General features: G+C 39.7%; 1 protein-coding gene across 1 annotated transcript; it reads left to right on the plus strand.

The window, feature by feature from the left end:
* Positions 1 to 31,435: 31,435 nt before the first annotated feature.
* On the plus strand, positions 31,436 to 115,713 carry IGF1 (insulin like growth factor 1). Its single transcript, XM_005303696.4, has 4 exons — positions 31,436 to 31,761; positions 35,428 to 35,584; positions 90,554 to 90,735; positions 108,968 to 115,713. The coding sequence occupies exons 1-4, from the start codon at positions 31,699 to 31,701 to the stop codon at positions 109,025 to 109,027; spliced, it is 462 nt and encodes a 153-aa protein (XP_005303753.1). The 5' UTR covers positions 31,436 to 31,698; the 3' UTR covers positions 109,028 to 115,713.
* Positions 115,714 to 144,179: the final 28,466 nt, after the last annotated feature.

Consider the following 144,179-nt stretch of genomic DNA (forward strand, 5'->3'; position numbering starts at 1 on the left):
AGCCACTATTAATGACTGCTTCTTGGAGCACCTACTCCCAACCCACAAGGGGAGAGGCAATTCTTGATTTAGTCCTAAGTGGAGCACAGGATCTGGTCCAAGAGGTTAATATAGCTGAACTGCTCAGTTATAGCAACCATAATATAATTAAATGTAACATCCTTGTAGAAGGGGAGAATACCAAAGAAACCCACCACAGTATCATTTAACTTCAGAGGTGAAATACACAAAAGTCTGGAAGCTAGATAAATAAAAATTAAAAGGAACAGTCACCAGAGTGAAATGCCTGCAAGTTGCATGGAAATTATTTAAAAACGCCATAATTGAGCCTCAAACTAAAGGTATATGCCAAATAATAAAAACAGTAAGAGGACCAAAAAATGCCACCATGGCTAATCAACAGAGTAAAAGAGGCAATTAGAGGAAAAAAGGCATCTATTAAAATTTGGAAGTCAAATCCTGCTGAGGAAGGTAAAAAGGAGCATAAACTCTAGCAAGTATTGGAAATCTAGTTTTTCTGTGTTTTCCACACACCTAATCACATCATATTGAAAAAGTTATTTGAATAGAGGCTTTATTTATGGAAAGATTTATAAATAAATGCAAGAAAATTTATGTTCATCATTATTTGTTTAATCTACATGCTTGACATACTGAGTCTGTGGGCAGAATGACCAGCCAGGGAAAATGAATAATGTTCTCACCAGCAGCCGAGTTTCAGTGCCTTACCTCAGGGTCTTCTTTTATTGAGTCATAAATGAAAGATCCAAGACCAAAACAAGCCACTCAAAACAGTGAGTGCCAGCTGCAAAAGACCTTTCCAGCTTCTCAACAGCTAGGAGAGGAAAAAACACACCCTTCCCTCGAGTTAACCATCACCCTGACCACTTTCCCTCTACCTTGATATGTACAACCCTGATCACCCAGGGGACAGGCAGGGTTAACTCTTCATACACTGGGTCTTGTGGAATACCTTTCTACCTTGTCATAAGTCAAATTTTCATGACATTTTGCAAAGACATATGATTGACCCTGGTGTGAACTAGAGAACTGGATTTGTGTGAAATTTGTAGTTCTAGGATACAATTTCCCCACTATACTGTAATCCTCATTATTCAGGAAACACTATCAGAGAGCTCCTGTAGCTAGCACATGGACACGGATAACAAAGCCTGAGTAGCATAATGGATGCAGCGTCTGGTTTATATCACACAAGTAGTGAATTCAGATTTAACTGCACATATTATTTCATTATTTTTTATTATCAATGCCACTAATTAGTTATTCTTACTACTTTTCCAAAGTATAAGAGTGAAAAAGATATAGTAGTTGAGTCAAAATATATCATCTCTGAAAGAAGTCACGATAGGAGAAAGATGTGTCATCTATTTTAAAATGACCAAGCCAGACAGGGACTAGAGATTTAAATGGTTGGGGTAAACAAGATACAGGTAGGACTAAATTGGCGCCTATAAGTCAAATGTTAAGTAGTCGGCTATAGATTATTGAGCAGCATGTTAGCAAGTCTTCCGCTTTTCATCCAGATACTAATGAGTTGTGGTTGGAAAGAATCACTACCCACAGTTCTGCAATCCTTATTATAGCAATGTTCACCAAGACTGGAGGATGACATATGGAATCAATAAGACAATTCTCCCATAAAATAGCTATAACAAGGTTTCAGTTACCCCTAACTAAAACAATACCAATTCTGTGATGGGTAGAGTCACAGAGACCCCCTTGGGACTGCCACCTGATGTGCTGAGACTACCTCTGAGCCCGTTTTCCCTGGCAGTCTAGGACTTCAGCCCCCTATCTTGTTGAGCCAGACATGCTAGCCTGCTGCAAACACAGACCCAGCTTAAGAAGTGTCTCTGTCTCTAACATCCAGATACCCAGTTCCCAATGGGGTCCAAACCCCAAATAAATCCATTTTACTCTGTATAAAGGTTATACAGGGTAAACTCATACATTGTACGCCCTCTATAACACTGAAAGAGAGATATGCTGTTTGCTCCCCCAGGTATTAATACTTGCTCTGGGTTAATTAATAAGCAAAAGGTGATTTTGTTAAATATAAAAAGTAGGATTTAAGTGGTTCCAAGTAATAACAGACCAAACAAAGTAAATTACCAAGTAAAATAAAACAAAAACACATAAGTCTAAGCCTAATACAATAGGAAAGTAAATGCAGGTAAATCTCACCCTCAGAGATGTTCCAATAAGCTTCTTTCACAGACTAGACTCCTTCCTAGTCTGGGTACAGCAATCACTCACACCCCCATAGTTACTGTCCTTTGTTCCAGTCTCTTTCAGGCATCTCTTTGGCATCTCTCAGGCATCTCTTTGGCATCTCTTTTGAGCCAGCTGAAGACAAAATGGAGGGGTTTCCAGGGCCTTATATAATCTTTCTCTTGTGGGTGGAAACCCCTTTGTTCTCCTGTGTAAAATCCCCTCAACAAGATGGAGTTTGCAGTCACCTGGGCAAGTCACATATCTCTGAATGATTCAGCTTTTTGCAGGCCGACGCCATTGTTTACATGTTAGTTTGAACATTCTCAGGAAAGCTCAGATGTGGATTGGCGTCTCCCGAAGTCCATTGTCAGTTAAGTGTTTCTTGATTGGGCACTTACTGAGAATAGTCCTTTCTCAAGAAGCTGACCAAATGCTTCACTGAGGCTACTGAAAATCAAACAACTACATAGCCAATATTCATAACTTCAAATACAAAAATGATACACACATACAGACAGCAATAACCATAACCACCAAACTACAAGCTTCCCATAGACACCCCACTTGGCCTCCTCTATAAGAACTGGTGCAACCATAGAACCCTGGCTGCAACAATGATCTATACAGTCACAGTTTATGTCAATAACGTCACACCATTCTTCTTTGGCACAAACCCTTACCAATTAGCTATTGATAAGAGGTTGGTCAAATCTTCATCATTTGGCTAACTATAGACATCTCAAAGATATATATGCTGTGAGAAGAGCCAGGATATTTTGCTAAGATATTAACAGCAATATTTCTAACATCACTGACTTCCACATCCTGCATATTCATTCCATGTCACTGTTTCCTATACCTATACATGTGCTCATTCTCTGGCTCCTTCCACAACTGGAATTCAGAAACCATCAATCACTCTGATGACACAGGTTGAACCAACAGTGATACACAATATTTTCTTCACTTAATGCTGGTGTTATGAAGAGAGAGAGAGAGAGAGAACTCTAGGACTGTCTGGACATGATATAGCTCAGTGTTCACATACTGAAGGCTGCACCAGAGCACAGAAAGACTAACTCCAGGTCACAGTCTCTTCTATCAGCCTGTGTACAAACTCTATAGGCAGGATGGTAATGACATACAGTGTAACATGTAACTCCACAATAGCATTTCCAAATGATATGATGTGATTCAGTGCTACCTATAGAATTTTCTTTACACCCCTGAATAGAACTTGTCAGCCACAAGGCCAGTCTCCAAACCAGCCAGAGATAAATCAACTGAACAAACTGAAACTTAGAATGCTAAACCTACAGTAGCTTTTCTTTTCTTTCCTTTGGTTCTCTGTTTTTTCATTCTTTCTTGGGGAGAAAGCAATGTCCTCTTACAGCTAAAACAGGGATTTGTTGTTGCTGTTTAGGGACAGAATGTGATCTAGATATAGAACAAGAGACTGGGTGTCCGGACTCCTGAGTTCTAGGCCTTCTATCACTGACTTTTCATGCAGCCTTCTTGGGAAACTTGATAAATCTATGAGAGGGGTAGCCGTGTTAGTCTGAATCTGTAAAAAGCAACAGAAGGTCCTGTGGCACCTTTAAGACTAACAGAAGTATTGGGAGCATGAGCTTTCGTGGGTAAGAACCTCACTTCTTCAGGTGAGATTACTTACGAAAGCCCATGCTCCCAATACTTCTGTTAGTCTTAAAGGTGCCACAGGACCCTCTGTTGCTTTTGATAAATCTATATAAATAAAACAGCATGTGCTTGCCCCTCTGTAAAATGGGGATTATAATTAGAGATGTATGAAAAATTCAAAATGAAATTTTGCTCTAACAAATACTTAAAAGGGAGTGATGACGCTGTATTAATCAGTGTTTGTAAAATACTTTTGAGATCTTTCATGAAAAGTCCTATAGAAGTACAAATTACATTTTCTGTCACTCCCTTCACAAAGGTACTTCCTTATCAACACAACAGAACATTTACTTGTGCATTTTAGATTAATAGATTATAAAGCCGGAAGAGACCATTGTAATCTGACCTCCTGCAGGACACAAGCCATAGGACTTCCCTAAATTAATTCCAGTTTGACCTAGAGCATATATTTTAGACCACACAACCTTGATTTTAAAATTTCCAGTGATGGAGAATTCATCAAAGCCTTTAGTAAGTTGTTCCATATATACCTATGTATTACCTGAAAAGACAGCCAATACTGGTGTTATTTATGTATGTTTCATCACAAAGTATGAAATAAAACTGAATTCACAATGTGTCATGAATGGAAAAGTTGGATGACAATTTCATTGTCACATTCTTTTTGACACTGAAGTTATAAACACCCTTTATCGGGATAATCTACTTCTCTCCCTCAGCCTTACCACAGCAGTCTAGTTGTAAATAAGAAAAAATGAGAACTTTGTCCTTTATTTCATTCCTTCAGGAAGCTATCAATCCTCTTGCTGTCTCTCTCTCCTTATAATTCGGCAATCCTAGTGACCTAACAAAATGCTTTGTCATTCATGGTGACTATACTGTTTTATGAATGAGTGTATCTGCATAGAAATTAACCAATGCTGTCAAAAGTGTAGAGGGCATCTTCAGCTAAGTAACCAGTGAATGTGGGGTAGCACTAATGGTACTGGAGCTGAAGGTGAGCTGAAGGCATACAGATTTTTTTTCCTGTTATATTCCCCTTTATTTTTAATTACATTTTTTCTGTCACCCCAGAAGACTAATAATACAAGAACAAGTAACTGAGCACAACGGCATTGATTCGTCATTCTGTTAGAGCACAGCTGCAGAGAGTCAGTTTTGATGAAATTTATGTGTAATCATCTCAGGAAGAGTATTCATGTGCAACTTTTATAGTACATCTGCACTACAGCACTAATCGGGATCATGGAGCCTGGGTTCTCCACCTGCCCCAACTCTCCTCACATTCCCTCTCTCCTCCTCACATGTTCTTTTCTTTCACACCCTCACAAAGTCTGAATCTTGAGGTCCTGCTGTACTCACAGATATCACTATGCTGTTTCCTGACAACAGTGCAAACAGTACAGCTACCTTTGACCATGAGGACACTGCACACTAATGTGCTCCAAGCACTGCCATTAGCTGGATGGTGCTAGTATAACATAAACTAGCAAAAATTTAGAAGTGTAACATTCACCAGGTCAGATCTTTTTAAAATGTCTTAAGACCATGGATACATTTTTGACTCAATGCATTTTGTATAATTCTCCCATCCCTGGCTTTAACCTAAGATTTCTTATCCCAAAGAAATCTTTATAATTACTAAATTCAGCTAATTTTGAATTCCTCTTTACGGATCTCAGGGATACTAAAAGCACTATGATCCTCAGCTCTGGTTTGGCTAAAATTTTACGCACTTGTGGGTTAATCTTTTCTAATAGACTAAGGACTAACCATAGCTATAAGTGCTCATACAGGGAAAAATTCTATTATTCTTTCCTCTCCAACCTTATTTTCTTTAGATTAAGAGTTAATGCATCTGGAACAACAGTTGTTCATCCAGGTTTGTGGTTTATCTGAAAGTCCAAATTCCTGCAATCTCAAATGACATCTGGCTAAACATGCACTTGGCTCAAGTTTAGACATCAACCACTATAAAGGACTGTGGTTAGATATCACATTAAACTTGACACCCCCAAATATAGGAGGACATGGTCATCACACACCAGATGAAAAAGTTTCTTTTTCCTGTGGCTCAACATTTTCTTTCAGCTGCCTGCAAGATTTATTGGCAAAAACGTTTGTAGTATTTATATGGTAACTTCCATGAGAACCTATGTTGAACAAATGCCCAAACCTACAGTTGATGCCATTCAAATAGAGACACAGTTGTGCAGTTCAAATTATAAATCAAAATTCAGAAGTGTTATCCCTTGATGTCAGAAGACAGCCTTTTTGCACAGTTTGGACTAGCATTCACATTGAGATTTATGGACAAACCAAGTTGGGGACTGGACGTGATGACCCAAGAGGTCCCTTCCAATCCCATGTTCAAGTTCAAAGAAGTTCAGTAGGATTGAACACATTTTAACTAGGTACCTTAGACTGTTTATAAACCCAGAACTAATCAGAAGCTTAGTCAAGCTTCATTGAAACTCAGGAGTTAGTCTTGACCTGGTTCAGACTGTGTGCCAACAGATCCAGCCAAGAACAGGCCTCAATCTCTTTCTTACCTCAAGCCATCTTCCGGTTTGGATGACCAGTGGCCTTCTCTCATCCCTCTCATCTTTAGAGGATGGCTGGTAGACCCACTTTCCACATACTAATCTTGAGGGAGCAGCTGATTGGCCAGCTCCCCCTTCTGCTTTTAAGGGATCACACCAGAAACCCTTTCTTTTTTCAACAGGAGCAGCAAGACTGGAAAGAATCTTCTTGGACTCTCTATTGCCTTTTCACTAGTTCTTTACACCATTTTGGGGCTGAGATACTATGAACTATGAGGTTCAGTGAAGCAGCAGATGCATGAAGAAGAGGCTTTTCAGTTCCACAGTCATACCACCTTGAGCTGAGATTGCAACATATGTAAAGAAGGTCAGGTCTATTCACTATTTGGATATTAGACTTCCAGTTAACACCCAAGAGGCTCTCGGATGTGGTGTGGTTGTGACAAGGGGCCCTGTTGTCTGGCCGGGCCACCCCCATTGGCCCAGTGTGGGGTTGGTACACCCCATCACCCAGTTGTCGGGATTCCCTGTTAGATCAGGTACTTGTAGTATGGTGGGCTCTAGACCCCTGGTGGGGCCGAGCAAACAAACAGCCAATAGCCCCTGAGTCTCTGGGCTGGGGCTGACAACAACAGTTGGAGTTCTGGCCCTCTGAGTAGGATGGAACAAGGGTCAGCCTATAACCCCCGAGCAGGGCTGGGCAAACAAATAGTCTATGGTCCCCAAGCCTCCTGGCTGGGGCAGGCAATAGCAATTGGGGTTCTTGCCATCTGAGCAAGACAGAATAGTAATCATTCTACAGCCCCCAGGTGGGGCAGACCAAACAAACAACCTGGCTCCTCCCACTCCACCACGTTCGACCCAGGGCCCTATGAAGCCGGGGACTTCCCCGCTAAGGTTTGAGGCATTGGCTTCTACTACATCCCCTGGGTCACTTCCTACCACAAGTTGCATCCCGGGCATCTCCTCAGCTGGTGGCGGTTGGCGTCCCCATCAGTCTCCGCAGTCGGCGAGTTGCCCATAGTGTAGTCCAGCTCCACAGGTTCTACCTCTTGGAGTGTCATCAGCCCCTCTGGAGAAGCCTGCACTACACATCCCTCTTCCTCCGCAGCCAGCCCCAACTGAGCTGGGCTGTCTACCTGGAGCATGCGCAGCAGGGGAAATGGGGCATGGCCTCCTAGGCCCAGAGTGATTGGTCCATCCCCATTGGCCCAGCATGGGGTCAGTACACCCCATCACAGTAGTGAGTTAGTAAGTGGCAATTTTCATTCTGAATTAGAATTGAACCAATGTTCCAGCTTGGTGTGGGGGGTGCATTATGCTGTTGGAAGAGCTATCTTTTGAATTAGACATAAAAATATGGTCCTTACTACTTGTGTTCATTAAAGATCCCTTGGATCTTTCTCCAAGCATAGGGGAATTTTCCTGATCTTACATTTTGACAATACTCTGATTTAGGTAATATTGCAACTGCACTGCAGTTTCAAATGGATAGGGATTTCTACATTTGGGGCCAGATTCTTAATTACACTAAGGCCCCTTTATATCGCTCTGTAAATGATAATTACATTCACATAAAGAACTCTTTACAATGCCAGGGTGGTATAAAGAGACATTAATGTAAAGGAGAATCAGGCTCTTGAGTCCTAAACTACTATCTGGTATTGCTGCATGCTGTTAAACAGCTGGTGCATTTCAGTGGTTCCTGAATATACACATACGGTATATAGAATAGTGTCTAATACCTTGTGGAATGAAAAATAGCATATTCTATATTGTAAATGTAAGATGTCATTATCATTATCATGAAGTTTATTGGAATATTTTATACTGAAATGAAAATGGGGGGGCATTGTTTATTTTGTTTTGCTTTTTTTTTTGTTTAAAATCAGTATCTGTATTTTAGAAAAATCAGTAGGTGACACGGAGTTAAATCCCAGCAGCCCAACATTAAGGCTATAAGCACATTCTTCAGCTCAAATAAATTCTCTATCTTTTCTTGTCAGTTTGATTAAAGGCTCATGTTCAATATAACTGATGTCCAAGTACATTAATTTTCCTTTGATAAACTGACAAAGAAGACATTTCTTTAATGTTAATCCAAAGGGCATAATGTTACAATGGACTCTTTGTAATGCACTAAAACATATTTTAACCTGTTCTTATCTCCAAAACCCTTTGATAGCAGCCAATACAATACCCTGCCAGTCCGATGTGCACATTCAGTGGATTAGTCTGGAGCAATTAGTTATCAATCCTAGGTAGTTGTTCCTTTAGTGGGGACAGGGGTATATTTAATCTCCCCTGGGACCTGGAAGGGTAGTAACTGTCTCCAAATCAATCCAGCTGACATATAGACTGTGCTAGTCAAAGGAAACAGTGGTGACCCAACTCAATGAGGACATATGCCCCTCACAGTGGTCAATGTTTTGTCTAGTCTCTGGATCTTACCAGAGTTATCATTCCTCCTGGAGGCCTACAAATGGCTTCTTTCACATTCACCTGTGTATGCAGACTAGACATGCCTATAAACTAGAGTACAGAAGTGTTATAATAACCACTTTTATAGATTGAACTGAAATACAGCAGGATTAAGAGACACAAAGTCTATCAAAGAAGTGTGAAGATAAAGCTTCTATTCCCAGTCTAGTCCAGCGCCTCAACCATAGGACCATCTTTCTACCCAATTGGCATATGTACTAGAGAGAGGATGACTAACACACAGTGTCCTGTTGTGCACATGGCACAGTTAACATTTGTCTGGTTTAAATAAAGTACCATCTGTTGTCTTACCCTGAAATTGTGTGTCTTGTTCAGTCAAGCAGAACCTTGACATGACAGGAGTTCAGCTCAAAGGAACTCATCATGTCAGCATCATCACAGGAATGAAATTTCCCCCCCTCTCCATTTCCATTTTCATTCAAATGGAAGGAAGGAAGCAGCCCTAGCAGAATCAGTTTGTCAGCTGTATTGCTGGTAAAAATCTGTTTAGAAACCAGATTCCTCCACATGAAAATCAGCGTGTTAATTAGCCCCTTTTGTGTCAGGCTGTTTCTGAGCCAGTCTGGAGAGTGATCTGAGGGCACTGGATGTCTGTTCCAAAGAGAGGCTTATATGACTGAGAGTGTCATGACCACTTGAAAAACTTTCTTCAAGGATGAGAACTTTTCTGTTGGCAACATATTATCAGGAACATCTAGTCCAATAACAGCAAGGGCTTTTCTGTTTATTTTAAAAACATCCAGCCACTACAACTTCTTTTGGTTGCAGTGATACAAGGAAATGAGAGCAACAGGAAAAACGGTTCAGGGAGATTTAATTAATGAATGATGCAGACTTTGCAATTAATACAGGCCTGTATATCGAGGCCACAAGTTGCAGTATTATCTAATGCTTTAACGGTAATTCCTGTAGGACAGGCCCAAGCCAGGAAATGTAAATATTGATTTTTAACCTCAATTTCAGTTACAATGCATGGGGATGCTTAGCTTCAGGGCTTTGACTTATTATCAGGATAGGGCCCAAAGTTCAGGGAAGTTGGGATCCACATGAGCCTATCTTGGCTACCATATTGGATTGCCATATCTGCCACTTTTGGTTTATCCTGTTTGGGCCAACAAAAACTGTCAAGTTTGACTTGTCTAAATTATAGACAACACTTCACCATCCAACCCATCTCTTCTCCCCAGGGATGATTGAATCCCAAATCCTCTGGATGAAGCTGGTACAAACAAAGCAACAGTCATCAACTTCCTAATGGAATCTGCATGTTTCTTTTCCCACTAATAGGCCCTGTACTCACTGTATCCCTCCATCAGACACCTTTCCACCCCCTCCCAGAACAAGCCCGAGGAGTCTCCTTCCCTTTTCCATTTAGCCATACCCACTGTCTTAACAGCATCTCTAGCACTTGTTTTCAGGCATCTTCTGGGAAGGCCAATGCTCCCCCCAAAAGGTTTTTACAGGTAGCCAGCTATTAATAAAAGAATATGTACAGCTAGATTTGAATTCACTACCTGTGTGATGTAAACCTGACATTGCATCCATCACACTACTCAGGCTTTGTTGTCCATGTACATGCGCTAGCTACAGGAGCTCTCTGGTAGTGCTTCCTGAATAATGAGGATGATAAGTATAGTGGGGAAATTGTATCTTTGAACTACACATTTCACACAAATCCAATTCCCTAATTCACACCAGGGTCAATCATATGTCTTTGCAAAATGTCATAAACCTCTACATAAATCATTGAGAGACTCAACAAGTAGTTTAAGTGCTAACTCTAAGTGAACAATGAGATAATACAGATCAGCACTAAACACTGGGGTCCCTGCATATCAACAGCTTAACTATTGTCAAGTTTTTTCTAGGCATGCCAGTGTGAAGCTGGCAGGCCAGGTGCCAGTTCTTGCCCAGGCTGCAGGCATTAACTAAGAACTAAGAACACCTGGGAACCAGACCAGGTCACTTGTATGTTAGTTTTGCTCAAAAAGGTATTAATCTTATAAGAATGTATTTAGTGTTTAGACTCTATGAAATGCTGGTATGTTGCTGTATGAATTAATCTCACTTGTAATATCTATAGCCCATGGTATAAGGCAGTTGTTTTCAACCTGTTGTCCATGGACCTTTGAGGTTCCACAGACTATGTCTAAGGGGTCCGAGAAAGGTTGTTGTAACCATAAAACAGTGGTATTCAACCTATGGTCCACAGACCCCTGGGGGTCCGCTAACTATGTCTAAGATTTCTAAAGGGGGTCCGCACCTCCAATTGAAATTTTTTAGGGGTCCACAAATGAAAAAAAGTTGAAAACCATTGTTATAAGGCAATATTTAATTGTTTGCTCTGTAATTGTAAAAGTGTTTGCTCTGAAACTGTAACTCCCCACCCCCAATCTGGAGAGAAACATTACCAAATGTGAAATATTAGTTTTCCACAGAAGGTGTTCTCTCTTGCACAACAAAAGAAGGCCCATAGATACCAGACAAACCATTGTGGAACATCATAAGACAAAAAACTTCGTTGATTCCTCTTCCCCCCCCCCCCCCCCCACACACACACACACAAACATGAAGAGGAGACCTGCACGTGAACTAGTCTCATCATTTTGAACTCTGGGGGAAGGGAATAAAAATCCCTGACAAGAAGAAACTGCATCTTTTTTGGCTGTTTGAACTCTGAAGGGCCAGAGTCTTGAGACTGAAGCCAGATCCTCCTGGGTCTGCCCTGAAAGACACTTTGATTAGACAGAGCACTACAATTCTGTCACTCTTAGGATTTAGATAATAACTCATTTGTGTGTATATGTTTGCTTGCTTTAACCTGTAAATAACTCTCTTATGTCTTTTTGCCAGTTAATAATCCTTTAGATAGTTTATTTCAGGATTAGCTACAGGCATTGTCTTTGATGTAAGATCTAGGGCACCAATTGACCTGGGGGTAAGTGACTGGTCTCTTGGGACTGGAAGGAATCTGAATGTGGTGTGATTTTTGGTGTAAATGACCATTTATCACAAAGTCCAATTTGTGTGGATGGCAAGACAGACTGGAGTGTCCAAGGGGACTGTCTGTGACTCCATGGTAAAACAGTTACAGTAATCCAGGAGTTCACATTTGTTACTGGCTTGGTGAAATCTAATTATAGAACACACCACCATCTGGGAGTGTCTGCCCTGTCTTTGACAGTCTGCCCTGAGGTAGGCACTCACAGTCGTAAGCTACTCCAGAAAGTGTAACACTCAGCAAAGGAGAGTTTTGAGGAGGGAGTTGAAGTTGGATAATGAGGATTTGAAGGTGGATAATGATATATGGATTACTTGAAATTGACTATACAACCGGACAAATATTTCTGCCCTTACCAAAGAAAGGAGACATAACAGAATGTAATAATAATCGTATTGTCTCCATGATATCGTACACAAGAAAGTTCTGCCCTACATAATCTGGATGAAGAAAATAATAGAAGCGGAACTACCACCACAACAAACTGGTTTCAGAGAGGGATGAAGCACACGTGATCAAAGAGTGAATATCCTTCACATCATTGAAAAATTCAGGGAGCACAATCACACATTGATCATATGTTTCATTGACTACTCAAAAGCGCTCAGTACCATCCAACATGACCATCTTTGGAGGATATTGGCAGACATGGGGATTCCAAAGCACCTCATTGAACTTATCATAAGTCTCTACTGTCAACAACAGACCATGAGGCAAACAGCAGCAAGCAAAAGCAAGTGGTTTTCTATTGGGCAGGGTGTGACCCAAGGTTGTATTCTGTCCCCAAACCTTTTCAACATGCACACGAAATTTATTATGAGATACCCTGAAAGTTTTGACAAAATGGAAAGAGCTGGGATTTCAATTGGTGGACACTTCTTAACTGACCTAAGATTGATGATGATATGATTCTCTTTACTACAGCCACTAACGTAGTGCAATGTAAGTCTGTAAAAACAGTTAGTGAGGAATATGGATTATTCCTGAATATGGCAAAAATGAAATGCCTGCATGTTGACATGATTAACAAAAATAAGAGGCAAGCAAACATCTCAATTAATGGTCAAGTTATAAAAGAAATAAATGAATTAAATTATCTCGGATCATATGTATATTACATAACCAAGAAGGCAGTTCAAAAGAAATCAGAAAAAGACTAGGATTGCCTCGCTCAGCCCTGGCCTCACTTACAAAAGTTTGGAAAAAACGTGGCAGCTGGAAATGTATGAAGGTTCAACTGGTTAAATGCTTAATTTTTTTTCCTTAGTGACTTTTGGATGTGAATCATAGGAAATTAATGCTGCTAACAAGACAAAAACTGAAGTCTTCAATATGTGGTGCTGGCAAAGACTCTTGCATATCTCCTGGACAGAAAAGAAGACAAATGCTTATGTTAGAAACAATATTGGAGAGAAGCATACCATACTGTTTGAAATCAACAGGCGCAAACTTATGTACTTTGGCCGCATCAGGTGTAGAGATGGAAATAACCTCAAGAAATTTATCATGGAAGGAATGTTGGCAGGTCATCTCAGTAGGGGCCGACCAGCAAATAAATGGATAGAAGGTGCTTAGCTTCAAAGATGGATCGAGAAGGCTTCCAAAAATTTTGCTCTGGTGTCACCAATATTCAGAGTCAATGGATTTTACTTACTTAATGAGGTACCTTTGTGAATGTTTATGCCTCAGATTTTCTTGGATGTGATAGCTGACAGATTTCTTCACCAAATAGTTGCAGAACCAACAAGAGGTGATGACATTTTCAATTTGGCATTGGAGAGTAGTGAGGACCTCATAGAAGAACTTGTTGTAGAGGACAACCTTGGTTCAAGTGATCATGAGCTAATTCAGTTTAAACTAAATGGAAGGATAAACAAATATGCAACAAGGGTCCTTGATTTCAAAAGAGCTAACTTAAAGAAATTAAGGGAATTAGTTAGGGAAGTGGACTGGACTGAAGAACTCAAGGATATGAATCTGGAGGAGGCTTGGAATTACTTTAAGTCAAAGTTGCAGAAACTAGCTGAAGCCTGCATTCCAAGCAAGGAAAAATGTGTAGGGAAAGAGTGGACAAAATTGGATGAGCAAGTATCTCAAACAGGTTATTAGGAGAAAGCAGACAGCCTACATGGAATGGAAGATGGGAAAGATCAGTAAGGAAAATTACCTCTTGGAGGTCAGAAAGTGTAGGGACAAAGTGAGAACTGCCAAAAGCCAGGCAGAGCTGGACCTTGCAAAGGGAATTAAAACCAATAGTAAAAAGTTCTATATAAACAAGAAGAAAACAAGGAAAGAAGAAGGGGGACCGCTAAGCAGTGAGGATGGGGTGGAGATTAAAGATTATCTAGGTATGGCCTAATACTTAAACAAATACTTTGCCTCAGTTTTTAATGAGGCTAATGAAAAGCTTAGGGACAGTGGCAGGGTGGCTAATGGCAACGAAGATATGGAGGTAAAAATTACCACATCCAAGGTGGAAAAATCACCTTAATAGGACTAAATCACCATGGGGGGGAGGGGGAGAAGGGCTAGATAATCTTCATCCAAGAATATTAAAGAAACTGGCATATGAAATTGCAAGTCCAATAGCAAGGATTTTCAATGAATCTGTAAACTCAGGGGTCATACCCTATGACTGGAGAATTGCTAACATAGTTCCTTTTTTTAAGAAAGGGAAAAATTGATCCAGGAAACTACAGGCCTGTTAGTTTGACCTCAATTGTATGCAAGGTCTTGGAACAAATTTTGAAAGAGAAAGTAGTTAAGGATATAGAGGTAAACGATAATTAGGATAAAATGCAACATGGTTTTACAAAACATGGTCATGCTAGACCAACCTGATCTCCTCTGTTGAAAAGATAACTGATTTTTTTTAGACAAAGGAAATGCAGTTGATCTAATCTAGCTGGATTTCAGTAAGGCATCTGATACAGTTCTACATGAAAAATTATTAGTTAAATTGGAGAAATGGGATTAATATGAGAATTGAAAGGTGGATAAGGAACTGGATAAAGGGGAGACTACAAATCATACTGAAAGATGAACTGTCAGGCTGGGGGGAGGTTACTAGTGGAGTTCCTCATGGATCAGTCTTGGAACCAATCTTACTTAACATTCGCACAAAAAGTGAGAGTGTGATAATAAAATTTGCAGATGACACAAAGTTGGGAAGTATTGCCAATACTGAGAAGGACTGGAATATCATACAAGAATATCTGGATGATTTTGCAAACTGGAGTAATAGAAATGGGATGAAATGTAATTGTGCAACCTGCAAGGTCATGCATTTAGGGACTAACAATAAGAATTTTTGCTATAAGCTGCAGATTTATCAGTTGGAAGAGACAGAGGAGGAGAAAGACCTGATGTATTGGTTGATCACAAGATGACTCTGAGCCACCAATGTGAAGTGGCTGTGAAAAAAAGGCTAATGCTGTCCTAGGCTGCATCAGGTGAGGTATTTCCAGTAGAGACAGGAAAGTGTTAGTACCATTATACAAAGCACTGGTGAGACCTCATTCAGAATACTGTGTGCAATTCTGATCTCCCATGTTTAAGAAAGATTAATTCAAACTGGAACAGGTGCAGAGAAGGGTTACTAGGATGATCTGGAAAACCTACCTTATGGGAGGAGATTCAAAGGGCTTAGCCTAACCACAAGAAGGCTGAGGGGAGATATGATTGCTATCTATAAATACATCACAGGGATAAATACCAGGGAGGGAGAGGAGTTATTTAAATTAAGCGCCAATGTGAACACAAGAACAAATGGATATAAACTGGCAATCAATAAGTTTAGGCTTGAAATTAGGTGAAGGTTTCTAAACATCAGAGGAGCAGGGCCGACTCCAGCATTTCTGCCGCCCCAAGCAAAAAAAAAAAAAAAAGCCGCGATCGCAATCGCGACCGGCGGCGGCAATTGGGGGGGGAAAAAAAGCCGTGATCAGCGGCGGCAGTTCAGCAGCAGGTCCTTCGCTCCTAGAGGGAGGGAGAGACCTGCCGCCCCCGAATTGCCGCACATGCCGCCCCTCTCCCTTGGCCGCCCCAAGCACCTGCTTGTTAAGCTGGTGCCTGAAGCCGGCCATGCAGAGGAGTGAAGTTCTGGAACAGTCTTCCAAGGGGAGCAGTGGGGGAAAAAAACCTAACTGGCTCAAGACTGAGCTTGATAAGTTTATGTAGGGACTGGTATGATGAGACTGCCTACAATGGCATACGGCCCATCGGTGACTGCCAGTAGCAAAAATCCTCAAGGGCCAGAGACAGGACACTAGATGGGGAGGACTGTGAGTTACTACAGAGAATTATTTCCCATGTATCTGCCTGGTGGGTCTTGCCCACATGCTCAGGGTCTAAGTGATCGCCATATTTGGGGTTGGGAAGGAATTTTCCCCCCAGGTCAGATTTGCAGAGACCCTGGTGGGTTTTTTCCTTCCTCTGCAGCACAGGGAACGGGTCACTTGCAGGTTTAAACTAGTGTAAATGATGAATTCTCTATAACTTGAAGTCTTTAAACCATGATTTCAGAACTTCAGTAACTTAGACAGAAGTTACGGGAGTAGGTGGGTGAGGTTCTGTGGCCTGGAATGTGCAGGAGGTCAGATTAGATGATCACGATGGTCCCTCCTGACCTTAAAGTCTATGAGAGCAAGAGAGTAAGGAGAAGAGTAAGGGAAGGGATGAGAGTGTGCACAAGAGAGATCAGGGGATGGGATGGGGTCACTGGGGAAAATGGATTTAGAATAGCCATGCCAAGGCTTTGGTCAGAGCCAGTGCAGCTTGAGAATCAAGGAGCCATATCTAGTTTCCTGTCTGCACCCTTCACTATTTCCCTTGAGCAGATCTAGGTGCAGAAGAGCATTTGGGCCATACTAATTCCTCCTAATTCATGTAGGATAGAGAGAGGCAAAAAGGTAGGCCTAGAAATAGAAATTTATTCTAACCTATTCCCACCACTGGAGACATTTGACAGCTACTGCCGTGGAATGGATATATAGAAAATGTTCCACCACTCCCCAAAGCCCTAGTTTATTTATTTCTTTAAGTTATAATCTTAAATAGAATCTTTATTTAACATTTTGAACAAGTTTAGACATATCTGTCTACTGTAAGTCTAGTAAGACACACCCGTCTTGTTGATTAGATATTGAATGTCAAGTTTTCCTTGGTAGAGTTTTTGAAATTTAAGCAACAAATAAGTAAATGCTATGTTTTCTGTTAATATAGGTCATCTAATTTCATGGTTTACTCAAAATCAGTTATTTAATGGTATGTTTGAATCTGCGTGTGGCTCACTTTCTTTTCTCTACTTTTTGGTGTTAGCAAAATTTTCATAGTTCTTACAAATTTACCTTAAAGGGCTAGTTTGACAATGAGAACAGAGTCTGCCAGTCATTCTAATTGTAGTGGTTTTGTGGGGCTGGACTGTAGTCTGCTGGGGACTAAAGGTCCCGAACCAAAAGAAGAAAATGCTTTTCTAGATCTCTCTCTTTCACTATTATTTTCACACATGCAATTCAAACTTTCTCATTAGTATAATCTATAAAGAAAGATAACAGCTTTACACATACACAGGTCACTGAAACTGAACATGGACATGGCAGAAACACCTCTGGTGAAAAAGATTACACACTCAACATCTGGAACATATGGAGTTTTCTTTAAATGATTACCATTAAACACAATTTTGTTGTGTTCTGACAGAGCTATAAAAAAGTGTTGACATGGTTACATCATGAATTTCAGCTGCTTTTTATAACACATGAATTTACCCAGAGCAGAGATGTTCACCTAACATTTGTTTGAAAAAATGTATTGCAAGATATAATGCATTTCATTGGATTTCCAGGGCTGGCCTTACCATGAGGTGAACTGAGGTGGCTGCCTCAGGTGCTAGACTGTGGGGGGAGGGGGTGCCACTAGGACCCAGAGTGTAGAAAATTGTGTCTGCTGCTGGTGCATATGTATTCTCTCTGTTCTAGATGCACAAAGATGGTGGAGTGCTGTGCTGGAGGAAGGAGGGCACAAGAGACATCACAGGCAGGCAGGAGAAAAGGTGAGAGGGAATAACAGAAAGCAGCAGGAGCTGCAGAGAGAGAGAGAGGAGGAGGAGCCTCTCAGGGAGCTTCCTGTTTCCTGCTGCTTCCCTGAACCCACTTGAGGAGAACAGGCAGTCAACTGAAGTAGTAGGAGCCAGCGAGGCCCTTAAGACGCTGATATCTTCCCTCACTCAGGCCCTGCTACCAGCCGACTTATTTGTCCCCTTCAAATGAGTGTTGAGAGCCACTATAGCTGGCACAGAACAGCAGTCATGAGTGAAAGAAGAAAATGCCCCTCTGGGGCAGCATTCAGAAAAAGAAAGCAAGCAGAGGAAGCTTTTCTATCTAAGCAGGAAGGAGCTCTCCTGAGATACATAGACACAAATGTTCACGGTGAGCCTTCCGGCCCCAGTGAGGATGTGAGTGGTGAGGAGATGCCTGATCTTCCAGTTAGTCAGAGTGCAGGTGACCTGGCAGCTACTGCAGCATCCATATCTCCATCTCAAATGGATATAACCATACACATTCCTGAAGAAAAGTGTAGATCAGAGAACAGTGTGGTGGAGGTGCAAGAAACAGCTGCTGCTGAGTTTAGTTCCTTAAGTCTAGATGATCCAGGACTGTGGACCCACTTGAGCAGTAGCCCGAGAGACTTCCTTGTACTGCATGGGCCACAGCAAGTGAAAAACTTCATGTTCCCCAAAGACAATGAAAACAGAAGTTTCCATCCAACACATTACTGGTGTGAAATCCCCAATGGTGACAAAGTGGAGAGGCCATGGTTTATGTACTCAAAATCCCAGAATGCTGCATACTGTTTTTGTTACAAACTCTTCCAGTCTAATGTTCCAGCCACATTGGGTTCTACAGGAACAAAGGACTGGAAAAATCTGGCTAGAAATCTGGCATGCCATGAGAAGGCAGCAAATCACCAGAGAGCAATCCATAGGTGGAAAGAGCTTGAGATGAGACTAAGGTTAAAGGCCACCATAGATGATCAGCATCAAGAGAATATTGCATCAGAGTCTCTTTACTGGCAAAATGTTCTGAAAAGGCTCATTGCCATTGTGAGAATGCTTCCTACCCAAAACCTAGCACTGCGTGGCACTTCAGATCAGCTGTATGTGCCAAACAATGGAAACTTCCTTAAAACTGTGGAGCTGATGGCTGAGTTTGATGCTGTACTCCAGGAGCATCTTAGAAGAGTCACCACCCAAGAAATGTACACACACCACTACCTTGGAAAAACAGTTCAAAATGAGATCATACAGTTACTGGCAACAAAAGTCAAACAGAAGATTGTGGAAGATCTGAAGTCAGCAAGATATTACTCTGTTATTTTGGATTGCACACCTGACATCAGCCATACAGAACAGATTACTTTAATGGTGCGTTTTGTAACAACAACAGAACCTAGTGAAAATGTCCCTGCAATGATGACTGTCAGAGAGCATTTTCTAGAATTTATTGACATTAATGATACTTCAGGAGCTGGTATGACAAATGTGCTTCTTAAAAGCTGGAAGATACGGGAATTGCGATAGCTGACATGAGAGGTCAGGGTTACGATAATGGTGCCAACATGAGAGGAAAGAACGGAGAAGTGCAGACACGGATCCGAGAGTTAAATCCTCGAGCATTTTGTCCCAGGCAGTTCTCATTCATTGAAGTTGGTGGTCAGTGATGCAGCATCAGCTTCTAGTGAGGCTGCTGAATTTTTTAATGTAATTCAAAGCATCTATGTATTTTTCTCTGCATCAACTCATCAATGACAAATTTTGAAGCAACATCTGGGAACATCCTCTCTGACACTGAAACCACTGAGTGCCACGATGGGAAAGTCGAGTGGGGGTGATAAAGTCTATTAAACACCAAATCGGGAAGATAGATGATGCCATAGTTGCCATTATGGAGGATAATGCTATGACAGGAACTGTTCATGGGAGAGCAGTGGCAAAGAGAGATGGAATCAGCAGAAACATACATAACTTACAATTTCTGTATGGCTTAGTATTGTGGCATGACATACTGTTTGAAATAAATGTTGTAAGCAAGAGACTCCAAAGTGTTGACCTTCATATATATGGAGCAATGGAACAACTGGACAAAGCAAAGTCATACCTACAGTCTTGCCGGTCAGATGAGGGATTTCAAAACATTCTGAAGAGTGCACAGAAGTTGGCAGAGGCACTTCACACTGAAGCTATTTTCCCACCCATTCAAGAATACAAGAGACACCGAAGAAGAAGACATTTTGATTACGAGGCACAGGATAATCCCATAAGAGACCCCCAAATAACAATTCAAAGTTGAATTGTTTAACCAGGTGCTAGATTGTGCAATACAGTCAGTTGAAGAATGTTTCTTGCAGCTCAAGAAACACAGCAATATATTTGGGATGTTGTATGATATTCCAAAACTCCTCACTATACCTGAAGAAGAACTATACTGGCAATGCAGGGCACTAGAGACAGTGCTGACACATGATGACATGCGCGATATTGATGTGAGTGATTTAGGTGATGAACTGAAAGCCCTTTCGAGATACATTTCAGCAGGATCAACTCCAAAGGCTGTTCTGGAATATATGTGCACAAATAAGAGGACCACCCTCTTTCCACATACTTTTGTTGCTCTGCACATACTTCTAACATTTCCTGTAACAGTTGCCAGTGGAGAATGCAGCTTCTCCAAGCTGAAGTTAATAAAAACACATCTACGCTCCACAACGACACAGGAGAGGCTGGTCGGCCTTGCAACCATCTCAATAGAGCATGAGCTGGCCCAGACTGTGGGCCTTCAGGAAGCAGTTCAAATCTTTGCAACCAAGAAGGCACGGAAAGCACCACTTTGATTATTCAAACAGATAAAAATGCCAGTGTTTACTATGCAGACAAGAAAAGTTACATTTGCTGTTCAGGCATTTGAAAGTTAAGTGTTACTTAAAATTTTTGAATAAGGCATTTTAAGTTGTTAGTTCTCCTTTATTGGGGTAGGTAGCAGAGCAGTACCATGAGAGGAGCAGAACAGGAAGAAGGCAGAATTAAGACCTTTCAAAGTTTTGGCCCATGCGAGGAGGCATGGGGGCATCATTGGAGCTCCCCGCCTCAGGTGCCAAAATGTTGTGGGCCAGCCCTGTGGATTTCTTGCAAGTTTCCTCTACTTAACTTGGGTCCAGATTTTGCCACTCTTTACATGCACACTGAATAATACTTTAAAACACATGTAGTCTCATTGATCGGGACTACTACTGTAATAAGGTACAACTCAGTTTGAGCGAAGGTGGCAGAATCTGGTCCACAGTAACTGACCCTTTCTTATTGAACCTCTCTCTTCAGTCTATAGCTCAAACGTTACCTTAATTATAATGTTGTACACAAAGTGCTAGGTGATGGTGTTTTAAATAAAGATTGCATTGGCCATGAAACACAATAAATTAGTATATAATAGTGTGTATCTTGAAGAATCTAAAAGTGCATTGCAAAAAAAGTCTCACTTCATGCAGCAGTAGAGGGGCACATAGCAACTATTTTACATTACAAAGGACTGCACACTAGAACGTTCAGAATACCGTAACCAACTGAAATTGCAGGGGAATGTAGGAAGTTTATACAGAACCATATTGGGATCTGTCAGGATGCCCCTCATTCCTGCAATAAAGTTAAAAAGAAATAAAAGGCAGCTTTTCCAGCAGCACAGTGCCCACTCATACCATGCTGGGGATGTGTAAGGGCCCAGGAACATAGGGCAGCTGATATTCCCACAGTGCCACCAGGAGGCCAAGGGGAGGCACAGCCAGGGAGCAGTGTGAAGAGCAGGTGCCACAGGAAGTACAGCCCAAGAGATCTAGAGTGACAGTACCCTGCGATTGGCCAAGTGCCACTACTTAAACCCAGGGGTTGCCCCAGGAAGGAAGTTGTCTGGGAAATCACAGAGACTTGGCCTGCTGCAATGCCAGACTTTGCCTCATCTCCTGATCTCTGACTCCAGCCTGACTCTGATTCCTGCCTGTCAATTCTAACCTGGTACTACCGCTGGTCTCTGACCCTGGCCTGATTCTGGCTCTGACTCTTGTTTATGGGACCCAGCCTTGCAATTCCTCCAATTCCTGCCTGGCAACTCCTGTCCCTGGTAGGCAGATCTCAGGCTAGCTGTGATTGCTAGGTCAGACTAGTACTCTGGTCCCTTCCTGGAAGAGTGCCACCTGATGAACCAATATTTGCAGTGGATAGAGTTTTTCTCAGAGGCAGGTTTCCATTCAAATACTTACCTTATTAAACCTTTATTAGAGTGTGAGACGTGACAAGATCACAACACAAGATGGTCTGGTTGCTGACAAACTAAGGCCCTGATCCTGCAAACCTGTACAGATGTGCTTGACACGTATGAATAGTCTCACTGAAACCAATGAGACTACTCACATGTATGTTTGCAGAACTGGAAAATGGCTTAGGAAATGCCAAATGTATAGTTATCCATGCAACCTGGATTCAGCCCCCTTATTATGATCTTTAATTACATTATCATAACTGCCTCATTCAGTGCACAGGCTGGATACATAAGGAGGCTGAATTAAGATTGCAGAGGCAACTGTAAATCTAACATTTCCTAATTTTTGAGTGCTTAGCTTTGCAACCTAAATAATATTTTTTAACTTTGTACATATACATATAAAAACTATGTCAGAGGTACCATAAATGAGGTGCCATAAATGCTCAACAGGCACAGCAGCTTGGTGTGAAAAAATGTCCCAGATCACCTGGAAAAGGATTGAACAAAAAGATTTGCACATACATGTATTTTGGCGTGGTTAGAACGGAATACATAAATGACAACAAAATGTTGACAGCACATTTTTGTAACATAAAATAAATAATAAAATAATGGCAGCAGCAAATAACAAGTAAAAAGACAATTTACGATTTTTTTCAGAAGGCAATAATCTACAGTAATGAAATGTAGATATAATTTTTAAACTGTACATGTAAGTGGCTCTAGAACTTTCTAATGAAGCCAGAATATGTTCTGTGTCTTGGTAATGAGATCATCATATCCAGTGAGGGAGAATTATTAAATTATTAACAGTCTTAGAAATCAGATATTGCTCTAGATCCTCAGCTGGCATAAAGTGGCATATCCTCCAGTGGCCTTGACTTCACTGGAACCATGCCAATTTATATCAGCTGAGTATCTGGTTTATTGGGTTTTGCAGAAGGTTCAATCACTCTGCAAAAGATGTAAAAGTAGAAAAATGCTATTAGATAATGGGGAGAAAAATATTGGATTGTTACACAAATACCTGCTTAAGCCATAGATCTTGTGCATGTGCTTTCCCTTGTGTTAAATACCATATCAATAGAAGTAGAAATGCTTGTTTTTATAATTAAAAGAGAACCCTTTTTAATCCATTCACAAGGAGAGACTTTTGCCCCATTCATAAAACCCAATTCATTTACAGTCTAAAATGCATTTACTGTCTAATCAGAATTGCTGTTCAGATGAACGCCCTTCCCTCCCCCCCAAAAAAATTGCAGACATGTTCAGTTCTTTTTTAGGATCATGATGCCCTTATTCACAAAAGAAAAGATCATAAACTAGTAAAGAGCATAAAGGCAACACCTGCTTCTCTAAAGGAGCAGCAGTATTATCTGATCCAGAAAATTTCCTATGCATTAAAGCCAAGCTAAAAAAAAAATAGTTCAGCAAAATAAATGTGATAGCTATTAAAACAGCCACATCAGAAAGGCGTGTATTGTTTCAGACACAATTTGCATAATTTGTCTCCTCCCTCCCGCAATCAAAACTTCTGTGTCTAGGTTTAAAAACCCTAAGCAAAGACCAATTTAGCCCTAAATGTACCTTGTTTCACCTCACCATTTTAACAGCTAACCCTTTAATAACATATTTTTATGAATCTCTTTTTATGGCTAAATTGTCCTTTTTCTTACTAATCCTTCTACATATCATAAAACCTTTCAGATCAGTTATTTATTTTTATTTTGAAAAAAACAGCAAAAATTCATCTCCAATCTCACTGAAGGAGAAAGGGCAATAGAATCACTAAGAATTACAAACAACAATCAAATAGGGCCTGACACTCAGAAGGGTGGAGCACCCACAACTTCAAATGCTTAGCACCTCTCAAAAATAGGCCCATTGTTTTGTTTGCCAAATGTTACCCATGTTTCTGTTTGCCAACTCTTTGCCAACAGATCTTAATTTGTTCAAATGTAGATCCTGACAACCCACTAGAGCAAATGCTTGTGTGGAGCCAGCCACTTGAAATGGGACTTTGCACGAGGATGGGATTCCATGCTAGTGGATCCTATTGTAGGATCAGGGTCTTATTCTCTACTCAGAATTTTTGATGGACAAATCACTTATGGGAACAAATGTCAGTCTATGGGTTATTTGTAACTGTTCACTTCACCTATACATCACAAATAATGAATAGCAAGCAGCTGGTCCCCTAAGTCTCGTGGGCCCTGATTCTCCTATCATGCTGGTTTACGCTCATGTAATTCCACTGACTTCAGCTGAGCAACTCCTGATTTACATTGGCTTATGAGAGAGAAGAATCAGTCCCATGGTATTGTGTGGTTTTTTTCTGCCTGATTGAACAACTGGAGCTTCTTAAACAGGAGAATAATGAACCATGAATATTTATTATGCACTAATATTAGCATTGGTACAAAGAACAGCCATCCTCCCAAACAACTATGTGACACAAACTTGTTCACAAGAATTTTTGTGAATAGGGTACGAAAAGGGGGATAAGAATAGTCAAAGCAAACAGCTGTTGGAGATTCATCCAGCTATGCTTGACACCTGGGAAAAATGATCCAAACAGTTACCACTAGGGCTATGTCTACGCTGCGAGCTAGCAGTGCGATTCTCCTACTCGCACACACATACTTGCACTAGCTCTCATCGAGCTAGCGCAAGAGTAAATAGCACTGTGGCTCTGGTAGCACAGGTCACTGAGCTGTGCCCAGTTCGTACCCACAGGTTTCAAGTGGGTTTGTATTCAGTGTGGCTCAGCCATGCCTCTGCTGACGCTACCAGTGCTACTGCAGCTACACTGCTATTTATAGTCTCACTAGCTCAGTGAGGGCTAGAGCAAAAATGTGTACACAAGCAGGGGAATCGCACTCCTTGTAGTGTAGATGTAACCTAGGTTATGTGGTAATTTGTTATTGCCTATACGAATGTAGAGATGTTACTTTGGCCACCAAGGTGCTCCCATGTTTTAAAAAAAAAATAATGCATAAATAAGTAAATAAATCACTATACATATTGCTTTTCAGCCATAGATCTCAGAGTGCTTTACAAAGGAGAGCCAGTCAGAGAGCATCTTTCCAAATGAGGGAAATGAAGCACAGAGAGAAGAAGTGATTTGCCCAAGATCACCCAGCAATTCAGAGGGAGAGGTGGGACTAGGAGCCACTTTCAACGGAAACATATTTGAGAAAAATTACAAATGGCTAAAGATGTTCTTTTATTTTATTATTTCTGTAGCATCCAAATATTTATCTGAATGCTCTGAAATGTGAAACTGTGGGTTAACATAACTAGCCTCCATGGACCAGGCAGCCACAACCATTCAGGAAACCTAACATTATGGACATAAAGAAATAATCCCCCAAAGAAGAGCTGCTGGGGACAAAAGGGATCGATGGAGAATAATAAACAGGCTTGACAGACAAGCTCTTGCTCAGTGATGTGAGGAGAGCCACCAAAGGATTTAGGCAAACATGATCAGGGACAACGGTTCCATACTGGTAGATGCTGTCCCTAATGCAAGAAGTACCCACCAGCCCAATCTAGTTTGTACCTCAGGCTGAAAAGCAAATATAATTTGGCCAGTGAAAACTGTTTGGGGTGGAGGGAAATGGGGAGAGATGGTTGCTAGATCATTAAGTATCCAATATCCATTGAAGTCAATGGAAAGCCTCCCCATTGACGTCAATGGGCTTTCGGTAGACCAATACATCATATGTTGGACTGCTTACAATATTAATAATAGATGAATAATACAATTTATTTGCAACAATCTTTTATCATCACATAGGCCTTGCATGGGTTGTGGCTTGGTGGTGAGTACAAGAAAATGGACTGTTTGGCTTGCCTTTTTCCATTTGGAGCATCTCCCTCCCCCCTCAACCCCATTAACGTTTGTTTCTAGGAAATTTATAGAACTTCAGACATTGGTAAATAAATTCCTTATCAAACATCACACAAGATCGCTTCAGTTTAAGATAAGATAAAAACAGGTTTTCCTGCCATGTCCTCACACTGTCTGATTTGTGTGGAAATGTGTAACCTGGCTATAATATATTTTAAAGCACACAGCCCTTTCTAATTTTTGTTCCTTTGTTAGTCAGCAGAATAAAGAACCAACAAACCTGCTGAATAGAAATCATACATATCCAAAAAAATAAGTTATAACTTCATAGAAAAAACCCTAAGTCAGGAGCCTCTGCAGGAAACACTTTTTAAAGCACCCCTTTTAGTTGCTACCACTTCTGCTAGGTAAATAAATGAGATGAATTACTCCCCACTACTTGCATCATGCTGAACATGGTCTTTCATTGTCCACTTGACTTTATCCCTTACTGGAACACAGAATTTCATATCAATAAAACTATTGTTCTCCCCCGTCATCTCTCCAAGCCCAGTTTCCTCCCAGGATATAAAAACTACATTTGTCCAGGGTTAATGTGAAATTTTACATCTCATTCACAAGAGTTTAGAAAAGCCAAACAATCCTGGTGTGGTTCAGGAGATAGTACCTATAATTTTACAGCATCTAAAAGTGCGCGAGGTGATTTACAGAATGTCTGAAAAGAGATGGTCCCCACTTCACAGAGCTGAGGCTGGGATTTTCAAAGGCAATTAGGCACCCAACTCCCATTGAAATTCAATGGGAGTTGGGTGTCTTTCATCCCTTTGGAAATCTCAGCATTAACATCTAATTTAGCCAATAAGGACACAAAGGGAAAAGCTGCCACAAAGACTACAATTGCCAGATAGGCCAAAGACTTTAATTTAGTAGCAAGCTAGTCAATCATATTTATTTAGGCATCACTCCAGACAGGTCTCTACTTCTTGGGGAATGAGAGCTGAAGGAATCTTACCACAGATATTCAAGACAACATATCTCCTCACATTCCTAAGGCACTATCATGTTGATCTCACTGCTTCTCTGCGTGTTTCTTTCAGTATCATTGTCTTTCAAGCACAATCAGATGACTGTCCTGTCTCTGTGCTAGAGTGGGAGAAGAGAGATGTACAATGAGGCAAAATTACTCACTACTATTTCTGTTTATGATCTTCTGCTGTCCTACATCCCACCTTCTTCCCTGCTCAAGAATAGTGACACTGTATTTCTCACCCTCCCTCACACCATCTTGGTCTCTGCCGCAAAGACTTTACAATCTATACATAAGTCTAGAGATAACCAACGGCTGGGTGGAACACAACCAGTGTAACAGTGATACAGTTATGATTAGTGTATTAAGCAGAAGTCACAGCACCTCAATTGCCTACCCATTGTCGAGTGTTTTGCAGACATCACACTATTAGTGAGTTTTAAGGAGATATTTAAAGAAGGCTATGGTAATAGCCTTGCAGATTTTTACCAAGAGCTCCTCCCATTATAAGTAGGGATAAGAGAGAAGGTACAATTGGAAAATTTGACAAACGACCATTACAACATCTAATTGATATCATACAGGTCTTAAAAGTGCAAAAGGTGACACTGATAATATATAAATCTCCACAAGTTCAATTATCTCATATGTTTGTAGTTATCTGTATGGGTCTTATATAATTTCAAGATCTAATTAAGATGAACTCCCACCAAACAAAGCACCACCCATGCAATCATTCTGTAATTTTAGATTGATTAGATGTATTCAAATTAAATCCTTATTTGTGACCTAAACATTACTTGGTGATCATTTTTATGACTACTATGTAGTCTGTAGTTTATAGATGTGCTTCATTTTATGGGGCACAAGTAACCACGTAAGCACTCAGTCATTAAATACTAATCATATGGCACATTATTCCCTGTGGTTTATATAGTCAAGGCTATTAGAATTTGCAAGGAAAGAATGGACACTTTTCTAGTAGTTAGCCTATTTCTATATAGCAGTGACAGTTAATAGACAGTCCTGTATGATAATAAAAAACATTCCCCAAACTGAAATCTACAAAAAAATATTTTCAGGAAATGGCCTCTCACTATTAGAAACTGCCATTTAAAGTTAGCATGTTTCAAAATGGGCAGCTGATGAGGATGATTACAACTCACCAAAAAAGTCAGTTTTATTTGTTTTATATCCAATAGCTAGGACACCCGTTTAAAAAATATTGTCTTCAAGATAGGGCTAGAAAGAAGTTACTGGAATGTGGCCACCAGAAAAAGGAGCTGTGACTCTGTACCTTACATGTTCAGGAACTAGCAAAACCCAAGGTAGATGTCACCTATGAAACGGTTAATTTTCTAAAGGAAGGAAGTGGGAGTCTGACAAGGGGTTCTGTCAGAGGGATAGTTTGTGGCTGTTAGGAAGAGAGCTCAGGTTAGGAGTCTTACTAGCTGTAAGTGTAAATGTGCCGCTGCCAGGAATTTCTTCTTAACATGGTCTGCTCTCTCTGAGGCTCCCCCTGGTTGCGTGTTCAAGACCTTACTCTTAGGCCAAGAACTGGTAGAAAGAAGTGAAGTGCATCAGACAGTTAGGCAGGGTGAGGAATGTGGAGTTGTAGTGGGTTTAGCGGTTATCTTTCCCTCTCTGGCCAGGAGAGAGGCCACTCCACTTCACTGTGTCACTGTGGGGTTAGCCCAGTCGCAGGGGGAATTAGAGACTCGAGGGCTACAATATATGGGGCCCTGGCCCTCAAGCAGTGCAGAGCCGCGAACGGTTAGGGGGCTCTGGCCCTCAAGTAGGGAAGGGCAGCAAACAGTATAGTGAGCTCTGGCCCTTAGGCAGGGAAAAGCAGCAAACAAACCGTCTGGCCTAAGGTGGGGCAGCTGCCACCCCAGAAGGGGGATTGGCAGCAGGAGATAGAGGGAACCAGGGCCCACCCTACTCCACTGGGTCCCAGCCCAGGGCCTGACAGTGGCGGAGGACTGTGCCACAGGATCAGTGGGGATCCTACCGAAACATACCGATTCCATCACGGACAGCAAAATGGACTAAAGTCTGGTTTCCCTGGGCCACTTCCTACCACAATCTGGGGGTGGGGAGCTCCAGCGTCCACAGGTCCTCCATCTCCTCGTGGTATTAGGCCACCAGCAATCCCAGATGCTCCTCTCTGGGCTCAGTCTCCTCTGGGGGCAGGCCGCAGCCTGGTTTGGCCACAAGGCCAGAGGCCTGCAGCAAGCAAGAGGCATCTGTCTCCTTCCCTGACTCACTGAGTTGTGGTCCCCGCTTCTTATACTTCCTGTCCCACCTCTCAACTTCCAGTGAGAGGGCAGAGCTCAGCCTGGCTTCACCCACCCAGGGACAGAGAGAAGCCCCTCACCCTCTGGCTCAGAGGGAAGCCACTCCGCCTCACTGCAGGAGTTCAGAGTGGATCCATGTATGGAGGAAGAATTAGCAGTGCTGTGAAGTGACCAGAGACCTCAAGTCTCTCCAACCACTATAGGAGCTATATTAGTGCCATCTTCCAGTATAATCACTATCCATCTTGCTAGGAGTACAACCAAGGAAGGGCTAATGAGGTGGGAGGGAGGAAGGAAGGACTGAGGGAGGGAGTAAAGGAGGGAGTAAGGGAGGGCTTGTGTTTGGAGTTTCTGCTGGTTAGGGGAGAGTGTGGAGGAAGGATCAAGCATACTCATCTTCGTTGCTTATAAGGGTTACTCCTATAGGAGATCAGTGCTTTGATCACCTCTTTTCCAAAACAGTCCTATTAAATTGACGAAGTAAGGTGATACATGCATTCTGAGTTACAGCAGGACATGTCTGACTCTCTGAATGATCATGTGATTATTCAATGGACTCTCTGAAATGTATTGACAAGGTTAAAATACACTGAAGCCACCTTGGAGAGTAAAATAATAAAATACAGTACCTGTACCACACATGAATATGAGGATCCCTTAAATGTTGGATGTTATCTGAGCAACAACATTTAATTTAGCTCAAAAGTACAAATGATTCAGCCTTACTAACCCATGATTAGGAGAGAGAAGTCCCTACCAAGGAGTATTCAGCTTGGTCAGTTGTATGCCACCTAGAACAGTATACAGAGAATTAATCAAAGGAGTATTAACCAGTGAGAGAGTGTTGGAATAACCAAATGTTGTTTGATTAATCATTGTCATATATCTTTTCTGCCTGACTGATATGATGTACTTCAAGGTAAACTGGACTTGAACCATTACACATGTAATGATATGAACTAACATGTGATTTTTAATAACATCCAAGTAGGTGCTCATTATATGGAGGAGTGGAAAGAGATAAGGACAAAATGCCATGTAAATAAACAGTTTTTATAGAAATAATGCACTGTGTGTGCTATGTGTTTGGTCCCTGGCCATGCAATGTTGTTTAATAATCTTCTTGTATAGGCCACCTCTCAAACCCAAAGGATAACAAGCACAAATTGTATCTATGAAATAGCATCACATCTTTATTCTCAATGGCAAAAATTGAAATGCAATATACATTATAAACAGAAAAACAGCTGGCTTGGATTGTGTTGCAAGCCACTAACAGTTGAGGGATTTGAATGACATCATAACCCGTGAGAGCATGTTGCTGGCCAGCTGGTGTTATTTATAATATACACATAACTGAGGAAAAATAAAAAGGCAAAAGTTATGTATTATAAAGCTAACAAAGTAAAATTATCTCCTGCCTCTTGGCATTTAACTTGTTACCAAGAATAATTATGAAGAATACTAGTGAAAGGGGAAATTTCACTTTATTTTTACTGTACAAAAAAAAGCAAAGTCATGAGACAATGACCCATACTAGGCCAATAGCACTGCTATATTCTGACTACAGTAGGTTCTAGGAAATTATATCACTTCTCCCGTGAGGTTGTTAAAGGTATTTGTCTTATTTAACACAAGTAAGTGCTCACTGAGCCTCATATTTATATCAAATTGCTAACTGCTATTTCAGGGTTAACATCACTACAAGCTGGAGGCTTAAATTATTATCGATTGTATAGACTACCAAATTTCCAACCCTAACAATGCAAAGGTGTATAAGCTGATAGATAGATACCCAGCTGAAAGTTAACCATAATACACTTTCTTGTTTTCCATGGCAGCATAAGCTTTTTCATGTGCTAACCCTTCTGTCACTAATGCACATTCTTTTAAGGGGAAAAAAATATGCTTCTGTGCTCTAGTTTTAAAATGCAAAGGTATGATGTTATTTGTCACCATGCCCAAAAAAGTCCTTACTCGGTAACTTTGCCAGAAGAGGGAGAGAGAGAGAAGGCAAATGCTCCCCCAGCTGTTTCCTGTCTACAGTGTCTGTGTAATGTAGATAAATGTGAGGATTTTCTCTAAATCCCTCTTCTGTTTGCTAAATCTCACTGTCACTGCTAAAATCAGAGCAGATAGAGCCTGCGCAATGGAATAAAGTCCTCAATATTGAAATGTGACATTGCTCTCAACATCTCACATCTCTCTGGATTTCTTTTTTCTCATTATTTCTGCTAACAAATTCATTTCCAGACTTTGCACTTTTAAGAAGCAATGGAAAAAATCAACAGTCTTTCAACACAATTATTAAAGTGCTGCTTTTGTGATTTCTTGAAGGTAAATCTTTATTACTATTTGAAATCATTTTGGAGTTTTATTTTAGTGTGTATTGTCTGCTTCTGGCTAAGAGAGTGTTATGCACTTTTTAGTAACAATATTTCTGAACTGGAAATTATTTATAAATTGCTGAATATGCAGTTTTAGATGATCTGAAAAATGGCTGTATGTGATAGTTGCAATTACATACCGATAACAACTGTAAAGGTAAAACTATTGCAGGTAATTATTTAAAATTCTGCTTCTGTTAGGAAAACTTTACAATATTTCTGTTATATCAATATTAAAGCTTCCAGTTACATTATTATCTATAGTTAATTAATGTTGTTCAACAGAGAATAAGAACTTTTAGATATTTTCTGCAGGTGCAGAGGTTTATATTGATATATGCATTATACATATGGTAAATGTTAAAGTACTGTACTATTATTCTATGCAAACAATATATAAAACACTCATACTTTATGGTGTTCAAACTTATAGGTGATGGTATCACTGCAGCAGTGTGTTGCCACTATATTACATTTACTTATTTTTGTGTTTTCATATATTAAAAGTAAAAATGAAGTTCAGTTTGCCTTTTATATTAGAAACCAGTTACAACTCTTGCTGACCTTGCATATTCATATAGTTTAAACAATTGTACATAAGGAAAGTGGAAATATTCCCCATCATCTTGTCAACTTTTCCCTTTGTAGGGAGGGCTTTTTCAGGCAAAGTTTCATGTTATAATACTATCATTTCTATTCAGGAGTGTCAATTCTCTTTAGGTAAATGTGACTGCAATAGATGCACTGACCTCTGTTTCTATCAACTGGCCCCCATTCAAGTTTCCATTCTCAGCAAAGTCATATCTTTCAAGAACTATGTTGGGATTTTTTTTTCCAATTTGCAAGCACAGTTTTAAGAAGTTGACACAACCTCCACAGCTATAATTACCTGAGGGCCCAATTCATTAAAAAAGGTGCCTGTCACAAGCAGAATTCATCCACTTTCCTTACTATAATTCATAATAGCTTTTCTAGGTAAAATATGTGAATCGCAATTGAACAATTTTTTGGTGTCCAGATAGACACCTCATTCCAACATACCTGAAAGATGAACAAATAAAAAAATAGCTGAGCAATAATAAAAGTTAAAAGACCTAAAAATAATGGGCTAGTTCTTCAGTGGGTATAAATGAGCATAGCTCCATTGAAGTCAATGGAACAACACTGATTTACACCAGCTGAAGGTCTGGTCCAAACGTATACTTTACTTACAAGATAATTACTAGTGAATACTATGTTATTACATTGTAATTACATGTTTCTTCAGATACTCTGGTTTGGTAATTCGCTCCTGCAGTTTCATATGCAACCTGTACTTCAGAAGATACATATAACCCTATATTCTATTTTACACTGTAATACATGCTACTTATGTCATTACTGGTATTTATACATAGTATTTATAATGACTGCAAATGTAATTAAATGGACAACTGTCATCATGAATGTAAAGATTATTTACATGCAATTTGTGCCAACTGATTTCAAGTTTTTGCAATGGGTGGAGTCAGAAAACATGAAAGGTGTAAAAGAGGTCTGGAGTGTTCAGCCTATGTCAGTTCATTTATGTGCCATTATTTTGCACTGTTGGAACAGGCCTGCAGTAATAGCTGGTTATGTTACTGGAGAAAGATCCATGGAAATTCCAGCTGTGAAAATATGATCAATCATTTGATGCAATTAAAGGAATAGTTTACCCAGGCTCATCCTGTACTTGTATTTGGTGTCCAAATGTAATTAAATGCTTCAGTAAACCCCACCCACTAACCAGTGCATTTTTTTAAATACCTCGGATTTCTATTCAGATTGGGCACACAATAAACACCCTAACCTGTTGTAAAAAAACCTGTGACCAATTGTGTTACATTTCTGTAAGTATTTTTCTTATATTGCCCTCAGATGTAAATGGGAACTTCAATCTTATCACAAACATCTTGAATCAACTAATGGCACATTTAATTAAAATGATAAAGAAAATAAATCCTGTTCCTGAATAAGTTTGGAGAGAACACTACCTAACTTTTTTTTTTTTTAAATCAATCAATTGAGCCCTATGGACATGGGAATCCATTTCTTTTTTCAATGTTTTAACTAGTCTGCAAGTTCTTGATTGTTTTATATTTTGGGATAAACTTCAGAAATTCTCTGTGGTTGGACTGTGCAGCTTTCTTGGCCTGCACTAAAGGAAAAACACCGGAGAATCTGTCTTGTCCTAGCTACATGCTGATATTTATCTTACCATGTAACCCAGCTGAAAACTCTTGAAAAACATAAAATTGTTAAATGCTTAGGATTTATGTTTATTGCTGTCCCAAATGTTATTCAAGAACAAACTGTTAAATACATAATGTTCTTATATATACAAAGCCTTTCAGTCTACTGAGGCTATGTGTTTAATATCCTTCTGATTTATCTCCTCTGAAGTAAGAGCTATTTTAAATTGCAGGTGCATCACTTTTTTATTTGAAATTCAAGAATATGGAAGGGGAAAGAAGAAACTGGTGTTTGTTAAAATATGGAATCCTTACAGGAAATGATGCCCTATGTTATCAGTGATTTATAATCTGATGTTCTTGCATCTACCATTGAAGTCATTTTAATGCAATGTTTGTTGGTTTTTCCATGGCAAAATTGGCTAAAGACTCTTGTAAATGGGAATATAATTATTCTCATACTTTGTATGACATATTAAGGGATTTGGATTTGTTGGTTATTTTCACGGCGGAAATGCCATCTAGAAAAAAGGGAAACCGTTCCAAATTATTTATATATTTTCTTCTTTTGAAACCTGCAACATGGTAAGCATGGGGCGTAAGTCTGCAGAATGTTTGTCTCACTCACTGCCCCTACTACTAGACATAAATGGGTTTTCCTACTATTTTGACAATGGTATTTTCTAAAACTGCTATGTCATTTCTGCAGCCTAGGGGTTGTGTAGCGCTACACATATTGGATTAGATCCTTAGCTGCTGTAAATCAATACAGAAATGGAGACAAATGGGGCTCTGTCAATTTACATCAGCTGATAATTTGGACCTTTAATATTTTTTCTAGGAAAGAAAAAACTTTCTGTGGTGAGTCTATACCACAAATACAAGAGAGAGAAAGTAATTATAATCTTTTGTGCATATGGTCAAGTTCAGACCTGAGCTAAATGGGTGTAACTCTAACTTCAATGAAGATATACCTGCTGGCACAGACCTGAATTTGGCCCATAAACCATGACTAATTTTCATCTTAATTTTTTGAACATTTCCTGTTTCCTGCTTTTGCTCTCCCACCCTAGTTATTTTGGCCTCCCTGAGTTCCCTTGCCTTCTTTCTACCTCTTCCGTATGCAGCTGCAACAAGTCAAAGTCCATTCTTAGAAGGTTCTTTAGCTCTGTGTAAACATGAACCATGAATGTTCACCCGGAAGAAAAAAACAGGTTATAAAATGCACGCAATGGAAAATGTAAAGACTTGCAGTATTATCATGAGAACTTTTTTAATATGTGGTTACTCTTATTTAACAAATTACACTGCATACGCATTCCCAATTCACTGGGGTGCAGTATTTCATTTTCTTTAGGACTCTACTGGGAAACTCTGACGCAGTACTTTTGCTTCTTTGGCAGGTGAAGATGCACACTGTGTCCTACATTCATCTCTTCTACCTTGGCCTGTGTTTGCTTACCTTAACCAATTCTGCCACTGCTGGCCCAGAGACACTCTGTGGTGCTGAGCTGGTTGATGCTCTCCAGTTCGTATGTGGAGACAGAGGCTTTTATTTCAGTAAGTCAACCCCTTCTATCGTTCAGCTTCGACATTTTTCCATGTAATCCTCTGGGTTTTGCAACCACTGCAAGCATGCACAAGAATAATCAAACCCGACTGTGAAGTATGGCTACTATCCTAAATCTCGGAGTTCTCCAAATCTGAAGTGAACATGAAGTTTCAATAAGGCATAGAGCACAGTCGGAGTTCAGCTTATCTGAGGTTTTAATGGGTTTTCTTTTTCAACTATTTTATTCCTTTTAACCACTTCCCAGCTACTTCTAGTCCACCTGCTGTGCTGCTACCTTCTGTTGGTCTTCCATTGAAATCAATGGAATGACAGGACATGCCAGACATGATAGGTCCATGTGGCAGCGTAGTAGGTGCAGTGGTACATGAATGTATCAATTTGTTCTATGTACTAAGATATCAGGCAATAGAAAACAAGTTAAGTACATATCACATCATGTTAAAAACACACTACGCTCCAACATCTGGTTTGAGAGAGGAAATCTGGAAGGCAGCAGGCAGAAAGTTACAACATCCAAATATCCATACACTATATCAAATCAGTTCAGGCGAAGACAAAATTAATTTGCATTGGGATAATAAAAAACAATAATCACAAATACAGCCAACAGTTCAAGTGAATGGACTATGAGGCTGAACATAAGTTAGCACATGAGTTCCTGTTCTGAGCAAAATCCCCAAAATTGGCCTTGATAGACCACAGCAATATTTCACTGACTTAGCTTCTTTGGTATGAAACCGGAATAATGCAGTGGTGATTCAAACCCATTATAGCTTCCTAAACAATTACAAAAACAATGAAGAGTCCGGTGGTACCTTGAAGACTAATAGATTTATTTGGGCATAGCCTTTCTGTTAGTCTTTAAGGTGTAGGGTGACCAGATGTCCTGATTTTATAGGGACAGTCCCAAATTTTGAGTCCTTTTCTCACATAGGCACCTATTACCCCCCACATCCTGTCCTGATTTTTGACACTTGCTATCTGGTCAGCCTATTAAGGTGCTACTGGACTCCTCGTTGTTTTTGTGGATAGAGACTAAAGCGGCTACCCCTCTGATACTAAACAATTACAGGTGGTCTACAGTTCAAAAAGAGCAGAGCTATGAAACAGAGGGAATTTCAGTGTCACTTCCTACTTGAAAGGTGGCTTATTCTAAGATTCCAGTGCATCGAACATATTCTGGCTTTACCACTGATACACTTCAAAATATCAAAGTTTCCACATTTACTCATGTCGAGTGCATGTCAGTCTGGTAACTACTCAGATTGCAGCTTTTGAGTCCGCTGAAAGACATGTGGCCTCTAATGAAACTTTCAGTGATTTGCTAAAGAAAAGCCATTCAGCGTCTGCTGAGGTTACTCTAGTTGGTGTGAGGCTCACTCTGTGCCTTTACTAGCCTTCATTTTGGGAAAACCACAAAAGATTCAGATAAAGTGCCTCAATTCTGGACACTTACCTGAAGCTCCAAATCTTTGGAAGCTTTCTCCATCCTTTCAGTCTATTCAGGTCCTTCCTTTTCCTCCCAGCCATCCCCAACTTCACTTCAATAATGAAGTCACTTCCTCTCTTTCTTCCCCATTCTCCCCAGCACAATCAGTTTTCTGACATGGTTATCTCTATCTCCTTCATGCTTTTATTGTGATCGCCAACACCAAATATCCTTCTCCCTGGTCTCCTTCATGCTTTCCATAGCTTTGGTGATATCACACCAAGTACAACAGGTCTCTACTTATATACAACCACTGTCCTCAAAATTCATATGTTCTGGAGCTGCACAGGTCATAAGAACAACTCCCAATGTTGTATGGTGTATGGCCCTAAGGAAACAACTACGGATTAGAAAGAAGGAAGGTTATTACCAACCTGGACCTTAAAGCTTTGGTTCAACGTCTGGGTTGAACTTTGAGACACCTATTATTTTTTCCAAATACTTAACCCATTCCTATTGTGACCTAGAAAGACTGTTAAAACCTCTCTCCCACTTTCAAAGGTTTTCATAAAAGGCTAATGAATGTACTGTACATCTCCTGAATATACATCTATCACCAACAGTAATGACGGACATCGAAGCTCTTTTATCTATTGTAAACATAGTTTAAAATACATTTAATGATCAGATGGAAGTTCATACATAAAATACATTTATGAGGTGTAGCCTGTTCATGAGTTTTAAAATATTATATTCCCAGAAATAAAAATAACCTCATCAACTTAATATTAGGGTTCCTACAGTAAGAAACATAAACATTAAAACAAAAACCAAGAACACTACAGGTAAAAAAACCAATCCCATTCATTAAAGCATACAAAATTATAATGATGTCATTGTACCTAAAGATATGAATACCTTTATAGTGATTATACTGCCTAATGAAAATCAAGTGAAAATAAACATTAGGTATTCCAATAACAACCTTAACTCTGACCCCTTTTTTCTTTTTAATTTCATACAGTTATTTTGTATTTTATCTAATTGCTATTGTATGGCAAAGGAAGTCAGATATATAAGTACAATGAACAGTGAAAACATGGTGTTATTTTAGATATTATATATTACCACAGTAGAAGGTGTACTGTACAAAGATATGTTAAATGTATTAAATATGCAACATTCTTCTTTGAACAATGTCTGCATAGTTTGATAATTATAAAATATCAATATTCTGATAGAAATTGTTTGTTCAATAGACCTTGGAATGTGTTGTTTCTGTATTTTGGTGCAAGAGATTATAGTTACTGTAGATCTGCCAGCGCTTTATCTTTCAACACTGCTATTTAAATGTTTATAACTATCTTTCTATAATTAAAAAATTGAAGTGCTATGTTTTTTGAAAGCTATGTCCTGGGGTCGGAGTTGAGGCTGTAATTGTAATGTTTAATGTTAATTTTTACATGCTTACATTTTTCTGGAAGTATCATAGAATCATAGAAATATAGGGCTCAAAGGGACCTCCAGAGGTCATATAGACCAGCCCCCTGCACTGAAGCAGGATTAACTATACCTAGACCATCCCTGTCAGGTGTTTGTCTAACCTGCTCTTAAAATCCTTCAATGACAGGCATTCCACAACCTCCCTTTGTAACCTTTCCAGTACTTAACTATCCTTATAGTTAAAAAGTTTTTCCTACTATCTAACCTAAATCTCCCTTACTGCAGATTAATCCCATTGCTCCTTGTCCAACCTTCAGTGGACCTGGAGAACAATTAATCAGTCCTCTTTATAACAGTCCTTAACATATTTGAAGACTGTTATCAGGTTCCTACTCAGTCATCTTTTCTCAAGACTAAACAGGCCCAGTTTTTTAATCTTTCCGGACAAGTTTTCTAAATCTTTTACCATTTTTGTTGCTCTCCTCTGGACTTTCTCCAATTTGTTCACATCTTTCTTAGGGCTTGTCTATACTTACCGCGCTGGTTCGGCGGCAAGCAATCGAACTTCTGGGTTCGATTTATCGCGTCTAGTCTGGACGCGATAAATCGAACTCAGAAGTGCTCCCCGTCGACTCCGGTAATCCTGCTCGCCGCGAGGAGTACGCGGAGTCGACGAGGGAGCCTGCCTGCCGGGTCTGGACGGCGGTAAGTTCGAACTAAGGTACGTCGACTTCAGCTACATTATTCACATAGCTGAAGTTGCGTACCTTAGTTCGATTTGGGGGTTTAGTGTAGACCAAGCCTTAAAGTATAATGCCCAAAATCAGACACAGTGCTCCAGCAGAGGCCTCATCACTACTGAGTACAGTGGAACAATTACCTTCTGTGTCTTACATATGACTTTCCTAATAATACACCCCAGAATGATATCAGACTTTTTTGCATCTGCATCACATTGTTGGCTCATATTCAATTTGTGATCCACTATAACCCCAGATCATTTTCAGCAATTCTACTGCCTACCCATTTATTCCCCATATTGTTTTGGGCATTTGATTTTTCCTCACTAAGAGTACACTTTGCACTTGTTGTTATGGCATTTTATCTTGTTGATTTCAGTCCAATTTTCCAATTAATCAAGGAAATTTTTAATTCCAATCCTGTCCTCCAAAGTGCTTGAAACCTCTTCCATCTTGGTGCCATCTGTAATTTGTATACATACACTCTCCACTTCCTTATGCAACACATTAATGAAAATATTGAATAGTACTGGACACAGGACAGACCTCTGCAAGACACCAGTAGATACATCTTCCCAATTTGATAGTGAGCCATTGATAATTATACTCTTTGAGTAGTTCTAATGGTTGAATTATATGAGTAATTAAACCTATTAATTAAATTAAAACTTTCCTTATTATTTCTGTTTTTTAAGTATAACATTCTTCATATTTATTGTTCTGATGTTTATTACTTACTCTAACAACTTTTACTTTCACAATGAAGATTTTGTCTGAGATTTATTCCCCCTAAGGAATATTAAGAACATACTATACCTTGGGCTCCTGGAGGACTTATGAGATCTTCAAGAGCTCCTGAAAATGTTGACCCTCAGTATTTAAAACTCTATGGGTTAACACGTCCCAGTTCTTCCTTTTGCTCCAAGTTACCATGCCTCTAGAGCTGGTCAGATTATTATTTTCTCCTGTGGAAAAATAAAACCAAACTTTTTGGTTTTCCTGTTTTGGGTTTTTCAAGAAAAAGTTGAAATTTTCCACAGGAAGCAGGCACTTCCCATGAAAATTTTCTATGGAAAAACAGTTTAGATCAATTTTTTTTTCAACCAGCCCAACACTGCTCTCCCCAGACTAAAATAAGTAAGGTGTCTCTTATACACATACTATCACGCAACACTTTCCTGCCTTTTCCACTCAGCAAACCTGTTGGGACTGGTTACAAGGGACTACTGCTGCCACTGAGGACCACAGCCATGATCCAAAGCCAATTGAAGTCAATAGAAGCATTTACATTGATTTCAATAGGCCTTGGATCAGGTCCCAAAGGAAGACCTCAGTAGGTGCAAGGAAGAGGTAGCTTGAGGGAAGAGCTCAGAGGTCATTCCCCTTTTCCTGTGAATCTTCATAGGTCTGTACAAGTGGAAAACCCCATGAGCCTGAGGAGGCTCAAAGCCTATAATGCACCATTTTGGCAAAATTATCTTTTATTTCACCAAGTCTCATTTGAGAATAGGTTACATGTTTAGGTCTATGTATGTAATAAAAGGGGCTAGATGCTTACTAAGTTCACCAGAGCCAACATTCCATAGCAACATCTCAATTGAAAAGTTGGTAACTTCTCAAATTGACTTTCATCATCTAAATTCTGCTGCTGTGCACTAGAGGTCTGGGACTGGCTAGGTGAGGAGAATGGGACTGGGAAGAGGAGCCAGGGTGGGGAAGAGACAGGACTGGGATAGGGACAGGGCAGAAGCATTCAAGCTTGGGAGGAAATAGGCAGAACAGTCTGAACTCACTAGAGTACAGGGTTCCTCACAGCTGCAATGGAAGTCAATGGCAGCTCTCCTTTGAATATATAGTTCTAATAATGCTAAAGGTCCTAGGTGACTCAAATTGGGCCCCCAAAATTAATTGATATTTTTACCTCAGTCTCACTATTCCTCATTTCCCCGTCTGTAAAATGGCCCTAATACCACCCCATCACCTTACTGGGGTTTTGTGAAGATAAATTAATTGCTTGTGAAGTACTTAGATTATAGTAGTGAGCGCCATAGAAAAATCCATGAGGAAATTAATAATTCTTTCTTCATAGTAAGGTTTGAATAGTGTAAAGTAAATAAGGCTTAGGCCCACCGATTGAACAATGGGGAGAAAACAAAATACTGAATAGAGGCTCACTACGTGAGCACAGTCCATCCTATTCATTGAAAGAGGCAGGAGTCCTTTGGCAAAAGCAGTATGGTGACTATGTAATTAAACACTGTCACATAATGCATATGCAAAGGGCATAGGTAACTTAATTCTGGCACTTTTGAGTGTTTGATTTTGCAACCTTTATAATGTTCTTTTAATATGGGGTGGGGGGGTTGTGTTCGTAATTATATGTAAATTTAAATTGCCATTTACTAGCACAGCCAAGTGTTTAGTTACAGCACATGTACCTAGGCTATCTTCATTACCAGTGAGGAGAAGCAAACTTTTAACTAATGGTTAAGTATTAAACACCACGGTATTTTAAGTGAATGCAGTGCTCATAATGGGCTTTGTATTGATAGCTTGGCAGACTGAAGTCTTCTGCTTATTCACAGAACAAACACAGCATGGGCAGCAGCAATGCAAGCTTCCCCACACCATTCTGCCAATGTGCCTCAACCCTGATCCGGAGGGACCATCTCTAGGGCTGAGAGGGTAGTTCATTCATACGCTGCTTTTATCTTTGGCATTCTCTCCTGAGAATGCTATCAAGAGTGCTAAATAGTACTTACTATGATGGCAGTTTTATGATGTGAGCACCTGTCTATTAGCTACTAGACTGAATCCTTCAATTCAACCACATCACCTTCTGTTGCTACTTTGTTAGAACTAGTGTACTAATCGGGTTTGGGCCTGGTTGGTATTTGGATGGGAGAGCAATAAGCTGCTGCAGGAGATGCATATTCAATAAGTGGTACTCTTCCTTGGGAGTCAGTATTGAGCCAGTGACTAAGTATTCTATTAGGAAGGTGCCATCCTTTGGATGAGACTAAGAGAAGTTCTAATCACTGAAAAGATCCTATCTCATGTTTTACAAGAGAAGAAAAATTAGCCCCACTGGCTTGTCCAAACTGTAGTTTGGGAAGTCAGTCTACCTCCCTGCATGCATGTAATTGAATCCTCCTTTATTGTGCTTCATATCTACCTATCACTAGCTATTTATCAGAATTTCTAGAGTGCCTATCAACATGGCATCCAATTGCTGCCCATGCAAACACTGGGATCTACCCTGAAGAGACAGTCAATTCTCCATCCTATGACACATGTTGCTTTAAACACTAAATCCAGTAATGTTCAACAGCTGCTACATTCCATGAAGTGGTAGATTAATAAAAGCCCATATTCTGGCTTCTCTTGAATGGTTTCTGACATGGGCAGAGGAAGTATAGGGAGCTTTGCATGTCCTCCTTCTGTTCCTGCACTAATAGGCAACCTGAATCCCACACTCTGAGATCACTAAGTAAGAGTTTGAGGAGGGCCATAATGTCATTGCATGTTGTGACCATGTACCGTTCCCCTTCCATCCTGGTTGGCAGCTGAGGACAATACTGTGAGAAGCATGTGCTGGCCCCTATAATGGTGTGACAATCCTGTGCATACTCACTACCAGTCTTTTCTCCACATGCAGAATTTCTGTTGCTTGTGCAAAGGACCACTGCATCTGTTTACTCCAACTGTGGCAACTAATGCCACACAATGTGACCCAGCGTATGTATAGCTCTTTAGGTTTCTTAGGGGTAAACATAAAAGTAAGGTATTAGTCAGCAGTGATCACTCATTTCACTTTCAGCCCTAGTGATCTTGAGTTTAAGGATTCTGTTTCAAATTATTATACTCCCTGAACCACCCACCCTTTCGTTTAAGATATTACCATATGTAAGCAGGAAGTTAAAAGGATAATTATTGCTACACTGAGGTGGAATTCTGCAGTTTTGGTTTGCAGTCAATGTAGACCTTTCCCCTTGTTTCACTAAATATGGGTTAAGATATCTATGATTCACTAAGAGTTTCGGTTAGAATGAACACAAACAACTCAACTGACATCTTCAAGAGTCACCTGCTTTAGCTTGAAACCAAACCAGTTAAGTGACTGCCCGAGGAAACTCAGGAAGTCTGTAACGGAGTCAGGTATAGAACACAGATCTTGTCCTGATGCAGTCTTGTGTGTGAACCACAAGATCATCCTTCCTTGTTATAGCTTTCTAGGCAACGTAGACCTTGTATTCTCACATCCTGTTATTTCAGGTTCATACATTGTAGACCCCGTGCTTATTTCGCCTGGTAAACTGATAAATCTGTGTGTAACTTGCTCAGGAAAATAGTGTTATAGGAAGATTATTCTTCCATCATTCACATTTCACTAGAGACTTCAAAGGTAAAGAATAGAAGCAGAACATGCTCCAGAGAGCTACAGCACAGATCAGAGGGGGAAAATTTTGCTGTAAGTGTTCTACTTTTCTTGTAAGAGTTATTCTGTCGATTTCTCTAAAAGGAGATTATGTCTTTGTTTCTTTATATAATTCAAAGAGAATAACAGAATTCAGTCTACTCTAGCTCACATGTCTATGTTATGAATAAATTGCACTAGCTTGGGAGAGGAGAGCATGTGCAATTTGCTCTAGGAAACAAGTCACATTGTTTTCAATTCAGTTCCTTCTTCTTTAAGAAACATGCATTGCCTCATTCCCAAACATGGATGGTTAATTTAGTTAAAGGTGCATATAAGTGTTAAAAAATAAATGGCCTTTCAGATGGTTAGATAATTTAATGAGCCATTCTAATTTCTCAGGCCCAATTTAGATGTAATATGTATCTGGGGCCATGTCTACAAATGGAAGCTAAAGTTAGGGACCTAGCATAGTGAAGCCCTTCCAACATTCTTCAAAGAATGAATAATGATCTAACACATGCTTCCTTACATAGAAGAAAGAATTCCAGAAGAGGAATGTATTCAGTGTTGCTGTAGCTGTGAAAGTCCCAGGATATTAGAGAGACAAGGGGGTTAAGATAATATTTTTGATTGGACCTACTTCTGTTTGTGAGAGAGACAAGCTTTGGAGCTACACAGACCTGAAGAAGAGCTCGAAAGCTTGTCTCTCTCACCAATCGAAATTGGTCAAATAAAAGATATTACCTCACCCACCTTGTCTCTCTAATAACTGGGATGGGCAGACTTAGGTTTTCCCAATATCCAGCCCTCCCATTGCCTTTGACAACCACTGTGTGGACTATTATGACATATTTTTACTATTGATTTTCTTCCACTGAGTCAACAAAACCAATTCAGTATCCTTGGGAATGCTTAGAGATATCCCCCCTCCCTTGTACATGTCATGGGAATACTGGATTATTCTTCCAAACTCCCAGTTCACCAGGAAGTCAGGAAGAATTAATGAGCAGGAATCCCTATAATCAGACCTGTCATCACACTTACCATACTGTGTAGGAAGGAGGTATAAATGAAGGAGTCAGTATCCTGCAGAGAAGGAAATCATTGGCCCAGTAATAGGTAGTTATGTGACTGGCACAGTGCTTCTGCTAAGTATCAGGACAATGATTCCCCATCCCCTGTTAATCAATAGCTGCTCAAAGTCTGCTTATAAGATGGCTTTAGGATTTTTAGGCCCGACAGCAGAATTCATCAATGTAATTACAACAGATGGAATTGCATTGCATTCCATACCTCTCCTGTAGCTGGGGGGACTATGATAACCATATAGATGCTCACTCCTCTAAATGTCCCAAGCTGAAAGCAATGATCTATTACAAGCCCTGAAAAGAAACATTGAAAAGTTGCAATTACTGTACTATGTTCAGCTGTGTTAGGTTAATTTTTATAGACATTTCAAAAATATATCCTGATGAAACAGATTACTGTGTAGTAACAACATGGAAACCATGCAGTTTTTGATTGACATAATTGTGGAATCAAATCGGATCTGACACATACCTCTTTTGTATCTATATAACCCACTAGTGAATTTGTGCTATGGATCCCTGCTCTGTGCCAATCCACAGAGGATATGAGTTGTTCCAACTTCCACCTATAGAGTCTTGGCTGTTTAGCTCAAGATGCAGCAGCTCGTGCTTTTTATCTTTGCAGTTCCCAGTTCAATCCCTGGTGTGATAACCTACATTTTACTGCCATTCATAAGGAACATGGAGGAATGCCTTAAAAAGAAGCAGGGCCTATGAGAGAGAGGCTGCAATTTTTGCCACATTGGAAAGGGTTGGGGGGCTTGTGCCACTGTGTTCTCCTAGAGAGTCTCCCAGCCATAATAAAAATAAATTTGCTTTTCATTCAATGGCAGTACACTGAGCACAGTGATCAGCTGATTGGCTGCTCTGAAGCCGAAGCAGTGGGCAAACTTTCACGCATGTACATCTTTGTGAAAGATCCAAATGAGAGTGCAGTAGGTTCTCTAAAAGTTCAAAGTAGGTGTGCCCTCATTAGTGGTTAGACAAAAGAGATGACAAAGCTTGTCATGATGTTCGTCTTTATCAATGTGCTAGCTCAAGTTTCACACAGCAAAAAGCTGTTACTTAACGTGTGATTCCTTAACTGCAGCTACTTTGTATGTGTATTTAATGCATTGTTTAGTCTCATGTTGGCTAAAGTCGCTTAAAGAAGCAATTGGCAAGCTCAGCGTTAATTTTTGGCATTGCTGCCCCTCTTACTTTTTCACTGAACCTTAAATACCAAGAAAAACCCTTGACTCATTTTACTTCTGGCATATTCTTTTATGCAATTGGCCAAAACCTTTGCACATGGTCCTCTGCATTTGTCCTGATATTATTAATGGCTTTGCAATATTTGATCAGAGCCGCTAGAGTCGCAAAGACAAATCATACAAGTTTGACCAAGACCACACAGTCTCTTAATTCAAACCTTTTGCATTAAATGCTTGAGTGTCTAAGGCAATCCATATTGTAAGTGTTTCAGGACAGGGAATTCATACGGCAGCCTCTCTAGGGACTCAATTCAGCAGCCTATGTCTATTCAGTAAAGCACGTGCTTAAGTCCCACTGATTTCAATGGAATTTAAATGTGTGCTTAGACATAAGCATGGCCTTAAGTGCTTGGCAGAATAAGGATGGATTTAAGCGTATGTTCTAATGCTTTTCAAAATGTCTGGGATAAGTTTCTTATTTAACCGTACCTAATGTCGACATTCCTCCTTAAAATGAGCCCATTTGTTCAAAACTATTACTACAAATGAAAGTGATTATGTGCAGCTAAGTTATATTTCAATATAACTAATAAAAAAGTGGCATCAAATTCTTTCATGCTGTTTCTATCAAAGATATTGGGCCAAATTCATCCCTGGAGTAACTCTAGGGCCCCTTGTGTCAAATGGAAAAAAATATTAGAAATTCAAACTATTTTACAATTTGGTTTAGTGCAACTATGACAGTCACCATCTAAACTGCTGCATCAGAGATTAAAGAGCTAAAAACCAGAGCTAAAAACATACATCTCCACAGTTTGAGCTAAGGAGCCAGGTTTTCAATGGGAGAGCATTAACAGAGCCATATCTTCTGTGCATCAGGCACAGAAGGGAACATGTAACATACACTCATGAGTGGGCTCCACACAATAATGGAGAGTTTAACAGTGTCATTATAAGCACAAGTTTCGACAAGTAAATCTAGTTAAAACGTCTCTTAGTGCCTTCCTGATCCAAAATAGCTCATCATAGTCACGTGTTAACCAATAGGACTCAGCATAGGGTGACAAATTGCTTTACTTCTATCCAGGGGAGTAAAATTAAATGATATCCTTTCCCAAAACTTCACTGCTAATTAGAAACAATTCTAGAGATGGGTTTATTTTGTCAGTGTTATGGCAGCAATCTTTAAGTTAAAATTCTGATTTCTGTTGATTTTTATGTATCTCTGATTCTTAAATTTCCCCATCCAATGCCAACTCCTGTAGAGTTGCTTTGGAATGTCGTAGTAATGGTTCAACTGCTATAAAATCTGAAGCAGACAAATGAGTCTGAGATAGAATTTCATCAAGAACTACAGCATCTATGTAGAGTCAAAGACAACAGGCCTTCAAAGAGCCTACCTCAAAGCAGATTACACCTGATTTCTCTAGTCTATCCAGGAAGATGTTGCTTTCAGGCCAAATCCTTAGCTAGTGTAAATTGGCATAGCTCCACTGACATAAATAGAACCATACTGATTTGTACCAGTTAATGATCTTACCCTTCATCTTTTCTAAACCCTTCATATTTATATTTTCCCTATATTAATTTTGAAATTCAACTGAAATCCCAACTTTCTAGCATTGAAAACGTACTAGAATGTCCAAATCTCCCATTGTGGTGTGCAAAATGAATCTTATGTTTGCCTATGTGAATGCATAAATATGGGGACGGAGGTCCCATTTTATTTGAAAATTAGACCATACACATTAATTCAAAACCATGTGATTCTTAATATAAAAATATTTGGGTTTTTTATTCTTCATGCTTTTGTATGATAAGTACATGTTTACCCATGGTTGAGTGTGGAAAAGAAAAGGAAAGAAAAGAAAAGAAAAGGTTTTTAAATCTCTATCATGTAAACATTTTTTATAAAAAGTGAAGAGTGGAAGTGACTCATTCCAATCACCCTGGCCAAGTAATTTTATTACTGAAGATAAATAAAGGGTTACAAAAACACCTGTTGACCAGTTCTACCTCCAAATAAGATAAGCAACAAAATAACACTACCAGAAATATTGCAAACAGCTACCCAAAATGATAAACACTACAGCAAACTATTTCATCTTAAACAATTCTCTCCAACAGTCATCCAACACTAGTTACTGAATCATGAGATAAAAATCTAAACCCTACACACTTGCCATCTCTTTCAATGCAACACCAATTCTACATTCCAAACAACTGACAAACATCCATCTTTAACAATTCTACATGGTCAGATTTAAATGCTGGGTGTTTTATATGGTGGTGGAGGGAGAAGGCGTGTTTGTTGTGGATAGGGGATGTGGATGAGATAGCGTGGAGAAGGTGAAATCATGGTTGCAGGTTGAAAAAATAAGGAAATCTTAATTTGGAATTCCCTGGTGCTTTTGATGGATGTGCTGGTGTTGAATGCACTTCAGCAACCTTGACTGGTTTATAACAGAGTTTTTGTTTGGGATGCATATACGCACACAACATACTGACATTTTCTATTTTGTGAGTCAACACTGTCAATTATCAGACAAGTGCTTCTACTATTACTAAGAGCTTTTTTAAAACATCTTTTTGTAACTTTTCATCAATTGATTTTTGAGAGTTAATTTGGACATCTATTTTAATTTAATTTGCATGTTCACATTCAGCAATACTTCAAAACTCCTGTAGATTAGAAGGTTGTAATGTCTTGCCTCTGCATCCCCTAAATTCCTGAATTACTAGCCAATAGGTCATCCAAGAAGAAGCTTAAATTTTCCTACGTATTTTGAGTTTTATGTTTCTTTCCATTGAAGTTTCCAGCCTTTCAGAGACATATTTAGTTTGGCAGAGTGACTCTGGTGACTCATGGAATGAAGAGATTTGAGAGCAAGCTACTGAAAATGTATCCAATTTCTCCTTGTGTAATTTGGGAGCAAGCTACTAATAATACATGTAATTTTTCTTGGTTTAATCAGATGCATTATTGCCAAATATTTATCCTCTATAGAAGTCTTGTTATTCCTGAAATATATTACAAAGATCAAATGCAAATATACCTGTACATCGGTTTATAAAATATTCCTGGCTCCTTTTCTAATTGTTTTTGGCACTGTCCCCTAAATCAATGGGTACTGAACGAAAACACGGATCCTACGGATCTTACTGAAACCTTTTCCAGTATGATCCTAACTATACTTTGGAATTCAGCAAACAAACATTCCTTATTAGTGTAATTATTTTCTTTCCACCAGGTTCTGATCAATTACATTGATGTCACTTTCCCATCATTTTTGTATGAAGAGATGTGGTGTTAGAATAACTCCATCTCCCAAGCTATATTGAAAATTCCATTGATTCTTTTGTCAAATTAAGATAAGATGTTTTTCTCTTCACTCAGTCCTTTCTCAGACTGATGATCAGTGACAAGCTTGTGTCATTTTGCATTTATATGAATACATGCACCTGAAAGATATAAGGCTAGAAATTGCATAATGTAATAGTGCTAGTGGTTCCTCTCTGTAGTTTCCTTAGATGACAGTTTACATCTAATTTAACAAACCTCATTAAGGCCTGGATCCTCCTATCTGATCCACACAAGCTGTCTCCTGTGCCTTTCAGACCCTCACTTGACTTCAGTAGACTCCACCATGGGCATAGCTCATACAGATCAGATGGCAGGCCTAAATTTGCAAACCCAAGCTTGTGTTAGTTGGGTCTGACTTCAGTGGAACTCTGCATGGACATCGGGATCTGCTCATGTGGATCATGGTAGCTGAGCCTCCTCCTGCTCTCTGACTCAAGCAGAACAGCCAATAACTTCAACGGGAGTTTCGTAGGAGTGCAAACTTCACACTGGTACAGCGAAAGTGGAAAGAGAAGGCAATCGCTGTATATACAGATTAGACTAGGTACAAAGGAAAACGAACAGTTTCTTACAATACAAAACATGGTGTGTATTCCTGAGTATCATGGGAAGTCCACTGTTGTATTCGAATGCCAGTGAAAATGAGGTAGGATCAGAAGAGACTAAAATAGGGAAAGAACAAGTTAAAAATGACTTAGACAAATTAGACGCCTTCAAGTCACCAGGACCTTGGATGAAATGCATCCTAGAATACTCCAGGAGCTGACTGAGGAGATAGCTGAACCTTTAACAATGATCTTTGAAAAGTCATGGAAGACAGGAGAGATTCCAGAAGACTGGAAAAGGGCAAATATAGTGCCAATCTATAAAAGGGGAAATAAGGACAACTCAGGGAATTACAGAGCCGTCAGCTTAACTTCTGTACCTGGAAAGTTAATGGAGCAAATAATTAAGCAATCAATTTGCAAACATCTAGAAGATAATACGGTGATAAGTAACAGTCAGCATGGATTTGTCAAGAACAAATAGTGTCAAACCAAGCTGATAGCTTTCTTTCACAGGGTAACAAGCCTTGTGGATGGGGGAAAGCAGTAAATGTGGTTATTTCATGACTTTAGTAAAGCTTTTGCTATTGTCTTGAATGACCTTCTCATAAACAAACTAGATAAATGCAACCTAGATGGAGCTACTATAAGGTAGGTGCATAACTGGTTGGAAAACTGTTCCCAGAGAGTAGTTATCAGCAATTCACAGTAATGCTGGAAGGACATAACAAGTGGGGTCCCGCAGGGATTAGTTCTGGGTCCGGTTCTGTTCAATATCTTCATCAACGATTTAGATAATGGCATAGAGAGTACACTTATAAAATTTGCGGACAATACCAAGCTGGGAGGGGTTGCAAGTGCTTTGGAAGATAGGATTAAAATTCAAAAAGAACTGGACAAACTGTAGAAATGGTCTGAAGTAACTAGGATGAAATTCAATAAGGACAAATGTAAAGTACTCCTTTTAGGAAGGAACAAGGTACTGCGGAAAGGGATCTGGGGATCATAGTGGACCACAAGCTAAATATGAGTCAACAGTGTAACACTGCTGCAAAAAAAGCAAACATCATTCTGGGATGTATTAGCAGGAGTGTTGTAAGCAAGACATGAGAAATAATTCTTCTGCTCTACTCTGCGCTGATTAGGCCTCAACTGGAGTATTGTGTCCAGTTCTGGGCACCACATGTCAGGAAGGATGTGGACAAATTGGAGAGAGTCCAGAGAAGAGAGACAAAAATTATTAAAGATTTAGAAAACAAATCTTCTCTGAGGGAAGATTGAAAAAATTGGGTTTGCTTAGTCTGGAAAAGAGAAGACTGAGAGGGGACATGATAACAGTTTTCAAGTATTTAAAAGGTTGTTACAAGGAGGAGGGAGAAAATTTGTTTTTCTTAACCTCTGAGGATAGGACAAGAAGCAATGGGCTTAAATTGCAGCAAGGAGGTTGTTAGGAAGTTTTTCCTAATGTCATGGTGGTTAAGCACTAGAATAAATTGCCTAGGGAGGTTGTGGAATCTCCATCATAGAAGATTTTTAAAAGCAGATTAGACAAACAGCTGTCAGGAATGGTCTAGATAATACTTAGTCCTGCCATGAGTGCAGGGGACTGGACTAGATGACCTCTTGAGGTCCCTTCCAGTTCTATGATTCTATGATTTATCCATGTGCAAATACTGGGCCAGGTTCTGATACCTTTTCTCATATTTAGTGTCTTGCTCCATGAGTATACATAGAAAAAATTGACTCAATGCAATTTTCTTAGAGATGGAGGAGACAATTTTACCAGAAGCCAAGATTGAGCTCTGAATCTGGAAAGCGTTTTTGTTGTTTTTATATAGGGATTATCTCTGAACCCATTGGACCGTTCAATCTGACAATTAAAGAAACAGCATCTGTACTATAATGCTGTGCCCCAAAGTACATGGGGAAAGGGGCCATATTTCAAAAAGCAAGTGAACACTGAATGACACTAAGCTGAACCATTTGGAGGACCCATAGGTTCTATATGCATTTGGAGGGATTCAATAAAGTAACAGATATTGTAGCTCTACTTAGCTCAGCAATGGACATGTATGTGGCAGAACAATTGATGGAAGAAAACAAGACAAAACTCTGCTTGAGGTCATTACCAATTCATGTGCTGACTCAACAATGCAAAATCCCTTTAACTCCATCCCTTCAGTTTTTCTTTTCCTCTGGGGTAATATAACTGCTCCAAGGATAACCCCATTGCCTGACCTTCTGTGAACTGGAAATTGAAAATGCTAATTGCTGTGGTTGCAATTTCCAAACCAATTGCTGTGGCCAGGACAGTACTTCAGTTATTTGGATCTTGCCAATTTTTTTCAATAGTTACATTCTTCAAGAAGAGCCAGAGAATAGCACTAAAAAAAAGGGGGGGGGTGATTTATATTTGCTATGAATAGATAAATGTGCAGTTTACTTGAATCGTGTTATTTTCCTTGTCATTCTCAACCCGATCTTAATATTTTGCCTTGTACTATTTTGACTTCGTTTGGAAAAAAAATTAGTCTGTCTCATAGTGTGAACGGAAAATTAGGTTTAAGAAACTGTAAAAATGTGTTGGGGTCAGCAATTTAAAAACTGAAGGGTGTGCTCTAGAAATAGATACTCACAACACTGACTCTTTAGAAACACTGCTAAATAGCCCTCTGGTCAAGTAATAGATGTACTAAACACAATTTTAGCTTCACAAGCTGTGGTCAAAATAATTTAGTCTCCTCAAAAGAAATAATAGTACGTTATCAGATTATGTGACTGCAAGTAACTCTTAATCACTGCACTAGGTCAGTTCTTTTAATTTGATAGCTGTTGTTCATACAGAATGTTTTTTAATTTTTTTAAAGAAAATATTTTGGGGATCATGAATTACTCTTTCAGGAACTACAAAATGCAACGTTTACAGAGACAATAGAATTTGACCCTTAGCCTTTTCTTTTTTGCAAACATTGGAGAACACCTCTGTTATTGTACCTCTGTTTTTAGTTGAACATATTTGTTGCAAAGGCATTTTATTTTATTTTTCAAAACCTACAGGGATAGATGCTATAAAACTAATTGTTATCACTAAGGCTAGGTCTACACTCGCGCGGGGGTCGACCTAAGATATGCAACTTCAGCTACCGAATAGCGTAGCTGAAGTCGGCGTATCTTAGATCGATTTACCTGGCCGTGAGGACGGCGGCGAGTCGACTGCTGCCACTCCCCCGTCGACTCCGCTTCCGCCTCTCACCGCGGTGGAGTTCCGGAGTCGACAGCAGAGCAATTGGGGATTGATTTTATCACGTCTACATTAGATGCGATAAATCGATCTCCGATAGATCAATCACTATCCGCTGATCCGGCGGGTAGTGTAGATGTACCCTAAGAATAAAACTCATAAAGTGAAGATAATTGATGGTGATGGTGGTATCGTATTTTTCTATGGCTCTTTTCAAATGCGAGTTATATTCTGGATCACCTCTGATTTCAAACAGATCAACCTGAATTGAGTGGAAATAGATTGAAACTTTTTTAATAAATCAGATTTGATATCACCACCAAAAAGAATCGAGTAATAGATAACAGATTCTGAATTTAAAGTGATTATTTTTGAATTATTAAACAAGTAGGACTCCACCCAGTTTTAATAAATAACTTAGCACATAACGGAAAAAATATATCTATCCTTGCACAGAGCAGAAGCGAGACAGAAGTTACAGAGCTAAGACTAGTGCAGACTATACTAAAGAGGGGGAAACCAGATTGGATAACATAAGAACCTACTCAGTTCTTTGTCCAAAATTCTAATTTTGCCAAATCTCAGCCTTCTTTAGGTTCAGAAAAATTTGATCTACAAAACCAAAAACAAACTTAAGGAACCAATCAGCTGAACTCTTTCAGGTAATGCATAGTCTCATCAACCCAGACCACCATGCCCCATCAGATCAGGCCTGATCACAAGTCCACAGAAGTCAACGAAAAGGCTCCCATTCATCTCTGTGGCTGGTTTCTCTGGGCCTTTTGACTGCAGGTGCCATAGGCTTCAGATAGATTGTTTCTCTTGGTTGGGTTCAATCTGGTTTCTGAGTACCTCACTCACCTTGTCTCTCAGTATGTCCATTGTCATTTGGGTTCCCTAAGAATCACCACCTGCACGTCTGATTCTTGTGCATCCTGGTTGTTTATAGTAGGGGTGGCTGTGGGACTATTGACAGATACCATCAACACTTGGTTTGGATAGGGCAAATGAGACAAACACTAATTTGAGGGGCTTATATAAGCAACCTGTGTACTTTTTGAGGTTCACCTATCACTTGTGCATACACAGTGAATTTTCAAAATCCCCTAGAGTGACTCAGGAGCCTAAGTCTTATTGGCCAAAGTTATTTAGGTCACGTCTACATTAGCACTTATGCCGGCAAAACTTTTCCCACTCAGCGGTGTGAAAAAATACACACCCCAAGTGACATAAGTTTTGCTGGGATAAATGCTGGTGTGCACAGCACTATGCCGTCGGGAGATGCTTTCCCGCCAACACAGCTCCCACCGCTCATTGAGCTGGTTTTATTATGTTGACAGGAGAGCTCTCTCCCGTCAGCATAACACGGCTACGTGATCGCTTTTACAGTGGCACAGCTCTGTTGGTACCACTGTGCTGCTGTAAGCTTGTAAATGTAGACATGGCCTAAGATTAGGAGCCTAAGGCTATGTCTACATAGCCCTGCAGTTCAGACTATGAGTGTGTGAACTGTAGCATGCATTAGTGTGCTGTGCTGTAAATCCCCTGTGTGGAAGCTGCAGGCGTGAACTAAAAGGTATCTTGTCTGCATTAAGGTAATCCTTGTTCAGAAGGACTAGGTTAACACAAACTGGGTACCTTTTAGTTTGAGTCTGCAGTGTCCACACAGGGGAGTTTCAGTGCAAAATACTAGGGCCTGCTGCAATTCACACACACACACACACGTGATCCAAATTACTGTGTAGACAAGCCCTAAGTTTCATTGAAAGCCAATGGAACATAGGAGCTCCTAAGTGCCTAACTTCTATTGAAATCAGTGGAAGTTAAGTGCTCAGGCACTTTTGAAAATCCCACTAGATTCTTATCTGCATCTTTAGGAGCACAAATATCTTTAAAAATCTGGCCCTAAGTCAATTTTGAAAATAGAAGATTGACTGCTAAGTCACTTGGGCATTTTTGAAAATTTTACTCACAGACTTTAATGAATGGTTGTGCAGCCATGCTCTCCCACGTGCCCCTGTACTCCATGGTGCAGTATGGCAATGGCTCTGCCACTGTTTCCCTCCTGGTCTTCCACTGATCCACCCAGCCTCCAACACCTTCTGGGCTGAGGTGAATTAGACCTCTGGCTAGGTCACAAAGAAGTTCCACCCCATCCAGGGTACCCAAAGTCCACAATAAACACAAAGAAACATAAACTCCTCCCACTCCTCCTGGGCTCAACAGCATACCAAGAAACAAATACTTCTGCCCCGCATGTGCTCATGCAAGTTTAAGTTGGTCACTAGCAACCAAACAAAGCAAAAAGGCCAGGCCAAGTCTATGTTCCCTCAAGGAGCTCCTCAATTCCTCACCCCGGGCAGCCTTCTCTCCCACAGTGAAAGCTGAAGGCCTGCTCTCCCTCCCAGTCAGTCACCAACTGAGCTGAGCTCTCCCTTTTTACCTTCTTCCTCAAAGCCTCATATCTATCTCAGAAGTTATGGGTGGGTAGGGCTGATTGGACCCCTGGAGCTTTTTAACCCTTTCCAGACTTGTGTAGTGTTTGTAAACCCTCTCACCACTTGTGAAAAAACATGATCATTTTTAAAAAGAGAGAGACATAAAAAACTCTTTAAAATAAAAATTGGCTTAGTGATTCCTCTTGGACGTGAAATATTCTAATATGCTTAGTATAAAATCTTCTAGCATAAATATGTAAAACATAAAATGAAGGGTGGTAATTTCCAGAGCGAGCTAAAAATAATGAAAGCTGAATATGAACAAATATTCTATATCAGGAGGTAGTCTGAAACAGATGGTGGTCAATCAAGACTGCAAAACCTCAAGTTTGCAAGTTATTGCTTGCAAGACCTTACAACATGCCAAAGCCCAAATGTGGGACACAAACAATAGAGGATAAAAATTCAGTATTGGAAAAACAATAATTGATGCAGGAAGCATGAAACAATGCATGTTTTCCAATGTCTTCAATGTCTCATATGTAGAAGAGTATAAATAAAAATACCTCGAAACCTCTTAAGGAGTTTTGCCCATATTATTAAAGGATTTTATTTCTGTGGGTTCTGAATAATCTGAACATAGTTTTGGTCTCCATAACAATGAGCTGCAACTAACTGTATTTAAATGATTTTAAATTCCTTGCAATTTGAAGAATATAAGGAATTGTTGGTGATCTGTAAAAGTCTCTGTTGCTAGAAGATACCAGTATTGCTCCTTTATCTTATCTAAGTACTCACTAAGGCCTGGTCTACATTGGGGGAGGGGGGAGGGTCGATCTAAGTTACGCAACTTCAGTCATGTGAATAACATAGCTGAAGTCAACGTACTTAGATCAACTTACTGTGGTGTCTTCACAGAGATGAGTCGACTGCTGCCACTCCCCCGTCGACTCCGCCTGTGCCCCTCGCGGCGGTGGAGTACAGGGGTTGACGGGAGAGCACTCGGGGATCGATTTATCGCATCTAGACTAGACTCGATAAATCGACCTCCGGTGGATCGATCGCTGCCCACCAATCCAGCGGGTAGTATAGACATACCCTAAGAATGCAGGAATATATGGGGATGTCTACAGACCACAGAAAAACCCGTGGCTGGCCCATGCCAGCTGACTCAGACTCTCAGGACTTGGCCTGTGGGGCTGTTTCATTGCTATGTAGACTTCTAGGCTTGAGACAGAGCCTGGGCTCTAGGACCCTGCACAGTGGTGTGGTCCCGGAGCTTGAGCTCCAGCCTGAGCCCAGAAGTTTATACAGCAATTGAACAGCCTCGCAGCCCCAGCCGGAGTCTGCTGGCGTGGGCCAGCCACAGGATTTTCTTTGCTGTGTAGACATACAGACAGGGTGTGATATCACCCCCATCTTTGGCCAGTATCTCAATATGTAAACAGGCACAGAGACTTGGTTATTTTGGGAAGGGTAGGTATGTGGGAAGCCCATAGTAATGCAAATCAGAAATATTTTATTTGATGTCTGATATACCAATTAATCTTACAATCCTTCTACAGAAGACACTTCACACAGACAGACAGACACACACATACACACACACACTTAATTTTATTACATACTAAAAAGTATGTTAAAAGAATGATCTCAAGGTTATGTGGCTAAGTAATCAAAAGCTAAGAAGTACCAGTATTAAGATTGCTTCTGCAATCTTAAAAATCAATTTTTCTGTCTTATCAGACAGAGAGTTAGAACTACCACTGGGTGGAAACTGGTTTTCCCATCCCACAAGAACTTTTGAGATTTCTAAAAAAAATTCCTGAACTGAATCTGCATAAAAAGTCAAAATCTTGAAAAATTTTCATGAATTGATAATCTGAAAACAAAATCATATTGGGTAAATTGAACATTTCATTTCAATTATTCAAAATGTTTCATACTGATTTCCACCTTTTAACATTTTTAACTTTTTTTAGTATAAATCAACTAACATAAAAACAAAAAGTTGTTCTGAACCAATTAACAAAACTTTTTCATTTTGAATACAGTATGTTAAAACAGAACGTTTTGAAACTTTCAAAACCTTTTTTTCCAACATTTTTTGAACCAGGAGATTTATCAAAACTAGTGCCTTCTTGCATATAATTTCAGTTTTGATGAATCAACATTTTCAAACAAAAAAACAGTTTTGTCTGAAAATTCCCAACCAAGTCTAGTTAGGAGATGACTTGATCATGGTCTATAAATACCTACATGGGGAAAGAGCATGAACAGGTGGGAGTTGTCTTACCAACTCTGAGAGGCCAATTAAGTAAGAGGAAAAAAAACTTTTGAAGTGATAATCAAGCTAGCCCAGTACAAACAGTTTGATAAGAAGTGTGAGAATACTTACAAGGGGAGATAGATTCAACGTTTGTAAGGGCTCAGCCATTCCCAGTCCTTATTCAATCCTGAGTTGATTGTATCTAGTTTGCATATCAATTCCAGCTCAGCAGTCTCTCGTTGGAGTCTGTTTTTGAAGTTTTTCTGTTGTAAGATAGCCACCCGTAGGTCTGTCATTGAATGACCAGACAGGTTAAAGTGTTCTCCCACTGGTTTTTGAGTATTATGATTCCTGATGTCAGATTTGTGTCCATTAATTCTTTTGCATAGAGACTGTCCGGTTTGGCCAATGTACATGGCAGAGGGGCATTGCTGGCACATGATGGTATATATCACATTGGTAGATGTGCAGGTGAACGAGCCCCTGACTAACACGGCTGCTACTCTGATACATGGGGAGAAAATGTCTAATAGAAGAGGGCTTTTTAATAAAACAGACAAAAGCATAACAAGAGCCAATGTAGACTTGAAATGTAGACTTGAAATATGGGGCAAACTTAACAGTGAGAGTAATTATCCATTGCAATAATTTATTTAAGAATGCGATGGATTCTCCATCACTTGAAATCTTTAAATCAAAGACTGGCTGTCTTTCTAAAAATCTATTCTATCGCTCAAACAGAAGTTATGGGCAAATGAAGGAATTTCTGGGAGGGTCCGATGGGCTATGCTATGCAGAAAGTCAGACCAGATGATCATAATGGTCCCTTCTGGACTGGAAATCTATGAACCTATTAACCTTAAATTTGCTACTTCGTGCGGCTTTGGGCAAATCAGGTTCTATATTATGATAGTCTTTATTGAACAGCTGGTCCTATAAAAATAGGTGTCATTCTGTAATTATTCATTTTTTCCTCATTATTCAATGTATGGCCCTATCAACGGCACACCAGCCAAAAACTGCATTGAATAAAGAATTATTACTTTTGTTACAAGCTTTCCTATGCTGCTTATCACTAACATATCTGAGCACCTCACAAAGACTAATGCGGCTAACTTCACAACTTCCCTGTGATTTTCCCCATTTTACAGAACTGAGAGAGAGAGAGATTAAGGTCAAAATTTGTAGGATGTTTTCTAAATGTAGATATGTTACTGATTGGGCATCCAACCAAATACATTGAGGGACCAGGACTGATTTTTCAGAGTAATTAACATTTTTAATAGAGCTTTAGATGTTTAAAATAGTATACACACATCAACTAATTAATCCTCATAGTACCCCTGAGATCTAAGTATTATTATCCCCATTGTGCAGATGGTGAAATTGAGACAAGGCAAAAACAAATTCTATAATACGCAGCTGTAACTGTCCCGCACACTACTCCAGTACCTCTTCAATGGGATCTAAAACCTGGCACTGCAGCATAGACCTCTACCACTTGAGCTAAAAGACTAACTAGAACAGAAGGCAACAGGAGTATGAAGTTATACTGTGTGAACCAGCCATTAATGGAGCATGTATAAACACATGCAAACAGTGGGCGGCTTTACAACTTACCAAATCTGAACAGACAGAGATCCACAGGGACAGTAAAGGGCTTTTCTTGACCCAGAAGTATTACTTTGCCAAATATCGAAGTCCTGCTGCAAAGTAGGGAGGCTTTAGAACTCTCAAAAAAAATAGAAAAACTGCACAATGGGAAGTGTTAGGCATTGTAATATAAGTAGACTTGGAAAGATTAGATATTAGTAAATGTTAGTAAATGTCAATTTCACTGTACACCTACAAATCGATTAAAAAATATTTCCATCAATGATAACTGAAATTTACGGATAGGCAAAGTATGAAAAATACTGCTTGAGAACTTATCAGAGTTTAATTTAAGGATATTTACTTTGACATGTGGTGTGTTTTAATGGTTATAAAGCTTTAACTTTAAATAATTATTGACATCCCCCCCACACACACACACACATCCATAATTTCCCACAATTGTGAACATTTAAATCTATAAAAATACAGAAAAAAATACCTAAATTAAACATTTATATTATTCGTTGAAATTATTTTAAAAAGTCACAATTGAATTCTTCCAAGTCTAACTATAGATTGTTGCTGCTTCCTCTATAATCTGTGTACATACAGAGTAGAATTGCCCTGTGGTAAACACTGTTATAATGAAGCCAGGCTTACTAAGTGAAATTCACCCTTGTGGAAAGCCCACAGAAAGCTGTTCCACTGTGGAACCCTCAGCAGAGTAGCCCCGTACAGCGGCGTCACAAGTGCAGCAGTAAGTGTATCCCCATGCATAAAGGAAGCAATTCCAATTTACCTGAGAAAGCTTAGATACTACCATGATTCCGATTAACAATAATGCCTTAACCCTCTTTCAACTTGAGGGGAGGGTGGCTATAGTGTATGTGTGTAGTCACTAAAAATGTTCTCTCATGTTTTCTCCTCTCCTTTTGATTTTTACTTTCTAGCTCCTTAAAAGTTAATATATGGAGATATACCTATCTCATAGAGCTGGAAGGGACCCCAAAAGGTCATTGAATCCAGCCCCCTGCCTTCACTAGGCAGGATCAAATACTGATTTTGCCCCAGATCCCAAGTGGCCCCCTCAAGGGCTGAACTCACAACTCTAGCTTTGGGGAAGCTAATGCTCAAACCACTGAGCTAACCCTCCCCAGAAGTTGTAGCCAACAATTAACTATGTTCACTGATTTCCTCTACAGATGGTTTGTATTTTGCAGACCTCAGCACTATGATTAGAACAATTTCTAGTTTTGTTTCTAAGAAGAATTTTATATTGTTTTCAGTTCATTGTTCGCTGCATTCAACCTCTTTTTCAAGCCACCAAAGAAGCAAAACCTTCGCTTGTTCCCTAACTTTTATATTCTATAGAAAACTCAGTGTATCTCTTTCAATACAATGTACGGTATTCCAGTTTTACTTACAGAAAACCCTGTAATAGCAAACCCTCTTAACAGAGTATCAATAACTTCTTAAACTCCTCATACCTCAACATCTTTTCTCTATATATTTCTCTGAGCATTGTTTAGATCAGTAAAGCCTCTAGCATTAAAAGTTGTCAGTGAACCTCAAAAGGTTCAGAAATTCGTTTAGCTTTCTTATCCAATGTAAACCAATTTGGTCTGGAAATCTCATGAAATCTGACTCTTTCCTATGATTTCCTCTATTTCCTGGTTTTAGCTCGCTGAAAGAAAAGAAAAGAAAAGAACTACAACAACCTTCTTTTCTCTGTCTTTTTTTAAAAAGTTAATGTAGGAGCTAGTGACAGATAACATTGAGAAACTTAGAGACAGAAACTCTTTATTTGTCCACAAGTGCAGAACTTGCAGCAGTTGTGTAAGCATCCCTCACAGTAAGATGTGAATGTGTTTCAGCCCTGAGCTGGATTGACTATCTCCAAACTACTAGGGGTGAAAGTATAATTCAGGCTTTCTGCTCACTCGGCCATTGCCAGTCTACTGAAACTATTAACAAGAGTGCCAGCTGGTGCCAATGGTTTTGTGATGTGAATTATTGCCCCTTAGGAACTATAACAGAGACTACTAACTCTTTTCCCAACCGTTTACAGATCGTAACGCATTTCACTTATTGAGTCTGATTGGAATTGAACTGATGAACTACAAAAACCCCACTAATACTTTGAACCATCCCAGTCCGCTCTATGGGTCCAAGTGCCATGATACATTGCTTTCTCCCTTTGTGGCTTTTCTTCTCTCACCATTGTGTGCAACTCTCAAAAACTGATGTCTACTTTGATCAATTTGAACTGACAAATCAGGCTTTTCCCAATGTGGCCATCTTAACTGGCTTTGATCTGAATTTTTCAGAAGAATAGAGAAACTGATAGCTGTTTGTTTCTATGTTTTCAAAGCAGGTTGATTATACATAGTGTAAAGATTTCATTTTGCTGGTTGCTTATAAACTCAAGAGATGGCGGGCTATCCAGGCAAAGCAGGGGCATGTGCAGGAATAAAAATGTGGCTGCTTTTGGAGGGGCATTTCCTGTGCCCCCGGTGGGCGGAGAAGCTCACTCTCCCTTCCCCCCGAGGCCAAAAGAGCTGAATCTCCCGGCCGTGGCCCTGGGGCCGGTAGAGCTGACTCTACGCTACTCCCCCCACAGCCAGTGGAGTTCACTGTCCCATGGCAACCAGAGGAGCTGGATCTTCCCCCACGGCCCCAGGACCAGAGGAGTTGTCATCTCCTGCCCTGGCCCGGGATGGAGGAGCTCGCTCTCCCCACCCCAGCCCCAGAGGAGTTTGATTGTGCACATCCCTGAGGTAAACTCAGATCTATTTGTATACCAGTGGAAGACTATTTCCTTGCTGAAAGGCCTACAATTACAAAGAAACTGGAATAAATAGACTGTGCCTGAAGCTGACAAAAGTGAGGAATCACCGTCTCACAGCAGCATGACCCCAGGGCAGAGTAACAATCACCTACCTTTTCTTCAGTCTCTGACTCCTCCTCTATACTATTTTAAAGGTATAGCTGTGATGCTATTTTAAAGCACTGCTTTGTGTTCCATTTTAGATGCATTTAAAATGACAGTAAGTGCACTGACGGCTGCTCAGTCTCAGTGCAGCCAGTAGGAAAGCAATCCAATGACCCCAAGTTCACTGAGATTTCTGGAGAACAATATCACATGCCGCAACACATAAAGAAATATATTGAATACTTTCAAAGATATAAATTTCTTAGAACTGTTGGACAGGCTTCAGTATGTGAACTCGCTCGTCCAAATGGTATTGCTAAATAGCGTGACTCCAGTCAGAAGACTGACACTGTGTTGTTGCGTAACTCATAACCATAGCAATATGACTTATGTAAATGCACTATGCATTCATTCAGCAAATTAAAATCTCAACAGTCACATATGCTGAATAAAAGCATCATTCAAGATATTTTCTTTGAAATATGAGAGCTCTGGGTTTTTTTAAGTAAGAAAAAGAGAATGTAGAGGTTGTGAAGCCAGAATGCTAGCAGTAGAAATTGGAATCCTTTATTTATTCAGAGAATTGAGGTGGCAGGGGTAGGTTTCACCACCAATAAAATACAAGCATCATGAGCATTGTTCTGGCAGTGTGCCTGAACCCTGACTTAGAGTGACCATCACAAGGAGTGAGAGAAGTAGTTCATCATATGTGCATATTTAAGCCATCATTTGGGCTGCCAAAAGTGACTCTAACTATGCTAATAGATTGTGTAATGAGGATGTATAGCAACTAAGAACCAAGAGATTAAATATTCCTTTTTGAATTTTTTTATTAACAGCTTCACATGCTGCAGAGGCTTCCAGAGTTTCAGGAGAAGAGAGGTTGTTAGGAGGAACTAATTCTGATGTTGACTTTTAATAAGCAGCAATAGTCTTAATTTTTTAAAGCCATCAGGTCAAATCCTGACCTAGATTTATGTAACAGTAATCAGCATGGTCATCCCAGACTGCTGCATGAACTGGCTTGGGGATGGTCAGGCTTAGTTACTAAAGGGAATGAAGGGTGGTACCCAACTGTGCTAGAGTTTGGAAAACTTATGCAAACTAGCTCCTTTCTTCTTCCCCAAACCTAAGCATACTTGCAATGGATTCTAGGCCTCTTTCTGCTTCCTGTGAAACAATGGAAGCTGCCACAGAACTATCTGCCCTTCTAGACTGTCAGTTCCATCTTAGAGTTATCAACTAGAGACAATAACTTGCATTAGGTGACCCATCCACTCATCACAATCATCAGTCAATCAAGGCAGAATCCAGGCCCCAGCCACTTGTTTGTATGTTGACCTAGTTGTAATAAATGTCTGTGACATTGGGCAGAGTCACAGTCTCTGCCCCTGTGGCAGTGAAAGGGGTAGGAAGGGAACCAGCTTAGGTTACTCACAATCCAAATGTATTTTTAGCTGTGGTTATGGCTAATTTCAAAAGATGCCAGAGAGGGTGCCCCAACTACACCAGCATCTAGTTTAGGATGAATCACAACTTTTGTGGCAACGTGCAAGGGTACATGAGCTTCTCTGATGTCAAGAAACAAGATTAGGGTCTGATCCTTCAAGCACTCCACATTCGTAATTCCCACCTGAGGTCAACAGTGGTGTGCACACACAGCAATTCAAGTATCAGGCCCTTAGTCACTTGATTTCTCTATATGCAACATAGGACAGTTTTTTGTGTCTCTGATCAAATTCTCACATGTACAGAACAACTTATCCATAATTTTAAATCTATCAAAAGAAAGTTAGCTATTGAAATGATGAAGTTCAGTAAGACACCGTTAAGACTAACTTGGCCCCTATCCATACAGTCCATGAATCCACAAGTGGGAGTTGCAAATTGGGAAGGAGGAACCTAGTGATCCACCTATTCAATGTTTTTGAGATCCACTGACTAAAGGACAACATAAATATTATTCATAGTATTAGAGTGTGATGAAATGTTTTACTAGACACAATAAGGTTCAATTGTTCTTTTTCTACCTTGTCTTTTTTGTATGTTTTCAAGAATGTTTTCCATCTGATATAAATTCTTTTTTTCTTTTGCTTTAGAAATTCATTCATCTATAGTTGCATTGTTGGAATAAAACAAATCCAAATTTTAAGCAAAATGCAATATGAACATGCCGGGAAATTATAGGTTATAATCAGCTACCAGACTAAGTCCAAGCAAATGCAATAAATACATTCCAATTGACAAATAAATAAAAATTAGCTACAGCTTTCAAAAACTGTTATTGTATGTCACATGATTGAATCATAGAATATCAGAGTTGGAAGGGACCTCAAGAGGTCATCTAGTCCAACCCCCTGCTCAAAGCAGGACCAATTCCCAGCTAGATCATCCCAGCCAGGGCTTTGTCAAGCCGGGCCTTAAAAACCTCCAAGGAAGGAGACTCCACCACCTCCCTAGGTAATGCATTCCAGTGTTTCACCACCCTCCTAGTGAAATAGTTTTTCCTGATATCCAACCTGGACCTCCCCCACTGCAACTTGAGACCATTGCTCCTTGTTCTGTCATCTGCCACCACTGAGAACAGCCGAGCTCCATCCTCTTTGGAACCCCCCTTCAGGTAGTTGAAGGCTGCTATCAAATCCCCCCTCATTCTTCTCTTCTGGAGACTAAACAATCCCAGTTCCCTCAGCCTCTCCTCATAAGTCATGTGCTCCAGACCCCTAATCATTTTTGTTGCCCAAAACAAAATTTATTTAGCATAGAATTCTTCAAAGCTTTTAGTAAATCTCTGTACCATTATACAAAATTTCATGGAAATTAAATGTAGAGCACACTGGCAAGAACATTGCCAATATAAAGAGTATGGGATTGGGTGTATGATTTGTATTAAGATTTGTTCTCCAAACAAAAGGAATTATTTTAACATTGGTTTAAAAGCAGAATATGAGCCCAATTACATCCCCATTGAAATCAACAACAAAACTCCCATGTGTTCAAACATCCCACCTTTGACTTCAGCAGAAGTAGATTTGAGCCTTCCCACATGCTTGGATGAAAAATGTATTAAGAATTTAGTGATCCATTTCACAGATAGCTAAAACATTAGTTTGCTTTGTGAGTTTGCTACAGTTAACTCTTCCTTTGTCGCCTTGGGATTACCTCTATAATATTGCTGTCTACATGGGGCTATACCTGAAGATCACTGGGAAATGTCAGCTAGTGCTGAATCCAGTGTCTCATTTGTTTATAAATGTCTTATAGGGCAGCTTGCTACATATGCTCCACAACCTGCTCTGCTTCCAATTTGTTTTCAGGTTAGTTTTGACCTATAAAACCCAGCTATCTAAGAAGCTATCTAAGAAGCCACCTTTCTTCTTTAATGGTGTGAACCCAGCAGTTGTAACCAGTGGAGATGTCGGAACTAACAAGCCCTTAGTTTAAACAGGAGGAGACTATCGATGACAACAGGAGGCTATTGTCAGGACAACACTGGCCTTGTATGAATTGGTGTAGCTCTGTCCACCAGACTGCTCAGCTTGCCACATAAAAAGAGAGGACAAGGGAGGTAGAGTACTATACTATTTGCATCTGACATAAAATTCAAGAAAAACCCTTCTGGAAACAGACTCTTTCAAATGTGCTCATCAAGCGTGTCAATCCCAAATCAAATCCAATATGGGAACTCTAATGGAGAGCAAATCAGCCCACAAGTACTAAGGAATTCATGGAAATCTCTTCCAAACCAACTCATAATGCCCAACACAGACTGAACTGGATTTTTGTCCTAAAGGGAGATATTAGGGGTGTTGTAATAGTGCCTATAATCTGATCTGACCACCACTTTGTCTAAGCAAAGCTAAGGACGACTTCTCTCCTTATCCTGTAGGGAGAGGAAGAGGATCAACCATAAGCAGGCTTAAACTCCTGCAGCTGGTGCACCATGTTGTCCTGCCTCCAATACAGGACAGACTAAAAAGCAAAAAAACATCAGTGCTCTGCACTTTACAAAGGCTACCCATCTAATTTTGGCATGAGTTCAAAGTGTTGATCCTGAACCTCAAAAGCTCTCAGTGGGATAGGCCCATGTTATCTCAGAGCCCACTTCTCCCTTCATGTTTCATGTATCAGCTACGGTCAAACACAATACTACAATTACCAATCCCTAGAATGAAACTCTCCAGGGCAAGGTATTCTAGATGCAAGGCCTTAGGTTGTGAAACACCAGAGGACCAGGATGAGCCTAAGTCTTGGTATTTATAGAGCATGGTCTCCTTGAGCAGGTTTTCCCACAATAATAGTAATCTCCTGCCATGATCTCAAGGAAAACAGCCATAATTCGATAAAATAAAGGTGGGAAAGAATGTTTTAGATCTATTTTGGACAGAACAATAGTTAGGTACCTTATTTATGTAAAAAGTCACCTAGGTATTATTGTGCTGGATATGTTAGAAATGTTAAGGGAAGGATAAAAACTATTTTTACAATTCTGATACTGGGCTCTGAGACTCTTGGAGGATATTAATTAATAATAAATACTAATAATAATACTGTTGGTCACCATCTATAACATTAACCTTCAACCATAATTCATATCTTTTTACACAGTGGTTTGTTTCTCTTACCACATAAGCTTTTAGATTGTTGTGCTGAGCAAACTGGTGCAGTTAGGTTTTAAGTACCAAGTTGCAGTCTTCAGTTTACTTTTAGGTACGTTCTGACTCATCATCCTTTAACTTTCTCTGAGCCTCCAGCTCATATTTCCCCCCTTTCTCCCTAGATGTGTCACAGCAACTACTGCTGCATCGCTTCACTTAAGTGGAGCAGCCTGGCAAGCAACTTCTCTTGATTCTCCAAAGTACTCAGCCAATGCCACATCAGGGTTGAGTCAAAAGGCTCCTAGTGACAGGGCAGCATTGCCTCTCCTTTCCCTATAAATGTTTCTATAATCAATCCTGAAAGAGTAAAAACTTAATTCAGAGATTTCCCTGGAGCGGTGATAGCTTCAGTTGCCACTCAGCATGTTTCAAACTTACATTCGTGTGTGTCTGAAATGTGTTCAGTACCAGGCTGAAAGCAGTGTTTGTCAGGATTTCTGAGCAACTGCGGAAAAGCAGTTGAGGCTTCAAAAGTCTCTATCTAGTTATTCCTGCTCCATTTTAACTTCTGCATTTCCTAAAACCAAAAAACCCTCTATTGTGAACTTTTAGGATGTTCATTCTTAATTAAAGAAGCTAATTTTCTATCCTATTTTTAAAAAGATAGTAATTGTGAATTAGCATTGGACTGGAAAGAAAGGAAGGAGAGGTGGTGGGGAAGTGAAGAGGATAGCCAGGGATGATTGAAGAATTTGTTTGGTCTGGAAGGCAACAAGGATGGGACTTGGGAAGGTGCCAGAGAAGAGAGAGTTGCCTTCAAAAGGTTTAGCTAAGTATCTATTTAGAGGATGGAACTTATCTTACCCTGAATTGAAATTCTGAATCTTTTGAGACTGAACTGCTTTTTCACATGGTTTTCAAAGACAGCTCCATTGTCTCTGCAGACTCTCGCTCTCTTAGTCTAATAGGTTCATTCATTCAGATTTTCATGTCAGTCATAGATTAGGCACAGATTGGGCCTTTGTGACCCTTTCAGTGCCTCTGCACTCTACAAATGATATTACATAAAAACAAAACAAACTTATGTGGTCAAAGCTGAAAAGTCAAGCACTCAAGAGTTAGGAAATGCCTCATGTTGCCTGTACGACAGGTGCCCTTGTGCGTATGCATCCTTCTGTTCCTGTCCCTTCCCCCCTCTGGCTCCTGCTGCCATTCCTCTCCCTTTACTCCTTCCCCTCTGACCATCCATCACTCTCTGGGGACAGCGCATGCAGAGACGGGACAGCATGTTGGAGATATGTTGGGCCTGATCCAAAGCTCAATACAGATGGAGTTTTCAGAGATTATAGCTGCCAAACTGTAACAAATCTCTATTCAGTATGTGCAAACTGAGATATTTCAGAGGCTTATAACTTGGCCAAATGTGGGGAAATTTTCACACACATGGCAAATTGTACATTCCTGACACCCAGGCAACCTACTTGCCAAATTTCAAGTGTCTGCTCTGCAGCATGAAAGTGCTACAGCTTCTCAACAAAACAGTGGAACAATTTTTTTTAATATGGACAAAACAATGTATTTTCCCCTAATCTCATTCTTAGAAATGGCAGAACTGTTTTAGCTGAAACGTCCCCAAAAATTTAAGCTTGGGGAAAACATCTTGCATGGAAAATTTCAACCCAAAAGGTTTAAGTTTTCTAAGCTATAAGTAACCAAAAACAGGGTCTTATAATGGGAATTATCATGCAACCTTAATTATAGTTTACTCGGTTGGTAATATTCTATGCCAGAAATCACAATTTATATTTCATGATTCTTATAACCTCAGTTCTTCTACTAGATTGATGATCATTGTACTAGGATTTTTTTGTTCATTTTAGCAGAGATATTTTGCTATCAAATTATTACATGTACCATTTGCACAATAAGAGCGTATAACTTGCTCCTTAGGGATCAGGCTGGTGCCCAGTGGTCCCCACCCTGAGCTGTGCCAGTGCCACAGGGCCAGTCCTGAGCATCTAGCCCTTTTAACTCTCTTCTTCCATATCTAATAGAAGAGGCTTTAGGTATCTGTGCAACAGGCCAGAGGTAGTAATTAATACATGGCCCATGGAGAACATGGAAAGGCTTTAGCAATTTCTGAAGGAAATTAGTCAAAATGAATCTCAACAAGATATGGAAGATGGCACAAGTATGTCTGTATGAAAAAGCAAGTGCCCTATCACTGATACGTCTTCAGCCAGTGCAGTGTCTGACAGGAAAGTTTGCAATCATAGAATCATAGAATCATAGAATATCAGAGTTGGAAGGGACCTCAAGAGGTCATCTAGTCCAACCCCCTGCTCAAAGCAGGACCAATTCCCAGCTAAATCATCCCAGCCAGGGCTTTGTCAAGCTGGGCCTTAAAAACCTCCAAGGAGGGAGACTCCACCACCTCCCTAGGTAACGCATTCCAGTGTTTCACCACCCTCCTAGTGAAATAGTTTTTCCTGATATCCAACCTGGACTTCCCCCACCGCAACTTGAGACCATTGCTCCTTGTTCTGTCATCTGCCACCACTGAGAACAGCCGAGCTCCATCCTCTTTGGAACCCCCCTTCAGGTAGTTGAAGGCTGCTATCAAATCCCCCCTCATTCTTCTCTTCTGGAGACTAAACAATCCCAGTTCTCTCAGCCTCTCCTCATAAGTCATATGCTCCAGACCCCTAATCATTTTTGTTGCCCTCCGCTGGACTCTTTCCAATTTTTCCACATCCTTCTTGTAGTGTGGGGCCCAAAACTGGACACAGTATTCCAGATGAGGCCTCACCAATGTCGAATAAAGGGGAACGATCACGTTCCTCGATCTGCTGGCAATGTGAAATCATACATTAGAAACTCCAGTTCTATTAGAGCAGTGGTTTTCAATCTGTGATCCGCAAACTATGTCTAAGATTTCCATGGGGTCCACCTCCATTTGAAATTTTTTAGGGGTCCACAAATGAAAAAAGGTTGAAAACCACTATCTTAGAGAACAAATATACTCAATAATTATTGCCAGCTTCAGCACTAAAATGTTAACAATATGTTTGAACTCCTAAATATTGAATTTACTTAGCCATTTTACAGCATATCAATTTGGAAGATATTCTAGATACTTGCCAGATGTGATACAGTGGTTGAGGAACACTACAACACAGAGTTTAGTTATCCTTAGATCACCCCATTCTCTCTCTCTCTCTCCCTCTGTTTTTTTCCAAACCGGAGAGAAATGATTACAGAATTTTCTAATGATCTTGCAAGATAAATATTAAGAGTTAGCAGAGCTAAAATGATTCTATTGAAATGAGTATTATATTTTTTTAATGCTAGTGCTAAGAACATAAACCTTTTCTAAGTCCTGCTTATCAGCACAAGAGACCTAATGCAGTGACGTCACCTTGGAGAGGAAGCAAGGATAATCTCCTCATTGCTGCATTATTGAGGAATGGTGGTGAAACACACCTCTCAACTACACTTATATGTTTAATTAGAACCAACACGGAGTTCTCTGATACAGTAGGAAACAATAGGTCATGGATTTTATAAGCAGCACATCTTGTTTTCAGCAGTTACAGTGTCTTGTCTTTCTACTGTACGGCAGTACTTACCAAGCATATTTTTGACACTTAACAGGACTGGGCTCTTCATCTCCACACCACCAGCTGTCAGCCCTGTGACATTCCACAGCACAAAGCTGCCAAGGAGTGGCATAAAGCTAAGAACTAAGTCTGTAGAGATCAGTAGCAGTAAAAAAAAAATTATCATCAGGTTTTAGGGACAGATTCTGATATACTTATTTACATGGAATAGTACCTCTACTCCACAAGCAATCCCTTTGAAATCATTGAGACCCACTATTTCTGGAGTAAAGCACTACTAAAGTAGAGTATCAGAATCTTTCCCTAAATTTGTATCACCAGATTTCTTACCATAATTTTCCATTTAATCTGGAAAAGAAGGAAGATTAGCTGGATTGACAGTAAAATAATTCTGTATATAGCAGAAAATCACTTAAATCAGTTTTGTTCTTCAGCATCTGTTTTTTTTTATTATTAATTATTATTTAATCCACTATCAATATATCTGTAACATTTAAACAATTACTTATACATATGTGAATACATAGCTGATAGCCATGAAAACAGGGAATTATTCATAACACAAGACTGGATGTTCACAAAGCAAGGGGGAAGTGATAGACAGAAATTTTACCTCCTGAAAGCCACATACTTATCACCATTTTTTATTTATTATTATTGATTGGTCAAATCATTTTCAATTCCAACATAAACAAGACCAGAGGAGTTTGTCAAAAGGGGGAGCCTTTCCGCTACAGTTAAGACTTACCCTGCCTTTGTTATCTACTGTTTGCCTGGTGTTTGAGCTACTGTATCTGTGATGTCTGGGTACACATAAAGCACCTATTACAGTTTGTAGAGCTGGTCTTAGCATTCTGAGGTGAACTAGGACAATAATTTCTCTTCCACCAAAATATAATTAACTCCTTCAGTCCACAAAGTGATCTGGATCCTAACAATTGATGGACAAGTGGTCATGATTTTCAACAGACCCCAAAGTCCATCCATGGGTGGCTATAAGAAGGACCTTAAATAACCTATTGGGTTTCTTAGGAAAAATTTGGGACAAACTTTCCATCTTACTAACCAGTTTATAATGTTTTACCTTTTCAAAAGAGCCTGAAATGTATTTATTCTTAAATCAAAGATAAGATAAGCCCCTGACATTTCTAGGTCTCCCAAACTGTGAAGGAGGAGGGGAACCAGTCCCAGGCTCCAAAGGTCAGCTCTGACAGTTTGCCACTGAACTTGAGGTCAGCCACATCAGATTTATGCAGAAGCAACTTTAGGAAATGGAGTCACAGGGTGCTGGCTAAGGCAAGACATCTAAACAGGTACTATTAGGACAGGGACAATAAATAGCCCTTTCCCATTTTCTCTTCCTTGTTGTCTCCAGCTCAGCTGTTACAGCTTACTTAGTGCAATTCCATGACGTTCCCTCACAATTTTATGTCCTGGCTCCCACAGTATCTCATTTAACCAACCACCTGGAGTAAGGGAAACTCTTTCACAGATGGAATCATGACAGATAAAGAACCAGATGAGTCATTGAGCTGAATGGGAAGAAATGGGATGGGGAGACCAAATTCTTTCAACACTGAAGCGACTCACCTATACTTCTAAAGTTGTTCCTATGGCTGTTGTGTCAAGATGCAAAAATGTGTAAAAAAACAAATAATATAGAACAACTACTTGAAGATGTAGGGTAACATTTTCAAAAGTGCCCAAGTAAGTTAGCAGCCTAAGTCCCATTTTCAAAATTTCCTTAAGTACCTAAAAGCCTCAGCCATAAGTGAAAGGGGATAAGCTATACCAGTATGTGGTACCTTTATACCAGTATAACTGCATACATACCAGGAGTTTTATTGACGTAACTACACACACACACACACACACACACACAACTGTAATATATAATTGTATAATGGATCAAAATATTTGGTTCACCCTTTGTTTTGAAATTGTTATATTAATATGGCCCTAATAGCTTCAGTTCCGATAACAAAAATATTACCATAGATCATTCTTATGGTGACTGTTCATTATTCGCAAACAATAAATTATATGTATTATAAAATGTGAATAGCCTCCAGATTACATAATTCTTGTGCTGTATAAATAAGGCTTCATTCAATAGTTTATTGTCATTATCTTTTAATCTCTAAGAATTTTGAATGATCATGGCTTATTGCACAGCATTTTTATTATAACAAATAGAAGATGAAAAATAAAATTGTGAGGCTTTTAAAGAGATTGCATTTTATTTTTAATGACTGCTGTCTAACTGCTAGAGGGATAAACAAAAAAGCATCTTGAATACTACTATCCAAGGTCTGGGCAATTCATTCGCAGAAAGTTAATGACTAACATTAGAGAACCCAAAGAATAGCAGCAACAACAACCAAAAGGCATGAGAGGCTGACATATGTGGAAAGACCAGAAGTAGCAAAGGCAAATTGCAAAAGATTTGATTTGAGTAAGCCTCCAAAAGCTCAGTAGTGAAATCCTGGCCCCACTGAAGTCAATGGGAGCTTTGCCATTGATTTCAGTGTAGTCAGAATTTCACCCCAGATGCTGACCTGAAGCTTTTCTGAACTCTACAAATTTGGAGGATCTGCAAAAGTAAGGTCTGCTCTGCATGGTGCTGAGCAGCCAATATTGAGCGTCCTCTTCTTAATGGGAGTTGAAGGCAGAAAGCATCTCACATGATGAAGACATTAATTTGGAAATCTTACATGAACTGATTCCCTTGTTAGACTTCCAGTACTTCCTTCTTCCAGCCAGGCTGAACAACCTTATTGGGTTGTTCTGGCACTTCCCATTCAGGCTGGCATTGAAATGAAAAATAACAAGAGGAAAAAAGCTAGTCCAACTTTCCCAAACCACAGAAAAGGCTCATTTGGTACAAATTTTGACCAAAGGTGCAGTGAGAGGAGCAGTCATATTTTATCCAAAAATCACTCTGTATGGAAAGAACTATGTATAGCTTTGGTACAGGAGGACTAAAGGAGGGATACAATAGACATCTTCATAAACATTTGAACAGTGTAAATACATCAAGAATGTGGCAGAATTACTTAGAGTTTCCCAAGAGCGTTTTAGTAAGAGTAGTGGAATTTAAGTAAGCCAAGGAAACGTTAATCCAAATAAGGTGTTAGGAAGCTCTTCCTAACAGTGACATCTATGGTATTAGGCCCTGGAATATTCTCCCCAAGGGAACAGCACATTACTTGAGTCATTTCAAATTAGACTGGAGAAGCTACTCTAGAATATACTGTATGGACTATCCTTCACTGGCAAGAGGTAAACAAAATAACCTCATGTCTTTTGCACCTTCATATTTCATCATCCCATATTATTTAAATTAAGCCTATTTAAAATGAATTACACCTCTACCCCGGTATAATGCTGTCCTCGGGAGCCAAAAAATCTTACCGCGTTATAGGTGAAACCGCATTATATCGAATTTGCTTTGATCCACCGGAGTGCGCAGCCCTGCCCCCCCCGGAGCACTGCTTTACTGTGTTATATCCAAATTCGTGTTATATCAGGTCGAGTTATATCAGGGTAGAGGTGTACTTACAGTTTTAATTGAGCTGTTACTAATCATTAATATTGATACCATGGAAAAAAGTAAACACAGTGCATGTCTCACTATGGAAATGTTTAGGAATGTAATACGGCATTCAAGGGTTTCCTCCCCATTTTCATGGTAATGAAACATTCTCTTTCAAGGTGTCAAAAACTATTAACCGAGTTAATGAGATTTTATCAAATAACTTGCCGGTCATTTTTCCTTAGTTGTGTGTGGGGAAATCTTTTTAATTCAATGCATACAAGTGTATAATGAAACACAAACACTTTGAAGTTATTGAATCAGTTCCATCATGGGCCAGATTTTCAAAAGATGGTCCCTAATTTTCTGTGCACTATCATTTGTACCCACAGTTAATAGAATTTCACATACAAACTGCTTCTGGTGAAAATGCATTTATATATATAAAATAATCAATCATGTCCTTTCCTATGATATTAGCAAAGGCCAGAGCAATGCATGGTGATTTTTCTAGATCTGCAAAGGTTTATCTCCCCAGAATCACAGGGATTGATCCAAAGTCTACAGTTTTGTGGTGAGGATTTTTCTGTTTTCTATCCTACTTGGCTCAGCTCTTGTATTTCAATACCAGATATAACTGTAAAACTCAAGGACATTAGAGAGACAAGATGGGTGAGGTAATATATTTTATAGGACCAAATTCTGCTGGTGACAGAGACAAGCTTTTGGGCCACACAGAGCTCTTCTTCAGGTCAGGGAAAGGTACCGCGAGCGGCACAGCAAATGCAAGGTGAAACTAGTTAGCACATATTCCACTCTACCTTGAATGTTTCTTTAGAATGGAATATGTGCTTATTATTTATGATAAACAATCTGTTCCATCTTGCATTTAACTGTGATGCTCAGAATATCTTTCCCAGATCTGAAGAAGAGCTCTGTGTTTCTCAAAAGCTCATCTCTCTCACCAAGAGAGCTTGGTCCAATAACAGATATTACCTCACCCACTTTGTCGCCAATATTCTGGGACCGACATGGCTACAACTACACTGCATACAAATTCAAGGATAGTCATTCAAAAATGTCTATCATCTCATTAAACCAAACTTTGGTGCCCAGGGAGCATGTTTCACATCGCTTCCTTATGTGAAACTGGAATTATTAATCTAGTTTCTTGAATAACAGATTACCAATTTTAGATACATTTAGATAAATGAAGAAACTTCTGACTGCACTGATTAAGAACCTCAGGGTGCACAACAAAAAATGTTAGAAGGAGACATCCATACAATGATCTATACCTTTGCAATTGTTCCAGATGCAACTTAGAATCCATGCAGGTGATACAAAGCTTCCTCCAAATTCCCCCAGGCTTTGGAGACATTAAAATTTAAAGAAATGAAAACTGAATTACAGATGTTGAAGGCTAGAAAGTTAAAAGAGACTGTGCTGTCCAATAACCTACACAGGCATAAAAGACATTTTGTATAAATATATTTATTCCACAAAAATTGTTCAGCCCTCCTTTACTACCACACTAATATGGCACTTGTGGCCCATAAACCTCTCAAGTATGTTACTGACAAGTATTTTTCCCTCCTGCCACTGCTACTATTTTTGCTCCAGAACACTCCTAACTTCTGTTCGAATGAGAGACCAGGCCCAAGCATCAATGAAGCTGAACATAAATCCCACAAAATCTGCACCATTCCAAAAACCACACTGCTCCTGTCAACCACTTTTAGCCCACGTTACTGTAAACCTCACTTTTAACCCAGTTTAAAAATTAGCAGCAAATAGTTTGACTGTTGCCTAACTGCATATTCAAAACTTGCAGGATTAATTCTGTGAACCATCCCGCCCACTTAAGGGGCTGTCATGATGTGACTAGGCAAAAACATTGTCTGGCTCTTTCTAGAAGAATGATCAACCAGAAAACACATCCATCAAAACTGACATTTAAATGGTCAATTCTAGGATTCCAAGTTAACACAGCATTAAAATAAATGAAAAAATTCACACATTTTTAGAGCTATTGTTTCATCCTGTCTCTCCACCTCATAAACTGAGCTAGATTATTGTGCATACATCCTTGTGTCTGGGTAATGCTGTGGACTCAAAAGAAGTCTGTGAGCTTTTAATATAGCATATGGGATTTAGGAGTTATACCAATCCCAGGAGGAGCTCGAGTGAAAACTTGATTCATTTCAGATACAGACTTCAGCATAACCACACCCCTCTTAAAATTTACAATGTTCCTGTTTCATCCAGAGAATGAACCTAGTGAAACAAAAAGACAGAAAGACTGCCAAATAAAAGAGAAATCTCTGAGAAACATCTTTAAATGATCCTGGGCTTTCTGTCATCATTCAAGTTTTTAGAAAAGTTGGAGTGGAAATAGTACAAGAAAGCAATTACTCTGGTTACTTAAGAAACTCAACTTTAAGAGGGAATTTAACATATGTATCATTGAAACTCCACTAAAAAGACTATACCAAGTTAGTGAGAACTCAAAAATTCCCACTTAGAAAGGCATATGGCCCTTTAAAAAAAAAAAAGCAGGAATAGGCAGGCTCTGTCAGCTCTGCAAGTTCAGGAATTTTTCCTATTTGCTACCAAACTTCACTGCCTGTAAACAGTCTTCTGTGGTCCTACAAGTATTACACCAGAGATCCCTCTAGGATCCCTTCAGCAGCAACAAGGAGTGTTCAATCATCCAAGGAACATCTCTGGAGAAGCTTCACTTATTTCTCAAAACACACTCTCTGTTTCTATTGCTGTCACTGAATCAGATTCTCTTTTCACTTACTTTAGTGTTAAATGAGAGCAAATCTATCAAAGTGAATGGAGTTACAGTAATGTAAAAGCAGTGTGAGAGAGAGGTGAATCAGGCCCACCAGTATATTTTAGCTACTTGGGTTTTTTTTTTCCAGGCACAACTCACTGTCCCTCTCTCACCTGTCACTTTATCCTCACTCTCTAATAACCATGTACTCTACTGGAAAGCTTCCCTTTTTCTTTTAGCTCATAAAACAAGTTTAACAGGAGCATCGTGACCTCACAGGAATGTTTTTCTTTTACAAATCAATAGCATAAATCTAATAACTAAAAAGAGGGCTGAAGGGAAGATAGTAATGTGGTTAAGGCATTATACTGATCCTTGGGAGATCTAAGTTTGGTTCCTGACACTGTCACAGAATTCCCTTAGGCAAATCACTTAAGGCTGTATTCTGCCACCACTGTTCAAGTTGAGAAGTCTCTTGCTCCGTGAGGAACCTTCTGAACTTGGAGCAAGGTACTACTTAACATTAGAAGGGATGAACTAATACAGCTATTAATCTCTTTGTGCTTTAGTTTCCCACCTGAAAAAGGGGTAAATATATCATAACCTATCAGACCTGCATGGATATCTTCACAAATACTTGGGAGGCATTGGGAACATGGTGATGACAGGGACATATGTGTACCTCAATAGCTAGAAAGTGGCAGTAAATCAAAATTCAACTCCCTGGCAAATAACTCACTTTTTAAATTATGGACATAAGAAATCTACAAACAGAAATTACATAAGCAGCCATATTTAAGTCATTATCGTGTCACAGCTCTGGTAACCAATCATCCTTTAACGCATAAAGAAAAGTACAATAGCTGGAACTACAAAGCTCTTAGTCAGGGCTGGTTCAAACAAGGCTACTCAACCTGAAGCCACAGATACAGAATGAAACGTTAGTGGTTTATTTATGGCTCATTCTCTATTTCTGCATAGTGTAGAGCATGAAGCTGCTGCTTTGCTGACTGTAATGATAACTTGAGCCTCTATCATATTGTGCACATTGCAAACCTATATAACTGTACAAACTTATTACCATTATCCTCATTCTCCCTCTTCCTGTCCCTCTTATTGTTTGTTATTCTCACTTGTCTTTAATGAGATTGTAAATGTTTTGAGACAGGGAGCATTGTCCACCTATCTGTTTGTAAGAGGCTAACACAATGGTGGCTTGATTGTGATCAGGACCTTTGGGGACTATCATAGGATAAATGAAATCATCATAACAACATGGGTTATAATGGCTGTGTGCAGTCTTACACCGTCACTGGGCTAACACATCTTTGTAAAGTATTTTGATATATCTGGAGTGTGAAAGATGCCACAGAGAAACAAATTCTGTTATGTCATTATGCAAAAGCTCTTAAAACCTACTGTCCCTAACAAGAGAGTGATGCTGAAATGTAGGAGAAGAACACCACAAGTGTAATTTGTTATCTTCTATCATTCCTCACAATACAGTTAAGGAAGGCCATCCAAAGAGCACTACATGGTTAGAAACTTTATTATGTAGCCAGATTAGTATACTATTTTCCATTTTCACAAGCATATACAAGGAAATAGTATACTATTTTCCATTTTCACAAGGAAAATGATCATTCTGATATAGGGATATCTCACTAGCTTTTTTATTCTTGCCTCCCTCAAGGTCTCCCCAACATCCATTGACCCCATGTCTCTTTACATGTTAGTGAGCTGATGTTTGTTCTCCATCTGGACAGATGGAAGGAAAAGCAGAGGATTACTCACTATGGACCTGATCCAAAGCCCACTGAAGACAATGGAAGTCTTTCCATGCGCTTTGGATCGGGGCCTACATAAGCAGCTTCTTGCAGGCAATGTATAAGGTGAAATCCTGATCTCATTGGAGTCAATGAGAGTTCTGAGATTGACTTCAATGGAGCCAAGATTTTACTCAAACAATGGTTTTAACATTGCTTTTCACCCACTAATCCAACTGGGAAAAGGGAGATGCTACATTGACCACAGGAAAAGATGGGTATTAAAGAGGCATAATAGTTGTTCTCGGGACCATATCTTTACTGAGTGTGGGCAAGGAAAGGATACATAGACTCAATGACTTTAAGGTCAGAAAGGACCATTGTGATCATCTAGTCTGACCTCCTGCACATCGCAGGCCACTGAACCTCACCCACCCACTCCTGTAACAAACCCCTAACCTATGTCTGAGTTACAGAAGCCCTCAAATTTTGATGTAAAGACTTCAAGTTACAGAGAATCCACCATTTACACTAGTTCAAACCAGCAAATGACCCTAACCCATGCTTCAGAGGAATGCAAAAAAACAAAACATAGTAGCCCTTCTCCGCACCTGTTCCAGTTTTAATTCATCTTTCTTAAACATAGAAGACAAGAACTGCACACAATATTTCAGGTGAGGTCTCACCAGTGCCTGGTATAATGGTAATAACACTTCTCTATCTCTACTGGAAATACCTCACCTGATGCTCTAGGATTGCATTAGCCTTTTTCATGATGGTTGTTGTTGGTTCCTAAGTGCATGACCTTGCACTTTGCATTATTCAATTTCATCCCATTTCTATTATGCCAGTTTTCAAGGTTGTCTTGTATGATATTCCAGATCTCCCCTGTATTGTCAATACCTCCGAACTTTGTGTCATCCACAAATTTTATTAGCACACTCACGCTATTTGTACCAAGGCCATTAATGAAAATGTTAAATAAGACTGTGCCAAGACCAATCCTTGCAGAACTCCACTACTAACCTCCCTCCAGCCTGACAGTTCACCTTTCAGTATGACCCATTATAGTCTCCCTGTTAACCAGTTTCTTACTCGCCTTTCAATTCTCATATTAATCCCCATCTTCTCCAATTTAACTAATAATTTCCCATCTGGAACTGTATAAACTGTTTTACTGAAATCTAGGTAGACTAGATCTACTGCATTTCCTTTGGCTAGAAAATCAGTTATCTTCTTGAAGAAAGAGATCAGGTTGGTTTGACACGGTCTACCTTTTGTAAAACCATGCTGCATTTTATCCCAATTACCCTTCATCTCAGTGCCTTTAACTACTCTCTCTTTCAAAATTTGTTCTAAGACTTTGCATACAATTGAAGTCAAACTAATCTGCCGTAGTTTCCCGGCAGATTTCACCTTTTTTTACCCTTTCTTAAATATAGATACTATATTTGCAATTTTCCAGTCATAGGTTACAGCCCTTTGCTATTGGGTTTGCAATTTCATGTGCCAGTTCCTTTAATATTCTTGGATGGAAATTATCTGAGCCTCACCAATTTGGTCCCATTATTGTTTGAGTTTGGCTTCCACCTTGGATGTGGTAATTTCTATTTCCATATCCTGGTTTCCATTAGCCATCCTGACACTGTCTCCAAGTACCTCATTATTCTTATTAAAAACTGAGGCAAAGTATTTGTTTAGGTTTTTGGCCATACCTAAGGCTAAATTTTAGTCATGGGTATTTTTAGTAAAAGTCATGGACCAGTCCCGGGCCGTAAACAAAAATTCACAGGCCCATGACCGATCCATGATTTTTACTAAAAATACCCACCATGACTAAAACTTGGGCAGGGGTGCTCTGGGAGTGGGGCGGTCCGGTGGCACCGTGGGTGCTGGGGGAGGCGACCTGGGAACCCCACTGGTTCTGGGGGTGGGGAAGTTGGTGGGGCTGGCAGGGGCTCCCTACCCAGCTCTACATCCCTGCAGCTCCTAGGCGGCAGAGGCAGGGGCCAGCTGCCGTAGCTCCCATTAGCTGGGAACCACAACCAATGGGAGCTGCAGGGACTGGGCCTGCGGGCACGGGCAGCGCAGAGACATACACACCCCGCCCCTCCTCTGCCTAGGAGCTGCAGGGGGGCCTCCCACCCCAGGTAAGCACCCCCTACACAACCCCCAAACTCCTACCCCTAGCCCTGAGCCCCCTTGCACACATCCAAACTGCTGCCCTGGGCCAGCACCAACCGCTGAAGAAGTCACAGAGGTCATGGAAAGTCATGGAATTCATGACTGCTGTGACCTTCATGACAGACTCGCAGCCTTAGCCATAGCTAAATTATTTTTAATCTCCACCCCATCCTCAGTGCTTAGCCATCCTACTACTTCTTTCCTTGTTTTCTTTTTATTTATATGCCTTATATTATTGGTTTTAATTTCTTTTGCAAGTCCTGCTTGGCTTTTCACTTTGTCCCTATACTTTCTGACCACCAAGAGGTAGCTTTCCTTGCTGATCTATTCCTTCTGACATTCCTTGTAGGCTTCCTGCTTTCTCTTAATAGCGTGTTTGAGATGCTTATTCATCCAGTTTGGTCTGCAACCCTTTCCTACAATTTTTTTCCCTTGGCTTGGGATGCAGACTCCAGATAGTCTCTCCAACTTTGACTTAGAGTAATTTCAAGCATCCTCCATATTCAGATCTTTGAGTTCATCAATCCAGCTCATTTCCCTAAATAATTTCCTTAATTTTGTAAAGATTGCCATTTTGATACCAAATACCCTAGTTGCAGATCTATTTTTGTTTATCCTTCCATTTAGTTTTAACTGAATTAGCTCATAATCACTCAAACCAAGACTGTTCTCTATAGCCAGTTCTTTTATGAGGTCCTTGCTACTTACCAATACTAAATCTAAAATAGCATCACCTGTTGGTTCAGTGACTATCTGGTAAAGAAATCTGTCAGATATCACATCCAGAAATATCTGGGCCCTACCATTATTAGCAGCACCTGTCTTCCAATCTATATCTGGGAAATTAAAGTCTCCCATAATCACACAGTTCCCAATATTTATTTCATTAACAATATTAAATATTAAAGAGGCCTCTATCCCCATCTAAATTGGATTTTGGGGGTCCGTGTTTTACTTGGATAGGCAGTGCCATCACCACTACCACAGAAAATTGTTATGCAGTACTTCATTGTTGTGAGAACAAATACAAGAAGAAGAGGATATGGTGTAATGTTAATTTATTCTATTGTAACAAGAATAGGGAATATATTCTCATTACAGTTGGAAGAATGCAATCCCAACATCCTCCATGGAAGCTGCACCATAGTATGCAACATTCTGTGAATTCAAATGTAACAATGATCTACTGGCTTCTGATTATCTTATCCTAGACCTTGATAAACCTGGCTATTCTCTTAGAAATGAATTTCTGTCCAGCAAAGCGTTTCTCTTGCCAAAGTATAATTTTTTTTTGGCACTGTCTATCACTTTCCAGTGCTGGAATCTGATCTAGGCTTGTAAATTGTGCTGTGCTGGCAAGGTTTTTACCCCCTGGAGAATTGTATTGGTCTAAAGCAATACATCATATTGTTTCCCAATTTTTTGTTAGTTTTTTTTTTTTTTAAGAATTCTAAAACTATAAAATTTTCACTTCATATCCCAGTGCAATATTACCCAAGCCTATAGGCCTTACTCTTCACATCAGCGCAACTGACTTTGGAAATTATCATGTGATGAATAATGGTTTTATCACATGTTTAGTAGACTTAAGGGCCTCCAAATAGCAGCTCTGTGCAGAGGCCATAGTGCAATGCAGCTATGTGTGAGGGTAAATTGTTACAAACTCTGTACTTTGGAAACAAGTTTAAGAGGGGTTGTTGGGTTTTCTTGGGGGTGGAGGGAATTAAGATTAAATATCCAATGAAGAGCAAAAAATTGTTTCTAAAAGCAGATTCCTCGGGGAAGAAAATTACCCTGTTCAATTATGTGGCAGGTTGTCTGGCAAACACTAACTAAAATTAAAAATTAACACAAACTGGAGACTAAATCCACATAGATAGAAGTAATAATTTCCTTCTAAGTGGATTTAGCCTAAGGTATGTTAATCTAGGTTTTCCAGAGCTGAAATACGTTTGATTTTGTTGTCTGTGTGGATTTCTCTATTCAAAACACAGTGACTTTTTTCTCATAAAGCCTAATTTGTGAGTCTTTATACACTTAATCCTGCCACAGCACAGGGGGATGGACTAGAGACCTCTTGAGGTCCCTTCCAGCCCTAAGTCTTTATGATTATATGATTCCTCAGGCAAAACTCTCAGTAAAGTCATATAACTTCATATGTTACATTGCTATGCCATCTGAGTGCTCATGCATTCCCAACAAAACTCTCTTAGGATTTGCAAAGACAAAACCCTTTACAATGAATTGAGATAATATCCCCTATTGTTTTACATTCAGAATGCAATGGAACCAAGTATCCTGCAAAGCAGTAGCTGCGTACAATCTAGTGCTCTCAATGTTAAAAAAAAATGCACAACACCCATTCAAATGTTACTAGTACATTTTGATAAAACTCATCCTTTAGTCTCATACATGTAAAAATGAGGCTTCAGAGCCAGTACATCCATTTATCATATATTTACAAATACAAATATATGCTCATTTTGGTGGATATAAACAAAATCCAAATTTGGCTCAACATATTAATTGTACAACACTCAATAAAACAAAAGCAAAATTGCAACTAAGTGTTCAGGGTTCGAAACAAGTGCAGTACATTTTTATTAAAATCAGCTTGCTTTGTTTGCTAGATTTAAGTTTTAAATAATTCCTAGTGTACAGGAACTTTGATAACAGGTAGCAAGATTTTTGTAAATCTTTCGTACCATCATCAAAACACAGACATTCCCTTTTGATTTAACACAGGCCTCTAGTTTTCCCAGTAGAGACTGGAAACCCTAAAGAAATGCCATAGAAGTAAACTCATGCAGAAGTTACAATGGGAACAATTTTGTCATCAACAGGGGCGTCATTGCAGAAAAATTCTGGGGGGCAAAGTTATGTCAGCATATAGAACATTATATGTGACAATATCATATCCTCAAAGTCACATGGAGTGAGGCAAAAAGTGGAAGACACACAGGCATATGAAAAGTCTGGTGGGTAGGAGGAACCAAGATAGAGGCCGGGGGGCAACTGCTCCTATTGCCAATAGCAAAGGATCCCCCTCATAGTCAAGATTTTCAAATGTGATTTTGGCACCTCATTGCTTAGGTGTCCAATATCAGACACCCAAAATTGGAGCACTCATAATCACTAGTCACATTTAAAAATCTTGGCTTTGCAGATTTGGCGATATTTAACTTGGATTTCATAATTTGCATTTTATGCTTAAAGTTAAGCATGTGCTTAGGTGGTTTCCTAAATTGGGATGGTTTCCTGAATCAGGGCCTAAACATCACTCTCAGCTTCTGCTCCAGTAATGACAAATACATTACTTATTACAGCACAGTGTGAAGATCTGGGTAATGATTCTGATTTGGGTGATGCCACAGTTCCTTCCAGAGCCCTTGTAGTAGTAAGGTTTCAGAGTAGCCCACAAAAGCTTATGATCAAATAAATTTGTTAGTCTCTAAGGTGCCACAAGTATTCCTTTCTTTTTGTAGCAGTGAGCTAGCTCTGTGTTTCTGCTGAACTATTTTTCATGACATTTCTCACTGTTAATATTACCAGTGCAGTTTCTAATCCTCAGAGGAGGTCTAGATGGCAGGATGGTTAAACCTTCTGTAGCTGTCTACACTAGAGCTCCCAATATTGCTACTACCAGTAGAGCTGAACTGTGGCCTCAGCAGTGAGAAATTTGCTGCAAAAAGAAGAGTCTAGCATAGAGAAGGCCCTACTAAATTACTTCTCGGCCACGCATTGTTTAAAGGGAAGTTCTGTTATTACAGAAGCCAGCTGTTTAACCATTGGAATTCTATAACTTGGCTCATTTTCAAAAAACAGCAGAATACTTTGCTACAGTAGATTCAATGGTAGCCAAAAATTCTATTAAATAAACTTTGACCTACATGATATGAAACCTCTTTGGAGCGAACAGCTGACAAAAAAGGAAAAAAACCTCCAAGGACATGAGTATACATCAGCAAAAAGGAATTCCTAGGACTGTTACATGTCCAAAGGCATCATTCTGAAGGTTGAGTAAATATAAGGAACTGTTTGATGGCAGCCAGAGAGCAGTTTTGAAGTTGAGTCAGAATGAAAGGGAAGAACAGTTTGGGTGAGCAGGACTGGATACGTCATACTGGCATATCAGGATCAATCAGTATTTTTAGGCAATCCTGGCTTTTAGGTAACAGATTACAATATGAGCAACAAAAGGTTAGGGAGCTCATTCCCTTGAATGAACTCCCCTTCAGACCATTTCCTTTTATTATAAAATTTCTTATGAACAGAACAACGGATGTTGCATGTGTAGGCCTTCTTGCCTTTTTAAGATAATTTCTCATGCTGTTCACTTGGGTAGGGCCTGATCCAGGAAAGCACTCCAAGCACATGCTTAAGTCTATCCCCAGTTAGGAAACCACTAAAGCACATGCTTAACTTTAATGAGACTTAAGCATGTGCTTGAAGTTCAGTGCATGTTTTAGTGCTTTGCTGAACAGGAGCAAGAGGGCCTGATCCTGCAGTCCTTTTGCAGGATCAGACAAAAAGTTACCATTAAAGGAAAAGGTTAGTGTAAGAAATGTTCTGATACGTCTGCATAATAGCTAATTGGCTCTGGTAAAGAACCAGGGATACTGTTATCGTCTCAGGAAAATTCATAAGACACTGTCATTCACAGGACCTGTAGTCAGTGAAGGGAACTTGGTTCTATACCCAACTTGACTGATGATTTATAGGAGTATTTGACAAGTGACTTAATCTTATTGTGCCTCAATTTCTTATCTGGAGAGAATAATATTTACCTACCTCCTAGGGTTGTTGTGAGGCTTTATTGTTTGTGATATCTTTTCATGAAAGGCACTAAAGAAGTATTAAATGTTATGATTATCGCTGAAATCTCATAGCATTTAGATAGATGAAAAACGATGGTGACTTTCCCAGTGACTCAGATATTATGGTGATAAGGACCGTATAAGACTTTGTCTACTCTTGCAGCAGCATGTGGGATACATGTAGCTCCATGTCACCGTGAAAGGAAGTCTAAGTCCACACTGTGAAAGTCTGTGGCAAGGAGGAGGCAGCAGGGAAAGGGTCCAGCAGTGGGGAGCTGCCAGAACCTTTGCCTACTGCCTTTTCCCAGTACCAGAGCTTATCACTGCAGTAGGGAAAGACTCCAGCAGTGGGGAGGTAGCGGCACACTACACTGATAAAAATAGCAGTGTAGATACAGAACGTGCTGCTTGGGCGTGTAGACAGCCATGTAAGGTATATACCATAGGGTTCTGGTGTGTCTCTATTGTACTCACCTAAGCAGTGTCTCACTGTCTACACTGCTATTTATACCAGTGCTAGCGGGGTGTGCTTTGTCTGTACTCTACATACCTTAAGAAGATAAACAGAATGACTGAGAACAGACTGACTTTTTGATGATGATTCCCTGGTCCTAAGCACCCTCTCAGAACCATGTTGTTCAGCTCATTTAAACCCTGATGCAGCAAAGCATTCGAGCATGTGCTTAACTTTAAGTACATGTTTACATCCAACCCCATTCAGCAAAGCACATTTCAATGGGGCGTAATTGTGTGTTTGAAGTTAAGCACATGCTTAATGGCTTTTCTGAATAAGAATGGACGTAGGTACATGTTTTAGTGCTTTGCTAAAACAGGGCCTTACTCTGAAGACAGCAGCCATGGCTACCATGAATTGGTTCTGTTTTTTGGCAGCGTGGGGGGGAGGGATAGCTCAGTGGTTTGAGCATTGGCCTGCTTAAACCCAGGGTTGTGAGTTCAGTCCTTGAGGGGGCCACCTAGGGATCTGGGGCAAAATCAGTGCTAGTGAAGGCAGGGGGCTGGACTCAATGACCTTTCTGGGTCCCTTCCAGCTCTATGAGATAGATATATCTCTATATATTAATGTAATTTCTCTTCTTTTCTAGACAAAAAAGGCATACGACTCAAATTGCAATTAATAAACAGTGTGTCAGTGAACATATTATTCTGACTGTTTATTAGTAATTCAGTAGCGCCCAGAGGACCCAGTCAGGATTAGAGCTTTCTAGGTACTGTAAAAACACATATCAAGTGAAAAATAAAGTTCTTGACCTCAAAATTTTACAACCTAAATTAAAACAAGACACAACAGATTTGTTAAAATCACAGTCTGTGCATGGGCAATATGTAAAGTGAAAAAAGCTAAATTTTATAAATAAACTAGTTTCTATGAATAGTTTGATGATCTGTGTCAGTGAGAGTTACACAGGCACTTCCAGGGACAGAATTTAACCTGCAATTATTTAAATGTAAAATAAGTCAGAGAGAATCTGAGGGTATGTCTATAATACCCGCCGGATCGGCGGGCAGCGATTGATCCAGCGGGGGTCGATTTATCGTGTCTAGTCTAGATTTGATAAATCCACCCTCGAGCACTCTCCCGTCAACTCCTGTACTCCACCAGGCCAAGACGCGCAGGCAGAGTCGACGGGAGAGTGTCAGCAGTCGACTCACCGCAGTGAAGACACCGCGGTGAGTAGATCTAAGTACGTCGACTTCAGCTATGTTATTCATGTAGCTGAAGTTGCATAACTTAGATCGATTCCCGCACCCCCCCCCCCCATGTAGACCAGGGCTGAGACAGCTCCCAGTACCAGGTAAAGTAAGAGCCACTCTATTTTTGACTCCTAAACACTAAGTTCTATAAAATAAGTTATGCTGAGGAGATCAAGTTAGAAAGCTTCAGAATCAAGTCTTGCATATCTCACAGGTAGTAGTGTTCCTTACTGGGTGAAAATAATCTAGATAATCCTTTAAAAATTTCTTTATCTCTGCACATTTATAAGACATATCAATGGTACACACACAAACACACCAAAAAAAACAACCCTACATCATAAAATATTACTATAATCTAATACTGGCTGGCTGTCCTGTTTATCCTTATGAAACAAATAATTTAGCAGAGAATGTACAGTATAGAGGTCCTCAGTGGATTACAATGTACTAAATAAGCATGTTTTTCTTTTTCTTTAATTTATAATCCCTGGAAAAGGATGTTTAAAAAAAACCTATTGTTTAAGTTTACAAAGCTCACAGGGACAGTTAGTTCTGAGCTGACAGTATCCCTGGCTAAAAAGTTAGACATATTTTATCACTAAAAAAAATCTTTTCTTTTATTGATGTACTATGGTCTCAGAGGCTCTTGATCAGTGATTATTTGTTTTAATCACAAAGGAGTACAAACTGTACTATCTTCCCCAAACTGACAACCCCAGGATGTCTTTATGCCTCCAGAATTTACTGTAAAAGGGCAAGAAGCAAAATTTTCCCAATGAAAAACTAAATTAATCAACTTTGTGATAGTCTCACTCTTCATCCAGGCTAAGTCCCTTGTCCCTTCCTAAAACTCAGTCTCCTGACAGTGCAACTGGATGTCGTCACTGTGTAGTAGTAGTAAAACTACAGGCCCAGCAAAGAGAGGGCTGCTCCATGCCCAATTCCCTGCCTGGTGTCAAAGAGTGGAGAGAAAAGCAGAAACTAGCCAAGAAATCAAAAAAAGAAAGTCAGAAAGAAGGAAGACATGGATCAGAAGGAGAGAAAAGTAGAAGTGGATGTTGTCAGGATTTTAATAACATTACTGTTGGTTAGAGCTGGATTAATACTGCAAAACATTTTCTGTGACCATCAATTTGAGTTATTAAGTGGATTCATTTCTGCTGCATTGGTTCCCCTGTTGTATTCACACTGGGTAAACATTAGTGGAATCAAGTTGTACTTTCGCAAACATTTAATGGGCAAACACTGCCTCGTTCACAGAGCACACACTTATCGCAACTGATCAGTGACCATAGGGTACAATAAGCAGCAAACAGTATGCAATACCAGTCCTGTTTCATACATTGTGTCGCAATCATACAATGTTAGGTAGCAGTATACAGCATTCCCTCACTCACCATGCACCTTAATGCTTACTGCTTTTACAGCATTTTACTGGTTAGTGCTAACTCAACCTTACTTTCTATTGCTTACTGTTTTCTGATTAAACCATATCTTACAGTCTGTAGAAATTCACTATATTTCCCCCCTTTACACTTAATTTTAGCCTCACATGCAGGCTCAATGAAGCCCCCTTTTGTTTAAAATGTTAGGAAATAGTATCTTAACAGCACTATCCAATATTTTAAAGAAACTACTATACATTACCTATCTATAAAAAGAGGAATAAGGACATCCCATGGAATTATAGACCAGTCAGCTTAGATAATGGAGCAAATAATCAAACAATCAAGGTAAGCACCTATCAATAAGGTGATAAGTAATAGTCAACATGAATTCGTCAAGAACAAATCATGTCAAACCAACCTAATATTCTTCTTTGACCGGGTAGCAAGCCGGGATAGCGGGGAAGCAGTACATGTGATATAATTCAACTTTAGTAAGGCTTTTGATACGGTCTTACCTGACCTTCTCATAAACAAACTAGAGAAATACAATCTAGATGAACCTACTATACAGTGGGTGCACAACTGGTTGGAAAATCAGACTCAGAGTGTAGTTATTAATGGTTCATAATCAAGCTGGAAGGGCATATTGAGTGGGGTCCTGCAGAGATCTGTTCTGGGTCTGGTTTTATTCAGTATCTTCATAATGATTTGGATAAATGGCATACCAAATACACTTGTAAAATTTGTGGATGATACCAAGCTGGGAGGGTTGCAAACGCACTGGAGGACAGGATTAGAATTCAAAATGGTCTTGACAAACTGGAGAAATGGTCTGAAATAAGTAGGATGAAATTCAATAAGAACAAATTGTTCGCCTTAACCACTGAGGACAGGACAAGAAGCAATGGGCTTAAATTGCAGCAAAGGAGATTTAGGTTAGACATTAGGAAAACTTCCTAACTTTAAGGGTAGTTAAGCACAGGGACAAATTACCTAGGGTGGCAGTGGAATCTCTGGGCTTGCACACACTAGCGCTTACTTTTCTATAACTTAAGTTGCTCAGGGAAAAGCCACCCCTGAGCGACATAAGTTACATCTAGCTAAGCGCCGGTGTGGACAGTGCTATGTGAGCAGGAGAAGCTATTGCCGCTCAGGGAGGTGGAGTAATTATGCTGACCGGAGAGCTCTCTCCCGTTGGCACAAAGCATCTGCTCTAGCAGCGCTAGAGTGGCACAGCTACATCGGTAGCCATTCTAGTGTAGCCACTGTAGCCATTCTAGTGTAGACTAGCCCAAAGTCGTTGGAGGTTTTTAAGAGCAGGTTAGACAAACACCTGTCAGAGCTGGTCTAGATAATACTTAGTACTGCCTCAGTGCAAGGGACTGGACTAGATGACCTATCAAGGTCCCTTCCAGTCCTAATTTTCTATGATTTTTATGAACAAACTATGATCTTTAATCACCCCTAATTCTACCAATTCAAAGTCAGTTTTCACCCACATGATGACAGGTACATTGCCAAATTTAAGCTTCCTACCCTCAACCTCTTTAGTGCTAAAATAGTTCCAAAAACATTTTTACAACATTTTTATAATAAGAAAATATATGGTTTTTCTCAATGGTTAAAATAAAATAGCTCTTAGGCACAGACAAAGCCTGGACATTTTCAGGTGAATGATTCAGAGAGTTATGAGCAACGAAGAAAGGATCTTAGAATGGAAACACATAGGCAGCCTTAACTACAGCTATCACCAGTATTCCAGCTATAATAATGCAGCCTATCATAGGAGTGCTACTGAGGCTTTTGCATTTTTTCCCCAACAATAAAACTCTCCCATTTGTGTTGTGTGCAGGTAAGCCAACAGGGTATGGATCCAGCAGTAGACGTTTACACCACAAGGGAATAGTGGATGAATGCTGCTTCCAGAGCTGTGACCTGAGGAGGCTGGAAATGTACTGCGCTCCTATCAAGCCACCCAAATCTGCACGCTCTGTACGTGCTCAGCGCCACACTGATATGCCAAAAGCACAAAGGGTAGGAGATTTTACTCAAGCCTGGTCATGTAGCAAGTAATATGTGTTTTAACTAATAAGGAAAAGCATCATGATTGTGAATCTTATTTAAAATATCCCCTAGATTTCAAATATAGGTTTCAAAGATTTAGTGGCACTTTTGGAAAGTAATGTCTGTCAAGGGAATGCCTGGTTCCTTGAATATGGAGTATTTCACCTCTAAGTTATCTACAGAGTAAAACAGAAAGGAGCATAAGCTCTGGCAAGTCAAGTGTAAAATTATAATTAGCCAGGAGAAGAAAAAATTTGAAGAGTAACTAGCAAAAGACTCAAAAACTAACACCAAAAAGTACATCAGAAGCAGGAAGCCTGCCAAACAATCAGTGGGGCCACTGGATGATTGAGATGCTCAAGGAGCACTCAAGGAAGATAAGGCCATTGCAGAGAAGTTAAATGAATTCTTTGTATCGGTCTTCACTGAAGAGAATGTGAGGGAGATTCCCACACCTAAGCCATTCTTTTTAGGTGACAGATCTGAAGAAAAATCTGAGATTGAGGTGCCAATTGGGGAGGTTTGAGAACAAGTTGATAAATTAAGCAGTAATAAGTCACCAGGACCAGATGGTATCCACCCAATAGTTCTGAAGGAACTCAAATATGAAATTGGAGAACTACTAATTATGGTATAAAGAACAGGAGTACTTGTGGCACCTTAGAGACTAACAAATTTATTTGAGCATAAGCATCCAATGAAGTGGCCCATGAAAGCTTATGCTCAAATAAATGTGTTAGTCTCTAAGGTGCCACAAGTACTCCTGTTCTTTTTATGGATACAGACTAACACGGCTGCTACTCTGAAACCTGTAATTATGGTATGTAACCTATCAATTAAATCAGATTCTGTACCAGATGACTGGAGGATAGCTGATGTGACACAAATTCTTTAAAAAGACTCCAGAGACAATCCTGGCAATTACAGGCCAATAAGCCTAACTTCATGGCCAGGCAAATTGGTTGAAACTATAGTACAGAATTATCAGACACATAGATGAACACAGGTTTCTGGGGAAGATTCAACAGAGCTTTTGTAAAGGGAAATCATGACTCACCAATCTATTAGAATTCTTTGAGGGGGTCAGCAAATATGGACAAGGGTGATTCAGTGGCTATAGTGTACTTGGACTTTCAGAAAGCCTTTGACAAGGTCCCTCGCCAAAGGCTCTTAAGCAAAGTAAGCAGTCATGGGATAAGAGGGAAGGACCTCTCATGGATTAGTAACTGGTTAAAAGACAGGAAACAAAGAATAGGAATAAATAGTCAGTTTTCCAAATGGAGAGAGGTAAATGGTGGTGTCCCCCCAGAGGCTGTACTGGGACCAGTGATGTTCAACATATTCATAAAAGATCTGGAAAAAGGGATAAACAATGAGGTGGCAAAATTTGCAGATGATACAAACTTACTCAAGATAGTTAAGTCCACAGCAGACTGTGAAGAGTTACAAGGGGATCTCACAAAACTGGGTAACAAAATGGCAAATGAAATTCAATGTTGATAAATGAAAGAAATGCACAATTGAAAACATAATCCCAACTATACATAGAAAGTGATAGGATCTAAATTAGCAGTTATCAGTCAAGAAAGAGATCTTGGAGTCATTGTGAATAGCTCTCTGAAAACATCTCCTCAAAGTGCAGCAGCTGTCAAAAAAGATAACAGAATGTTATGAACCTTTAGGAAAGGAATAGATAATAAAACAGAAAATATCATAATGACACTATATAAATCCATGGTTTGCTCAGAGCTTGAATACTTTGTGCAGTTCTGGTTGCCCCATCTCAAAAAAGATATATTAGAATTGAGAAGGGCAACAAAAATGATTAAGGGTATGGAACAGCTTCTATATGACGAGAGATTAATAAGATTGGGATTTTTCAGCTTGGAAAAGAGACCACTAAGGGGGGGATATGCTAGAGAAATATAAAATTATGAATGGTGTGGAAAAAGTGAATAAGGAAGTGTTATTTACTCCTTCACATAACACAAGAACCATCATGTTTAAAGCAAACAAAAGGAAGTACTTCTCTACACAACGCACAATCAACCTGTGGAACTTGTTGTCAAGAGATGTTGTGAAAGTCAAAACTATAACAGGGTTCAAAAAAGAATTAGATAAATTCATGGAGGATAGGTCCATCAATGGCTATTAGCCAAGATGGTCAGGGAAGCAATTCCATGCTCTGGGTGTCCCTACCCTCTGACTGCCAGAAGCTGGGAGTGGACAACCGGGGATGGATCACTCCATGATGGCCTGTTCTATTCATTCCCTCTGAAGCACCTGGCATTGGCCACTGTCAGAAGACAGGATACTGCGACAGGACCCGGGGTCAGACCCAGTATGGCCATTCTTATGTTCTTAATTTCTTACGTTACCAATTCATCACTGTCCAAATGTAATCAGATGGCTACTGTGGATCTACTGAAAGTGAGTTTATAACCTCACTCCGGATCCCATTGGACAAGTATTCACATCATAAAACCATCACTACTGTTGGCAGTAAGTGCCATTTTCAATAGAGAAGCCAAACACTACATGATCATGAACTGATCTCCTCAGAACTCTCTCACTATCTCAGAACAGAGGCACAATGAGGGGACATTAAGGAAGAAGCTTTCACTTCAACTGCCCAAGCGTGCTGTGTCTACTCTGTAAATTAATAGATGACTTTAGTCTCCAAAGCTGTAGTTCTGGCATTTTTCCCCAAAACCAAATTAATTTAATATTCACCACAGCTATTATATACAGACATAAATGATGTCCACTGATTCCTTGTTTTGGTCTTGCTCTCCATTATTATTTCACATATACATTACCCTAGCACTCTGAGTCCCCATAATTATTATTTGTGTCGCAGTTGTGCCTAGAGGCTCCATCTAGGATTGGGGCCCTATTGGGCTAAGTGCTGTACATGTATGTAGTAAAAGATGTCCCTGCCCTGATGAGCTTACAATATAAATGACCCTAAGTAAGCTGCCCATGGCCACTGTCACATCTGGACATGTCTCCACCTTGGTCTCCTGTTTTGGCCTCTGAGCATCTCTCCTTTATGTGTTACTTGCCTTTTACATTGTGCAGCACATCTTCTGGGGTTAGGCCTGTCTGCCCAGGCCATTTGACTGAGTACAGTGTGCAGTGGCCTGGTGTCACAACTGTATCCTGTAGGACCCTCTCTGCAAAGTTACATGAAGGATTTTTTCTCCTTAAAGACAGAATCCAAATTGACAGCTGAATTCATAATAATACCAACAGTAGTGAGAAAAGGATTTAAATTAAATCAAATTAAATAAAAATGAATGGTCAGCTTATTGAGATTTATACTTTGCAAAAGTTAAAGCTGATAAAGCATTTTCAGTGAAAGTTACAGAAGAGCAAACTAGAATTTATATACACCTCTACCCCGATATAACACAACCCAATATAACACGGATTCGGATATAATGCGGTAAAGCAGTGCTCTGGGGGGGTGGAGCTGCATACTCCTGTGGATCAAAGCAAGTTCAATATAACACGGTTTCACCTATAACGCGGTAAGATTTTTTGGCTCCCGAAGACAACGTTATATCGAGGTAGAGGTGTAGTCCTAAAAACAAATTCAAAGGTCTGAATGTCTTTTCAGAAATGCAACATCCTGCTTTTTTGAGAGAAAGCAAGCCCTGTCCCACCTCTTCTCCAAGGCTTTTTCAACGCTTTGAAGAAATGGCTCTGTAATACTTGCTGAGAGACAACCACAGAGATGTACCTCCCACTATGAATGTATGAGGAGGAGTCTTCTCCAGGCAGAGATCAACCATAGAGCAGCAACCTATGTGGTTTCTGTATGTCCCAGCACTCATTGCCTTGGGAAAAAAAGAAGAGAAGAACTATGGCAACTCCTCTTTGTGCTCCACACCCTTATGACCTCAGGAGATGGAGAAAAAACAATCTCACCATGGTTGAAGGGAGAGAAGATTCCCAGCAGCTCCCTACTGGTTCCCCATGACACACCTCCTCCTGAGGGCCACAAGAACAATCAGTCACCCTCTAGACAGCTCTCCTCTCCACACAAACAGAAGATGGGGCCGCTCTCATCACCTTGGAACACACTTCTCCTCACAAAGGGAAGAAGGATTAGCAGAAAGGTCCTCACATCCTCCTAGGGTGACCAAATGTCCCGATTTTATAGGGACAGTCCCAATTTTTGGATCTTTTTCTTATATAGGCTCCTATTACCCCCCCGTCCCGATTTTTCACACTTGCTGTCTGGTCACCCTACATCCTCCCAAAACCTAAAGTATGATCCTAAGGGAGGGAGAGCTTGGAGGAGGATACTGGAAGAAGAAAAAAGTGGGTGAAGGGGAGGGATTATTGAGAGAACCAGGAGGGGGAAGAGAGCACGATGGGAGGGAAAAGGAGAGGGAGAATGAAGTCTGGGGAAAGGAAAGCCAGAAGAAAGTGGGAGATAAGCAGGGGGAAATGGGGACAGAAGAAGAGGGAGGGAAGAAGAAAGAGAGAGCACACTCTGGGGAAGAAAGAAGAGAGGATGGATTGATTAAGGGACCTGAGAGGAAGAGAGAGAATACATGGAAAGACTGAAAGAGAACAGAAGAAGGAGGCGGAGAGAGAACTCAAGGAAACCAAGAGAAAGGGAATCACTTACCAGAACAACAGAAAAAGTTGGAGTTCGAAAAATGGGAGAGAAAAAAAAATCTGTGCAAGAAAGAGAAAATAAATAAGGGGAAACTTGGGGGGGGGAAGAGAGTTGAAAAGAGGCAGTCGGAAAAACGATGACAAAATGGAGGTGAACGAAGAACAATCTGAGAGAAAAATTAACTGAAATGTTTGCTAAGCATTAAGCATGGGGAAAATCAGACTGACAAAAGAGACAGAGAAAGAGATGGAAGGAATGAAACTCAGATCTACAACAGATGAAGGGATAAAGTAGAGGGAAAGGGGGGAAATGTAAAAAGAAAGCAAAACAAAGACAAATTGAACATTTTTAGAAGAATGCTTTATATAAAGTTTGATGAGACAAACTTTCCTCTGCCTGATGACAGCCACCAAAATTGGTGAGCTTCTTTCTCCCTTAATCCTCCATTCATCTATGTTAACTACTGCCATGAAATGAAAATAAGCATGAGAAATATTTTAACAGCGGATTCTCCTACAGCACATAGGCTAGAGAGTTCAAAATGCAATTAACATACTGCAGACTTTGGAAAGAAGGATGAATAGGAACTTGTAGAAATAATATGCATCTAGATGTTATAACTGAAAAGCAAGTTTTATATGTATTTAAATAAAAAGGACAGTTATACTATATAATGGCTTTTATAGGTGGTGGAGTTAGTGTTTGAAAAACACCATTTTTATGAACCACTTAAACTAATGTAATATGTGTTTTTATTGTTCCTTGCATGGAATAGCTTTTCCAAAACTGTGGTACCTAGGGAAAATTTAATTGGAGCATGAATTCAAGCTCTTACAAATGCAAAGCCAGAATGCCAAAATAAATAGAGATGTAGGATATTTCAAAGCTCATGCAGCTTCCGGGACTTCAGTCTCTAGGGCTGTCAATGCAGGACTTTTCATGAACATAAATTCACTTTGAAATAAAAAAATTAATAAATACAAGCTCACAGACCTTCAGATTTTATATAGCATACAGATGAAACAACAGAAAACATGGCAAGCAATTGATTTTTGTAATAGGTACATTTTCAGATTTAATAAATTTCACAGCTTTTGCAGTCAACTTTGGAAGTGTCCATTGGAGAAGGCAAGGTTAATAAACTAATGAGGTTCAGGTCTTTTCCTCTAATGCATGCCATATATGAATATATTTAGCTGATTGTTAATCCAGGATCTGGCATTCTCATTTTAGTGTATCAAATTAATTATGTTAAATGGGAAAAGATTTTTTGGGGTTGTGCACAATTTCTTTATCTGCTTTAGAATACCGATTGCATAGTTCCTCAACACAAGCCTGCTCCAAAGCCCACTGAAGCCAATGGGAGTCTTTCCAATGACTTCAGTGGGCTCTGAAGCAGGCCCTCTGGGTCAGATCCTGAAGTTCTTGCTTACGCCCTAATCTTGCAAGCATATCCTGTGTCCGTACAGAGCCCCGCTCACTTCAGTGGGCCTCTGTGTGGGCACAAAGATTCTCCTGTGCAGAATAGCTTGAAAGAATGGGACCTTAGGGCTGACAATTCTTATTCAAGCATATCTCCGGTTGAAGTCAAAGAGGGACTTGCCTAAATAAAAACTGAATAAGGAATTTGAGGATTTGACCCCATATTTGCCCACCTACATAAAGACACAGTTGAAGATTTTTTTGTGTAGCTGGTGCCAACAAACTGACCAACGTAGGAGTGTACTATAAAGCAACAAGTACTGAGGTTTGGTGAGTAACGAGACTCTGAAGTCCAATAAAATATCTGAACGTCATTGAAAATCAAAGCCAGCATAAGCACTTTTTGGAAGGAGACTACTTTTCTTTCTGAGGAAGGGATCAACTTCTCTATCCCTGCATGTCTGAGCAAAGTCTAGTAATTCTGGACTATGCCTAAATGTTTCTATCCTTCTGTAACAGAGCTCCACAGAATGAAATTAAGTTACTAGAAGTAGGTCATCATCATCATAACATGACTTTAAGCCAATACAAATATAACAGTGATTATTCTTGCCTGTGAAAGCAGGTGTTCTGGAGGTCTTTAGAACCCCTATAATAGCCTGCTGATAAGGTCATTGGAAAGTCTTTTAAATATTCTCTGTGTTGTTTCAGTGACTCTGATGTGATGAGCCAATTCACATATATAAGTAAGATTGGAATAGCATATTTATTTATGATTAAGCTATATTTCAGTCATGGCTTCCTATAATTTGATGAGTGTCTTGTGAGAAGTTTGAGTTTTTCTGTTACAGTAAAAACCATTAATAAGGCAATGAGATACATTTTACACTCAATTACACCCATTCAGCCCCACAGATTTCAGTGGGAATTTGACCCAGTATGTTCATCAGATAGAAGGTAACAGGCTGAGACTTTACATACAGGTTTTGCATAAAAAGATGTACCATGAGGAACAACAGAAATCAAATTCAGGAGACTACAATAGTACAACATAAGGCAATTTGAGTTTTATAATAAAGAAATAGAATAAGTCTGAATTTGATTTCCCATTATGAGTGATTAATGCAGATTTTGAGCTTGGGGAATCTTCTGAAAATAAATATTTTCTTCTCAGAAACAGAAGTTTCACATCTGTGCTCCTTCTTCCCTGGAGGAAAAACTATGTGAGAGCCACATCTCATAGGCCTGCAGGTCCCAGAACTAAATCAATAATAATTTTCACTTCTACAGTGCTTTTCTCCCAGAGCTCTCAAAGCACTTCACAGCTATAGTGTCAACAAATTTAAGCCTCACAATACCTCAGTGATATAGGGAGTTCCTGTTATGGAGACACTTCTACAGTTAGAAGTGAGTTCTAAAATGGACTTAAAATAGAGCATCATTTTTTGTTTTGCTCTAAAACTTGATGGCCAATGAGAGTGAAATTTCACAGGTGGTTTGTTTTTATTCCCTCTGCATTTTCCCTGTAGTTTTTATTTGGTTTCTTTTCATAATTTTCAAACAGGAAGACTTTGAATTTGGGTTTTGGATCAAAAAAAAATTTTATTTATTTTTTTGGTAGTCCTACTTTTCATCAATGATGGGTATCTCTTTAAAAAAAATATTGTCACAACTACGGCACACTACAGACCACACACTGCAACTGTAACTCCGCCCTCCTCAGTATGCCAACCTCTCATCACCCCCTTTAACTGCTCTTCTGTGCACAACCCTTTACCAAATGACCCTCTCCCAGTGCAGCCAACTACTACGCCAAACATGCACAATTGCTATCATTGGGGTGAAATAATCTGATAAAGTGATATGTGGAGAAAGGCGAGCTGGTGGGACTGCAGGCCAAACAACAAACTCCATATTGAGCAAGTGCAGTCTTACATGCCATCCTTCCAGCAGGATTTCTGGATATTGGTGGTTAGGGGAGGTTGCAAACTCCAACACACAGCTCCTATTGGTCCTCAATGTTGAAACCTTGGGAAGTAACCTGTTCGCAGGCAGCCATCTGAAAGGATGCCAAAGGAATCCCTATACTCACTAGCTAACCAGGGTGTTAGATTCAAGAGTATTTAGGCACCTAACTCCCATTCATTTCAGTGGGAGTTAGGCTCAGAAATACCTTTAAGGATCTGGACCTTAGTGCCCTACTTAACAAGAAAGATAAGGCTGTCCCTTGTCCAAAGATACTATTTTTTGGGGTCCCAGCATACAAGGGCAGCCAACTGCAGGTTGTTGTTTTTCCTCTGGGCAGAAAGGACTATTTGTGGACAGGAAATGCTTTTTATTTTATCATGAAAATTGGTTTTCTCCAATACAAAACCACAATTGTTTCTAGCAACATATCAAAATTTTTTACTTCCAAGATCAACTGGCAAAATTCACAAGCTTTGCAGAAGGTGAGAACACTGTTGCACTTCTAATTTAAAAATGCCCTAATTCCAGCATGGAATTTTCAGTCCAGCCAGCACCAAGAGTTTAAATAGTCATAGCTGAAAAAGCCAATAGCTTGTTCTAGAGTCACAGCCTGAGATAACCATTGTGGCTAGAATGAAGTATTTTGACTAGTCAGAAACTAGTCAAATCTGGGCTGAAAGTTAGGTAACCATTTATACTGTCTCATGCTGAAAAGTATTCTTCCATTGAAAGTGATCTGTGAAAGAAAATTATCAGACTTCTGTGACATTCCTCAGGATACAATCTAGACCATGGAACAGCTCTGTCCCTTTAATTGTCTGGCCTGGGGTGTCTTTTACACTGCTTTGCAGTCAGAACATCCACTACTGGCGCGCTCACACAGCTTCCAGCATGCAAATTCACTCCCAGATAAATACATGAGCTCTCTGACCAGTCACTCATGAATTAAACTGTAGGGCAACACCTGCAAATTCTTAGTCCCAGCCTTGTTCCCCCAGAAATGAGCATCTTGTGCTGTCCAGCACACCACCGAACAATGCAAGCCCATAGAAAGTTTGTCATTTCATCAAAAGAAAATGATATGTGCACCAGCCTTGTTATCCCAAATGGAGCTTTCCACACACTCTAATCCAAACACACCGGTTAAGATAAAACAATAAGAAAAAATCTCTCTCTCTCTGTAGTTAATAAAGTTAAGTGTTTACAAGCATTGATGCATAAAAGTCAGGATTGGTTACAAAAGAAAATTAAAGAGTAATACACAAGCTAATACCTAATTTAACAAACTAAGTGTCTTTAAAAGCAAAGGTTTTGTCTCATCATACACTGCTGTAAATTTCACAGGCTAGGTCTCCTTCCAGCCTGGGACCACTGGCACCTTAGCTCAGTTCTTTGAGGATAGATGATGTCATGAACAGAGAGATGAGAGGAGGAAAGGTGTAGTCAGATGTTTTCCTCCCACTTTATAACTTAATTGCTAGTGCTAGAAACATCCTTGCTGAGTCATGGTGACACACAGTCCATTGCAGATGTGAGGTTTGAATCATCCATGTGATGAAATGTAAATTTCTTGTTTACATCTCTCCTCCTGCCCCACTGGAAGATGGTCATTTAAATAGGTGATGGCCCCCTAACACCTGTCTGGGGTGCTAGTGTGTCTTTGTCTCTGAAAAACTGGTTTGAGCCTGCCTTTCTAACTCTGGAACATGTTACAGCAACATTATGCTGTAGAAATTTATAACGTTACATACAATGTTGCTACATATATTTTACCAGGACAATAATGTTCAGCAGATTATAATTTTTAAATTATATCTCAATAAGGCATACATTATACAAAATTTATCATAGTCTTGTAAAAGTGGTGACCATAAGAGTACAGACCATCACACCTTCCCATAAAATAAATAATAACTTACCTTTACCATTTACAAGCTGTCCCCATTCTCCTGTAGGGTGCTCCGATCACTCCGATCTCAGCACAGAGGAAGCTGGCCTGAGCCTGAAAGAGAAATGCAATAAAAAATGTGAAATGGTTTTAGGTGATGTAGTTGCCCTTTTTTAATGTGACTTGTGAAGATATTGGTGAAGTTACTGGAATTTAATACTTTGCCTTTTGTAGGTCACTCTAGTATTATTACAAAATAAGAGCCTGGTCATGACCCACAGGTCTCCAACCTGGGCCCACAAGGTTCATGGGAGCATCCACACTCCATCCCTCCACCTAGCAGCCTGCTGGCAATAGCTTACCTGAGACCAACGAAGCCAGCTCCAGTGTAAGGCTCCATCCATGAGGTCCAACTGACAGAGTCCCAGACCACCTGATTGGCTTGCTGGCCCTATTTAAGCCAGTAGCAGGAACAGGAAGCTGTATGAACAACTGGCCTCCATCCTGCTCTGGACTGTGTGCCTTGTGCTTCCTGCTACCTACTGCCTGCTTTTTCTTCCCTTGATCTCCTGGCATTCCAACCTGGCTTGATTCCGGACATCTGACTTGCGGTTCCTGACCTCCAGGCCCCAATATCCTGACTTGGCCTGACTGGTTCCCAACTCATGGTTCTGATCTTCCAGTGTCCCAACCCAGTTGACTCTTGGCTTCTGTCCTGTGTCTGCAGACTCTGGCTCTGACTACTAGGTCTGGCTGCCATGACCCAGCCATGACAATCCCAATCCTGCAAACATTTCACTTTAAACATAGAATTCAATGGGACTATTTCAATGTGTAAAATTAAGCATGTGTGTAAGTGTGTGCAGGGTCACGGCCAACCAAAAAATCCTCACCAACTCCAGCTTTTCATTGAACAAGCTAATCCAGAGGTGGGCAACCTGCCATGGCCTGTCAGGGTAATCCACTGGCGAGCTGCGAGAGAGTTTGTTTACATTGACCATCCACAGGCACGGCCGCCCGCAGCAACCAGTGGCCGTGGTTCGCCGTTCCCGGCCAATGGGAGCTATGGAAAGCAGCATGGGCTAATCTGTAAAATCAGTGCTGTAAAATGTCCCATGTCAAAAGCCATTTTCCAACCTCTCTCAAGCAAGTTAGGTGTTAGCATATGTCAAAAAAAACTAATGAGTTTACTTTCAGTAACACTCAAACCCACATCTTTTTCTATGGCTTTTATGTGGTGGTGATCAACTAAATATTTATTCTAAATAAAGCATATATAATACTGCAAACATAAAATCACACATTTACAGCTATCTTAACTTGAAATAATCAATGCAGAATAATAATAGCCGCCAGTAATTTTCCTCTATTCTACCTTATTTGGTTGCATGTAAATTAGCAAGAATAATTATCAGTACTACATATATTTTTACCAGTACCAGACAGCAGTCATTTTTCCCCTTGCTATAACAGATTAGGTTCCACAGACAACTGCATTGATTCCTTAGATGACAGTTAAATTGTTAAACAGTGTATGTTTTATTGCCAAGTTTTCCAAGCTACACGTGAAAAATTCCAACGTTGGGAGTGAATTACAAAAATGCCAGTGGAGCTCCACCAGATTTACACCAATGTAACTGTGAGCAAAATTTGATCCAACTGGCTGCAACTGCAATGTAAAATACACATAGGGCAATTTGATGACATGCTATTGCTCAATAAATTATTTCAGGATATAAATCGTGAGCTCCCAAGCATCTTTGGGCAAAGCATACTGCAATTGCATAAGAAAAGTTATATGCTCAAATATACATTGGAATTCACTAAATTACACAGAATCTATTTTTTAAACGGTTGTATTTAAAGCAGATGTAATTATAGTAAAAATCATATGGACTTAATGGTGTCCTCTTCTGATAGGTCAGGGATTTGATGGATGTTTCAGTATCAGCCCATTTCTAGTCTATGCAGCTTTTAAACTAACATTTTTAATCCATTTTTTAAAAATCAGTTTTACTCTATGTTTTTAAGACACTAGTTTTAAGTGAAGTTTTAGTCTTTGAATATTTTTGCAGCACATACAGTCTATGTAATATTTCAAATCTAAAGTTTTATTATGTTGTATTCTGGGAAGACTGAGCAAATATTTTCAAAACTTACTTTATATGTTTAGGATTTGCAGTAATTACATGGGTAAAATCCTGGCCTCATTGCAGTAAATAAGAATTCTGCCACTGCATCTGTGGGGCCATGATTTCACCAAATATATACAAATTCATTAAGGATGAATTTCACGCCCTGTGCAGAGGGTCAGCACACAACTTATATCCTACTTAACTCCTCAAAATAAAACTTAAAGATGATGAACAGCCCTTGTGCTGGCATTCTGTCTCCAGAAGTGAATTTCAACCCAAGTCTTCGAACATCCACTGAGTTTAAGGGCAGTCCCACATATGGTCACAGTGTATTGTTAATATGAGGCAGACCTCTGATTCAATCTGTATTGTCCAATGGAGTTTTAGGTACTGATATCCCTAAACACTGCGTATGTATTGTGACATAGCTGTCTAATTTTAATTGTACCTAAATTTATTTGGCTTTCATTATTTTGCTCAACTATGCTTATCCAAAGTCGCTAAAAGTGCTTGTTCATTTGTATGTTATTGGAATACTCTGCTGGAAGGTATTACCTAGATTTCTTAGTAATACAATAGGATAGCTAACTGAAGTCTGTTAAAAAAAATTGTTTATTTATCTAGCCAGAATCATTAAACAATAGACGTTGTCATCTAAAATTGAAAGTCCTTGTGTGATGGAAAGTCTTTATACTTAAATCCCAGCTAAGGTGAATGTAGTTATCCATGTAAAGAAGCAAACAAATTACTACAGAGGACATAACCTAATCATATGCTAATATGCCTAATACCAAGAAAAGAAGACACCACTATATTTTTACAATTAGCAAAGAGATGTTTTAAATCCAATGTACACTGTACTTTGTTACACCTTTATACCAAAGTCTGAATTACACCAATTACAAAACTGGTTTTCAGGTAGAAAGCTGATTTTCATGTATAAAATATCTAAGATTGTAGTATAAAACTGTGGGAGCAGCTCTCCATTATTTAGGCCATGAGGTAACATTGTTGCTTTCCTCAGCTTTCCTATGGAATTTAATTTTATAAATCTAGATATGGTGGGCTGTACATCACGTGTTAAGAGCGTACATTTTTATTTTTCTGATTTTTTTCTCTTCTACCAATAAAAACTTAGTCAATTTATCCCTAAATTGAGTTTTGGGTTTTGACAGTTATTTGGAAAAAGTACAGGCCAGCACTCTCAAAGGAAATTAATTTCAGTCCAGGCAAAGAGGTAGAGAGATTACCACAACGGTCTGTACGTAAATCAAGGATGTAGGGAAGGCTATGGCTTTTCCTACATAGCAGTGCTGTGGTTACCACAGTGGGCACAAAAAGGCCTGTTGATTTAAGCTCAAAAGGCACCATCACTCTTGTACATGTAAAGGTTAGGCAGGCCATTGGTCTGGTTTTTAATATGGACAGTCCTGTTTTTAAATGGTTTGTCCCCTGTCCAGTACTGATACAAAACCGGATGCAGTTTTGTCTGGTATTACAGATTGGGGGAGGGAGGGAACGCTATTTTGAAGAGCGCACTGTTCTGCCCCAGCCAGCATGTGAGGTCACACTGGTGGGAGTGGAGTACTCTCCATAAGGGTGTTCTCTGTGTGGCATGACCTTGCACGCGCCATGCATTCAAGGCCATACTGGCAGGGGGAGGGTCCACACTGTTCCTGGAATGTCCAGTATTCTGGGAATGCATGATTGGCCACTCTTGTAAGGGTGTCACAGTCAACCTTAAGGACAAGAAAAGAAAGTCCTGTTTTAGACCCCACATACTGTACTGTGCAAATTCTGGAATTAATGGGCCAACCTTATCTCCCTAAAAGACATCAGGGCTAGAGGGGAGGACAAGGACTCACTACCAGACCATCCCCTCACCCTCTAGCAAAAGGGCCAGAGAAGTGGACAACTCGTGGTCTAATTTCCCCTTTCGTTTATTTTAGGGCCTTGTTCTTGCTTAGCCCCCATGTAGTAACATCCAGGTACAAGTAGCATAGCTGATCTTTAAAAAATTCAGATATTTGGTCATCTCAGAAAGAGTGTATCTATACTTTTGGCCCCAAATAGACTTTTCAACCCAAAAAAATGTGGGAGTTAATATTTTTACATTAAGAAAACATCATTAGCAGAGGAAAAGTGGAGACTGATTTAGTTCTCTTATTTCTGAAAGACTGGCAGCATCTCTGGTGATTGGCACATTAACGAGTCATATATATACATTCATAGGCCAAAATATGCACAATGACATGAATCCTACCTCCTCTTGCATTCATGCCACACCACTGAAGTCAATGGGAAGCAGTAGGTGTAACAGAGAGCAGAATTTGGGCTGTTTTCTTTAAGACTTTTCAGTCTAGTTATTTTGTCACTGACCACATTGCCCACAAAGCTAAAAAGCTTTTTCAAAATAGACTCTAGAGGGTTCGTAACTAAGATATAGTGGCTGTAAACTACAAACATTGGACTTTTTATTATTATTACCAGTAAAGCAGAGAGGTCTTTTTATGCCAATGTTAGGTTTGAATGTCCATCCTGAAAGCTTAAGAAAACCACTGCATGCTTCCTAATCCTCTTTGCCAGGTTCAGTTAAATGACCCCTTCAGATCATGGAGATAGTCATTATCCGAGGATTGGCTGGTCTTTCTGTGCAAGAAGTCAGCACTGAAGAAGACAAGGTCAAATTCTGTTCTCATGCCTCCGTAGCCTGATTGTCTTCAGTAGAGTTGTAGAGATGTAAGGGGAGGATTGGCTCCAATGTGCTGGTTCTGTGCAGGTATAGCAGGCATTTGGCATTTTGCCATTGAAAGCATGGCTACTTTGCTTTGTCAGTTAAAAATTGCCTGTAGTCCTTATCTCTGTCTGTTATGGCAACCAAGGAGATGTCTATCCCAGAACCCAGCATCTGAACAAGATCATAGCTAGTGCTTTATGTATTTAATAATTACTACCAGATTCTCAAATCTTTGAAAAAGAAAAAAGCCATTTTAAAAATATATATATTTCCGGATTTTAATGTCAGCATAAGTGATCAAGTGCCTCATTCAAAGCCTATTAAAATCATTGGAAAGGCTCCTGTTGATTTTCAAAGCACTTTGGATCAGGACTATAGTAGGGTCTTTATTTTTCTTCACTTTGTTCATTTTTGGATAATTTGGGGATAATTTGTTGTATTATTTGTTCAGTTTAAGAATTTCATTCTTATGTGTCAAAGAGTTCCAAGATCCATAAAAAAAAAGATAAAACATGGCACTCTGGGATGGATGATCAGTCCCAGTTTATTTGATATACTGTTGTATTTAATGATTACAGATTTCTCATCAAGAATACGGTGAATTAGATTCCATCTGTTTTTTATCTATTCAGCAAGACGTGGAAATGCAAGGGGGCTTTTTAGCTGAATTTGGGACAGAGCATCCTAGGCTTTTGGAGATCAATTAAAGTGGGGGCATACATTGCATAACTCTGCATAATGTGATTGGGATAAGACATTCACTGTTGAGAAAACCCTGCATGATCGAACTAAAACCAACATGTGTGAACCAGCAGATGTGAGCTAGACCAAGCTCCCCGCATACTTTTATTCTATTGCTGTCATTGTCTGCATGAAGAGGTCACATGTGAGACCTTGGGAGATGATCCAAACACTAACCAGACATTCCAGTTAGTCTTGAATGGTCTCAGCTGTTCATGTTAGTAGGAAATGTGCTACTTGGGGCAGAGCCATTTTTTTAGCGTGCACTACTGCTGCTGCCACCGCCAATGCCTCCTCTGTCTAGCAGCAACGATGAAGATACTGAGTTCGTGACCAGAACAGCAGAGAAGCAACTCCACCTTTTCTCAGATTCAAACCTAATTCTGGGTGCTATGACAGGATAATAAGCAATGTCTCATTTGGCCATATATCATTACGGAAACATGATTTTACCCTGGCCCATCAGAATCTATATTTTGCTTTGATGACTAAGCTATCATAAATTCAAAGTACAACAATAGTGGAGAAGATATATCTGCTCATTAGGGAACTGCATGGTTCATTATTAGCCTAATAGTTTTTGGAAGCCATTTCCTCTACAATGTAATATGGCTGTAGATGAAGAACAGTCCTTTGTGCTACTTTCCAGTTTACAGATAATATGCTTGGATAATTTTTGGAATACTTGACTTAAGGAAAAAAATATTGTGTGAAATAATTTGTCCTTTCCCCATCTCTTAGTAAATTCTTCTTAGAGGCGGTACACATCCTGGAGCAACAATGATCACGCTGGTATTTTAAGCCATTGTCATAGCAGAAATTGTAAGGCTGAAGATGCAAATAATTTATCCTTTCCCAGTTTGTTGTAGTCATCAAGGTGGATTAGAGTAGGATCCTTGGTATCTTTAAGATATGGGACCAGCAGCATAAAGTGGCCTGGGGCAGCAATGAATCAGTGAAAACTAAAGGGTTCATCTGGGGTGAGTGTATGTGAGATGAAGTCATTTGGGAAAAATTAGAGACAGATAGGGAAAGTTATTTTACCAAGCCTGGGAGAGGCAAATCAAGTATAGCACATTGGGCCAGCTTACCTTTATTATATTAACTGTTTTGCATTATATTCTGCTTTTATTATATTCAGCAGTAATGCAAGGAACCTACAGGCCTGTATCCTGACAAACATTAGCTTCTGCAAGTTAGCATAAGGCCTGAGGCCTTTGAACTTTGAACAGATATACGGCCCAACGGAAAACCTCAAGTATTGGGGAGCTGAAAATAGAATGTTTAAGGAGAATTTCTGACTACAGAAACATGAGTCCAGTCAAAAGAATGTCATAGCAATGAATTGACATACATAACAGGTACATGAGCTACATCAGCAGATACCTAACCACAAGAGGGCCATGGTGACAAATTGATGTTTATGATAATAAGTTGAGATCATTGATATATCACCCTATAGGAGAAGAAAACTCCATCATTAGTAAACTGAGGATATACAAATAAGAAAAAGGAAGGAAATCCCTCCTGAATATGCATCAGAGTGGCATCAGCACAACATATTATAAAAGTGGCATTCCAGCCTATAGACAGTAGGAGAAAGAGATGTAATCTTTGGGAGTTGCCAGAATAATGGTCACTGGTGATGAGGAGGAAGGTGATGGTGATGAGAAAGATGATGGCTAGCATTTCAGGTTGTTCTACTAGGGATGGTGTGAGTATATGGATGTGCAGATGCACATTCTGTAGTATTGCTATCTACCTTACTGAGTTGGGATGTTTGTTACTGTGCTAAATGGATTAATAAACTATTTGTAAATATAGAAGAATTCCTATAATGTGAGCGTTGCAGCTGTGTACATTGGGTTTCCCAACTACATAATAATGTGAATAATACTGGGCCTGATCTTGGGACAAGAACCTATCAACCCTCAGTGTTAACTGGTCATTCTTAAGTAATCAATATAATCAATCCATAATCTATAGATCGGGCTACACAAGGAAGCTGCAAATGTGACCTGAAGTTATAGTGGATCCAGATCATATTTAAATTTATCCTCCCAAGGTATATGAGGCAACTATTTATTAGTGACATTAAGAAGTAATATCTGGTAAAGGGGAATCAGTATTTCATTGAGCTAATCATTGGAGTATCCCTTGATTGCTAACTTTTATCTGGTAAGACTGTTGAAAGGTACAGGAGTATTGGAGCAGGATTACAAATCAAATCAGATAAATAATTGGATGTAATTTTCTTTCTGCTGATGCCAGGAGCACTGGGAGTTCTGGGTGCAAGGGGACTGCAGGACCCAGTGCTGTATGTTTTGGTGTTAGAACTCTAATAATACCAGCACTTAGGATATCTGCGTCTTCATATCTGTATTGGTGGACAGAAAACATGTTTGGAAATCATCAACCTTTGAGTATGCACTACTGCCCAGGCTCTAGGGATTTACATTTTCCAATTGTTTTAGAAACATTCATTAATCGCCACAAACCTCTATAAGGTAGATATTGCATGATTGACTTGCCCAAGGCCGCAGACAGTATCACTGTCAGAACCAGTGATATGAATGAAGGAGTTCATGATTCCTAATCCTAATTCCACCCACCCAAGTTCTTCATATAACCATATCTCAGATTTAAAAACTAATTAAAATATATTTTTAAACTTTCAGGAAGTGCATTTGAAGAATACAAGTAGAGGGAACACAGGAAACAGGAACTACAGAATGTAAGAAAATGCCATCCACAAGAATGAAGAATGAATGTGCCATCTGCAGGACACTTCACTGTAAATAAATGATTTGTTAAACATTGGAAGACTTAAAAACTATAGTTTATAAGCTTGATGAAATCTCAACCAATGGGCATTCTCCCAATAAACAATGCAAGTAAACATTCCAACATCACGTCTTTAGAGAGCAGAATGTTATAAACCAACCCAGTGCTAAAAATGTTCTGAGGTTGGTACAATGCTGCTTGATTATTAACCTGTTATAAATGTCCTGCACAAAAACTCTTAAAATCCTGTGCCCCTCAAAAGCCTGCAAATTTATGGGCCTTTGATGGATCCAATTGCACTAAATTAACCTATGAACCCTGGCCGCTGGAGTCATTCATCAGCCTTGGCTTAGAGTTGGGGTTTTGTTTTGTTTGGTCTTTTTTTTTTTTTTTTGCACTTCTATACAAGAACAGGCTGTTTGTTTTACAGTGTCTGATAACTTTGTTTGTCTACCCCTTTCATATTTGCACAGTCTGATATTCCCAGTAGCAGCAGCAGTAAAGTAACACAACTTTTAGACATCCATTTATTCCATCTGTGGTATTTTGACAGCATATGGGTTAAACACATTTAAGACAAAGCTTTATTTTTCCACATCTTGCTAAGATGCAAATAGTTGCAACTTGTGAGGCAAATGATTGTTAGAAGCAGTTAAAGCATATGTAGGCTATTAGACCATCAATGATTGTTTCAGGTAACAAATTGTTTTGCAACAGTATAAATAACTTTTTTTTCTTCCATATAATGCAGTATGTAAAATTTAGCATATCAATAATACACATATATCAAACAGTATGTAAAATTCTCTTTTATAGTACAATGGTGCTATTTTATAATCTGTTATATGAAAGGGTCCGGCCAAAACCGTAAAAGGTAAAAAGCAAAATAGAAAACTAAGCCAAAGATGAAATAAAAGAAAGTAGGTTAAAAAAACACACAAGTATATTTTTTTAAAAGACTCAGTGCTTTAGATTCTTATTTCAAAATTGTTTCTCACCTTCAAAAGAAAATAAAGATGTGAAGTTCCAGTAGTTTCCTTTTTGAGATTTGGATTCTAGTATTTATAGTAACACATGAATACAGTTACAGTAACTCTGAACACAGACATATACACATAGGCCCACTGAAGTAAATAGAAAAACGTCAACAGTCTTCACTGCATAGGATCAGGCCCTAAATCCTTAAGAAACATTAGTATTCTGCTCTTATAACAGGGGGTTAATCATACTCTTTTATTTCTTCCCACATCTCTACGTGACTAAACCGAGTGTTAATTATACTGCAGCATCCCTCTGTAAATCAGAAAAGCTCTTTAGGCAGAGCAGTTCTTTAGACTGCAACTTTGTACCTTTTATACACTCAGATACCTTGGTGATGGAGGAATAATGTTATATGTTTCTAATCGGTGCCATTTCACAGAACCTTGATATGTGACGCTCTGATTCAAGGTTAAAACAGCTCTGTAATAAAGGGTGATATGGAATCAACACTGTTGCAGAGGGAGCACCAGAATAACCTACTATGGGGAGGAGCACACACAACGCTACACCCCTTCAGGGTGTGCAACATAGTTCTACTCTCTGCATCTGGACAGCTCGGCACTCTCCATCCCATAGTAAATTTTAAAGTGTTAAATTTAAATGACTAAATTTCAGGAAATATCCTAACCTTCTAAAATTTGATACAAAATAAGACTTTCAATTACTACATAGAATTTCACTGAAGTTTAAAAGAAAAGAGAGAGTTGTCCTATTGCCTAGAACTGGAAGGGACCTTGAAAGGTCATCGAGTCCAGCCCCTGCCTTCACTAGCAGGACCAAGTATTGATTTTGCCCCAGATCCCTAAGCGCCCCCCTCAAGGATTGAACTCACAACCCTGGGATTAGTAGGCCAATGCTCAAACCACTGAGCTATCCCTCCCCCCTGACTGTTGACTAACAAGCAGTGCAAAAAGGGCTCAATCTTTCACATACTGAAGTCAATATGGTTTTTGCTATTTACTTCAATGGCAGCAAGATTTGAGCCCACATTCAATCGTAATTAGCACTAACTAACCATTTTGAAAGGATAGCAGAAATAAATGCTCTGCACAGCTGTAAAATTGCACATATAAAGTGAAATTCACACCTGTGAGGAGGGTCTGAACAAGGCTTATTATTATTATTTGCATTATGGCATAAATAGGAACCATCATCAGAGAACACAGTTATATCGTACGGTACTAGATCACAAATGTAATAAAAAAGACAGTCGCTGCCCAAAAGAACATGCAGCCTAGATGTGTCTGTAAGGCTTGTGGTCCATAGGCCTTGTATAGGCCTTAGGCAGGAGTGAATTTCATCCATAAGCAGTAGCCATTGTCAGATTGCCCCTTCTGTTGATGGTTGGTATGTATGAATAAGTGCATGAAGCCTCTGCTATGCCAATACAATGGCTCAATGACCCTCAGTTTCAACAAGCAAGTGCATTACAACTCAAGTTCAGAAAAGAATATGTAGCAATTTGCTTTACCTTTTACCGATTTGGCCAACAATGCCGAAGTGGTGCTATTGTTTTGTTTAAGAAAGTACTTGACTAAAATATAAAAGAAAGCATATAAATATTTTTTTAAAGTATGAAAATGACAATTATATAGATAAGCTTATTGAAATAGAAATGTGTAGCCATAACTTTTCAATTTTTTAATCACAAAAAAGTCATGAAGAAATCTGCTAAATTATTGGGATTGGGCCAGGGTAAGGGCTTTCAAACACAATACAATTATCAACATTTTATTCCAAGTGGGTATTACAGATGAAGGAAAGCATTTAAAGTCATGAAACCATGAGTCTGATTCAAAGCTCACTGAAGTCAATGGAAGGTCCCATATCATTGAAATCAGTGGTGGATTCTGCTTATAGTCAGTGTGACATGATATAGTCCAGGTTCTAATTCAGGGGAATGATTAACACTCCCTATTTCTCCTGCCTAGCCCTCCATCCTCCACTATTAGCCCCAAGCAATACAATAAGGTTTTTGCTTGTACAGAAAGTAATGCAAAGCAATGTCTCTGATCATGGTGGGAAATGAAGAAAAAATCATTGCCAATGAAAAACAGGTTATCTTCTAATACTGAGCAATTCTGAGTTGTGAGAAAGAGTTGAAAAATATGGCTAATAGTCTGTGAATTTTTTTTTAACTTTATATGGTCACTATGGACAACTTAATGTGCAAAAAATGACAGTTCATTGTTTTATTATTTTTTGAATGAGAGTTAGTAAGTTAAACCCAAATAGAGATTCTCTGAACCTATAGGCTAGAATACTTATGTTCTGATGAAGTTATAATCCGTCTATTTAAAATTATTTTAAAGTTATTTTTAGTCTGAAAAGGAATTGTGATAATTTATTAGGGACTCAACCTATACAGCTGGTTACTCTTTTAGGAACACTTCTTCAATTCAAACAAATGTTTAAGATGCCGAAGTTTCACTCAAATAGACTTTTCTATTGTTAATTTTGTCAAATGGCAAATCTAGCTAAAATGCCTTTGCATCACTGTTTTGTTTTTTTAAAGGATTTTTTTCACAAATTGACAAAATATCTAAATCTGCCTTGGCAAGACTCCTCATAAATTATCCATTTTACCTGTGGAAATACCATAAAGTAAAGCAAATGGATCAAAGTTCTGTCTTGAAAGAGAAAAAAATCATAAATGCAATTTTTTGTTCATTTTAATCCTACACTACACGTTTTGCTTGTCACAGCATTGTAATATTTTACAGGACGATCATTGTCCAACACAATATTTGATATATACACATCTTTTGTTTGATTTTTACATGAAGGAGGTTATAATATCTGAAACTTGATTACATATAGTACAGTATAGATACCAGTCTGACAGATACAAAAACAAGGACCTCCCTGATGCTTACATTACATTAGGAAGTCTCATACTGGTTGCATAAAGGGTGTATATTGTGCTTTTTAAAAAAAATCTGCAGTGAAATTTGACCTACAACATATTAAATTTTTCTTCTCTGCTTCTTACACATTTTTCTCATGAATTTCTTCCAACTTCAGGACAAGATTTTAAAATATGAGTGGCTAAAGATAGATCTAACATCCATATTTAGGCCTCTAAATAAATGGCCAGATTTGTAAAACTTACAGACTCTATTGAAAATTCAGGAAAACCTATTTTGGTGCCTAAGTATGGATTTAAGACCCTAACTTTAGGCACCCAGTTTAGAAAATATTGGCCTAAGTGTTTTCTTTCATTTCATCCTTCATTACATACCATTTGTACAAAAATTGTTAAAGTCTCCTTCTTGACATAGGAACAAAGGGTGTTATAAAATGGGGAGAGTTTGGATCTCAGTCATTTATTGTCATCTGAATTAAGCTTTATAAATGGACTTAATACTTCTCTAAGACTTCATACCTTCCAGTCACACAGACAAATATTCAAAAAGTGGAAAGGACTTTTTTTTTTTTTTTTACCAATTTCTAATCTATGGCTCATACATTTCATGATAATCACTAATATGATACTTCCGCTGCTACCAACTCTTTCCCGGAAGCATACACAAAACATACTTGTAAAAATCTGCATCTATGTAAAACCTCTACATAGAAAAAGCTTTCAATCAAATACTAACAAATACACAGCATCAATCCAGTTAGGAAAGAGATTCACGTGGTTTCACGCTTTGCTTTGGTTAAGAACAGTTGATAAAATACAATAAGACTCAGTGTCTTTTATTCTGATTCAATAATACAATCTCATTACCCTCCTGCCCCCCAATCAGAACAAAACAAATGCAGAATTGAAAGAATTTCTATATTGGTAACACTTTAAATTAATGTCATGCTTATATACTCTTGAATTAAAGCAAAATTGCATCCAGAAAACTATAATTAGAGCTGATTTGTTGTATCAAATTTATATTTGAAAATGGGATATTATCCTGATGAGTTTTAAATGTAAATAACTGTTCCATTACCTTTAATTTATTAAGCACACTTTGCTATTATAGGATATAATTCCACTTTGTGCAAAGGCCCAGTATAGGGGCCCACACATCACTTAAGAACTTTTTTGTGGATTTAAGTGGCACTGTAAACCTCATGCTGGCTAAGTACACGGGGTGAATTTTATCCTTAATGATTTGGTACTTTACTGTAATAAATTAATCCTTCAGATTAACATAGATATAAGTATTCCACATGAATTATGTTTTAATTGAGCATTATTTCCACTAAGTGAGGAGCTTGCATAAAATAGAAATATGCAAGCTACCTAATATCGCTCAGTGAATGAAAACAATGTATACTTTGATTTATGAAGAACTTGTACAATTGAAATATATAGGAGTGCAGCAAACGATCCAATAATGATTGTGATGCATTTATAATAAATCACAATGGTTATCTGATTTAACTCGATGTAATCAAACGAGTTATAAAGTGGCCTGTTGGTATATATCAGCATTCTGAATGTGCTTTCACTGACGCAGGATTCATTGGCTGTCAAATAGACTATGTTGCTTTCATCATAATGTGGTGTTTCTGTTTTACATAGTCCTAGTAGTCTTTGGGGTTGTGCATTAAACACACTGTTAGCATAAAGCCTCATGATTTTACAAAACAAAGTTAAATTATGAAAGCAGCATCACTAGCCATCTTGCTATTGCTATTCAAATCATATGCACTCTTTCTGTCTCTCTAGCTGTCTGTAAGACCACCCAGAAGTGCTAAATGCTGAGATTAATAGCACTTAGTTCTAAGGAGGTCATTCTTTCCCACAGTGAAATATTAACTGACCTGTCTTTATTCATTGTTAGACTTTAATTGATATCCTGAATAAGCCTGGGTTTACATGATGCAGGCATGAATGTGGACACTTGAATTTCTGATTATCACTACTGAATAATGCTAGTTTTAACAGTGCAAATCATTATAACCCAACAGTGACGAGTGTTATATGTTCACTTTCAACCCAGTAAACTTCCTACTAAACCTCTAACTGGATTCATTCTTTTTTATTATCCTGTGCTTACACACAATGTGATGTCACTACTTGATGACAAGTAATATTTCATACTGTGTATGTAACATCATTGTGTTGCAGAACCCCCCAAATACCTCAACAATGTCATTTGTTGCACTATTCTCCCCATTTAGCACTGATAGGCTTTCTAGTAACAAACATCAGGCCAAGGAAAGGAGCTTTTAATATGTACAAATATAAAAGCTAATCAAGGATTCTTGCTAGTTTGCAGTTCATGTAATGCCATTTTAGCCATTTTCTTCCCCTCTCTCTACAAACTGTCTAAATCAGTAAACATTGTTCCATAAATGATAGTGTATCCATGCTTCTAAAGGCTTTTATATGCATTCTGGTAGGTCCAAAGGTTGAAAGAGCTAACTGACTGATTTTCACTTTTATCTACTTTGATTTCAGTAAAGGGCTCTGTCATTCTGTATACATAAAGTCTAATGCACCCTTTGGTTTGTAGAATGTACTGAAATATTTGCAACCCTCTTGGTATCAGGTCCAAAATGTGAAGCATTACTGTAAGAGGGTATCTTTCTAATGTATTTGTATGTATAGTTTACACCTCTGTGAGGTCTAATAAAGGATAATGGTTAATAACAACTGTGTATTGAACATCCTTCCTCTCTCTCTCACCCAGACATGTACACAAACACACATACACACATACACACACACACACTATAATGGTATATGATTTTTCTGGAAAGAAAACTAGTTTAGACTCTGGTCTAAACTACACATTCCATAAATGCACATTCCAGTGCATACCAATTTCTAATCTATGGCTCATACATTTCATGATAATCACTAATATGATACTTCCACTGCTACCAACTCTTTCCCAGAAGCATACACAAAACATACTTGTAAAAATCTGCATCTATGTAAAACCTCTACATAGAAAAAGCTTTCAATCAAATACTAACAAATACACAGCATCAATTGGTTGGTTAGAATATGTCAAAACAGGGACATCCACCAACACTGTAGAAGATTAGGTTTTAGTGCTGAGATATGATTTGATTTAGGGAGATGATCTTGATGGTTACTGGCAGATGGCCTTGCTACCTGTAGGTGACTTATTTCACAGTCATCCTGAAGTCTGTGGGTACTTACCCATGCTGTCCCTAATGTAATATCATTCCTTTGCACCAACTTCCATTTCTATACAAATTTTCATAGAATAAAAACAATTTTAAACACTACCATGTTAACATAATACTTAGGAAATGTATGAAAATTGTTGTTTAAAAAAATGTTGATCCAGGGATAATAAACACACACTCATCCTTTAACTCTAAGCACATTATGCAGATGCCAGAGACACGATCAGTTGTGTGGGTTTTGTGATCTGAATCACAATTTGTTCATACTTTGAACTGAGAAACCAAGATTACTACATGTGTAAGGTTAAAATGCATTAACTATTTTGCAATATGTTTCAGATCTTATATGAACAATTGTCAATATATGTATTGTATGTCAAGCCATGTTAACACAGTAAAAAAAACCATAGATAAAAGATTTATAAAACATGACAAAGTTACTAATAGCTCAGTTAGATCACAGGTATAGTGGCAAACTCCTTTCTTCAAGAGCCCAATATCTGGGATGCAGGTCATTGAATCATCTATAGTACTTTTTTGATGAAAAAGTTTTTCTGAATGACCCAGGTCTAGATACTGACATAAGGGGAAGCAATCTTAATTCAGCCATTGCCCTAACTTCAAAATGGGTTTTGGGACACAGCTGAGGAGAAAGTCAATTCACAATCAATTGCTCCTTGAGGAGATACTTATTCAGAAAGCACTTATGTAAGAGAGAAAGAGGACAATAGGAAAGGAGGAGGTTGAGAGAGCAGAAGGGCAGAGGGCACGGATGTTAAAAATACTTTAAAATCAAACATGTGAGAAGTTAGACACTTATCGGTCAGGAGAAACTTTATTCACCTGTATATTTTCTTGTGTTTATTTTTTGTAGTACAATAGTTGATGAAAGAATAGCCTCGCTCACAAATTACTAAATTAATTTCTGTTTGAGCCCTTATAATTTTAGATTCCTATTGCATCCTTTCATCTAGAGTCTTGTATTAGACATCTTGTAAATACATCCTGAATGAATATAACATAGAAGAGTGAGGATAGTTTTATGGTACTATTTCCCCCCAGTAAAAGTGATTTATCCTCTATAAACAATGTATCTCAATAAGCGAGACAAGATACAGGGAAAGTCACATCCATGCAGATAATCTGCACAAGGACGTCTGCGCCACTGAAGTCCCTATTTTGCAGTTTTAAGTGGAACTAAAGTGGAGCACAGGGCTTGTGCTGGTCCTCCTCACAGGGGAGAATTTTTCCCAGGAGACTATATCTTTGAGAAGAATAGGAGTGCCTACAGAGAATCACAAGATGGGTGAAATAATATCTTTTATTGGCCCAACTTCTGTTGGTGAAAGAGACATGCTTTCTAGGTCCATAGAGCTCTTCTTCAGAGAACCAGAGAGTACAAAAAAGACAAACACTGACTGGACCCAAGGGGGACGAAGGGGAGAGGATGGAGAGAGACAGACTCCCTTGGCTCACTGAAAAAAAGAGCTTGGATTGTTTTGGGAAATGAATCCATCACTTAAATTTCCACCCTCTTCATCTGATGTGTACTGAATTTTTTTTAATTAAATGCACATTGTCATTTTAGGAATATACATGGTCAGTATTAAGCCTCTGAAGTACTATTTCCCAAAAACAGCTCTTGATTTTCTTTATGAAGAGTGGACTGAAATTTCAAAAGTGACTCTGATTTTGGGAGTCCAACCTGTGACATGTTAAAGGAGCATGGTTTTCAGAAGGTGCTGAGGACCTACCCTTTAAAAATCAGGCCCTTTTAAAGTGTCTCAAGTTGGATACCCAAAAACTGATGCACCCAACAATCACTAGAATCACTTTTTAAAATCTTGAGCTGTAGATTTTTAAGATATATTTAGGGAATAGAATCTAGTTTAGTACTCTGCTATTTCCTTACCCTTGGTACAGGTTCTCCGTTCTCAATTGTAAGCAGGACAAACATTCTTCTATCCTTTATCTATTGTGTACTTATTTGAAAAATCTCTTGGACCAAATTCATTTGTTTCAGTGGAGTTGCATCCACTTACCAAGAACTGAAGTTGGTCCCTTATTTTTATTTGGGATATTTTCTTCAATTTGCCACTTGTCATTTCTTATTGCCCTTCCTAGCTTTAGCTACTTAGTTTTTACTTTGTACTGCTTATTTGTACTGTTCTCCCAATTTTCCTCCATCTCTTTGCATGTTTAATGCCCTTCATTTGTCTTATAATCTACTTCTTACAGAAACATTGGGGTTTTTGCCCGTTTTGCATTTGGATTTTATTGAATCAACTTTGGATTGCAACCTCCATAACAATCTATATTTCCACTGCACATTTCTCATGCATTAGTGACACTTCTTCATTTCACATTCCTCCAAAACCTACTTTTGTAGAGACCAACATTTTGTGTCACTGCCTTCCATGCCAAAATCCTCATCATCTCCAACTTCACCTTTATTAAACACAACCCACTCATTCCCAATTGTTAGGAGAAACCTTTTTAAAAAGAAGGGGTTTGAACTGAAGACCATCAAAAAATTGAGGGACAGCCTCTAAGCAGGAAGTTACCTATTAGCTTTGAACAGTTTCCCAGCATACCAGGGATCTAACATTTCAGAGAGAGCACATGCCAAGTGACTGTCCCTCCATTTCTTGATAAAGACCTCAGTTTCTAGCTTCCTTTTTAAAGGGGCTTTTTCCTTTTCTTTCTCTTCTGGTATAAGATGAGCAGCTTTCTTGACTCAAACTGAAGTCCATGGGTGTTGAGGGAGGTTAGCAGAACAGACCATTAAGTCCCCAGGTTGTAATATTCACAGATAGGATGGAGATAACCAAGCAGGAGGAATAAATGAATGCATGCCCAGACAAAGTCAGAGCTGCCGTATGGGAAACAATCTCCTGACACACTGCAGGTAGCTGGTCGGGGCGCTAGAATGGGTATCAAACAAAAGCCCTGAAGGGAAGGACACCTTGCCTGCATTGTAGGGTGGGAACACATTCCTGGGGAGGGGGCATCAGCTCTTCTCACCAAAGCAGCTCTAAAACCAGCCAGTGGCAAGCAGCCTTTTTTAAAGATAAGGATACAGACCCTTCCCTAGAGAGCATTAGGAAAACCGTTATTAGCAATACCCATATGGAGGATAATGGGGGAGGCATTTTATGAAAGATAGTAGGATATACAGAGAAGCCCCAGAGGGTAAGATCAAGGGCCCCAGAGAATCCCACAAACAATGCCTAGTGCCTAAAAAGTGCACGGCAGTGTTACTAGGTTTGGCCCATGACTATCCATTCGCTGGACATCTAGGAATATAGAGGACATTTAAAAGGCATCAGAAAATTTTTTTACTAGCCTGGAATAAACCTATAAGTACAGGAATTCTATAAGTCCTATGACTTGTCCCAAAAGCAGAAAGACTAAATCTCTACAAAGCCCCATTGCAACCATTATCAGTAATTGGAGAAGCATTCCAGGATGTTGCCATGGATGTTATTAGTCCATTCCTGAAGCCATCCAAAAATGGGGAAAAAATACATATTGGTGGTGGTTGACTTTGCTACAAGATACCCAGAGGTAGTGGCCCGAGCTCATCTAGAAACAGAAACAGTGACAACTGCTCTCCTTTCTATATTTAATAGGGTGAGTTTCCCAAAAGAGATATTATCTGATTTGTCAGATTCCATGTCCCACATATTCTCTGAATTGTGGAAAAGGTGTGGGGTAAAACAATTCACGTCTGACCCATATCACCAGAAGCAAATGATTTAGTTGAAGATTTAATGGGACCTTGAAATTCATGCTAGCAATGTATGTAGACCAGGAGGCAAGGGATTGGGATATGTTACTGCATTACCTATCATTTGCTTACAGAGAAGTACCCCAAGAATCAGCAGGGTTTGCCCCATTCAACTTTGTGTATGGAAGGAAGGTCAGAGGCCCCCTAGATCTGGTCAGAGACTAGTGGGAAGGTGACGTTGACTCAGAAGGGAAATCAATGACTGAATTTGTATTGAAATTGAGGGTGAAGCTAAAATCTATTATGGAGCTGGCACCGCATAATCTTGAAAAATCCAAGCTGTACGAAAAGCATGGTATGATGAAAAGGCATGTGATAGAGACTTTGATATAGGTAATTTGGTTCTGGTATTAGCCCTTGAAAAAAGGCATAAAATGCAGACCTCATGGGAGGAACTCTTTGAGATAACAGAGAGATTAAATGAAGTGACATTCAATGCACAGAAACCATATGGAAAGGGCTCACCCCAAACTGTAAATATTAATAGATTGAAAGTTTACCATAATAGAGGTTATAGTAAACATGGTATGCTATACAGATGAGGACCACAAAATATCACCCAAGTCACGGATTTTCGCTGCCCCCAATGCACATTTTGACACCTTGACTGTAAGACTTGTCAAGGCTTTTCAATACCTGAGGCTTTTCAATACCTTTCCCACATGTGTTTTATGTTCCTCCAAGGTGTTGCTAAATATAATAATATCATCTATGTAGCTGAGAACAAAGGCCTGGAACTCAGGTAACAGCTGATTGACCAGCCTCTGGAATCTGGCTCCTGCATGAATTAATCCAAAGGGTAATACGTTAAACTCAAAAAGTCCCAAACTGGTAATGAATGCAGAATTTTTCTGTGACGCAGTATCCAAGGGGTCTGCCAGTACCCCTAGGTTAAATCTAAAATAGTTAAATATTTAACTCTGCTAAGTAGGACTGTTGATTAATCGCAGTTACCTCATGCGATTAACTCAAAAAAATTAAATCGCACTTAAAAAAATTAATTGTGATTAATGGCACCGTTAAACAATAGAATACCAATTGAAATTTATTAAATATTTTTGGATGTTTTTCTATATTTTCAAATATATTGACTTCCATTGCAATCCAGAATACAAAGTGTACAGTGCTCACTTTATATTATTATTTTTATTACAAATATTTACACTGTAAAAATGATAAACAAAAGAAATAGTATTTTTCAATTCACCTCATACAAGTACTGTCGTGCAATCTCTTTATCGTGAAAGCATAACTTACAAATGTAGTTTTTTTTTGTTACATAATTGCACTCAAAAACAAAACAATGCAAAACTTTAGAGCCTACAAGTCCATTCAGTCCTATTTCTTGTTCAGGCAATTGCTAAGACAAACAAGTTGGTTTATATTTACCGGAGATACTGCTGCCTGCTTCTTATTATAATGTCACCTGAAAGTGAGAATAGGTGTTCACATGGCACTTTTGTAGCCAGCATTGCAAGGTATTTACGTGCCAGATATGCTAAACATTCGTATGCCCCTTCATGATTTGGACACCATTCCAGAGGACATGCTTCCATGCTGATGATGCTCGTTAAAAAAAATGCATTAATTAAATTTGTGACTGAACTCCTTGGGGGAGAATTGTATGTCTTCTGTTCTGTTTTACCCCCATTTCGTGTTATAGCAGTCTCGGATGAAGACCCAGCACATGTTTGTTTTAAGAACACTTTCACAGCAGATTTGACAAAACGCAAAGAAGGTACCAATGTGAGATTTCTAAAAATAGCTACAGCACTTGACCCAACGTTTAAGAATCTGAAGTGCCGTCCAAAATCTGAGAGGGACGAGGTGTGGAGCATGCTTTCAGAAGTCTTAAAAGAGCAACATTCTGATGTGGAAACTACAGAACCTGAACCACCAAAAAAAGAAAATTAATATTCTGCTGGTGGCTCTGACTCAGATGATGAAAATGAACATGTGTCAGTCCACTCTGCTTTGGATCGTTATCAAGCAGAACCTGTCATCAGCATGGACGCATGTCCTCTGGAATGGTGGCTGAAGCATGAAGGGACATATAAATCTTTAGCACATATCTTGTGCCACCGGCTACAACAGTGCCATGTGAATGCCTGTTCTCACTTTCAGGTGACATTGTAAACAAGAAGCAGGCAGCATTATCTCCTGCAAATTGTAACCAAACTTATTTGTCTGAGTGATTGGCTGAACAATAAGTAAGACTGAATGGACTTGTAGGCTCTAAAGTTTTACATTGTTTTATTTTTGAATGCAGTTATTTTTTGTACATAATTCTACATTTGTAAATTAAACTTTCATGATAAAGAGTTTGCGCTACAGTACTTGTATTAGGTGAATTGAAAAAGATTGTTTTTCTTTTTTACAGTGCAAATATTTGTAATAAAAAATAAATATGAAGTGAGCACTTTACACTTTGTATTCTGTGTTGTAATTGAAATCAATATATTTGAAAATTTAGAAAACATCCAAAATTATTTAAATAAATCGTATTTTATTATTAACAGTGCGATTAATTGTGTTTAACTTTTTAATCATGCAATTAATCACAATTAATATTTTTAATGGTTTGACAGCCCTACTGTTAAGTATATCTCACATATCAGCCACATGAGGCATAGGGTAAGCATCTGGGATTTTTAACAGCATTAAGTTTTCTATAATCCACACAAAATCTTACTGTATGGTTTTTCTTTGTGACTGGGACAATTGGGGAAGCCCAGCGGCTGTCTGAGACTGCTATGTTTCCCATGTCTAGCATGCTTTACACCTCCGGCTTGATCTGTTCCTTGGTTGTCCTGTAAGCTCTACTAGTTACTGGGTGTGCCTCATTGCAAGAACACCACATTAACACCAAATGAGTGAGATTCAGGGTACGTCTACACTACCCGCCGGATCGGTGGGTAGCGATCGATTTATCGGGGATCGATTTATCGTGTGTAGTGTTGACGCGATAAAGAGAGAGAAGGCATTCAAAGTAGCAATGAAAATTTAGGCTGGGACAAAGGGAATGTTTTAGTGGTCTGAACAGTAGATATGCAATGGTTTTCCCTTTCTGGAGCCATAGATTGATTGATTGATCGCGTGTAGTGTTGACGCGATAAATCGATCCCCGATCGCTCTCCCGTCGACTGCTGAACTCCAGCTCAGTGAGAGGCAGAAGCAAAGGTAAGTCAAACTAAGATACGTCGACTTCAGCTACGCTATTCTCGTAGCTGAAGTTGCGTATCTTAGGTCAATTCCCCCCCACCCCGCCCACCCCCAAGTGTAGACCAGGCCTCAGTTTGTTACAAAATACTTTTCCTTAGCTTTCAACAGAACCATGACTTCTCTCTTTTCTACTGAGGATAGCCCTTCACCTAATGTAATATTCTCTAAGGGGATCATAAGAACATAAGAACGGCCATACTGGGTCAGACCAAAGGTCCATCTAGCCCAGTATCCTGTCTTCCGACAGTGGTGGCTAATGCCAGGTGCTTCAGAGGGAATGAACAGAACAGGCAATCACTCAGCAAGATACTTAAACACATGCCTAACTTTAAGTACATGAGTAGTCTCTTTCTTTTACCAAGTCTCTAGCATTAAAATGATCAGACTTCTCCCTCAACTTACATATTTCTGTTTTAATAAACTAATTACATATGCTCATGATAGTTGTATGGGATGCGATACTATGCCTTTTCTTTCCTATTTTCTTCTCTGAACCTTTTCCTATAACATTTAATAATTTAAAAAATCCATTTACATCCAGAAAACCCTCCATATTATCTTATCTAAGGGTTTAAACTACCACATATCACCATAGTATCTGAGCATCTTCCATATAAAACAACAATAGCAAAGTCCCTGCTATTGGGGGCTGTCTGAGGTGTCAACAGTGGGAGTGTCATTCTTGCTATGGAAGAAAGGCTTTTTCAAAGAAGAGGTTTCTGTAGCATTTCATAGAGATGGTCAGACTCTGGATACAACTAGCCATCTCTAGATTTTCATTCCACAGCTGGATTCCCTTGACTGAGAGTGCTTTGTCGTCTAATACTATCCCAATTAAGCAACTGTCATTACCATGCGTTATCATTAGCCAAAGCTAGCTTTCTGAGAAATGACCTAGTAATCACAGCTATTCTAATATACTCTGTCCCAGTGAAGCAGAGTACACATAAATGTATATATTAAATTTATATGACACCTTTCATCACAGCACTTTACACATTGTATACCTATAGCACTATTACACTGCTGCAAGCTCTGGGGAAAACAACAGCCAGCCAATGCATGGAATTAGTATTTCTTATTTTTACAGCACTCAAAAGTGTTTTGACTGCTTTACAGTACAAATAAAAAGAGTTGGTTCAAGCGCCAAAGATGTTACAATCTATGGCTCCAGAAAGGGAAAACCATTGCATATCTACTGTTCAGACCACTAAAACATTCCCTCTGGCCCAGCCTAAATTTTCATTGCTACTTTGAGTGCCTTCTCTCTCCCTCATTTTCTTTTTAAAGTTTTTCTCTGTATAGAAGGTATCTGTCCTGAACATTTATCATCCAACCCACAACCCTCTCTTCTAATGACATATCCAGAGACTCCTCCATGCTCGCTGGGCTTTGTGTAAGACAATAGGTCTAGAACACAGAGAGGGAAGCTTGCTCTGCTCTATGCAGTACTCTCTACTTCTACTTTTCCAGGGGCAGATAATAAAATAATAAAAAATTATTTAAGCAGAGCTGGATCTTTCCAAAGATAGTACATCTCAAAGCATTTGACAAGAATGGACAAGAAGGCATGATTAGCCTTATTTAGAGGCAGTTTAACCAAGATCTGCAGCATTTTTCTTTTCCTGAGAAGCACCGTGGTCTCTAGCAGCAGGCATCTGGGTTTATTGCCTCCAAGATCTGGGTTCTGTTCCTAGTTCTACCACAAACTTCCTCTGTGACTTTGGGCAACGTATTTAATGTCATTGTACCTCAGTTATCCTGACTGCAAATTGATATTTTTCTGCTAGGAAAGTGGTATGAGACTTCACTAATGTGCAGCGAATTAAGGCCAGTGAAAGGAAGTGATGGGAACAAAACTCAGATGGTCACAACTCTCAGTCCTGTGCTCATTCTCCTACACTAAAGGGATATTTTACAAGGAGAAATTCCATCCCTTTTACCTGACCCTGCATTTCTCTGAAACATTTGATAATGGGGCCTGATCACTTGGGAGTAATTAGGAAACTAGAGTTTACATGAACAGTTAAGTCAGTTACACAAGCATACGCAATGCAGACATACTTAGACACACACTTTACCAGCTTAATGAAAAACCATGTTCAAAAGCTATACTACAGGTGCAAAATGCAATTGCCAAAGGCTCATAACTCAGTCAAGTCGACAACAAATTTTCAGTGGATCAAAGGCACCTCTTCTGAGTGATGGCTATTCCATGCCAATAAAATTCTCCTTCTAGCTTTTTTGGCTGTAGAAAAAAAAATTAAACGGTTGGAAAAATTATAGTGGGTTCTCTCCCTTCTCTATTATCCTCACACAGAAAAATGGTCATGACTTCTTCAACTTTCAAATAAAATTCATTTTTGGGTTGATACCAAGTCTGGGAAATTTCAGCCTCAAAAGTTAAAGTTTCAGAAAATTGAACAACTGAGTGCAGGAGTGGATAATAAAAACTGATACACAACAGTAACTATATAGTAAGTGACCCAGTCTCACTTCCCAGTTTGGAAATATACCCTACTGGAACTAAGGTTGATAAATCCTGAGCATATTACAAAAGTGATGTGCTACCTACAGCCCTGATGCTATTACAGCAAATCAAAAACACAAATCACAATTTATTAAGGATCTACCTCACCCAAGCATCTGAAGTTAAGATGTTTTATAACCTTGGTGACAAGGAGTATAAATAGTAAGGATAACTGGCTTCAAGTACTTGGAATAAATCATATTCACTTTCCTTTAGACTTAATGGTGTAACGCATGATTTAAGAGAAATATTAATCCCTAAAACATAACTTCATCTCAGTGCACAAGGAGGTAGCTGCATAAATTCACATACATCAGTACTATATACTATGTGATTGTAACGGAATAATTTGATCACACGACAACATACACACAAGATTCTATAATAACTAAAATAGAGGATGATGTAATTAGATTAATAAATAACAACTCTTTGTATTTAAATAGACCATCTCACTGTGCTTCGCAGAAAGTCAATAAGTTGTATGTGTGATGCTGGCAGACTAGGTCATGCCAGACTGTATTCAGGCCACGTCACTTGTATATTAGTATAGATCAAAGTGATTGTTGAAGGTAGAAGAGTGTATTTGGTATTTAGACTTCATTTATCTGTATCCTATTATGATGCAGCAGCAAACATTTACATTGTATATATTCCTGGAACTAAATAACCCATCAAAGAAACCTTGTGGAATGCTAATGAAGGACTTTATCGGAAAAAGTTCTAGTTTCAAAGCAAATGGCCATTGGGTGTGATGACCGGAGGTCAATGACTCAAAGTGCATTCCTCACTCACTGTCATCAAAGGAAACGCACATATGTGAGAGAAACTGTCACCTTGCTTTCTGTGAGAAATTATAAACATGGATTCAAGGAAAGATCCTTCATCTCTGGACTGTTTGGACTCTTACAAGGAAGTGTACCAGATGCAAAGCGGCGATCCCGAGGTACAATCTGGGTACCCTGAAAAGACTTTTGGGAAACTGGCAGTTTATTACATCACTTCCACCATTTGGAGTTACAAAGTGTGACTCACCTGTATATATATTTTACCTGCTTTCAGCTCTGAATAACTCTCATTCTTTTTTCTTAGCTAATAAATCTTTCATTAGTTTACTACAGAATTGGCTGCCAGCATTGTCTTTGGTGAAAGATCCAGAGTACGAATTGATCAGGGGGGAAGTGACTGGTCTCTTGGGACTGGGAACAACCTGATATGGTGTGATTTTTGCTCTAAGTGACCATTATCACAAAGTTCTGTTTGTCTGGGTGGCAAGATAGACTGGAGTGCCTAAGAGGACTGTCTGTGACTCCATGGTAAGACTGGTATAGTGATCCAGGAGTTCATATTTGTTACTGGCTTGGTGAAATCTAATTATAGAACACACCACCAGCTTGGGGAATCTGCCCTATTTCTGACAGTCTGCCCTGAGGTAGGCACTCTCAGTTGTGAGCCCCTACAGACAGTGCAACAGTATTATCCCCCTTTTACAAACAGGGAAGCTGAGACTCAGGAGTTTTAAGTAACTTGCTCAAAATTTCAAAGCAAGTCAGTGGTAGCGCTGGAACAGTATCCAGGAGCTCCAACTCCCAGTCGCTTGAACTTAGCACTAGACACACACTACCTCATTACACACATTTCACATACTCTTTCTAGGATTAAAGAACAAATGGAAGATCATATAGCGCTGTATGGGCCTGAGCCAAAAGTCATGGAAATCAGTGAAAAAGACTCCCATTGACCTCTGTGACCTTTGGAATGCAGCACCTATATGAATTAACTGACTTCGACTTTTTTTCCTTATAACACTTTCATTCATTGAGAGTAGCCTCATTTAAATGGAAGAGGAGTGAATAGGGTATTTAAAAGATCTTTCTGTTAAACATGCTTGCAGTTACCAAACATGATAGCATAATCAATGATAGAAGACCACCTGGATCATTTAGTCCAACCCTATGCCTCATGGAAGGATTTCACTTTATCTGTTTAATACATTTATCTAAGTTTGCCTTGATTGTTTCTCGGAGTTTAGAATTTCTATATTGTAATATAATGTTCCACAGTCTCATTGTCCTTAGCCATTAGGAGGCGTTTCTTTCAACAGTAGCTATGCTAAATGAAATGCTCTGGACCAAAGTCATCCTTGACTTCAGGGAAAAATTTGGCCCATTATGTTACTTTGAAAAAATGAAAATTTACATCTTAGTGGCTTTGCACATATCATGAATGTAGATGGAGACAACACCTGACACTATGGAGATATTAGGGGAAAAGTTTATAACATGATGAACAAATGAGGATCATTGAAGTTAAATGTGGAAAAGACTGTAAGATATTAGAATCCATCACCTTGCAAGTTCAGAAGGTGCACAATGGTAAGCTGGTATTACACTTATCTTAGCCAAAAGGCCTAGAAGTCTTCCTGAAAAACACCCCGCGGTGCTTAGATCTCTAGAAACAGTATGAACAGTTACATGTAGTTCTCTGCATTACAATTTAGACTTTATACATATTACTAATAGTTTTTCTTTTAGTCCAATTCCTATGCCCTCCCTGGTCGCCTGAAGAGTTCCTTATTGGAATTCAAACTCAAAATGAGGTGGCATGGGGTTTCTGGACCTCAGTCAATTATTCTCTTGAGAGATTAATACCCAGGTCGGAAGAAAATAAGACATTTTGCATAACTCAAGCAGCCGTGTAATGTTGACTTAGTAGGAATCAGCACAGTTGTAAAGGACTTTGCACTTGCTCAGTCAGTTGTGCTGCAGTACAAAAACCACCACTAGACAGAAAGGTAGAAGCTGAGAACTAGTGGATAAGAAAAACAAAGTCAAGCATGAAGATAACCAACTAATCTCTGTGGAAACATTGCTTCTCTTCTCTCTTCCCCTTTCCCCCCTTCCTCCCAACCTTTTCCTAAACACTACATGGTGTCACCAAAAGATTTTGTATTATTTAAGTTCTATTTACCAAGGAAGCAAGAGAAGATTACAGTAGCCAAATAAATTATAACAAGTGTTCACTAATTTACCAGCTGTTTCCTTCTCCAATGGAAAGTGGAAAATTTAAACCCTTTAAAACTCTCAATATGAAAATAATTCCTTCAGGCTCTGGCAAGTACAATCAAGTTCTTACAAGAGGAAAGACTAACAGGCAATTTAATAATTCCTTACCAGAATACAAATGCAGGCAACTGACATTGAATATTCATCAGCACTTCTAATGACATTCACAGAGTTATTTTTAAGCTTAATCAAATGAGTCTCAGACAGTTTTTGAATACGGAAAAGATGATACAGTAAATTTGTGTGCCAATTTATTTGTCGTGCACTTTACTCAAACAGGGACCAAGATTTTGATCATCGTAAAGACTTGGCAAAAATGTCTCTGTTTATACAATTGTGTCAGGGAGAAAGCAGTAAAAAAACGTTTAAGCATCTCATTATCGATTAAAGAAAAACATTCTTCTCATTTTGATTCCAGGAGTTCTTGAAGGTCAGATAGCTTAATAAGAAATTATGTCACCCATTTTCCTAGTTTAAAGGAATAATAGAATCATAGAACTGCAGGGTTGGAAAGGACCCCGAGAAGTCATCAAGACCAGCCCACTGCGCTGTAGCAGGAACGAGCAAACCTAGACCATCCCTGACTGTGTTTGTCCAACCTGTTTTTAAAAACAACTTCCAATAATGGGGATTCCACAACATCCCTTGGAAACCTATTCCAGAGTTTAGCTACCCTTATATTTGGAAAAGTTTTCCTAACATTTTACCTAAATCTCCCTTGCTGCAGATTATGCCCATTACTTCTTTTCCAACTTTCAGTGAACATGGAGAACAATTGATCACAGTCCTCTTTATAACAGCCCTTAATATATTTGAAGAGTGTTATTAGATTCCCCGCCCCCCACTCCTCTTTATGCATTTACATTTTAAATTTTAATTGCCATGTCATCTGATTGAACAGGAGGAATATCTCTTGCACTACTTACAAACACAAAGTTGACTCACACTTCATTCAAATTTTCCTTGGTTGGGATTTTTAAACACACTAATTTTCTGGATTGGCCATGTCCCAGAATGCCAGATTAGCTAAAGAACACGATAGCACAGAAGACAAAAGCGTCAAGAGCCTGATTAACTTGAACACTGCTGCCAACTACACTATTGATTTGGTTATTTTATCTTTTGTTTTCTGTACACACAGGTGGCTAAACTAAATTGGTTCATCTTGGCATTCAAAACTATTCACTGAAATGGAGGAGAAAGGGGCCAAATTTGGCCAGGCCTAAGTAAGTGAAAGGCCTTTGAAGTCGATGGAATTGCACCTGCTTACAGGAATGGTCCCGCTGTTGTGGGGAACTTTCTTGGCTTCTGCACTACCCTGTTGAAATGGGCTAGCCTCCTTTACCCAGAGGCCTCCCTGCCCTCGAGGACTCCCTTTGCACTCTTCTGTCTGGCAGAGTCCTTGTGACCCCAACAAGGTTGGGCCCAGGATTCCTGGGGGGCTCGACCCCCAACCTTGCTGTGGTCACCTAGGTCAGGGGCTAGGGTGTCCCCACTCCAGGGTACTCTGTCTGCACTGGGCACCTCCCTGACCCATTGATCATTACATACGATTTAAAGCAAATACAATTTATTTAATCAGCAATTAGTTTAAAAAGGAATAAGGAAAAACGGGAAAGGTTGAAGGAAACACTTCACCCCGCTCTGTGACAGGGAATATCACAAACAGAGTCTCTGGAATTTCAGGGCAGTTCATAGTCTCTTCCTTGTAGATCCCAGGACTCCTCCTCAGGCCCGGGCTGTGCTGCAGGGATGATGCGGGTCGGACACTTGCTCTGGCAGCGGCCACACGCTCTCAGGCTCTAGGTGGCAGGACCGTTCTTCCCAGCGTCGCCCCCGCCCTGTCAGGGTTACAATCCCCCTCCAAGTCTGGCCTGCAAGGCCTCTTGGCTGAGGCGTCTCCCTGTGCTGGGCCTGCTGCCCAGGGTCCCCCTCGCTCTCCCCAGCTGCTCACCGCACCCGGCTCCAGACTGCTCCACTCTGCCTCAGCATGGCGGCTGCTTCTCTGGCCTCTCTGGCTCTGGTTGCTGCAGCTCTGCTCCCAGGGCAGGTCTGCTCTCTCTGGGCTAGAGTGACCAGATGTCCCAATTTTATAGGGACAGTCCCGATTTTGGGGTCTTTTTCTTATATATGCTCCTATTGCCCTCCACCCTCTGTCCCGATTTTTCCCACTTGCTGTCTGGTCACTCTACAGTCTGGGTTGTGCCTCTGGTTTTGGGGCTGCAGCTCTGCTCCCAGCATAGGGGTTGCTTTTCTGGCCCCCCTGGATCTGGCACAGCTCTGCTCCCCAGCTCAGCTTGGGCCCCTGCTTTCTCCTTAGCTCAGCCCCACTCTGTCTGACCCAGGCAATTCCAGCTCACACGGAGGACGGGATACACCCTGGCCTCCTGACTCCCTGATTAGCCTGCCCACCCTGTCAATCAGGCTGACCTCTCCCCATTGTTCCTGGGAACTGTCAGTCTCAGGGTCCTGATTTCTCATTGACCCTTCCCCTTTCTTTTAGTACTGGGACCTAGCCAACCAAAACACCCCCCACTGAACCTTAGTAAGGGGACCCCTTATATATATATATCAACCCTAGTGATGCTACCAGCAATACCCTTTCAATTTAACTACTCGTATTGCTGATTACATAGCACCAATAGCACCCCCTCCTGTAGAATTAAGTATATGCAGCACTTCCTCTTGCAGAAGTAGGTCACTGGAGTTCTTGGATCTGTACAGAGACATGTATGAAAGCCTCTAATAGCATTACAATTGTGTTTCTGTACTAAGCTACGGAGTTCCTTTTAGGTGAGAGTAAATACGGTCTGCTTGGCAACAAAGTATTGGTGGAAAAATGTTTACATGACAATAAGAACTACCCATATACCTTATTTAACTCTGCACAAAGATACATTAACTTTTTTAGTCTGTTAAAGGAAGTATGTATTCTTGAGATGCTTTTTGTGGTTATTACTATGTTATGCAAGAAGCGCAGCTCTGTGGCTGACCAAACATCCTTAAATTAAAGGGCAAAACAGAAGATACAGCGGAAGAAATAAAGATTGGAAGACGGAAGCAGGGGTGTCACCTAAAATCAACATCATTTTTTTGTAATAATCAAAAATGCTGGGAAAACTGCAGGTGTGGAAAGTTTGTAGATTTTAGCTTTTTTCCTACAGACTTCAAGATTTATTTTTAAAGCACTTGAAGTTTATAAACTTTTCTTCACAAAAGCAGCCTGTCTTATGTCAAAGCGTAATTGTCCTGCTAAGCCAGTCTTCCAGACAACTGTCTCCAGTTCAACAATTTCAGAAGCAAGAGGTTTGAATTCTGCCCGTACCACATCTCTCCTCTATCTATACTCTAAAAGATGTCAACTACAAGCCAACGTGCAATCTGGGACTAATATTACCATTACATACATTTCAGTGTCTGGACATTCTTATTAAGTACATTTAGCATTAAGAAAAACATTGTCTATATGCTTACCCTCACCTCTAATTTACTCAACAATTAGTCTATTTTTGTCAAATCATTTTGCCAGCATTAGCTCTGTGGCATGCTTTAAATAAGCTCAGAGAACAAGGGCAACTGGCAGCTAAAATTGCCCAGTAATGGGTACTATGGAAGGGCCTCTCCATAAAGAATAAGCAAATACTTGTTATAAGCTATTACTGAGCTTGAGATCAGGACTGCAGTTCTGGTTCCACTGAAGTGAATTGCAAAATTCCCATTGACCTCGGTGGAGCCAGAATTGCACCCAAGAAAACTAACCCCAGCTTTGAACATAGTTTTTCTCATTTGTTTCATGATATTGCATCATTTGAATTAGTTTAGAAATGTCTAGTGCAAGTACAGCTGCTAACTGTCATTGATCTGTACAGTGGGCCCCATAATAGTAAACATTTAGTGGTGTACCATCTAAATATCTCACTCATTAAAAATAAACCCATAGAATGTGCATTGAACTAGGACCCATGTAGACTTGGTAAAATTCTTGTGTATAACGTTAATTATTTTTTTTTAATTCTTGGCTGTACTCAGACTAGGCTGACTATCATAAGTATGACTACCTCAACTATTTATAATAACTAATAACCTAACAATAGTGTGACTCAACGGATCTTGCAAACTTGGATGCAAAAAAGAACATTTGATTCTATGAACCTGTCATTCATGTTACATTATAGTGGTGTGGCAGCACCACTATTGTTAAGATTACATCACAACTTCTGTTTAAAGGTTAACATTTCTAAATCCTCTCAAATCAAGTCAGATTCCTTTGAAATACAGTGTGCCTCAGGGGGGTTCAGGCTAGGGTTGGTGACCCAAACTTGAGTCCAGGGTTGCCCAGAGGATTCAGGGGGCCTGGGGTCTTCGGCGGCAGGTCCCAGGGCGGAAGGACACACCCCCCCCCGCGGGTCTTCAGGGCACTTTGGCGGCAGGTCCCGGGGCGGAAGGCCCCCCTGCCGCCGAACAGCCGCCGAAGACCCGGAGCGGAAGAAGCTCTGGGGGACCAGGCCCCGCGAGAGTTTTCCGGGGCCCCCAGAGCGAGTGAAGGACCCCGCTCCAGGGGCCCCAAAAAACTCTCACGGGGCCCCTTGCGGGGCCCAGGGCAAATTGCCCCACTTGCCCCCCCCTCTGGGCGGCCCTGTTGGAGTCATCTGAACTAGAGCTTGCAGAAAGATAGGCTCTTAAAAATAGCCATTTTTTTAAAAAGTTACCAGGGGGAGGGGGATTTTTTGCACAGAGCTAGATATCAAACTATTGAAGTGATGCAGATCAAGATGGTCTCACTCTGTTGAGTTTTACCAAGGTAGGGCATGGCACCCATTACATCGTTGGGGGACCAAAACTGAGAATGGTGTTTGAGAAAATGTACTCTTTTACAGTGTACATGTGCCAATACAGAAAAACAGCTAGAATGTTACTGTTCCCCACAGGTACTGGAACTAGGGGTTCTGCGGGTGCTGCTGCACCCCCTGGCTTGAAGTGGTTTCCATCATATAGAGGGTTTACAATTTGATTCAATGGCTGTCAGCACCCCCACTAAAAAAATTGTTCCAGCACCCGTGCCGTTCCCATCATTTTGTATGCTTTAAAACTTGACACTTGTAACTGCTCTAAAATGCAAATGGTTACTTGAATTGCTTTGAAATTTGGTGTGACTCATGGGTGTATGGTGTAGCATCAGTGATCTAAATTTGGGGTCCTCTGGGGACAGGACAAAGGATGCAGTTGCTGAGGGGGCAGGAAATGAGGATGAGTCGTAGGTAAACCTTGGATTGGTTATTTGGGAATATCTGTATTATACTAGCTCGTGGAGGAGGAGTGGAGGAGGGCAGGGAGTGGTTACTTCCTGATCTCAGAGCAGATTAATGTGGTGTTTCCACAGATATATAACAGAGGTTTGGAACTGATGGCACAGGTACCTTGACTGCTAAGGGAAAAGAAACATCTGCGCTGCCAGGATTGCCAACATATGGATTTTGGGTAATTCCTAGATTATGAAGTTGCAGAAATCTGCAGGAGAGAAAGGAATACACCATGACATGGGGATTTTGCTGACTACATGCTGATTGGGTGGAGAGAGATGGATTGCCTTGGCATTATGTTTCTGCCCACTCTGCAGCGTCTAACCAACGACTTAAGTGATCTACCAGACATTGGTGTGATTAACACAGGTGGAAATGATCTGGGCCTTGCTCTTGGTGTGCACCTCATACAAATGTATGAGATCAGATTTGAACCTCATCGAAGATTTGTGTTCAGGAATTGTGATAGTTTTCTGTGATTTAGCTGAGTGTCTGAATACAGCGAGAGTATGAAAGCTATTAATAAGAGTTAGAAGACCATTAATCGGGAAATGGAAGAGGGTCATGACAGACCAGAAAACGTGTGTGTGAAATTGTATGTCACAGAAGCATTACAAGCTCTGACACCTCGCTATTTCTCAGAGATGGGGTAGATCTATTGGACAGGGGGCAGAGAATCTTTCTCTCAAACATAAAACGGTCAGTATTTTGGATCAGAAACCCTGTCTGTGATTCTCTCACCAGCCCTGCCACAAACTCCACCCTCCAACTATTCTGAAACACGACCAGGAACACCATTCTACTGTAATACAGTTGTCCATCATTAAAGGCACTGCATGTCAGGTCACAGGAGGGAGACAAGCAATGGCAATAGAAATGTTTATATACCGAAGAGTGAGGACTTCAGGGAGATGTGTTCCCTGCTTGCAGGGAGGGGATAGATACAGTAGTGGGGAGGGGGATGAGGTTGAAAGGGTCAGGGGCATGGCAGGGGAGACATGCCAAAGCAGGACTGATGCAGCCCAGCTGATGTGTGTGGGGACAGGAGGGGGCTGTCTGGGTCAGTCTGCTAATTGAGGCATATGTACAAGTGACTAAATGACTACTTACTCCTACTAACAACTTATCTTTTCCTGTTAAAAAAAAACTAGGAAATTCAATAAACGCAGAGTTAAGGTTGCTTGGTGGTATGTCGTCTGCTAGCAGAACATTGAGAGGAACAAAAATCAAACTTCTGAAAAAAAACAGAAAATGCACAGGTAAGGTTCCCCATGTATCCTTAACTCTGCCCTCTTTCGGTAATGCTCCAATACCCCCAAGTAACACACACATCTTTACTCTGCCACAACTGCTGGATTGCCACAAGCGCTTCACCTTCTTTTACAGTGCATTCACTTTTACCCACAGGATTCCATCTAACACTATTAAAGGAGAAAAAAGGAAGGGAATAAAAGGTTCAGAAAAACAAGTGGCAGCCCCAACATATTATCAGGATATACTGATGACATACTATATTGCTCTGATACAAATCCTAATCAGGATATTAAAAACCATGGAGAGCATCATAAGCTGTTCTGCATTCTAAAAAATTAAGAGAAAAATCTCCGCTTTTGCTGATCACCCATACTGCACATGACAGATTAAGACACTTGGCCCTTCATACTGGTAGAAACTCCAGCAGTTACATAAACACCATCTTTTAAGTGTTGGATAAAAAGATTCATAGCTGGCAAGTTTTGTGCAGCTCCATTTGTAACTTTTCTCCTCAGGATCCCACCGATTTGAAGGAGGTAGAAGCCTGGTTTTGCATTACTCAGAAGCCAAGGGATCTTTGGGGCAGAGGCAGCCAGAGAAGTTGGGGGACACAAATGGGACCGGAATTGGAAGGTGACAGGAGCCACTATGGGGATGGGTCAGTATTGCCATGGGGAGTATGGAGGAGGGAGAGCCTAGAAAGTTATTGAGTGTGGGGAGAGAGAGCCAAGGGCAACCTAGCTAGGAAGCTTCTGCAGGGTTGTAGAGGTTGTGGGGGAACTTAAGGTAGCTCCCTTCATTTGCTCCCCCTGAAATTCTGGCCCCATTTTCTCCTCCTTCAGCCCTTGCCCCCTCAGTTTGTCCCCTTCAGACTCCTATTCTGTCCCCCACTCTGCATCTTTGCCTCCCTAACCAGTTGCTGCACCTGCAGCCTCCATCTCCTCAGCCTTGCGGGCTTCAGTTGACCTGGCGCTCACCTGGCTGCCTGAAAGTAAGAGCCACACCAGCCCCTCCAGCTGTCAGCGGGAACTGCAACTCCTTGAACGTATGAGAGCTCAGCTGGGATGCAGGCCCACTTGTCAGAGTAGTCACGGGCACGAATGCAGTGCAAGATGTGTGACGTTCAGTTGCCATCAAGGTTTCAGTTGTGAATTTCTAATCTCATTGATAAGCAAAATAAATAAAAAAGTAAAGATAATGAGGCTCCCTAAGGGCTCTGTACTACTCCTATTGAAGTCAATGGCAATCTCTCCATTGATTTCATTGAGGGATGGACCAAACCCTAAGTTTTCATCTCTTCTTTTAAGAGCATTCAGATTTTGCTGAACAATCATTTAAATTAGCATACTAAGCTCACAGTAGATAAATAAATAATACGGTGAGAAAAAAGAACCTAGGTTTAAGCTATGAACTTTTTAATATGTTCCGTTTCAGAGGAGAGAAGAGGTTTGGCCTCTAATTTTAAGACTGATTACCTGACTGACTAGTGGCAGTATATGTTGTACCCCCTGTAGTTCAGATGCTGCATATGGCAGCCGGTCAAGCTACTACTAAGAGCAAAAGTCTTGCAAATTTGTGCATGAGAACAAATTGAAAAATTATCTTTCCTAACATTATTAAAAACACACATGATATGGCATAAAACTTTACAGAGTGCTAAGATTCCAGGGCTTATGCACCAGGAAATGCTCCTGAGGGACAATCTTGGGCTGCCAGAATGCCTTGGAGGAAATGAGTTCCTGGAGAGGAAAAGCAAAAAGGGAGGTGGAGGGGAGGAATGGTAGGCTTATTTCATGAAAACATGGTTATGCCCTTTAATTTAATACAGGAAAAGCTATAGGCCAAACTCTGCATTTGTTAAATTGAGCAAAACTCCCACTGAAGTCAACAGGAGTTTTGCTCAATTAAAAACCACAGAATTTGACCCACTGTGATTGAAGCAATACAGATATTTAAGAACTACACAATTGTTGGTATCCATAGAGAATCTTTAAACTTCTCCAAATTCCCTACACCAATAGAACTGTTAAATATATTAGGAGAGAAAGAAGGGTGGAAAAATAGGGAGTTTTACCACTGACTTAAGTGGGAGCAGGAGCAGGCCCAGGGTTTCCATAACGTAAGTATATATATATTCATAACTGGGAATGTTGTTTGATAGGTTAAATGGAAACAATGTTTAAAAGTTATGATGATGGAAAAAATATTGCAGAAAATGTGAAAAAACTCCCTTTCAATGGCTAAATAAAGCCATCAAAAGCCTCATATTTTACAAAATAAGAAGATAGTGGTCCATGGGGTAAAGGAGACACGACACAGACAATGACACTTTGGACTGTGTGTTACTTAGCAAAAAATCAGGATTACTTTCATCTGGATGTGACAAATTACTCCAACAGTGAATCGAAGACTCCATGCCTTTCATTACAATGAAGCATGTGATAGCTACACACAATTAGGATAAGAAAAAGGGTAAATTCCGATTGGTCTGGTAAAATGATCATTTATGTAAAAATCAGGGGTGAAAAAAAAGTTTCTTCCAGAAGACTATATCTTACTGTTGCCTGCATCCTAGCTCTAACCTGAATGTGCATCCAGGAGGAGTATTTAACTGGCCAAACCTCAGATACTTATAGAATGCTGGGATTGTGCAAACAGCAAGGGTGGGGAGATGGAATGGGTATACACTAGTTTTCTAATGACTATAAAATGCATAGATTGTGTAGTATTTAAAATCTTGACTGCACTGAAAACCTTGATAAGCCTGCCTTGTTTTTTTCAATTCCTCCTTAAAAATGTTTTGTCATTCTTATTTGTTTTGATATACAAGCCTGATCTCATAGACATATATACTTTATGTTCTTCTATATACTGCAATTCATATAAAGGAATCTTTAAGTGTTTCTCCTAGTCAGCTCTCACTAGTATGGATGTAGTCTCATTCCTTAATGCTGCACTGTGATTCCCCCATGTGGATTCTACAGGTGCAAACTAATAGGTTCCTTGTTCACATTTGTACTACGTTAATGCAAAATAGGGACCTTTTCATTTGTGCCCACAGTATCCACATATTACAGCACAGCACTTTGGTGTACACTGCTATTCACACCCCCAAAATCCAAACTGTGGAGCAGTGTAGACGAGCCTTTAAAAAGAGACTGGATTAAAAACTGAGTGAGAACTTCAACATTTAGCCCTTACTGATATATTAACAGTTGGAGTAAATAAATCCATGCCAGAAACCTTTTGTCTGGTTTTCCCATTTGGAGTTCACATTCTTTCCCATCTTTCACTATCCTCTTTATCTGGGGGAACGTACTGTACAGGAGACCTTTAGTAAGTCATTAAGAATGCAAACACAGTGTGAAATATGATGACAGATCTTTATCCTGAGAGGCTACAAATAATTCAGGAGCCAGAAATTTTTCAGAAAAGACACTAGTTAGAAAAAGGATATTGCTGGAAAAAGGAAATAATTGAGGGAGAAATACAGACGGCTTCAGTCAATAGTTCATCTGAATTTTTACAACACTTAAAAAGAGAAAGAAAAGAGTAACAGAATTCTGTAAGTGGTAACAAGTAAAGCTGAAATTTGCAAAAGGGCCTACAGGGAAATAGACACCTAAGTCTCATTGAAGGTCAAGGTGAGGAAAGTGCTCAACTCACTTAAGCCCCTTCGAGAGTCCCAACCTTCCATCCAAATCTTGCAATGAAGTGTGCACCTTCAATTCCCTGAAATTGATTGGGGTAAGGCCAAACAAATCAGATTTTCTGAGCATCTAGTGGGGCTGGAACCTAACAGAGCCTCTCAAACCTCCCAGGGACAAATGTTCAGAAGTGATTAGAATTTTAGGTCTCAGTACCTTGAAAATTACATACAGCTACTTTTTTGCAACACTTAGCCAGCTTAGTGAAAACAAGCCATGAAAGAGACACAGTAATCATTCACATAAGCAAAGGATGCATTGACATTATGTAGACAAACACTTCACCGGTTTCAAACCTTGTTGGATCTCTTTCCAAAGGCATCTGTCTCAATCAATACAAAGGATTTTTGAAAACAAGCAGCAGTTTGTATTTCTAGGTTTAATAAAGATCACACAGCTGCCAGTGTACAGTACCATTAATGCTGTTCAGAAGCATGCATGGCTCTATCGATGTGTAGTTACTATTATCATCACTCCTGCTCGCTTTATCATAAGTGACAATGGAGCAAGTAATGAAGGAGGAGTCTAAGGTCAGTCAGTTCTCATATGTGCCACTCTTTCTACACTAACTCCTGCTGGTGCCCATTTTTATTAGTTTGTTTTAATGTGTTGATCATTCTGAGCATTTTTTTCCCCCGAATTGGCACTCTTTTAGTCATTCAACAAAAGTTTCAACTCTTCTTTTTTTATAAGCTTCATGAAATAGTAAAGCAACAAAAATCCCCACTTCAATACACAAATATAAGAACAGCAAGGTAAAGCCAAAGCTCCTGGAACAATGGCTTCTAAATAGTAGAGGACTGCTGTATGATGTCAGAATCCTACTGTAGCTTTTAGCGACCATGTTGGATGTAGTAAAACCTAGACTGGTGGCTGCCAAGTAATCTGCCTCATTCGTTTTCTAGCATACATAAAAATTAGAGATGCTTAGAAACAGGAAGGGTTAGAATTTTGAAAAGCCTCCCTTATACTGTGGCTCAGAAAATCCCAAACCAGAGGTGTATTCAACCTCTGTTCCATTTTATCTGAACCACCACCATTTGGGGGTTGGATAAGTAGTTGTAGTTCTAGCTGTAGCATCTCTCTATTTAAAATCTTAAAATAAAATTAAGAACAAGATATGAAAATCCTGCTGCTAAGTAGAATTTATTTAAAGAGATGTTCGACCAACAGAAAGTATTTCCATGATGGAAGATCCCTTCTATTATTTTTACCTATCTTGCTCAACCCATCTTTGAAAACATTCCAGCCCCAAGTTTTAATTTTGCAAACCAATGAAATTCTGTTAGAAGAATAAGTTTTTAGACCAATGTCCTTGAACACACTTTGATGATGAAGACAAGTAACCAGCTGCTGCTTCACAGATGCTGAGAAAGCTTGGAACAAAAGAGACTGATTGTAATGATACATTGCAAAAGCTGTAGCAGCAGAGTACTTCTGTACAAGACAGCCTTCCTGTTAAATCAAAGGTCAAGCAGAGACTCTTCCTGTTGTTCTATGACAATTATAGGTTCCTAATATCTTAAACTGGCTCCAGGGTTTCTGACTAAACTCAAAAAGAAATTAAAAGGCAGCAGTTTACAGAGAAAACATGAGCTAAGACTTCTGTGTTAATATGGATGCTATTCAGCTCGCTGGTAGGAAGTATGAACTGCAATTAGATAGTGTCCAAGTAGAGATTTTTATTTTTCTTTAAATTACTTCTAGCGATCCTATTTTTCCCAATGTTTGCTGATTAAGAGAAGTTTGCAATGACAGCCACATGTTTTATTTTTAAACAAAGCTAGCTTCTTCACCTGACCAGGTCTGCTTAAGCTTTCAAGCAGTAATAAGTGCATATTTTTAACAATGAGAATAATTGACCATTAGAACTTACCACAGGTTGCAGTGGATTCTCCATCACTAGCAATTTTTTAAGTCAAGATTGATTTTTTTCTTTAAAAAAAAAAAATAGTTCGCCCACATCTGTTGGACTTGAAGCAGGAATTAATTCAGGAAAGCCCTATGGCCCATGTTATGCAGGAGGTCAGATCAGATCATAATGATCCCTTCTGGCCTTAAAAATCTATGAATCCACTGAGACAGTTTTGGTCTCCTTGCTGCTTTTCTTTGTGTTATACTGAGCTTGTAGTTAGTTACATGCATGGAAACTGAGTGACCTTTTTACCTCTAAAAGTGGCTATTCCAAACATGGTCCCAATTGCTGCTTATGCTGCACTTGTTCTATGAAGAAATAGAGGCCTTCAGTTCTCCAGGTCATTCAACTGAATTCTCACACAAAATATTAAAGTCAGAGATACGCTGGGGCAGAAAGGTCCCAACAGTTCACCGGCTTTGCTGACCACTTACTAGCTGCTTCTCATGTGCAAAACAAGTACATCCATATAGGAACCTGGCAAAGTTCTACACATGAATGCTAAAAGGCAAAACATGTTGATGGTAACCTGTCCTTCAAGACAAATCTATTTTAAAATACTTCCTTTTCCACAAACCAGTTTCTTTAGCTAAGTTTTTAGATGAAACAGAAGAAGACCCCCGTTAAAGAACAGAAGACTATACAATCCGTTTTTATACTATTTGATATTTTTCATTTTTGAATGTTGCAGAGGGAAGATTGTAGCAGTTCTGTGTTCTTGGTGATTACTGTGCTTTTATTATGGGAAAGGGTGCTCCGAGCATGGGGATAAAGGGTCCTCGTGTGTATGATTTCCAAATCAAAGTAAACAACAAATAAATACTAAATTGTGAGGCCATGCACAAAATTATGAAAGACACTAAGTCTAGCAGTCATGTTCTGATGCTTGGAAGGGTTATTTAAACATCGTGATTCCTTTCTGGCTAAAGAGCAAACTTAAAAAATTATTTCTATTGGCACACAAATTAAAATCAGAAGAACTTGCAAATATAAGTCTGAATACATAAGGAATATCATTAAATTTATTATTTATAGAGCATCATAATTGTGCATGCAGCATAAGATGTAATAGAAGACAATGTCCCTGCCAGAAAACAACTTACAATCTAAGTCCACTTGTGGGAGGAGAGCCTTATTTAATTCATAAAAAAACAAATGAAGATAGCCATGACTGAGTTACTGCAGAATCTTTTTACCATTACCCTTTTCTTTCCTCAACCTCACTCCCCACCCTACCCTTATTTATTACTCACATTCAGAGAGTCACATCAAAAATTAGATTGTAAGTAAACTTGACATTTTATTTGTTCTGTAGAGTGCCTAGCACACTTTTGAGTGTTATTTAAATAAGAAAGCGGACAGGAGAATTACAGGATGAGCATTAAATCACTCAGTGCTCTTGCCGTGATTATTAAGTGAGTGTCAAATTTCAGGAACTTTGTGTGCATTTTTTAAAGAAGTAATCTCTTTATAAATGGCGTATTTATCATTAAGATATTTGTCCCTATCCAGCCCCGTTGCTTAGATGCCACACTCAGAAGAAAACAAAAATGCCTACAGTATTCCTACTTAAAACTTTGCTGCATTCCAAACAGAAATTTTGAAGACTAACCATGGATATTTGTATAGCTCTGCAGTGGAGCTACATCCTTTTCTATGGCTTGTTTGCTGCACAGAACTTTGACCATGGCAACAGAAACCAATAGTGCCCAATCCCATTGAAACCAATAGTAAGACCCTCAAATTCCAAAAGGCAGGAAGCACAAGCCAGACTCAGAAAGTCCCCAAAGTTCTTGAGAACAACGTCTAAGAAGATGGCTTATTATGTTTTACACATACAGCGTAAAAATATTTTATTCCTTGGAATTCAGAATGATAACAACCAAAGTGCTGCAAGACAGAGAAAGTAACAAAGCAGACTGCTCCCTAGAACAGAGAGGCACAACTCACCCCACCTTATTGTAGGCTGGGTAGCTGCTGACAGACTGCTGTAAGGTCAAGATCACACCTTAGCCTGCAAGCAGGACCAGGAAACCCCTAGATAGTTTAAAGCAACAGCTTACAATTTTAACAATTTTCAGTACACCACAAAAGCAACCTTAGAAATTAACTGAAGGCCCCCTTCACTCTCAGTCATCCAAGCACAGGTTTTGGAGGCATTCACAGTTCATGGAGGCACCTGCCAGGGCTCAGGGCTTCTGCGCCACTCCTGCTAACGCCCCAAGCCCCAGCAGGCATGCCCCATGTGGCTGAAGCTCCGAGATCCCTCTCCTCACTGGGCAGAAGCCCCTACCTCACCACCCTGCTGCAAGGCAGAGGTCCCGAGCTCCCCCCTCCCCAATCTGGTAGGTGGAGAATGGGGGAGGGATGTGGGGGGGCTCCACCAGCTTCACTTTAACTGTAAAAGAGCTGCACGCAGATCATGATCCACAGTTTGGCACCCCTGCTCTATGGGCTATTTTAAAGCCTGTGGCAAGCTGACTTCCCTGTGCCCGCTTGTGGCACACTGTGGCAGTGGTTCCACCTCCATTTCCCTCTTCATCCCAACAATAGCCCCGCGAGAGGCCTACCTTCCCTCAGCGAGGCCCTCCCAAGCAGCAGTCTCAGTGTTGCCAACCCTTGTGATTTTTCTGTGAGTGACAAGTTCTGGCTGGAGCTGGGGCTGGAGCTGGAGCTCAGACTCACAAGGACTCCAGAAGCTCCAGCCCTCAAGTGAATTTGAGTCCCGCCTGGGGACTGGCTGCTGCCCAACTTGCCCATCTCCTGGGACAGAGCAACCCATCAGTGCTGTCACAGAAAGAGCTCTCTCCCTCACCCCGTCCCCTCAGCAACCCCAAGCCATTCTCTGGGGCCTCGAGGACAGAAAGAGCCCAGCAGATCAGGGTAGCTCTGCCCCCTCCTCTCCTGTGAGCAACAGGGTCGGCTCCTCCCGTTTCCCCCCTTACAAACTCTGTCCAGGTAGAGGGAAATGGGGGATGAAGGTCCCCTGGAGCTGCCCCTCATCCTGAATGGGGGAAGGGGATGCAGCTGCAGCCCCCAGGCCTAGAAGAGGGGGTGAAGAACCCTCAGAGGAGCAGAGGTGAGGGTAAGGGCTCACCTGATTGCAGGCTTGGGGGTGCAGAACTGATGGAGATGGGAGCATGACTGATGCAAGTACTGGGGAACAGGATTGAT

This window comes from Chrysemys picta, chromosome 1 (genome assembly GCF_011386835.1).
Source record: "Chrysemys picta bellii isolate R12L10 chromosome 1, ASM1138683v2, whole genome shotgun sequence".
NCBI lineage: Eukaryota > Metazoa > Chordata > Testudines > Emydidae > Chrysemys > Chrysemys picta.

Coding starts and splice junctions, on each gene's coding strand:
- IGF1 (XM_005303696.4), top strand. CDS start 31,699: ATGGAAAAAATCAACAGTCTTTCAACACAATTATTAAAGTGCTGCTTT. Junction 31,762..35,427: donor GCTTTTGTGATTTCTTGAAG/GTAAATCTTTAT, acceptor CTTCTTTGGCAG/GTGAAGATGCACACTGTGTC. Junction 35,585..90,553: donor AGACAGAGGCTTTTATTTCA/GTAAGTCAACCC, acceptor TGTTGTGTGCAG/GTAAGCCAACAGGGTATGGA.